This window comes from Pelophylax lessonae, assembly GCF_965119305.1.
Source record: "Pelophylax lessonae genome assembly, chromosome: 1".
In the NCBI taxonomy this organism is placed as follows: Eukaryota; Metazoa; Chordata; class Amphibia; order Anura; family Ranidae; genus Pelophylax; species Pelophylax lessonae.
Genome location: NC_138768.1, coordinates 77223016 through 77352157, shown reverse-complemented (window position 1 = coordinate 77352157; position 129142 = coordinate 77223016). Strand labels below are relative to the sequence as shown.

Genomic DNA, 129142 nt, shown 5'->3' with positions numbered 1-129142 from the left:
TTATATTCCCTAAATGCATAATGCAAAAAATTATTGCCTTACATACATCCATACACACTGCAAGCTCGGCCCCGTTTGTCTTGTCTGACACTCTTACCATCATAAGCTGGATCTGCACACAGCAGCTAATTGGTTCACCTGAGATGGAATCAGTGATCACAAAAATCTGGAATGGTCATGTCTTCAAAGGATTGCCTTGAACAAATCACCTCTAAAAGAAACACATGAGTGTATAATCACTTGTCTCAATGGATCACATTCCCAACAGACCCATCTCACACTGCCATATGATAATGAATGGGGGTGTCCATTGCAAGTTAAATACACCCCCAGATCCCATTGCTTTGTTAATTGACAGATCTAACTGGAATATGATGGCACTGCTGTGAACCACTATGCCATCAAATTCTGCTGGTGACCTTTAAAAAGGATTATGTGTGATTGTGTGGATAATTATGCCACCTTAAATTTGCATCTCCCACATACCATGTGCAACTCTTGCAGGAATTGTGAATCAAGGATAATTCAGCACAGCTTAATGAACAGACACATTGAGGAGTGTAGGAACACACCGTCAGATTACCCGATCACACTATGGGGTTTTAACTCCTCCATAATTTTGCCACTTTGGAAACCAAGTGCTTACTTTATGTATACTTTTTAGACGGAACTACAATTTCTAGTAGGGTGATATCATTGCATGAGATTTTCCCTCACTTCCTGTCTTAGTGTCACCAAGACAGGAAGTGAGGGGAATATCACTGTGGGGAAATAGCTTGCAATTGTTGCCTTATAATGTCCATAGTATATATAAAAGGAAAGAATTGCTGGCTGTATCCCCACGGGAGATTCCCTCACTTCCTGTCCTGGTGACACCAAGACAGGAAGTGAAGGGAAATCTCCTGCAATGATATAACACTGTTACATGTTCTAGTTATGTAGCAAACTTAAGAATATACAAAGCAAACATCTTTTTTTTTCCATTTTGGCAAAATCATGGATTCATTAAAAAAATATCTTTGTTTGTCCCGTGGCTTGCAGGAAAAACATTTTGCCTTGATTCCACCATCAACACAGACAGGGGAAACCCTCCTGCGGAGCCATTGTGTTCTCCTGGTGCTGCCCCTGCCAGGAAAACACAGTGATTATTGCTAGTGGCTACAAGAGATGCTAGCGATAAGTGTGTGTAAAATCTGACAGACTGGTTGTACGTTGTCCTCCAGGTGATCGACCAATCAACTTGGGTACCTTCAGCCTGGCCATACACAGTTTAAATCTGCATCTCAAATGAAGCAATCCCATTTACATATAACACTCCATAAAGGAGAATTGAGGGGCTTATCAGGTCTGCGTCAAAAATTAACAGCCACACCCAATCAGACAGCTCGTGTTAAAAGGGACCTGAAAAGCAATCTGCATGGCTTGCTTTTCCAAGCATTGGCTAGTTTAGTGAGCCTGGACTAATAACAGTCACTGTAATGCTACCCATACTGCTGTCCTTTTAACATGGTGACAAAAGTTGATACCTATGCTACATGTGTGTAAAGTTACTTGCACCCTGCTAAATGGACAGCAATAAGGTTGTAAATACAGTGACTGCCTGTCCCCCCTGATGGCGGCCCTGGGTGTGTCATGAAAGGCCAATTGAGAAAATGGCTATATCATGTAGAGGAAATCACCAGTGTGGGGCAACCTATGTCATGGAGGTAGATTTGGACATCGATGTATATGTATCACCAGAAATGGAATTCTTTGTTCTACAATATCTCAAAGACGACCTAGCATGTTATTTGAAGACTGTACTATTTTGGACATACTTGGACTCAAACATACACTGCTCTTTCCACAGCTCCTCCTCCTCTGGGGGTATGATAAAGTTTATACGCATCTTCACCAAAAGCACAAGATGATGTGTCGTCTCCGGATGAGGCTGCAGCGGAGATTTCAGTTTCTGCCTGAGATAGTGGATCTGCAGCGGGCCTGGAGTGATGCCAAAAGGCGCTCACCCAGGCTCCTGCTAAAGGCTGTGGAGCAAATCTCCGGTAAGTAAAAATATACATTACATGTGACCAGATAGGTTACAATTTTTTGGGTAGGTGGACATGTGTTTAGCTATGCAACAACACTAATACCAACACCCCCCCCCCCCCCCCTCCCTCTCGCTCCTACCTTTCCTACCTCCATCAAGTGTCTCTTCACAACCTTTAATACTACTATGTACATTCGTATTTTTTATGTTTTTTTTTTTCTTCTGCTTCTAGCCAAAGCGGACGGACGGCACCCTCTTGTGCTTTTGGTGAAGAAGGGGAGGAGGAGGACGGCCACACTCCAATATGCAGTCAGAGGCAGCGAGCCATTTGAGCAGCTGAAAATTGTGGATCGTAAGTAGAAAATAAAAATGTTAGAAATTTCTAATCTCTAATCACATTTTACAGAGCCCCCTTTACATCGGAGTCTCCAGACTTACTACACTGTAAGAGGGAAGTGTGAAGACTCTGATATAAGGAGAGTTTGGGAACCATTATTTGAGGGGGGAAGCTGGGGACTCTGGTGTAAAAGGGAACTCTGTGTTCCCCAAAGCTCCCCCATACATCTGAGCTTACAGAGACCCTCTTACACTTCCCTTCCTCAGTCCACCACAGTCAAGGGCACAACAAGTCCCACTGCAGAAGGCTACCTGCTTGGACTTGTAATCCTCTCTGTAGGGGAATGAGGAAATACTGCCTGCTATGCTAAGACTTGTAGTGCCCTCTGTTAGGGACTAAGGATTCCTCAGTCCTCAACATTCTAGGGCACTATAAGTCTCAGCATAGTGGGCTGTCATACCTCAGTCCCTCACAGCTCGGGTCAAAAACAACACAGTTAAACATCTAAAGGACAACTCCAAACAAAACTACCAATAATGGACAGAGTCCATATGCTCTATAATGTCAAAGACCCGCTACCACTCACCTTCCACCTCTGGTGCTGTCATTGTGTAGGGCAAAGGGCTCCATCTACACCATGTTTGGCTTTCATGTCAGATAGGCAGGACTTGCTCAGCTCCACTCTCTTCCTTGGCAATTGACTCTGGCGTCATTGTGGATCTTTCCTCCTCTAGAAAACCCCCAGGGGCCCTCTCCTTGTCCCCCAGCCACCCAGGGCCTTCTTCTCCTCCTCCTCCACCAACCATTTTCAGACTCTTCCAACTTCCCTGGGGCTACTCAACCACTTTGCATAGTGGACACAACAAATCTATGACCAGCCTGCAAAATATCAAGTCTGGGCCTGGTTACCTGTATGTTCCGGGTCCAGGGCGGAGCTCTCCTCCCAGAGCAACAACTGATGATAGCAGAGTGAGTTGACCGGCCAGTCACTTCCTACTGGTGCAGGTACACACCTACCGATTCCTCCACATCTTAGGATAACATGATCAGACGGCCAATCCCCAGGCAGAGAAGGAGGAGTAAGTGTCAGCGGACAACAGACACCTGGCAGACGCAGTGAAGGGACTGCAGCACACTGCTGCAACTTTTTGATCCGAGGATTGAAAGCAATCTTTTACTTGGGAGATTTCCCTGACTGCGCCCTTCGAAATGTTGGTGCTCCGCCACTGGCCGCAAGGCCCCTGTAGGTGCGAGGCCTTAGGCGCCCGCTTAATTTGCATGGTGCCCTCCTGTTTTAAAACATGGTCAATGCATCTCATTGGTGTAAGTGCACTTCTATGTTCTGAATTGTAGGGGCATTGAGTATGGTGCTAGCATGATGAGAGGTTACTGCCTATTTGTGTCCATAAATAATATATAATGTTTTTCTTTTATTTTAGAAACCAGTGATCAGGATGTTGCGGCTCAGCCTTCTCAGGCCCCCTGTAAGTAATGTGGATGTGCTGGTGTGTTGTGTATTAGGTCGAACTTGGAGGAATGATTGTTTGTTTTGTTTTCTTTTGTGGTTGATGTAACTTCAGCAAGAGAGGAGCCTCAGGCAGGGCCGAGTCGCCTGGATCCGGGCCAGGAACAAACTGTTGGCCAAGAAGAGGCCAATTGGTCCGACTCGGATGAGGACCTGGGCTCTCCTCAAAGGGGAAGTAAGTATTCTACATGTGTTTGTGTGTTCAATGTGTCCTGGTAAATATAAGGGCTGTAATATATATATTTTGACATTGGGGTTTTGTAGCAGCTGACATTGAGGATGTTTGTTGTGGAGGACTGGGGAAGAGGGGCCACTGCTTACCCAGTCCACTGTAACTACTACCTTCAATGTTTCCAGACTACTTTCTGTGTGCCTTTATCAAATAGCTTTTGTTCAAGGATTGTATTTGTGTCTTTGTGTTTCTAGGAGATACAACGCCATCCCCCCATGAAGGGACACCATCCCCCCATGTAGGGTCTCCCCCATCCTCCCCCACTCCAGGCTCCCCTGAACTAGTCTGTAAGTACCTAAAATTAGATTCTCACATGAATTGTGTGTGCTAGGATGATGTGTATCTAGGATAATCTAAGTTGGAGTCAAAGCAAGTGTAGTTTTGCTATATGTGACAGGAAGGTTGGTCATGAAACACTCTTGCTTAACCTTCATGTTTGAAAGGTGGTTTTGGGGAGCTTTACAGGACATGTTATCTTTTGTAAGTTATCTCAAGCCACCCTATTCTAAATTGGTGTTAGTTTCTCTACATTGGAAATGGTGTGCTTTGTACTTGTAAATTTTTAGGGGACATTGTAATTTAATCATGTCCTGATTTAGTCAACACTGAAAATGTGTGTTTGTCAATCTTTCATAAATACTCTTCCTCGGTAATGTACCACATTCCAGTTCACAATTTGTGTTCTTTTTGTGCAGTTTCTCCAGAGCCAGCCACGCCATCCACTTCAGGGGCCCCAAAAAAACCTGATGATGGTAAGTTGTGTGCTTTTCCAGTAATGTGTCTACTTAGTAAGTGGAGAAATGCTAACTGTGTATGTCCCCGCTCAGGCTTCAAGTTGTTCTAAAGGCAGCGGGTTCTTTATGTGAATGCATTCTATGCATTAGTATTCCAAGTGATAGGTGTGCATATTCCCCCTAAGACTTACTGGGACCATTTTTTACGGTCCAAATTTTTGCACTAATACTTGTCTGGAACAGACTCCCCCTCCTCCTTAACTGAGGTGACAGCATGCCAATATTGCCTCCTGATGCTGTCACTCCTAATCATTGAGACCATTGGAAGGGAGGGGGGCAAGGCTGGCTCACAGCCTAGTGCCTGAACAGGCACAGGGTGCTTGGCTTCATCTCATGTGCCTCCATAGCAAGCTGCCTGCTGTGGGGTCAAACAACAGGAGGGAGGTGCCTAGAGGTGTGTACAGGGGCCATGTAAAAAGGAGGATTGTTATTTCTCTTGTCCCCAAAAACCTAGAGAGTGTAAGTCTAACCTGATTAGTTTTCCGCAGCCCTCCCAAAATGATATGTTTCCAACACTTAGAACAGGCAGGGCTGAGGCACCAAAAACATCAGAAAAACACAATCAGCACAAAAGCAGGGAGTACGTATCCTTAACGCTACAAGCTTCACCCAGAAGAATGACGCTTGCACTGTACAAATCTGCATCACCACCATATCAATGTCTAAATAAAACTTTCAGGGAAATGTGGAGGGGTAATGAGTGGGTGTTAGAGCGTTTTCATGACTGCGTAACCTACAGTTAGCGTGAGTCCATTTGTTGATAAACTTTTTCTTCTCTCTTAACACAGCTGGGATGGCGGAAAGGAGATCAGGGGAGCAGACACATCTGCTCCGTCCAGAACTGGCCCTCAAAATTCCTAAGGGTGAGTCTCTACTATGTGTCAGGTTCAATCTATAGACAGTAAGAGGGAGAGAGAACGCTCCACAGATTCCAATGGTGATAGAGATAAATGTGTGCACATGTATCGTGTTGACCAATTGAACCCAAAACACCTTACATTCTTCAAAATGATTGCTTGTGTTTACATGCAGAAAAGCATTTTACTTAGCTTTGGTGGAACTGCTACTAACATTCCAAGCCATCTTATGTAACCTTTTGAACAATTTGCTGTGAAAGTTTGAGTTTAAGGTTTACAACAGCAATTTAGCATATTTGCTTCAGAGTGTTGATAAAAGCCAACCAATAGACTCCTAAGCATATTTGTTGAGGCACATTAATTACAATCCTTGTTTGGATCATTTTGCCTAAAACTAATTGTCATGTTTTTTTCTACCCAGGGCACACCCACCTCACCTACGAGGTCCTCCTGGATTATATGAGGTGGTGCGGAGACCGAATTCTATATTTGGAACACCTTTGTGGCGTGGATCCAGACCCTAAGGAGCCATTCGTTAGGAATGTCACACCTTTAAAAAGATCCTAGTATTTTTTTTTTGTGGTTTGTTTACTTATGTTGCACGTTGCAACACAAAGAAATGTCACATTTGTAATTGTTGCCCATTATAAACAAAAATCTAACAAAAAAATCAAAAACAGTTTAAAAAAAAACCCTTTTTTTGGGACCCAAAAAAAAAAAAAAAAAAAAAAAGCCTTGTTTTTGGCAACCAAAAAAAATATAAAAATTTATAAAAAACCCTTTTTTTGGGGAGCCAAAAAAAAAAAAAAAACAAAAAAAGCCTTGTTTTTGGCAACCAAAAAAAATATAAAAATTTATAAAAAACCCTTTTTTTGGGGACCCAAAAAAAAAAAAAAAAAAAAAAAAGCCTTGTTTTTGGCAACCAAAAAAAATATAAAAATTTATAAAAAACCCTTTTTTTGGGGACCCAAAAAAAAAAAAAAAAAAAAAAAGCCTTGTTTTTGGCAACCAAAAAAAATATAAAAATTTATAAAAAACCCTTTTTTTGGGGACCCAAAAAAAAAAAAAAAAAAAAAAAAGCCTTGTTTTTGGCAACCAAAAAAAATATAAAAATTTATAAAAAACCCTTTTTTTGGGGACCCAAAAAAAAAAAAAAAAAAAAAAAGCCTTGTTTTTGGCAACCAAAAAAAATATAAAAATTTATAAAAAACCCTTTTTTTGGGGACCCAAAAAAAAAAAAAAAAAAAAAAGCCTTGTTTTTGGCAACCAAAAAAAATATAAAAATTTATAAAAAACCCTTTTTTTGGGGACCCAAAAAAAAAAAAAAAAAAAAAAAGCCTTGTTTTTGGCAACCAAAAAAAAAATGTTTACAAAAAAGCCTTGTTGTTTTTATGGCAACGGACAAAACCACAAATGTTTACAAATAAGCCTTGTTGTTTTTATGGCAACGGACAAAACCAAAAATGTTTACAAAAAAGCCTTGTTGTTTTTATGGCAACCGACAAAACCACAAATGTTTACAAAAAAGCCTTGTTGTTTTTATGGCAACGGACAAAACCACAAATGTTTACAAAAAAGCCTTGTTGTTTTTATGGCAACGGACAAAACCAAAAATGTTTACAAAAAAGCCTTGTTGTTTTTATGGCAACCGACAAAACCACAAATGTTTACAAATAAGCCTTGTTGTTTTTATGGCAACGGACAAAACCAAAAATGTTTACAAAAAAGCCTTGTTGTTTTTATGGCAACGGACAAAACCAAAAATGTTTACAAAAAAGCCTTGTTGTTTTTATGGCAACCGACAAAACCACAAATGTTTACAAATAAGCCTTGTTGTTTTTATGGCAACGGACAAAACCAAAAATGTTTACAAAAAAGCCTTGTTGTTTTTATGGCAACGGACAAAACCAAAAATGTTTACAAAAAAGCCTTGTTGTTTTTGGTAACAAACTAAACCAAAAATGTTTACAAAAAAGCCTTGTTGTTTTTATGGCAACCGACAAAACCAAAAATGTTTACAAAAAAGCCTTGTTGTTTTTATGGCAACCGACAAAACCAAAAATGTTTACAAAAAAGCCTTGTTGTTTTTATGGCAACCGACAAAACCACAAATGTTTACAAATAAGCCTTGTTGTTTTTATGGCAACGGACAAAACCAAAAATGTTTACAAAAAAGCCTTGTTGTTTTTATGGCAACGGACAAAACCACAAATGTTTACAAATAAGCCTTGTTGTTTTTATGGCAACGGACAAAACCAAAAATGTTTACAAAAAAGCCTTGTTGTTTTTATGGCAACCGACAAAACCACAAATGTTTACAAAAAAGCCTTGTTGTTTTTATGGCAACGGACAAAACCAAAAATGTTTACAAAAAAGCCTTGTTGTTTTTATGGCAACCGACAAAACCACAAATGTTTACAAAAAAGCCTTGTTGTTTTTATGGCAACGGACAAAACCAAAAATGTTTACAAAAAAGCCTTGTTGTTTTTATGGCAACCGACAAAACCACAAATGTTTACAAAAAAGCCTTGTTGTTTTTATGGCAACGGACAAAACCAAAAATGTTTACAAAAAAGCCTTGTTGTTTTTATGGCAACCGACAAAACCACAAATGTTTACAAAAAAGCCTTGTTGTTTTTATGGCAACGGACAAAACCAAAAATGTTTACAAAAAAGCCTTGTTGTTTTTATGGCAACCGACAAAACCACAAATGTTTACAAATAAGCCTTGTTGTTTTTATGGCAACGGACAAAACCAAAAATGTTTACAAAAAAGCCTTGTTGTTTTTATGGCAACGGACAAAACCACAAATGTTTACAAAAAAGCCTTGTTGTTTTTATGGCAACGGACAAAACCAAAAATGTTTACAAAAAAGCCTTGTTGTTTTTATGGCAACCGACAAAACCACAAATGTTTACAAAAAAGCCTTGTTGTTTTTGGTAACAAACTAAACCACAAATGTTTACAAAAAAGCCTTGTTGTTTTTATGGCAACCGACAAAACCAAAAATGTTTACAAAAAAGCCTTGTTGTTTTTATGGCAACGGACAAAACCAAAAATGTTTACAAAAAAGCCTTGTTGTTTTTATGGCAACCGACAAAACCACAAATGTTTACAAAAAAGCCTTGTTGTTTTTATGGCAACGGACAAAACCAAAAATGTTTACAAAAATGAATTGTTTTTGTGAAAACCTTCCAAAAAATGATGTCAAAACATAAAAAATGTTTAAAATGTTTATCTAAATTAAATTTAAGTATGTTGCTCTTTGCAACACAAATGTTACATTGGCAATTTAGTTCATTCTATTATATATTGTAATATATTTTTTGTACGCTACAGTTGGTAGACACCCACATGTGTTATTAAAACATTTATTTTATTACCCAAGTTTTCTTTTTGGTGTACACATCGAATGTCTTTTGTGTTGTATTTGTTTACTTGAGTGGTGTGGTCTGTAATTGTTAGTATGTTGGCTTTGGTTTATGTTAGCCTTGAGACTTGTTTTGAAGCTACATTTGAAGGGAGACCTTTTCTTGGGTCGTTATGTGAACATTGAGTTATCTAAATTTACATGAAATCATATGTTTGGAGATCGAGAAGCACGTGTGTATAAATGCCTACATTAACCAGGGCCATTACTTGGCCACCAACACTCCTAAAAAACCAAAGAGCAAACACAAACTAATCATTTTGCATAAAATTTTATTTCATCCCCAAAAAAAGCACTATAAGAAATCATATTGTGCCACCCTCAAATTTAAAAAAAAAATGGCCCCACAAATTGGCCAATGTAACAATCATTAACAAAACCAAAAAAAAAAAAAAAAAAGAAATTAAGTTGGTGGTGGTGGTGGTGACTGAAGCAGTGTGGTGAGCAATGGAAAGGTTCCTGCCATCAAATGGTGGGCCAATAGTCCCATCTGCTCTGGGGTTAGCCTTAGAGTTCTGGTAAAGTGGCCCATTAGAATCAGATCTTGTGTCTGAGGCTGCTGCTGATGCAGGGTGTTGAACCCTGGAAATGTCCCAGACTGAAGATCTTGTGCCAATAGTCCCATCTGCTCTGTGCTCAGCCTAAGAATTTGGGTAACGTGTGCCATTACCATGAGATGGGATCGTTGCTGCTCCAAGGCTATTTGATGCTGCTGGTGGTGCAAGGGTTGTGAAGATGTGTGGGGAGTGGTGGTTGATTGGTTGTTGTGGTCCACGGTGCGGGGGCAAACGACATGTCGCATTGGTGACAAAAAAGAAGAACGGCCTGGGGAGGAGTGAAGTGATAAAGGTGTGGAGGGAATGTAGTCAGGTGGAAGGGGTACTGTGGAACCAGTGCGCATTGAGGTTGTGCAGGAGGATTGCTCATTGAGGGGTGTGGGAGTCCGAACGGAGTGTGAAGTGCTAGGAGTGGCTACAGGAGGAATTGTCCCATCCCCAGCTGCCTGACAAGTGGCCAACACTGGCATTACCCTCCCACTACCACAACCTGCAGTGGCAGGTGAGTGAGATGTTTGGGAGGGCTCTGCCAATGGGGCATCTTCAGATCCAAACAGGCATTGGCGTGTGGCCAGCACCTGAGTGTCAACACTTTGCCGATCCCGTTGATGCTGGTCTGCTAAACTTACCAAGCTGTTACGCATATCCTGTTGAACCTGTAACATATCCTGGTGAACCTGTACCATTGTTGCTACAGATTCCTGTATGAGCCCGAGCAGACGTACTGCCTCAGTAGATTGCTGAGTACGCCTCCTTAACTCATTTTGGACCTGATACTCATCAAGCAGCCTCTCGGCTACATCCAGCATAGATGGACGAAGTTGGGTAGGTGACAATCCCTCTGCATCTAAGGCTACCTGAAAGCAGAAGAAATAGACCAAATCATTATCAAACATCATGACTAAATATTTCAGATTAGTTTGACAACTTAACACCCCAAGCAGAACGTTGAAAAGTTTGATGTGCTTCTAATGAGTACTTGTTCATTGTAAGATTATCCAAGCTAGCAACACTTCTGATAATGGGTACATATTATATTGGTAGGACTAATATGACAAAGGCAAAAAAGATTCAACATGAAGGTGTTCCCAATTAACCCTGGTGTGGTAGGTTGTTTATGCTTTTGGTAAATCTGTTACTACACCAATGACTTTATACATCTACGTATGTTGTCTAAAATCTTGCCATCAATCGGCTAGAGGACAACCCAACCAAACGATACCCATGAATTTGGACCTGGAAAATCAAAGACGGGCCGGACTTTAAAGATCCTGGATGTTTTTGGAACATTAGTGGCACACCAAATTATAACATAATTCCCTGATGTTCAAGATAGAACTCTTGTTGTGCTGGTGCATCGTCAGAATGTCATAGCACTAATTTAACACACACAATGTAAGCCACATCTAGTCCAAAATCAATGCTACCATTGAAATGTTACATGTGCACCTTGTTCCCTTATATCACATACCACAGCACTGGATGCAGAATCGTCGCCAGCTCCTGATCCAACTCCAGCTGCAACGTCAAGAGGGGCCTGATGTTCTTTTAAAAAAAAAAAAAAAAAACATGTTTAGTACATAACCTTAGTCAGTAATGATTATGGCCAGATTGCCCTCCTAGCTTCATGAATGAAGCATTGAGGCCAAACATTCAAAAGTGCTTTCCTGGGCTCATAGGACACTTGCTAAACCCTCCCAAAGGTTAAGAAGGCTTGGTCTGCCTACTAATGACGGCACCCATTAATGCTGTCAACTGTGTTTTGCAGGGTAAACATCTAAAAGGCAACACTCTTTCCTAAGAAAAAACATGTGTGTTAATGGGGTTAATAAGATTCAAAAAAACATTATTTGACTAGACATACCAACACCTTCCTCCAGGCCTAGCTGCACTGGGTGTGTTCCCTGCTGCGGATCTTCTGTAAAGGACATAGCAATATGAGCTATCTTGGCCAAAAAAAAACATCTACATTGTTTGGCACAGTATGATATTGGACCTACCAGGAGGAGGGTCAGCACTGATGTCAACACCTGTGAGTCCGTCTGGTTCGCCAAGCTGCATGGGCTGTGGAGGGGCTGAGATCCGTGCTACAGATGAACAAATTGCAGGTTGGGGAAAACAAAAAAAGGACAATTGGAAGGGCAAGTATCACATTCTCTTAATGTCACACATAGGATAGTAGTTAATCTTTTCCAAACAACTCACACAATTGACATCCAAGATAATATCCTACCTCGGTGCAAAGCATCCGAATCTAAGTCCTCTCTGGGAAAGATGGTATCGGGTCCTATGATGTTCAAGAAAGGTAATTGATAATCCCAGAGAGAACTTCGTGCACGTTCATCCAGCCGACCTTGACGGTCATAAAGACCCTCCGCAGCCCATGCAATTAGCTTCTTCCGAACGGACCCACAGATGTCGTTGACCTTCTTCCGCACACTGTCACGGTGGCGAGGTGCTTCACCCAGTGCATTTACAGCATCCCGGATTTCATCCCACAATCTGTTCTTCTCTGTTACTGAGTAAGACGCGGCCCTGGTCCCATGTATCGCCTGATATCTGGCCATATAGGCGTGGACCAGGGCACAGCACTGATTGTGGGTGAAACGGGGAAGCCGGGTTAATGTGGACAAGCTGACTCTGGTGGACGGACCCGCTCCAGGACTACTGTCAGAAGAGCCAGCTTGTCCACTTGGTGTGTTAACACCTCCCCCGGCTTCCTCCTCCGGGATGGGGATGGTGGACTCCCTCATGGATACAGCTGGAGCCTCCCTCACACCAGAGCCAGACGATCTGCCCACCCTGCCCCCCCTGCCCCCCCTGGCCCCCCTGGCCCCCCTGGCCCCCCTGGCCCTTCTCATCCTTCCAGTGGGTGGGGCCATGGGAGCACGAGGTGGGCAGAGAATCTGGCTGTCCAGCAGCAGCAAAGAGCCCCAAACTCCTAAATCTGAAATGACAAAAGAGAAAACAGAAAAAACAGGATTTGCAGATTGCTCTTCATATACAGTATAATTAGTGAACAGTTACAGAACACACTTACCTAATGGCACAAACAGACTTGGTCGTGGTGGTGGTGGTAGTAGTGGGCAAAGAGCAGAAGAGGCTGCAAAGAAAAGGAAAAAAAAAAAACACATAAGAAAACGCATATGGGTACAAATCACACGAGGCCCTCCAAACACTTACCTAATGGCACAAACACGGTGGTGGTGGTGGTGGTGGCAAAAAAAGCAGAAGAGGTTGCAAAGAAATGTACAAAAAAAACACATAAGAAAACGCATAGGGGTACAAATCACACGAGGCCCTCCAAACACTTACCTAATGGCACAAACACAGTGGTGGTGGTGGTGGTGGTGGTGGCAAAGAGCAGAAGAGGCTGCAAAGAAATGTAAAAAAAAAACACATAAGAAAACGCATAGGGGTACAAATCACACGAGGCCCTCCAAACACTTACCTAATGGCACAAACACAGTGGTGGTGGTGGTGGTGGTGGTGGCAAAGAGCAGAAGAGGCTGCAAAGAAATGTAAAAAAAAAACACATAAGAAAACGCATAGGGGTACAAATCACACGAGGCCCTCCAAACACTTACCTAATGGCACAAACACAGTGGTGGTGGTGGTGGTGGTGGTGGCAAAGAGCAGAAGAGGCTGCAAAGAAATGTAAAAAAAAAAACACATAAGAAAACTCATAGGGGTACAAATCACACGAGGCCCTCCAAACACTTACCTAATGGCACAAACACAGTGGTGGTGGTGGTGGTGGTGGTGGCAAAGAGCAGAAGAGGCTGCAAAGAAATGTAAAAAAAAAACACATAAGAAAACGCATAGGGGTACAAATCACACGAGGCCCTCCAAACACTTACCTAATGGCACAAACACAGTGGTGGTGGTGGTGGTGGTGGTGGTGGTGGTGGTGGTGGTGGTGGCAAAGAGCAGAAGAGGCTGCAAAGAAATGTAAAAAAAAAACACATAAGAAAACTCATAGGGGTACAAATCACACGAGGCCCTCCAAACACTTACCTAATGGCACAAACACAGTGGTGGTGGTGGTGGTGGTGGTGGCAAAGAGCAGAAGAGGCTGCAAAGAAATGTACAAAAAAAACACATAAGAAAACGCATAGGGGTACAAATCACACGAGGCCCTCCAAACACTTACCTAATGGCACAAACACAGTGGTGGTGGTGGTGGTGGTGGTGGTGGTGGCAAAGAGCAGAAGAGGCTGCAAAGAAATGTAAAAAAAAAACACATAAGAAAACTCATAGGGGTACAAATCACACGAGGCCCTCCAAACACTTACCTAATGGCACAAACACAGTGGTGGTGGTGGTGGTGGTGGTGGCAAAGAGCAGAAGAGGCTGCAAAGAAATGTAAAAAAAAAACACATAAGAAAACGCATAGGGGTACAAATCACACGAGGCCCTCCAAACACTTACCTAATGGCACAAACACAGTGGTGGTGGTGGTGGTGGTGGTGGTGGTGGTGGTGGTGGTGGCAAAGAGCAGAAGAGGCTGCAAAGAAATGTAAAAAAAAAACACATAAGAAAACTCATAGGGGTACAAATCACACGAGGCCCTCCAAACACTTACCTAATGGCACAAACACAGTGGTGGTGGTGGTGGTGGTGGTGGCAAAGAGCAGAAGAGGCTGCAAAGAAATGTAAAAAAAAAACACATAAGAAAACGCATAGGGGTACAAATCACACGAGGCCCTCCAAACACTTACCTAATGGCACAAACACAGTGGTGGTGGTGGTGGTGGTGGTGGTGGTGGCAAAGAGCAGAAGAGGCTGCAAAGAAATGTACAAAAAATACACATAAGAAAACTCATAGGGGTACAAATCACACGAGGCCCTCCAAACACTTACCTAATGGCACAAACACAGTGGTGGTGGTGGTGGTGGTGGTGGTGTTAAAGAGCAGAAGAGGCTGCAAAGAAATGTAAAAAAAAAACACATAAGAAAACGCATAGGGGTACAAATCACACGAGGCCCTCCAAACACTTACCTAATGTCACAAACACAGTGGTGGTGGTGGTGGTGGTGGTGTAATCCTTTATAGGCAAAAGGAGGCTGCAAACATTAAACATACATGAGAAATCGCATGACCTACATACGTGCACATAATAAATTACAGTTATCAGGAAAGCAAAAATGGTGTCTTTGGAAGCTGGGAAGGTAAGGGGGCAGGTTTAGATGCCAAATCTAGACTGCACACCTTTAACAAACATGAGAAAACACATGTCCAAACCACATGCACATGGGGCCAACTGCCAATGATTAAAAGACACTTGAGGGGTTCCCAAGCTATTGTGGGTTGGAGGGGATTCACCATAGACAACTTAAGCACACCCAAGATAAGTACAAATTGTCTCCTTCCTTTTTTTTGGGAGAGAGAGATACAATTGTCTTACCTCCAGATAATGTAGGTTGTGGGTCACAGGGTCTTGCTAGCACATAAGAAACATCGATCTATAACATCCAGCAGCCATATTGGCCATGTGCTCCTTTTATAGCTGGCTCACAGGTGTGATAATTAGCGGCCGTTTCTATATATATCTGCGCATTCGCGAATTTGCGCGTTCAAAATGGAGGACGATATCCCAGACGCATTAGATGGTGCAATGCTGGCATTTATTGGTGCCTTGTTTGAGGAGGCCCTGGCACAGGAGGCAGCAGAAGGTGGGGAAGCTGCAGCAGCAGCAGCAGCAGCACCTTCAGCAGCAGCACCTCCAGTCCGTGTGCCCTTACCTCGCCAGCCACGCATTTTTGCTCCAAGGATCTATTTGGACAAGCTGCGGGATTCTGATGTCAGGAGGAAGTTCCGGCTCGAGCGAGGAACTATTCTACACCTCTACCAGCTCATAGCAGAGAAAATTGACCCGGACACACAGCGCGGCCATGCGGTGCCCGGCATGGCCAGATTGCTGGCCACTTTGTATATTTTAGGGCGTGGCAGCTTCCAAGCCACTTCGGGAAGTATCATGGGCATTAGCCAGCCCACAGTTTCAAGGGTGTTCATGTTGGTCATTAATGCCATAGTGGATATAGTGCCCAATTTTATCCACTGGCCACAGAATGAAAATGAGTGGAATGAAGTCAAGTTGGGTTTCTACCGGCGGGCACACATGCCGCAAATCCTAGGGGCAATCGATGGCACCCACATAGCCATTAGGCCCCCAAGGAGCCACGAAAGTGAATACCGGAACCGCAAGCAGTACCACTCTGTGAACGTCCAATTAGTGTGTGACGCCAAACAGCGCATCATGAGTGTCAACACTGGTCACCCAGGGTCGTGCCATGATTCCAGTATGTTAAGAACAAGTACTCTGTACGAGGTGTTTGAAAGTGGACAAATGCCCGAAGGGTGGCTTATTGGTAAAGTATTTTGTCTTAACAACATAAACTGTAAGATTACATAGACATAGGAATAAGCTACATCGGTGTACACCCTGATTTAAGCAAAGCCTACCTAAAATGGATGTGTTATTAGTTGTCAGGCTGTTCACACACAACCAGATCAGCAGCTTAGCAGCTCACAAAAGAAAGATTTGCAAAGTTGTCTTTGAGTCCAATGAAGGTGGTTAACCAATGTGTAAATGGTGTCCTCTAGCCACCCAAAGAAAACCTACAAATGATTCCAATGGTATTGCCATATCCCCAAAGTACTTTGCATAAGTGAGTCAATATTGGTTTCCTCACTCTAGTTGCAGATATATTCCAGAAGTAAGACCTAGGCTAATGTAATAGGAACAGAATAGGGGCCAAGTTGTAACTTGCAAGAGAAACCCACCACTTTGTGTGTCCTTTTTCCCATTTGTATTAGTGATTTAGGCAGTTAGACAGAGTTGAGATGTTTCATATGATTTTTTGCAAACAGACGAGCAGGTTGTTTAGTAAAATGCCTAATTGTCTCCCATTTTGAGGAGTCATCTAAAGTCACATGATATGAATAACTAATGTATATTTTTCTTATTTTTCAGGGGATGCTGGTTACCCGCAGCTGACGTGGCTGATGGCTCCAATCAGGTACCCCCAGGGCCCAGCAGAGAGGAATTACAACAGGGCCTTGCGGAGAAGCCGGAGTATCATTGAGTTGACCATAGGTCTTCTCAAGTCCCGGTTTCTCTGCTTGGCCCGGCCTGGGGGTGAACTCCTGTACTCTCCTACAAAGGCTTCCAAGATCATCCTGGCGTGCTGCGTGTTGCACAACATGTGCGTTGCCCGGGATGATTCTTGGGAGCTGACGGAGGAGAGGGAGCCAGAGGTCCGTCAGCCGGCGGCCCCCAGGCGGCGGAGCACCGCTGCCGGTATGGCCACCCGGAATACCCTGGTTGCTAGCCACTTTACATGTAAGTACTGTAACCGGTCAAGATAGGGCATGTGTATTAATTAGCTAGTTAGCAGAGGTGCCACTCACAGGGAGACAGAGGGTGATTATCATCTGCCAATGACACTTGCCATTGTAGATAAAGTGTAGTCAACATTGGTAAAATTGTGTTACTTGAGCAAAAACATGCACCTCTAACCATAAACATGTTGGTATTGTGAATAGTGTAAAGGGCTGAGAAGAGCTGGCAGGTGTTTATTTGTGTCTATGCCACCTGTGTAGTTATTGATAACATGAACGGCTGCTTGGTATCTTATGGTGTTGTAATTTTCCAGAACATCAACATCTTGGAATCATGGCACGTACCATGGGAAGCCTGTGGTGATGGGCTGTCTGGCGTCACAGGTGTGTATTCAAATGTTTACATTAATGATTTCTGGTTTGTGTAAGTTGGCATAAAATGTGTTATTTCACTCGTGATGTCGAAATTAAATGAAGTTCAGAATGAAGCAAACAGGCATTAAGATGTGATTTTCATTATGAAATGTCTTATCCTTTGTTTTATTTTTCCAGGAGTGGTACTGCTTGCGGGTGTAGGTGGTAGAAACCCACCTTGATGGACTCCACTCATTTTCTTTTGTGGTCAGTGGATATTTGGTAAGGCACATGGCCAATGACCAACATGAACACCCTGGAACTTCGAAAGTGGCTTGGAAGCTGCCCAGCAACCTTGCCATGCCTGTCCCCTATGAGCTGGTAGAGGTGCAGAATGGATTCTGAACTCTGCCGGAAGTTGTGGAAGACATCAGAATCCCGTAGCCATGGAGCAAAGATCGTGGTCTGGCGCTGTAAAGGCACACGGACTGGAGAGTGACAATATTCTTTTGCTGCATCCCTCCTTCTGCTGTCATTCTCAAATAAATAAATACATTAGAATTGAACATGTGTTTTTTTGTTTTGTGTGGGTGCCTACAGACAAAAGGGCCATCCACACTGTAAGATTTAGAGAAGACTTTATCCTTCCGATTGACATTTTCTATGTAGTGCAAGGGCCTGCCTGATTGCATCCAAATTGAAAGTGTTGAGGTTTGAGCTTCTATTATATGGTTTGGTTAAGTCTACAGGAAAAAGTCTAGACAAATTGTTAGTGTATGGCCCATTAAGCTGCCAAGGCCGGAGTTTTGCACTTTGCATGCTGCTTGTACTGGTGATGTGAGGGGTTGTAATGTAGAGTAGGGATGTGACAGTGTTGTGTTGAGGTGTGAGGCAAATGTAGTGTTGGACTATGAGGGCCTGTGTTGTTGAAATATGGAGAGAGTCCAATATCAGACACCTATGTTTATTGGTCAAGAAATTGTAAGAACCATGGTAAATATGTAAAGAATTGCATCTCGATAAAACTAGGACCACACTCATAAAATCAAAATTGTGTTGTTTCCATTGATGTGCTTGAAATTTGGGTAGGACACCCCCCTCCCCCCCCAAATTCAAGATAGTTTAAAAAAACTGTTTAAAAAAATGAGAGTGAAAAGAGATCCCAAGTGTAGTGATGTGATTTGAACCCATGACGTTGTGAACTGCAGTGAAGTTGCAAAGCACTTAGCTATTGTGCAGAATAAAGCTGTATGGTGGAAAAAATGGAGTGTGTTAAGGCTAAAAAGCACATATAGCTAAAGAACTAAACATTGTATGGAATGTGGGAAGAAGACCATGGTAAAATTGTGAGGTTTCATCTTGCCCTGAAGTAGGGTAGGGGTTTGGTCACTTGCCTTTGGTACTTTCCTTCATAAGATCGATTCGACACACAGACAAGATCAAAAAAACACTTAAAATGGTGTAAGCTTGCAAGCGCTTCTGAGTGTAACATTATTTAGCAATATATATGATGTAATCCGTTCCATTTTAGCAATATAAACAAAAAAAGAAAATAAAAAAAGTAGGTGGAGATGGTAAGCCTCGAACCTACAGCAGAGGGAGATGAATTACAGACATGTGATGTGTGCACTAATCCACTAGCCCACATCGCTATGTGAAACTGCTATAAGCAGGAAGACATAAGTTTGCGAATTGGCGAAGCCGCGATCGTAAGTGAATCCCGCTGACGGCGGAATTCATTATTGCTGTTTTACTCGCCAATTCGCCGCAGCGCCAGTTAATTGATTTGAACGCGGCGAAACTGAAACACGTCATAGATGTTTGAAGCTGCAGTTTCTTTAAATCCGGCCCATAGTATCTGGAAACCAGCTTTGTTGGTCCTGGGTCCATCAACTTGGTATTACAAAGCTGAACTACCCCTCCTCTAAACTGGGCCAACGCAGCATGCCACAGCTGTGTATACCTGAAACTCCAAGTCCTAGGACCCCGTAGGTCCTTCATAAATGCTCAAAATAACAGAAACGGCTGAATTTTGAAAATAAGGAAATGGTGGGAAGGACACTTGATGGTGCTGCTTGCATTTGCAACCATGTGTATAAATATGTGCTGCACTGATTAATATACCAAAAAAGCATTAAAATAATATACCAAATGAACATAAATCAGAAGTGTGCCAATAATAGACGTGTGTAATTATAATCCAACACCACCACATAACAGTCCTTCATTTAAATGTCTGTAACTAAAACTTTGATACAATCCACCAACGTGGCCTCACCGTGGCCTGATCAATATACTGTGCAGTTTTTTGCTACTTGCTCTATTTGCTGTATCATACTGGTGTATGAGTGGTCGGGTTGTGCGGTAAGGTTGTCATATTAACCCTTCTGTGTAGTCTGCTCTTTTCATTATTTGTGTTTGATTTTTACATATTATGCAACAATAAAGATTGCTTTACATAAGGTCACCGGGGTCTGCCTGATTCCCTTCCTCCACTATAGAACTCCTTTGTACTGGTACCACTTGTAATTCTGGTATTTCCGGATATGCTTAGCGCAGAACAAACCAAAGTGAATACTTCCTGTCTCCTGCACCCATTCTGTGGTGATATTCACACACACATGCACCTAATATATATAATTACAATGAAGTGGCCCAACATGCATGCCAAAAGCTTGTTTTGTTACTCACCAGAATTATATATTTTTTTACAACTCCAGATTTTACGCTGTAAAAAAAAATATTTCTCGACATAGTTATTCTCAGTGCTTTTTTCTAGGAACAAATTTGAAAAAGTTGATCTTTTGGGCTTATCCTTTAATGGCATAAAGTCAGAAGGGGCATGGCTAGTTTCCTGACTCCTCTCAACTTTGTCAGTCAATGATCCCTGTACACACAGTGTATAGACCACTCCATTCTCCCAAAATTTCTCACCACTATGGCTACATGAGAGCCAGTTCACACCAGAAGGCAGCGTTGGAAAGGTGCATTCCATGTGCGTGCCACCTCATCAGTGCCCATCTGTGAAGGTGAAAAATTACCTGTTTACAAAATTTTATAATAAACTATGAAAAGGATTTTTTTTTTTCAAAATGTTTGGTCTTTTTTCATTTATTTATATTTAAAAAAATCCAGGTGTGAATAAATACCACCAAACGAAAATTCTATTTGTGTGAAAAAAAATTATAATAATTTAATATGGGTACAGCGTTGCATGATCACGCAATTGTCATTTAACGTGTGACAGTTCTGAAACCTGAAAATTGGCCTGGGCAGGAAGGGGGTGAAAGTGTCCAGTAGGCAAGTGGTTAAAATGAAAAATTTTGGAAGAAATTTTATTAGTGTATGGCCAGCTTTACAGTTCCAGTAGGTGATGAGCCGAATCTCTTTTTTCTTTTAGGCTGGTGTAGCACTGGCCCGTAGGGCTTGCTGAATGATGACTTGTTGGGCTTCCTCTGATTACCAGCACACAGTCACTTAGGGTACAGTTCACACATCCCTCCTTACTCCCGATGGCTATTCACTCAATAAACAGTTCAGGGGTATTAGTTTTTAGTGTTTTTTTTTTTTAACTTGGATGGGAGAAGGGAATAGTGGGATACTCCAACTGTATCTATTCACAATGGATAAGGACAACTCTCACTTGGCCTCACCAGGTTGCTTGTGGAAGCAGCTGCACTGCCTAATCCATACTGCCACATGTATGGAAAGGGTTAAGTCTCCTGGCCCTTTTCTCTCCAGCAATAGATTTGGTGAACTACATTCTTTTCAGGACACTCACTAGCATCCCCTTTACTGACACCTGTCCACTGACTCTTCTAGCTGCAGGGATGGACCCCCTCAGGTCAGGCCTCTTGACACAGATCTGTACTCACTGTACTGCAGAATCAGATCCTCCAGTGTCTCCCCTTTCAGTCAGCTTAACAGGACCTCTGGGTTTAGTTCCTCTCTAGCTCTCTCTAGGCCCTCAGGTTGACTACCTGAGGCCACCCTCTCTCTTCGGGACTCCGCTATCCAGCCAAAAGACTCCGAGCACATGTGACACATTTGTCAGATTTCCTCCTACTGTCCCTATTGGACCAGTGTAAAACACTCTGCAGACAGACTGAGTTGCACCTGAGCACAATGAGCAGACCTCACTAACAGATCCTGCTCTGTGGTGGTAGACAGAGAACAATACAGATTTACCTGTAATCCCTCTGGTAAGCAGGCAGGATTCAAAACCATACTTTCTCTCTCTAGCACCTACCCAGCAGATCTCTGCTCTCCTGGGCAGGGCCGGACTGACCATTGGGCACAGCGGGCATTGTCCCGGTGGGCCGCGGCGCCGCGAGTCATCCACGGTAAAAGTAAGTTCCCTCACTGCGGCCGCAAAATTACAAACACCGGCCGATGTACTTGCCAGTTTTCAGCTTACCGGCTCCGCGGCCAATCAGCCTTCTGCTCAGGGGAGGTGTGAGTCACACCCCCCTGAGCAGAAGGCTGATTGGCCGCGGAGACGGAAGTCAAGAAGTTCAGCGTGTGTTACTTTACTTCCCGCCGGCCGCCGGTGTCCTGCCCGGCGCGGCCAGCCCAGCCCTGCCACTGATCGGACGGCATCTCAAGCACCTGCAGCCTGCAGATGGCAGCTCATTCGGTCCAACTCCGGGCTGCTCGCAGGGGGGGCGGCGGGGAGAGAAGAGCAGAGAAGGTAAGTGCCTGCCTGCAGACAGTGCTGTGCAGCCCCGGCCGTGTGTGACTGCTCAATAGGAGGGGGATGGATGGGGCGGCTGCAGCCTGCATATAGAGGATTTTTGATGTTTACCTATTCCTCCCTGCTGCCGCTGGATGGATGCCCGATTCTCCTCTCTGCAGGCATTCTGCGGCTGCAGGAGAAATATGGAAATATAATAAATTTCTCTATATGCAGCTGTCCCATCCCCCTCCTATACAACTTCTTTTACTGCTCCCCACTCCCCCAGTGATCTTAGCGCCTCCCCCCTGTGCTCTTCAAGTCCCCATAGTACTTTTCAATCCCCCCTATGCACTCTGGCTCCCCCAGTGCTCTCCACCCCCTGTGCTCCCTGGCTCCCCCCTAAGTGATTTCCAGTCCCCCAGTGCTCTTCAGTCCCCCCCCATTCTCTCCATCCCCCTGTTTTCCCTGCCTGCCCCCCCCCCCCAGTGCTATCCACGCCCTGCGCCTTCCAACCCCCCTGCAATGCTTTCCAACCCCCCCCCTTAATTCTCTCCAGTCCCCCCCCCAGTGCTATCCATGCCCTGCGCCTTCCAACCCCCCTGCAATGCTTTCCAACCCCCCCCCTTAATTCTCTCCAGTCCCCCCCCCCCCAGTGCTATCCATGCCCTGCGCCTTCCAACCCCCCTGCAATTCTTTCCAACCCCCCCCCCTTAATTCTCTCCAGTCCCCCCCCCCCTTGCCCTTCAGCTCCTCCAGTGCTATCTGCTTTCCCTGTGCTCTCCGGCCCCCCTAGTGTTCTTCTATCTTCTATCATGTCTGCAGTCTCCGACTTTCTCCTGTACTATGTCTGCAGTCTCTGCCAATATCCTGTACTATGTCTGCAGACTCTGACCATCTCCTGTATCACGTCCTCAGTCTCTGACCATCTCCTGTATCACGTCCTCAGTCTCTGACCATCTCCTGTATCACGTCCTCAGTCTCTGACCATCTCCTGTATCACGTCCTCAGTCTCTGACCATCTCTTGTATCACGTCCTCAGTCTCTGACCATCTCTTGTATCACGTCCTCAGTCTCTGACCATCTCTTGTATCACGTCCTCAGTCTCTGACCATCTCTTGTATCACGTCCTCAGTCTCTGACCATCTCTTGTATCACGTCCTCAGTCTCTGACCATCTCTTGTATCACGTCCTCAGTCTCTGACCATCTCTTGTATCACGTCCTCAGTCTCTGACCATCTCTTGTATCACGTCCTCAGTCTCTGACCATCTCTTGTATCACGTCCTCAGTCTCTGACCATCTCTTGTATCAGGTCCTCAGTCTCTGACCATCTCTTGTATCAGGTCCTCAGTCTCTGACCATCTCTTGTATCAGGTCCGTAGTCTCTGACCATCTCTTGTATCAGGTCCGTAGTCTCTGACCATCTCTTGTATCAGGTCCGTAGTCTCTGACCATCTCTTGTATCATGTTTGCAGTCTCTGACCATCTCTTGTATCATGTTTGCAGTCTCTGACCATCTCCTGTACTATGTCCAGCGGGAACACTCTGCAGCCGCACCGCACAGCACACCCAAGGTAAGTGGAGGTCTGGAGAGAGGAGTGACTTCTACTTAGGGATTTATTTTGCAGATAGGCTGGGCTGGCACTGGCAGCAACAATTTTATTCAAAGAAATCAGGATTTCTTCTGCAAATAGGCTGGCACTGGCAGCAACAATTTAATTCAAATCAGGATTTATTTTGCAAATAGGCTGGCCTGGCACTGGCAGCCAGGCATAGTACTAGTCTAGTACTATGCCTGCCAGTGCCAGGTCAACCTATTTGCAGAAGAAATCCTGATTTCAATTGGTCATGTCATGTGTCTGATGAGATTGTTTTTTGTTAATTGTCTGATCTGATGCCACTGCCAGCCTATTTGCAGAAGAAAACCTTATTTTTCCTAATGTTTTGATCATGTGTCATGATGACATAGATTTTGGTAATTATCTGACTCTGATGCCAGCCTATTTGCAGAAGAAATCCTGATTTGAATAAAATATTTGCTGCCAGTGCCAGCCTGCCAGGTGATCTGAGGTGTGAAGGTGCAGGAATTGGGACTGATCTGAGGTGTGAAGGTGCAGGAATTGGGGCTGATTTGATGTGTTAAGGTGCAGGAATTGGGGTTATCTGAGGTGTGATAGTGCAGGAATTGGGGTGATCTGAGGTGAGAAGGTACAGGAATTGGGGTGATCTGAGGTGTGAAGGTGCAGGAATTGGGGTGATCTGAGGTGTGAAGGTGCAGGAATTGGGGTGATCTGAGGTGTGAAGGTGCAGGAATTGGGGTGATCTGAGGTGTGAAGGTGCAGGAATTGGGGGTATCTGAGGTGTGAAGGTGCAGGAATTGGGGTGATCTGAGGTCTGAAGGTGCAGGAATTGGGGTGATCTGAGGTGTGAAGGTGCAGGAATTGGGGTGATCTGATTTGTGAAGGTGCAAAGCTCACTTGATTTCTTACTATTCAAGCGGTTTACAGCAGTTACTTTATATGAAGTTGACAGTTTTTTTTTTTTTTTTTATGTATCTGGCACTCCCAATTTCTTTTAAAACATTTTTCGGCACACTGTGCCCAAAAAGGTGGTCTACCCCTTGATTAGAGTAACCCTCATCTTGTGCTGCTTCATACTAATTTTAGGACTCAACCATCAAAACAGGATTTAAAGTAAAACAAAAAAAAACGCATCATATGGCAGCTCTGATCTAAATCGGACCCAATCTATCAGATTAGACTAAAAAAGGTACCGTAATCCAATCCACACATCCTGGAACATTAAATCCTCTCATCAAGCATCCCGACGAACGTCCCTCCCCGCCACGCCCCCCCCCCGCGGGCTGCTCAGTCCAAAATGCCCGGGCCTATTTTTTGTCCCAGTCCGGGCCTGCTCCTGGGTCTCCTCTTTCCTCCTCCCTCCTCCCCTCCCTGCCTGTCAGCTCCTTGTCACGGCTCACCCCTCAACTCCTGCTGCTCAAATAACTGTTGATATGTTTTACAATCCTGTTTGTCTCCTAAGCCTGTGTACCTCTGACTCTGTGCTTTATAAAAAAAAAAAAATGCTGTATATACCTGATTGCAGTGTGCTGCTCAGCAATCATGTGACCGGGCGTCTCTCTCTCTCCTCCTCTTCTCGCGAACGACGTTAGCAGGGAAATCTCGGCCCGCCCCATGCAGCTGTCAGATGGGGAGAGGAGAGAGCCAGTCAGTCATGTGATCGCCGAGCAGCACACTACAATCAGGTATATACTGTACAGCATTATTTTTTATAAAACACAGAGACAGAGGTACACAGTTCTAGGAGACAGGATTATACAAAGTCCTGCAAGTGGCTTAACAACCACTTTAAGCCCTTTTTACCTGCTTGAAGTAATTCTTTAGTGATTAATCAGTATATGGTTTGAATATATTTTGGCTCATACATTGTATATTTGGTATTCATTAATTATGAGAATTTACATTTACTTATTTGCCTTTCTTGATGTGTAACGTGTTGTCTTATATCAATAAATTGATTTTTTAATACAGACTTACCTGTACAATCCATTTTTTTTTAAGTACATCACGGGACACAGAGCCATGAATCATAATGTATGGGTTATATAGCCAACTACAGGTGAAGGACACTGGCAACCAATCAGAATTGATGCCCCCCTATATAACCCCTCCCACACAGGAAGTACCCCCCGTTTTGTAGCAAGCAATAAAGACCTCATAGAAGACGGGAGGGACCTCTGTGTCCCGTAATGTACTTCAAGAAATGGATTTTAAAGGTAAGTCTGTATTAAAAATTCCATTTTTCTTTTCGTACATCATGGGACACAGAGCCATAAATCCTAACGTATGGGATGTCCAAAGCAATGCATCTGAGGGGAGGGGGACACCAACAAATACCACTATCTGACCCCAAAAAAAAGATTACACCGCTGTCTCTAGAACACTGAGGCCAAATGCAGATTCCTCCTGGGTCCCAACATCCACTCGATAGAAACGAGTGAACGTATGCACCGACGACCAGGTCGCGGCCTTGCCAATCTGAGCCATAGAGGCTTGGTAGAATGTGCCTTTACAGGAAAAAGTGGAACTTTGCCTACTAAATCATAAACCTGGGTAATAACCTGGCGAATCCAAAAATAAATCATAGATTTAGATGCTGCCAACCCCTTTCTGGGGCCTTCTGGCAGCACAAACAAGCTCTCTGTCTCACAAATCCAAGCTGTTTCCTGTAAGTAAAACTTAAGTGAACGCATTACATCAATAGAATGCAATAACTTTTCCTCCTCTGAGTAAAGATCTGGAAAAAAGGAAGGTAGTATAATGTCCTGATTTAAATGAAAGGTGGACACCATCTTGGGCAAAAAACCTGGGTGTGGACGTAAAATCACCCTATCTTGATGAAATATAAAGAATGGCTCTTTACAAGAAAGAGCTGCTAGTTCTGATATCCTTCTAGCTGAAGTTATTGCAATCAAAAAGACCAGTTTTCTGGTCAAAAAAAACAGGGGAACTTGCCCCAGAGGCTCCAAAGGCTGTTTTTGCAAAACTGCCAAAATCAAATTTAAGTCCCAAGGACATAATGGGGGCTTCACAGGCAGAAGCAAACGTAACATTCCCCGGACGAAGGTCTGAATCAACGAATGGGAAGCGATGGGTTCCTGGAAAAAAAACGATAGGGCTAAAATCTGCCCTTTGATAGTGCTCAAGGCTAACTTCATATCTACGTCTGCTTGAAGGAAAGCTAGAATTCTCCCGATGATATAATTGTGGGGATGCCATTTCCTGACCTCACACCAGGCAATGTAGGATTTCCAGACTCTGTAATAAATGTTTCTAGAGACTGGCTTTCTAGCATTTATCAGTGTATGAACTGCAGGGCCAGATACACCCCGCTCCTTTAACCACTTTACCACCAGAGGATTTTCCTGCTTTACGTCCAGGCCACTTTTTGCGATTCGGCACTGTGCGACTTTAACTGACAATTGCGCGGTCATGCAATGCCGTACCCAAACGAAATTTACGTCCTTTTTTTCCCACAAACAGAGCTTTCTTTTGGTGGTATTTGATCACCTCTACGCTTTTCATTTTTATGCGATATTAATAAAAAATGCGACAATTTTGGAAAAAATAACAATATTTTTCTACTTTGACAGTTAAAAAATATCCAATATATTCAATTTTTGTCATATATTTAGGCCAAAATGTATTTAGCTACATGTCTTTGACAACAAAATTCGCAATGATCGTATTTTTAACCGCTTTAAGACAAGAAGATTTGACCCCGTTCCTGACCTGGCCATATTTTGCGATTCGGCACTGCATTATTTTAACGGACAATTGTGCGGTCATGCAATGCTGTACCCAAATTAAATTGATGCCCCCTTTTTCCCCACAAATAGAGCTCTCTTTTGGTGGTATTTGATCACCTGTGCGATTTTTACTTTTTGCGCTATAAACAAAAAAAGAGCGACAATTTTGAAAAAATACCAATATTTTTCACATTTTTTTATATGAAATTCCCCAAAAAAATGTAAAAATCTAAATTTTTTAAATTTTAGGCCAATTTGTTTTCTGCTACATATTTTTTTAGCCGCCAAGCCGTCAAATTTAGAGACTGTACAGCAGGGTGGAATATCGGACCTTGAAAGATTTGTGCAAATCAAACCCTCCTCGGCTATGTCGGAGCTACCAGACTCACTGGTTTCCCCACTGGTATCACTGGATTCTGCGCAATAGACATGGTATCAGCTTCACCGGAGGAAAGGCACATATTAAGAAATACTCCTCCCAAGGAGTCATCAAAGCATCCACTCCAACTGCGAGTGGATCCCTGGTACAGGACACAAATCTACATCTGGGACTCCCCAGCGTAGGCAGATGGATTGAAAAATCTCGGGGTGTAAGGACCATTCCCCTGGAAACATCTGTTGACGACTCAAAAAGTCTGCCTGCCAGTTCTCTATTCCCAGAATAAAAACTGCTGTCAGGCATGCTAGGAACTTCTCTGTCCAAAACAGGATGAAGTCCATCTCTTTCTGGGCTGACCGACTTCTTGTGCCTCCTTGATGGTTGATATAAGCCACAGCAGTGGCATTGTTGGATTGTACCCTGACAGGGTGAGCCCCGAAGTCTGGATGTCCAGAATTCAAATCCCGACTGACTGCTCCGATGTCCAAAATGTTGATAGGGAGACTTTTTTCTACCCAAGACCATATCCCTTGGACAGTGGCTTCCTCCAGAACCGCTCCCCAGGTGGAGAGACTGGCAGAGACTGGCATCTGTAGTGACTAATTTCCAGGTCACTGGAAGAAAGGACTTCCCTTTCTCTAGATTTATGGTCAACAACCACCAATTTAGACCCTGACGTACTCTTGGTACCAGAGACATAGAACGGTCCAGAGACTGAACCTTTCTGGGCCAGGCAGACAGAATGTTGTTCTGTAAGGGTCTGGCATGGAATTGAGCATAGGGAATTGCCTCAAATGCGGACACCATCTTCCCTAGTAACATCATGCAAAGGCGTATAGAAGGAAATCTCAGCCTTACTACTGACCGAACCTGATCCTTCAGGTCTGCGACCTTTCTTACTGGCAAGAATATCTTTGCCTGTGCTGTGTCCACAAGAAGACCCAGATATTCCAGATGCTGGACCGGCTGTAATGCTGACTTTACCAAGTTCAGTATCCAACCCAGACATGCTAAGAACTGTACTGTCTGATGGACATTTTGGCTTAGAGCTGAAGCCGATCGATATATTAGTAATAGATCATCCAGATATCCTATTATAGATATCCCTTGGGACCTTAGAACAGCCAATACTGGAGCTAGGATCTTTGTGAAAACTCTTGGAACTGTGGCATACCCAAAGGGCAGGGCCACAAACTGAAAATGACGGTTCTCTATTGCAAAGCGTAGGAACCTTTGATAAGCCTGGAATATAGGCACGTGAAAATATGCATCCTTGATGTCTATAGATGCTAGAAATTCCTCTCCCTGCAGGGAGGCTACGACTGAACAAATCAACTTCATATGGAAAGTACGAACGTTCAGAAACTGGTTTATAGCTTTGAGATGCAGAATAGGTCTCACGTCCCCGTTTGTTTTGGGGACTACGAACAGGTTTGAGTAAAACCCCTTGAACTTTTTGTCCTCCAGAACCTCTATTATCACTTTTTGAGCCTTCAGCTGGTCCAATGCTAGAAAGAGAGACCTTCTTTTTAGGTGATCTGTCGGTAAACTTGACCTTATAAACCGGGGATATGGGAACACCCGAAATTCCAGCTTGTACCCCTGTGAAATGGGGGAGATAACCCAGTTGTCTTGGATCGATTCCACCCAAACCTTTGAGATCTGCCGCAGCCCTCCCCCCACCCACGTCAGTGGGGCGGCTCTTCACAGAGAGGGCTTAGTAGAAGACTTGGCTGATTTCTGGACCCAGGGCTTTTTCTGACCCTGCCCTGAAGGCTTGGTTCCGGATCCAGATGGTTGAGGCCATTGCCACTGTCTGAAAGAAGAAGCACTGGTATTATGAGTGCTGGGGATTTTTAAAGAAGGACGCTTGCTCTTACTTTTTACGTGTAGCAACGTACTCTTCCCCCCGAGATTTTTTGGATATACTTGTCCAGATCATCACCTAAAAGGCGTTCTCCCTGAAAAAGGAAGCCAGCCAGTCATTTTTTACATGGTATTTCCGCAGACCAATTTTTTTAACCAAAGGATTCTGTGCATATGCACTGATATCAGAGCAAATCGTGACATTTGCCTTATGGAGTCCGTAAGAGCATCCACTGCAAAACATAAAGTGCGAGGTAGATCTGATAGATCTTTCATATACTCTCCTTGAGAAGGAACTGTCTCCTTGGCCACTCGCTTCATACAGTCTTTCAAAGACTGACAAAGTCCAATGGATGCTACTGCTGGTTGTATCTCAGAACCTGTAACCACAAAGGAGGCTTTCAATAAGGATTCCAACTTCTTATCTGCTAGATCTTTAAAAACCTCGGCATTATCCACAGGACAGATTAAATGCTTGTTAACCGCAGAAATAGAAGCATCCACAGAGGGTATATTCCATTTCTTAGTAAACTTTTCCTCCATAGGATACAATAATGAAAACCTTTTGGGAGGAACAAAAATCCTATCAGGATGGCCCCAATCTTTATACATTTCTTACTCCAAGAGCAGATGTATGGGAAACGTCTGCGGACTATGAGTAGGGCGCAATGAGCCTAGAGAGGAAAAAGAGACTTCAGCTGTCTCTAGGGGTGGAAATTTGCATCCAGACTGGACCATTTCAGTAAGAGACTGAATAAACAATCCCTGGATCTGAGAGGTAGATAGAGACTCCTCTGACCCTGACTCCCCAGAAGTGGAAACCTCAGCTTGACCTTCCATAGGGTCACCATCAGCTACTTCTTCCACATCCTCTGCCCAATTCTGAACTGACTCAGGGGGTGGCTCAGGTGAGGGAGATCTATCACCTTTCTTCCCTTGAGATGCTGCAATGATACCAGCAATCCTACCCTCGAGGCTGGCCAATGCCCCAGCCAAATCGTCCTTAGTGACGTAGGTTGCGGCAGAAGTACTAGGAGCAGCTACTATGCCTGACAACCGTAATGGCTCAGATTGGCAAGATGCCTCTGGCTCTTCAGGCGGAGTAGACACAGTGGAAACATGGCTAGGACCTTCAAGGCTTGACGGTGGCATCATAGTGCCTTTTCCAACTGTGCCCCCCCCCCCGGCCCTTTTTCGGGCAGACATTGCTTTAAAGCAAGACAAACTTGAAGGACTATCTTGAAGTGTACTCAAGGCTAGTGCCAAGCTTTACAGCCTAATGCACACAGCACTGATTATCCCCAGATACAGAACCTGTTTGTGCCAGTAACATGAGCCCACAGTGACTCACGCAACCCAGCTGCTGCTGCTCTGTGTCCCTTTCAGCCTATGACAGAGGCTAGTGTGTTGAAGACAGTTCCTTACAGAACGCACCCATTTATGCATGTGCGGTGTGGTATGTGGCGTCCACGTGCACGCCAATTGCATTAGAACACGCCCTCCATGCGGCATACGCCTGTACTTAAAGGCGAAGATTCCCCCGCACGCGCGAATAGGCCTACGCCATAGACACGCGATCAAGGCAGAGACAAACATGCGGTTGCTTATGCGCCAGGGCCAACACAACAAACATATGGGGTGAGAGCAGCTTAGGCTGAATCTTGTTTGTCACAGCTGATACTATTGAAGTGATCAGCTCAGGGTAAAACACAATGTGAAACAATAAGCAAAGAAACAATGATTTAAATCAAGCTTTGCAACAATCCAATAACAGCCTCAACAAGATGTAACCTGTAACCATAACATCCACCTAATGGAGGGAAACATATGGCACATGCTCTCTATTATCTTTTAAAAGGAACAGTGCATAAAATATTTATATTTTGAAATTATGTCAGCAATTTTTACCTTTAAGGTTTGCTGAATAAGTAAATATTTTAAAATGGACTCACCAGTCCTGCTGCAGGATTCTGTTTTGAAACAGTAATCCAATCTTCACCCATCACGGCGAGCTTTGTCTTCGTGACCTTCAAGGACTGGGTCCCCTATATAACAGGGGTCATGGCCTTGGACCTGTAGAGCACCCTGCAAGGAGCACCTTTGGGGTTTGGTATTCCAAGGGTCCAGATCCCAGGGTCCAGAGCCTAAAAAGGACAGGATTACAGGCAAAACCTTGTATCTGCTTCCCGAGGCTCAGGTACCATCTTTCTAGTCCATTGACTGTTTAGTGGGGATCTGATAGCTTAACCCCTTAGATTCAATGATCTGTAATTGCGGTAAATAGCATAATCTTCTGTCTTCTTTTGAAGAGTTAATAAGAAAAATGTGGAGAGACTCTCCACAGTGACCATCACCTTTAGACACTGGCAAAAAAACTGAGGTACTTTCTGTGTGGGAGGGGTTATATAGGGGGGCATCAATTCTGATTGGTTGCCAGTGTCCTTCACCCAAAGGTGGCTATATAACCCATATGTTATGATTTATGGCTCTTATACTTTAAGATGAGGTTTTTGGGGTTTTTTTTGGCCCAGGGTCACATGTATTTTTCCGCGGGAGTTGCAAACCCCCCCTTTACCATAAGACTATTTGGCTGGGATATCAGGAATCAATTCTCTGTTCCCATTTTCACCCTGGGATTCTCAGGGTGACCCCCTATTTGGTTTCACGTCCCCCTCCGCATGGCTCCTGGTGACAGGTGGGCTTAGTATCACATTTCATTTCCTCTCATTGGAGACAGATCGAGTGTGACAGATGTGTCCTGGCCTGTTTCCTGCAGACCCGCTGGTTGCCATGGCATGTGTGACGAGGTATTCGTTTATCCTGACTTGTGGCATCCATTGACTACGGTTATTCCTGGACTTTCCTTCCGTTTGTATTCAGGCCGGTACTGCTAATTGGAGCACCTTTCCTGCCAAGTTCCCGTGCTCAGATTCACAACCCAAGTGGCTTCCTTACCTGGTCAACTTGGACTGTGGATATCTGCAAGGGTGAGCGTACATCTCTGCACTACAGACTCCAACCAAGGTAAGCCTTGACAGTGACAGGGAAGAGGCAAGCTGTGGACTGTATGTGCCGGAGCCCGCTCATCCAGCTTCTCTCTCTGTCAGCACCAGAGCGGTTTTTACAGGAAGTGAGGCAGAGCGGCTCAGTGTTTCTCTGCTTACCCCCACCCCTTCTCCGGCCAGCAGTGCTAAGATGAAAGACCCAGAGCGGGCTGTATAGATTGTTCTCCTTCACCTTTCTCATGTTAGCAGCAGAGTGGGGAATGGTCTTTACATCACTCATATGACTTTCATTATGAGGTTCATGGTTATGAGTCTTCTTAATTTTCCTGGCTTAATTTTATTTATTCACACCTTTTTTAATCACCTTTTTAAAAAATTTTTGTCACATACCCTTTTGCCCCTATTGAGTTTGGGTTCTTCACTTGCATTTTTTACCATGCTTCTGGTCTTTACTCATCTGCCAATCACGGCTCTGACAGGACATTGTGCTGTGATTGGCCAAAAGCATACAGGTAAGGTGCATGCTTTGGCCAATCAGCAATCAATGCACTGCAAGCAGTGGCGGATCCAGGGGGGGGGCATCGGGTCAATTGCCCCCCCCGAGAAAAAAATATCACCCACGGCACAGCACACTCACTGTAACTCTCCACTGTCCACAGGAGCCAGCAGGCCAGCAGCGCGGCGGAGCTGAAAGCTTCTCTTGTAGTGTAGTCCCGCCGCCGCGCCGCTGGCCTATACAGCAGCCGCGGTCCGCCCGCAGTGAGTGCACTGACTGGTTGCTATGCCAATCGCCGCCGCCGATTGGCGTCTAGCAGCTAAGCAACCAGTGACGTCATCACCTCACCGGCGGTCCTTATGAGTGGAGGAGAGCGAGCGATGCCCCAGCATCCACAGCGGAGCCTTCCTCGAATCCTCGCGCGCTTAGTGCTGGCTCCACCCACCTCCTCCCTCCAGGCTCCAGCAGCTCACTACAAGTAGCCAGGCAGCCAGCACCTAAGGAGAAGAATCTGAGGAGCAGTGAGCGGTCAGTGACAGTGTGTGACAGTGACTGTGGGCATTTGCTCTTAACATATCTTAATGTGCCAGTGTGACTCACATTGAAGACCTATATTCATGTAATCTTTAAATTTAATCGCCTTAGTCTGCACAAATCTTGTGGTGAGAGGCAGTAAATTACAGTAGAAAATAAGCAGAGATGTTGACTAAAAACTAATCAGGTGATGATCTAAAAATTTAGCACACTTGTGGTCATTCTCGGAAGATGTAGAATATAAATTGATATTAATTAGATTATTCTGAAGATGCCTTGATGATTTATGTGCATTTATTGTTAGTGGTATCATGAGTGATGATTTACAGATATACATTCATTTTTTACAGACTATAAATTAAAAAGAAAAAAGCTGGATAGGAATCTAGTTACCACTGTTTTTAACTACTTTAGCTCTCTGGATGTACATAGGGCGTGTGATTGTGATCTGTGACAGAGAGTGACAGTGACTAGTAGTAGTACAAAAGTAAGTACAATTTAATAGATGTATTAAAGAAAAAAAAAAAAAAGTGCCCTGCCCAGCCCCAGGCTGCCCTTTGCCATTAATGTTAAAGCGGAGTTCCACCCATATGAGATGAACTGACTGACTGACTGACTGACTGGATCCCATTTAAAAATGTTTTTACCAATGCAAACTATTTTTTTTTTGTAAGGAAATACTGTTTTTCTTCTTTATTCATCCGCACTTCCGGCCAGGTCCTGCTGCCTATAGGTGATTACGTCACTCGGCGAATCGCAAGGGCTCCTGGGATAGCGGCTTCATGTATCCCAGCAGCCCTTGCGAATCGCCTAGTGACGAAATCTCGTGTTATTTCCAGACCGGCACCAGCTGTACTCAGGGATGTATTGCATTCAGTTCGCGCTCTGCCCCGCCTCCTCTCAGTGAGCTCTACGGGATGTAATGCTTTTAGTCTGCGCTCACTGAGAGGAGGCGGGGCAGAGCGCGGACTGAATGCAATACATCCCTGAGTACAGCTGGTGCCGGTCTGGAAATAACATGAGATTTCGTCACTAGGCGATTCGCAAGGGCTGCTGGGATACATGAAGCCGCTATCCCAGGAGCCCTTGCGAATCGCCGAGTGACGTAATCACCTATAGGCAGCAGGACCTGGCCGGAAGTGCGGATGAATAAAGAAGAAAAACAGTATTTCCTTACAAAAAAAAAATAGTTTGCATTGGTAAAAACATTTTTAAAGGGGATTCAGTCAGTCAGTCAGTTCATCTCATATGGGTGGAACTCCGCTTTAACATTAAAAAGGTTATAAACCCATGAACGTTTTTTTTTTTTTTTCTGTAACCTGAAAGAGAAACACATAATGAGCTAGTATGCATCGCATACTAGCTCATTATGAAATACTTACCTAAGAACGAAGCCCCCACCGTGCCGCCCGCTCACCTGTATGACGGGCGACATGTCCAGTCGCCCGTCTTCCGGGATCGTGGCATCCGGCCATCTGATTGGCCGGAGCTGCGGTGACGTCACTCGGCAGCCAACGGTCACGGCACGGAGCTCTGACGTCCTGGGGTCTTTTGGTAACTGTGTCCAATCAAACTATAACACACTCCTTCCAGGACAATACTGTATTATTTTTTGCCAAAAATTTGAAGAGCGAGGCGCGAGCTGAGGAGAGAATTAAGAACCTTGGTTTCACATTTTCAACAAAAAAGAATAGAGTATTGTCCTGGAAGGAGTGTGTTAAAGTTTGATTGGACACAGTTACCAAAAGACCCCAGGAGTACGACAGCTTGAAGTTCATTACATAAACGCTTTATTGACTACTTTTGAGTAGTCCAACATTTGGGGTAAGGGTCAGTGTGTGTCCTCTCTACCAGTGGCGACTTTTCACTAGCACCTGTCGTGTGGAACCACAGTTACTGGATCCCTATCTATCAACTTTTCATCTCCTAATGTTATGGACTTTACTCACGTTTAAAGCGCTAAATGTATTTATTATTATTGATATTGTTTTTACCAGGAAACTGTGCTGGCTGCTCCTATTTGGTTATTGATATCACCTTTTTATTACAAGCACAGGTGTTTTTGAGTTTAGATTTTCCCTCACTTCCTGTTCTGAAGACACAACAGGAAGTAAAAGGGCTCTTTCACACGGGTGGTCCGATCAGATCCGCCTGTCAGTTTTTTAGGCGGATCTGATCGGATCCTCCATGCAGCTCTATGGGGCAGCGGATGTCAGCGGAGACACCTCCGCTGACACCCGCTGACACCCACTGCCATCCGCATCCGATCCTATCCGTGAAAACTGGACGGATGGAAACCCTATTTTTCCATCCGTTCAGGGATCGGATCGGATCTGATGAGAGCGGACAGGCGGTCTGCTCTCATCCGATCCCCCATAGAGAGCAGCAGGAGCTGTGACACCTCCCTCTCCGCACTGCAAGCGGAGACGGAGCTGTCATCCGCCGGCTCAGCGGGGATCGTGGATCGATCTCCGCTGAGCAGCACGGATCCGCCTACAGAGGAGGACCATGTGAAAGAGGCCAAAGAGTCTCTGATATAATTCAACCATGGTTTAGGAAGTAGGCAATAGATGCAGGAAAATGAAGGCAGGGTCTTAAAGCAGAACATAATTTATTACTGCAATATTTTCTTATTTTCTCCCTCTCTCCTATATAAATGGTAAAAATATGTATTTTTTTGTTTATCATCTGGCTAATTTTTGTGCTGCAAGTGTACGTAGTTTTGGATAGAGATAGAAGGTTTGGAACCCCTGACAAGTATTTTTTTTTTTTTACTACTGTTGGGCACTGGTGAAGCTGCATTTGATGACCACTGGTGAGGCTGCATTGATACATTGATCTCTTGTATCATGTCTGCAGTCTCTGACCATCTCTTGTATAATGTCTACAGTCTCTGACCATCTCCTGTATCATGTCTGCAGTCTCTGACCATCTCCTGTAGTATGTCTGCAGTCTCTGACCATCTCCTGTATCATGTCTGCAGTCTCTGACCATCTCCTGTATCATGTGTGCAGTCTCTGACCATCTCCTGTATCATGACTGCAGTCTCTGACCATCTCCTGTATCATGTCTGCAGTCTCTGACCATATCCTGTATCATGTGTGCAGTCTCTGACCATCTCCTGAATCATGACTGCAGTCTCTGACCATCTCCTGTATCATGACTGCAGTCTCTGACCATCTCCTGTATCATGTCTGCAGTCTCTGACCATCTCCTGTATCATGTCTGCAGTCTCTGACCATCTCCTGTATCAGGTGTGCAGTCTCTGACCACCTCCTGTATCATGTCTGCTGTCTCTGACCATCTCCTGTATCATGTCTGTAGTCTCTGACCATCTCCTGCATCATGTCTGCAGTCAATGACCATCTCCTGTATCATGTCTGCCGTCTCTGACCATCTCTTGTATAATGTCTGCAGTCTCTGACCATCTCCTGTATCAGGTGTGCAGTCTCTGACCACCTCCTGTATCATGTCTGCTGTCTCTGACCATCTCCTGTATCATGTCTGTAGTCTCTGACCATCTCCTGCATCATGTCTGCAGTCTCTGACCATCTCCTGTATCATGTCTGCCGTCTCTGACCATCTCTTGTATAATGTCTGCAGTCTCTGACCATCTCCTGTATCATGTCTGCAGTCTCTGACCATCTCCTGTAGTGTATCATGTCTTCAAAGAGGCCCAGACAGCCAGTTATGGTACATGTACATGTCAACAATGTGTGTGCAGTGCTGTTCTATAAAGAAATTACTTATGTGGTGTGCACTTTTGTGCTTTAATTATAGAAACAGCAGAATGAGTCAGAAAAGAGTAAACTGCAGGACTATAGATTCCTTCTTCAGTACTAGTGCAAAAAAGTCTTTAGGAGAAAAGTCAGTACTAGAAAGCGCTTCAAGTATGGAAATTGACACTACGCTCCCATCCTGTTCTGGTACAATTGTAGAGCCAATATCTTGTCAAACAGATTTTAATGTGTCGCCACCGTCTGTTGATACCCCACCTCAAACTAGCAGTAGCCTAATGAATGATATTGGCACACATCTTGGAAAAACAATCAATGACTACACCAAATGCTTGCTATTGGAAAATCCATGGCAACCTCCTCCTGAATATGAACTATCATTCTCTGTTCAGAACATCACCTCCAAGAATGGAGAAACGCGGAAAATAAAACGATACTTGTCAAAGCAACATATTGACAGTTTTCCTTGGCTAGTGTATTCACCTGCCAAAAATGGTTTGTTTTGCAAGTACTGTGCATTGTTTGCCCAACATCGGAAAGGTGGTCATAACAAAGGCATGACCCTTGGAAAATTGGTAATGGAGCCCCTTACTAATTTTAAAAAGCTTAAGGGCAAGGATGGAGATTTGGAAGTCCATGCAAGGCTTGTTTATCACCAGGAGAGTGTAATTGAAGGAAATGCATTTTTAAAAACCTACCATTCACCGGATAATGAAATCGTCAACCAAATAAACTCGCATCGTCTTCAGAAAGTGAAAGAGAACCGAGAGCGAATTCGTCCTATTGTTGAGTCTATTATATTTTTGGGTAGACAAAATATACCTCTGCGTGGCCACCGTGATGATGGTGCTTTAATGGATGACTCCACTCCGGAGGTGAATGAAGGCAACTTTCGTGAATTGCTGAGGTACCGAGTTGCATCTGGAGACAAAATATTAGAGAAGCATCTCCTTACTGCATCTTCTCGTGCTACTTACATTTCCAAATCCACACAAAATGATTTAATCAAGTGTTGTGGTGATGAAATCAGCAATGTCATTGTGGCAAGAATTAAAGAGGCTTGCTATTTTAGTGTAATCTTTGATGAAACTACAGACATTTCCCATACAGAACAACTTACACTTAACTTTAGATATGTCTACAATGGATCTATTCGTGAAGATTTTATACAATTTGTAGATGCTTATGAATTTTCAACCCAGAAGGAATCAGGAATTCATAGTTCAGGTTCAGAACCAAGGCTTACAGGGAAGGTTTTTGGCCAGATGGTTATCCAACTAATTAAAGACCTCTCCCTAGACATCACTCATTGTGTTGGGATTGGAACAGACAGTTGCAGTGTTATGTCTTCAGAGGTGGCTGGTGCTGTATCAGAGATTCTTCATGTAGCACCCAACAGTTGCAGATGTCCTTGCTACAACCATTCGCTGAACAATTCAATTTCAAAGTCCTCACAAGTGTCAGCAGTTCGCAACGCAGTAGCAGTGGTCAAATCAACCATTTCATTCTTTAACCAATCAGGAAAGCGCCATTTCATTTTAAAGCAGGAGTTAGGCTCCCAACTTACCAGTCTTTGTGAAACTAGATGGGTAGAGCGCCATGATTCTCTGATAAGATTTCGAGATGGACTTGTAAAAGTGGTGAGTGTTTTATCAGCAATATCTCAATGGAAATGCTCAAGCACTAGCTCAACAGCATCTACTCTCATCCATTCTCTGTGCAGTGCAGAATTCATATATTCCTTGGTTTCACTCATCAGTGTTCTGAAAGTAACCCTTCCTCTGAGTCGCTTTCTTCAATCCCCAACAATTGATTTAACAAGCGCATCTGACTGTTTGACTGATACCATGGCGACCCTGGAGAATATGCGATGCAACGCTGATGCCACTTTTTCCATTTTGCATTTGGAGGCTACAGAATTGGCATCAGAGCTTGGAGTTGAACTAAAATTGCCACGTCTTGTAGGCAGACAAGTGCACAGATTCAACTGCAATGTAGGATCAACAGAAGAATACTACAGGAAATCATTGTATATTCCCATGCTGGACAACATTATTAATGATTTAAAAGCTCCTCCTCTCCTGAAAATTCAATGCAGTGTTTCCAAATTCAAATATTGATGCCAGCAATACTTATTGGAAAAAAAATGGAAACTATGGTTCCTGTTGCTGTGCAAGCTTTATCAAAGCGCTTCCACCCTCTTCTAGCTGATGGTAAGCAGAAGATAATGGAGACATTACTAGAAGTCTCTGGCTTACGAAGTGGAAACGTGAGTTAGCAAAAGAGAAGGACATTCCACAAACTGTTCTGGAAGTGTTGGACTTGTGTGAGCATGACCTCTTCCCAACCATCAGAGGTTTACTTCTTATCCTTGCAACTCTGCCTGTAAGTGTGGCCTCAGCAGAGAGATCTTTCTCAACCCTCCGACGTGTGAAAACATGGCTTCGGTCACGAATGGCGGAGGACCGGTTAAATGGCTTATGTCTTCTTTACATTCATAGAGATATACCCGTGAATAGTGACCGAGTTATTGAACTGTTTGCCAAACAAGGAAAACGAAGACTTGAGCTAATTCTGTGATTTTTTTTTCCGTAAAATGTGAATTTTTTTCTGTGAAATGTTATTTAACTTTAACAAAATGTTTCTGTTGTTGTGCGTGTTTTGAGACAATGGAGAGTGATAATGTTTGGGTTCTGCTACATGGTTTTTTTTTTCACCTAACTTTGTGAATATTTTGTCGGTGAATATTCTGTTGTAAGTATACAAACTGCTTATGACTCTTGTAATAATAAAGTTATATGTGGTTAAACGTATCCTGTATGTTTGTCTGTTTGTAATGTAATATTCTAATCTGGAATTATAAATGCGTCACTGTTTTAAACAAGGTTAGGTTAGGACCGTATAATACGTTATAAACAGTTCTGTAAGCAACACCTTTTTTTCTGGCAGTGCCCCTCCCGAGACTAGACTCTGGATCCGCCCCTGACTGCAAGAGTGCAGTGCATTATGGGGAGGGGCGCTCATTGGTGGGCAAACTTTCCACTGAGCGCCCCATTTGTTTTTGTGTTCAGCAAACACACAAACAGCTGATGTTCGAGTCAAACTTACGTTTGACTCGAACACAGAGCCAATCATTATTAGAACCTTATTTCATACTATATTGTAGTGTCCCAGGATTAGGGGGTTTTGGAATCAAACCTTCCAATTGATCCGCAAAATGACTGGTGTCCCCAGGGCCTCTGATAGGGCAGTACAACCAGCCCTGTTGTACCGGGCCCGAGCTCCATCAGCTCTACAAGGGGCCTGGGCAGCATCACAGTTAATTTCTGCATGTTAAAAAAAAAATAGGTTTTTCTAAACTTTTTCCTAATTTTTACTTTCTTGGGGGTGTAATAGGTGAGTGCAGTGGCGGGACTTTTTTTTCATTTTTGGGGGCGCATGTATACATGGGATGTAGTCCCATGTTGATTTGCTACCATACAGTCCTGGCTGCTGCTACCCAGTGCCATCTTAAGAGCCTTATAAGCCCATGGGCAATGCAGTGCACTGGGGCCCCCTGCCTACACAATCACCCACGAGAATATACTACAAGAGAGTACAACTACCTGGAGTATATACCTTACTATATACATATTACAGGGACCAATATATACTACAAGAGTCTCTTGTAGTATATAGTGTTCCCTGTAATATGTATATAGTAAGGTATATCCTCCAGGTAGTTGTACTCTCTTGTAGTATATATTGGTCCCTGTAATATGTATATAGTAAGGTATATCCTGCAGCCTAGTTGTACTCTCTTGTAGTATATATTGGTCCCTGTAATATGTATATAGTAAGGTATATACTCCAGCCTAGTTGTACTCTCTTGTAGTATATATTGGTCCCTGTAATATGTATATAGTAAGGTATATCCCACAGGTAGTTAGTTGTACTCTCTTGTAGTATATATTGGTCCCTGTAATATGTATATAGACTATATACACATTACAGGGAACACTATATACTACAAGAGAGTACAACTACTACGTGGAGGATATATACCTCACTATATACATATTACAGGGACTAATATATAGTAAGGTATATCCTCCAGGTAGTTGTCTCTTGTGTCAATGGAGAGTGAAAAAAGAAAGAAAATCAAGCAGCCTGTCAGCCGGGCTGGCTGCCTTACCTTTCACAACGGCTGCACATGAAGGGAGGAGGTGGGTGGAGCCAGTCTTCTAGGCGCGGAGAGGAGAGGAGGACGAGCCGAGATCCTCCGCTGTGCATCATGGGTCTGCTCTCAGAACGTCACTGGTTGCTAGATGCCAATCAGCTGGCCTTAGCAACCAGTGGGCAGTGCAGACTCGAGTCGAGCCACCGGCGGACAACAACGGGGGGGGGGGGCGGCGGACAAGGGGGGGGGCCCTAGACCACTAGGTAAACTAAGTAATCTGGATTCTGGCCTGGTGGGGGACAGTAATTGCCACCATGTGTGTGGGGCCCTTTGGCAAGTGGGGCCCCCGGGCAATCGCCGGGCATGCCCATTGGAAAAGACGGCCCTGCTGCTACCCACTGCCTTGCCTGGCGGAGGGATACAATGATTCTCTGCTCAGCTCCCGCCTCCTCTACTCAGGTGCAGAGAGTGATCATGTAAGGAGGCAGATGGCTCAGCAGCTGACAGGGAGCAGTAGGAGGACAGCATGGCTGCATTGGAACACAATGAGTGAAGAACAGAGGATAGAGTCCTCACTGTGTCCTATGATCATCAGCATGAAAATCACACAGGCTGCAGGTGCCCTGTCACAGTGTCACATGGCTGCTGGGGATGCTGACTGACTTTATTAAGCTATGGCTGTACTGAGTGTTACTGCATAACAAAGTCAGCACCCCCAGAAGCCATGTGACATTGTGACAGGGTGTCACGGCATTGCCGCGTACTCACCTGTGTCTGGGCGCCTGCGGCATTCTCACAACAGAGTCTCAGTGCTTGCAGTCCTCGGAGACACCTCCTCCGGGTCTGCTGTGGTTCCTTCTCCTCCCCTCGCCTCTGGGGACCGCAGCAGGCACACTGTCGTGGCAAGATGGCGGCCGCCATGCGGTTTTAGTGTCTTACATAGAGGGAGAGAGGAGAGTTGCAGATCTAGTAAGGTCAGGGTCTTTGAAGCAAATCAAGATGGCGCTGGGTCTCTAATCTCCCTTTTAAGCTCCTGTCTGCCCCACCTACTGGTGGGAGGTGGCAGGTCATGTGATCCCGGCTCCCTATATAAACCCCAAGCACACCTTCCAGTCAGTGCTTGGTTATTTTCCTTGCTAGTCTGCTGTTGATTTGCCTGTGTTCCGGGCTCCTGATCCTTTCTTCCTCAGGTTTATACTCCTTGATTACCTGCCAGACCTGACTCCAGATTGGGCGACTGATTCCCCCTCTTTATTAAAGGCCTCCATGCCACCACAGACCCCCCCCCCCGGGGGCCCTGTTCCCACTTCCAGGGATTCTGGAGAGTCGTGATTGTAAGGGAGTGCTGTTCCACTGCAACTGGGTTCCCTCTTCACTGCAAGATCCCAGGTGGATGTGACACAGGGCACCTGCAGCCTGTGTGATTTTCATGCTGAGGATCATAGGACACAGTGAGATGCTACTTTAAACTTGTGTTTGGGGGACAGTAAACATGTGCAGTCAAACCACTCCCCTCTAACCACCTCCCGCCCATCGATGTATCGGTGTTCTGTCAGAATAGCGCTACCTATCAGATTCTGCTAGCAGAAGTGACGTATGGACTAGAACAACTTACTGTGCATGCATCATGTGTTCCAACCAGTGGCGGCTGGTGAAGTTTTAAGATGGGGGGGCGCAAGACCCCGCCCTTCTATTTTCACCCCTCCCATTTCTCAGAAGCCCAACCCCTTATAGACTCCACCCATTTTGTCCCCTGTATTTTGCTTGCGTGAACAAATTCTCCCAATATATCACATATTAAGGGGTCTCTCAGCACTAGTATATCCTATAATAGGGAGCAGGGGCCCTATTATGGGATATACTGTGAGAGACACCCTATTATGGGATACACTGACTGAGAGTGGCACAAACCCCACAGTACAGACCCCCTAGCACAAACCCCACAGTACAGGCCTCCTAGCACAAACCCCACAGTACAGGCCCCCTAGCACTAATCCAACAGTGCAGGCCCCCTAGTACTAATCCCAAAGTACAGGCCCCCTAGCACAAACCCCACAGTACAGACCCCCTTTCAATGCAGTGACCAGCATACATGCCCCCTTTCAATGCAGTGGCCAGCGTACATGCCCCCTTTCAATGTAGTGACCAGTATACATGCCCCTTTCAATGTAGTGACCAGTATACATGCCCCTTTCAATGTAGTGACCAGCATACATGCCCCCTTTCAATGTAGTGACCAGTATACATGCCCCTTTCAATGCCTTTCAATGTAGTGACCAGCATTACAAGCCCCCAATGCAGTGACCAGCGTACATGCCCCCAATGCAGTGACCAGCGTACATGCCCCCAATGCAGTGACCAGCATACATGCCCCCAATGCAGTGACCAGTGTACATGCCCCCAATGCAGTGACCAGCATACCATGCTCCCAATGCAGTGACTAGCGTAGAAACATAGAAACATAGAATGTGTCGGCAGATAAGAACCATTTGGCCCATCTAGTCTTCCCAATATATCTGAATCCTATGAATAGACCCTGGCCCTATCTTATATGAAGGATAGCCTTATGCCTATCCCATGCATGCTTAAACTCCTTCACTGTATTTGCAGCTACCACTTCTGCAGGAAGGTTATTCCATGCATCCACTACTCTCTCAGTAAAGTAATACTTCCTCATATTACTTTTAAACCTTTGCCCCTCTAATTTAAAACTGTGTCCTCTTGTGGATAGTTTTTCTTCTTTTAAATATGCTCTCCTCCTTTACCGAGTTGATTCCCTTTATGTATCTAAAAGTTTCTATCATATCCCCTCTGTCTCTTCTTTCTTCCAAGCTATACATGTTAAGGTCCTTTAACCTTTCCTGGTAAGTTTTTTCTTGCAATCCATGTACTAGTTTAGTAGCTCTTCTCTGAACTCTCTCTAGAGTATCTATATCCTTCTGGAGATATGGCCTCCAGTACTGCGCACAATACTCCAAGTGAGGTCTCACCAGTGTTCTGTACAGCGGCATAAGCACTTCTCTCTTTCTACTGCTTATACCTCTCCCTATACATCCAAGCATTCTGCTGGCATTTCGTGCTGCTCTATTACATTGTCTTCCCACCTTTAAGTCTTCTGAAATAATTACTCCTAAATCCCTTTCCTCAGATACTGAGGTCAGGACTGTGTCAAATATTCTATATTCTGCCCTTGGGTTTTTACGCCCCAGGTGCATTATCTTGCCCTTATCCACATTAAATTTCAGTTGCCAGAGTTCTGACCATTCTTCTAGTTTTCCTAAATCCTTTTCCATTTGGCGTTTCCCTCCAGGAACATCAACCCTGTTACATATCTTTGTGTCATCAGACAAAAAGACAAACCTTACCATCTAGGCCTTTTGCAATATTGTAAGAATATTTAATAACAAATATCTCGCGCTCGTACTTATGTCAGAATATTTATACTGCTCTGAATATAGCAGTGTATTTATTTATGGTTAATAAGCAAAGATCTGTGCGAAAGGAGAATCTCCACTTATGCCATAAATCAATGTCGTGAATTCTTTTTAATTGATTAATTTCTTTTTAAAAGCATATACCAATCTTAGTGAGTACAGTCTACAGTATGGAATATATATAAAAATATTTTATTCTCAAGACATGTAAAAGTGACACAAAAAGATAACTCTACAGAAAAATACTAACTTCAAATAATCAATGCAATGTGATGTTTAGCTCAATAATGAAAGTGAAAGTAAAACAAAGTGAAAGTGAAAGCAAAATGAAAGCAAGATTACCATTTCTTCCCAGGTATAGCATAAGCCATAAATAAACGTTCTATATAAACAGACTACAATGGTCTGCGTAATGCATAGCCGAAAGTCACTCACTGCAGATGAGTGAGAATAAGCCATGCAAAATGGAAGACTTAAAATTGCAAATAATGCACTAAATCTAATATTAATAAAAATGTATAAAAACAAAAATCAGCTTTTTAGAAAAAAATCTACCATGGTTTATACGGCTGGGATTGTAATCTTATTACCCTTAAATATGCAATATAAAACATATAAGGAAAGAATAAACAATTGTTGAATAAAATCAAATAACATAGCAAGGCATATTTACCACACTTAAGATGGCCGCTAGCTTCAAATGGTTACCAGAGTCTTAAGATGGATGCCAGTGAGGGAGGAGTTTCCTTTGGCGTCCCTCAAAGTTTCAGATGAATGATGGACAAAATGGAGTATGTCTGGATGAGTCTATTGAGTAATGTAATGGTGTGTGTGATGTAAGTGTATTGTCTGATGGGCAGTGTAATGTGTGTCTCCCTCTCATCTGGGTTGGTCTTTAATACAGTAAGAACAAAGAGCTATAAAAATTACCATAAGTAAAACCCAGAGGGATGAAACATTATCCCAATTGGTCGGGATATTCTATACCTAAACTGGTGAGGTCAGAGACACTCCTCTTTTGATAATTAACCCAATACTTGGTATACTAAAGTTAAATGATGATTTCTCTATATGTAAGAGTAAACATAAAACACATATAAAACTTTGTCCAAACTCCCAGTACATACATAAATATCCATCTGTATCTCCATCATTCACCTTGGCAAGTAATGCCATTTCAATAATTATATTATTTAACACAATATAATATTTTTATATGGGAATATCTAAAATTATCTCAAGACTGCACCTGGTATTTTGTCTCCAGAGGGCAGTATCGTACCATTCATTAGATTTTGTATTTAACATAATTAAAACATTTTGTTATCTGATGACCTATTAACCTCTAGCTAGTGAATAGCCATTACTTATTTGACCATGCCAAAGTTGTCAGGCATTTCGTCTAAGTTGGTAATATTTACGACATCTTTGAACACTTAGACATAAACTTCTCTGAAATGAGGTAATTAGTGACGAGATACATCTGTCCTACACTTAAAAATAATGTATTCTAAGTAAGATTACTACTATGAGAATATAAACCCAAAATATAATATAATATTCCTAAATATATATGTATATGCCTTACATAATATAATAACATAATTATGGCTAATATCTTCACACACATATAATAATGTATCTATAAAAACATATATAGTTCTCATTTTAAAATGTCTGATGAAAAACACTGAGCCATTGTCTATTGTTAAATACTTATAGACAGACTGGCACTACCATCCCCTTAACATCTGTTATCTGATAGAGATGTCAATGTATCAGCTTATTTATGACAAAAGAAAATAGAAATGTCTGCTGAAATTATAAGACCCTATTGTTGAAATTCTATGCTCTCTTGTAAGCTTGTGAGAGACATTTTGCAAGAATACATATATGAACTCTATTTCACCTTAAAAACAAGATGGACGCCATGCTGTACCATTCAGTATCTCTTATGCATAATATGAAATATACATGACTTTTTAAAATCCATTTTTTTTCTATTATTTAATTACCTATTATTATTTGAACCAATCACCCCCAATAATCCAGACAATATCACTTATGAAGATATTAAACAAAATTGGTCCCAGTACAGATCCCTGAGGTACCCCACTGGTAACATGACCTTGTTCTGAATGTTCTCCATTGACTACAACCCTCTGTTGTCTGTCACTCAGCCACTGCCTAATCCACTCAACAATATGGGAGTCCATGCTCAATGACTGCGGTTTATTGATAAGTCTTCTATGTGGGACAGTGTCAAAAGCCTTACTAAAATCTAGATATGCAATGTCTACTGCACCTCCACCGTCTATTATTTTAGTCACCCAGTCAAAAAAAATCTATAAGATTTGTTTGACATGATCTCCCTGAAGTAAACCCATGTTGTTTTTCATCTTGCAATCCATGGGATTTAAGATGTTCCACAATCCTATCCTTTAATAGTGTTTCCATTAATTTGCCTACTATTGATGTCAGACTCACTGGTCTATAGTTGCTCGATTCCTCCCTACTACCTTTCTTGTGAATGGGCACGACATTTGCCAATTTCCAATCTTCCGGGACGACTCCTGTTACTAATGATTGGTTAAATAAATCTGTTAATGGTTTTGCCAGCTCACCACTAAGCTCTTTTAATAATTTTGGGTGTATCTCATCAGGACCCTGTGACTTATTTGTCTTCACTTTAGACAGCAATCTTAGAACGTCTTCCTCTGTAAAGACACATGCATCAAACAATTCATTAGTCATCCTTTCAAGTGGAGGTCCTTCTCCTTTTTCTTCTGTAAAAACTGAACAGAAGTATTCATTAAGGCAATCGGCTAGCCCTTTATTCTCTTCTACATACCTTCCGTCCTTTGTTTTTAATTTAGTTATTCCTTGTTTTAATTTCCTTTTTTCATTTATATATCTGAAGAATGTCTTATCCCCCTTTTTCATAGACTGAGCTAGTTTTTCTTCTGCCTGCGCTTTAGAAGTTCTTATAACTTGCTTGGCCTTTTTCTGCCTAATCTTGTAGATTTCCTTATCTTCATTGCTCTGGGTTTTTTATAATTACAAAATGCTAGCTTTTTATTTTTAATGATTTGGGCCACTTCTGCTGAGTACCACAGTGGTCTCTTCCTTTTTTTGCTTTTACTGACAAGTCTAATGCAATTTTCTGTTGCCTTCAATAATGCACCTTTTAAGTAGTCCCATTTCTCCTGGACTCCATGTAATCCGTTCCAGTCTGATAAGGGCTCATTTATGACTAATTTCATTTTTGAAAAGTCTGTTTTTCTAAAATCTAAAACTTTTGTTTTTGTGTGGTGTGACTCTTTCACAGTTCTTATATTAAACCACACTGACTGGTGATCACTAGATCCCAAGGTTTCGCCTACAATGACATCATATACCGAATCCCCATTTGTGAATACCAAATCCAAAATGGCCTCCCTCCGGTTTGGCTCCTCAACCACTTGTTGCAGAGACAACCCCAGTAGGGAATTTAGAATATCTGTACTCCTGGTAGAACTTGCTATTTTGGTTTTCCAGTTTATATCTGGAAGATTGAAATCTCCCATAATGATAACTTCTCCTTTCATTGTCATTTTAGCTATTTCTTCAACTAGTAGATCATCTAGTTCTTTAACTTGACCAGGTGGTCTATATATCACACCTACACAAGTTACTGCATGATTAGCAAACTGCAACGTAACCCAAACTGACTCTATGTTGGCCTCACCAACTTGTATTAGGTTAGATTTAATGCTATCTTTCACATACAGGGTCACTCCTCCTCCTTTCTTGCCTTCTCTGTCTCTTCTGTATAAAGAGTACCCTGGTATGGTTATGTCCCAGTCATTTCTTTCATTAAACCATGTCTCCGTAACAGCCACTAAATCTACATTCTCAGATGCCATTATTGACCCAAGTTCATTGATTTTTTTACCTAAACTGCGAGCATTTGTAGACAGGACTCTGAGCTTATCATTTCTTAACCTCTGTGCTTCTGACCTGTTCTGGCATTGTTTCGGGGGGCAATTGGACTCTTGTATGTTCACTCTTTTGCCCCCCCTTCCTAGTTTAAATACTCTTTCGCAAATTCTTGGAGTTGTTCACTAAGCACATTTGTTCCTTTGAGAGAAAGATGCAAACCATCTTTTTTGTACAGTTCCTTTCTATTCCAAGTAGAGCTATCATGAGAAACAAAGCCAAATCCTTGCTCTTGACACCATTTACTAAGCCATATGTTGAACTCCTTTATGCGCCTCTGCCTATCATTCAGAACATTATGCAAAGGCAGAACTTCAGAAAATGAAATGGTGGATGCAAACTCCTGTACGTCATTACCAAGTGTGATAAAAGATTTTTTCACCTCTGACACTTCATTGCAAGCCAGGTCATTTGTCCCTAGATGGACAAGAACATCCACGTCCCCTTCCTGCTTTGCTTGCTTAACAATATTAATAATACATCTTCTATCTCGTCTAGCAGTAGCACCAGGGAGACATCTCACAAAACCATTTTCTTTAAGCTCCACACTTCTTATGATTGAATCACCCAGCAACAGCTGCTTCCTTTGAGATTTCACTTTATCTTTTTTGTCCTTGGCTGCAGTCTTGCATACATTAGACATAGGAGTCGATGGTTTCTCACCCTCTGTGCTTGAGTCCATATCCATGTTGTCCTTACATTCTGAGAGTGCTGCAAATGAATTATGGAGAACCACCGACTGTGGGACATGTCTTCTATCCACCACTCTAAGTCTTCCAGAACCTACAGTAACCCATCTGCCATTTCTGGGGGTCCTCTGTGGCAGTGGCATTGCAGCAGTCCCAGCTGGAGTTTGTTTAACAGATAATTTAAATATCTCTGATTTCAAAAATGCAATTTCCTGCTGCAGTAAGGAGAATTGTCTACAGATCTGACAGCATCCGAATCTCCAAAGAGTGGAACATGAAATAAATGCACAACAATTCCTGCACTGAACCAAGTCTGCCATTTTAAGGAGGAGAAAAAAAAAATAATAAAAAAAATTTGTAAATTTAAGTCAAACAAATCTTACCTTTTTGTTTCTATTTTTTTTTTCCACCTTCCAGCCTACCTCCTGACTATCTCCTGCAATATCTCTTCACTGTACTTAAAATGTTGTACTTGAATGGAGTACTTGTAGCTAATGAATTAGGCCAGCTAATGAGTCTGTCTCTATATATACACACACTCCTTCACAAGCTCCTCCCCAGCAACAAATGTAACACCTTAATGAGCTAGTCTCATTAGCAAACGCACAATAGCAAACACCTGACCAAATTCCTTTCCTCTTCTCAAGCAATGGTAAGCAAAAAAGACAGATGAGTCAGTTGCAAACTCCAAGCCAATCTCTTGCAGTATCTCTTCAATATCCCTAATGCAGTGACCAGCGTACATGCCCCCAATGCAGTGACCAGCGTACATGTCCCCAATGCAGTGACCAGCGTGCGTGCCCCCTTCAAAGCATTGAACAGTGTACATGTCCCCAATGCAGAGTTTAGCGTGCATGCCCCCATCAATGCATTGAACAGTGTACAATCATCATGTCCCCAATGCAGAGTTTAGCGTGCGTGCCCCCTTCAATGCGCATTGATCAGTGTACATGTCCCCAATGCAGAGTTTAGCGTGCGTGCCCCCTTCAATGCATTGATCAGTGTACATGTCCCCAATGCAGAGTTTAGCGTGCGTGCCCCCTTCAATGCATTGATCAGTGTACATGTCCCCAATGCAGAGTTTAGCGTGCGTGCCCCCTTCAATGCATTGATCAGTGTACATGTCCCCAATGCAGAGTTTAGCGTGCGTGCCCCCATCAATGCTTTGATCAGTGTACATGTCCCCAATGCAGAGTTTAGCGTGCGTGCCCCCTTCAATGCATTGATCAGTGTACATGTCCCTAATGCAGAGTTTAGCGTGCATGCTCCCATCAATGCATTGATCAGTGTACATGTCCCCAATGCAGAGTTTAGCGTGCGTGCCCCCATCAATGCATTGATCAGTGTACATGTCCCAAATGCAGAGTTTAGCGTGCGTGCCCCCTTCAATGCATTGAACAGTGTACACATGTCCCCAATGCAGAGTTTAGCGTGCGTGCCCGACTGAGAGCAGTGCACTTACCTGGAGGCTGGAGCCCTGTGAGTCACGGCGGTTTCTCCCTCTCCTCTTCTTCGTTCGGCGGCGGGCGGCGGGAAGGTGAGCGGCGCTTCTCCCTCTTGGCCTCTTCTGCGGCGGGAAGGGGATCGGCTTCTCCCTCTCCTCTTCTTCGTTCGGCGGAGGGCGGCGGGAAGGTGAGCGGCGCTTCTCCCTCTCGGCCTCTTCTGCGGCGGGCGGCGGGAAGGTGAGCGGCGCGGGCTTCTTCTCTGGACTGGAGACTCCTCTTCGGCGGCGGGAAGGTGACCGGGCGGTGACGGTGAGTGACTGATACACACACCGGCACCGCCCCCAACGAGGTCAGCATGGATGTCCTGAATCATGATTGGTCCAGGCTGGAGTCTGGACCAATCATGATCCAAAACATCACAAAAGGGGTGTGTTGTAGCGCAGTGCTCTGTGCCACAGTTACGCCCCAGAAGGCCGCCAATCGGCGCCTCTGCCGGGTGTAAAACCCCACCCCCCATAGCCAACAATGAGGCGGGCGCCCCTAGTGGGCAAAAAAATGTATTTATTTATTTTTTTTTAATCTTTTTTTTTTTTAATCGTTTTTTTTTTCTTTTTCTTTTTGGGGGGCGGCGCCCCTGCGCCCCCTATCGGCCGGCCGCCACTGGTTCCAACATGGCCACTATGCGTTCCAATAGCTTTCCTAATGTGACAGAACATGAAGCAGTGGCAGACATCTTCTTACACCCACGTAGGTTTTGAATTTTACATTTATTTTATAAGTAAACTCACCTTATATACTGAAATTGAGCATTGGAGATATTTATGATCACATCACCATGTTGGAGCACTTTGGTGATAATGGACAATTTTTCTTCTAATCCTTTATACAGTATATACACATGTTATCATTATTATATAATAGAACACTATTATTCATTACCAGTGGTTGAGAGCGCGGTCTAATAGAGTTGAGCGGACACCTGGATGTCCGTGTTCGACGGGTTCGGCCGAACTTTAAAAAAAAGTCCGGGTCCGTGTCCCGGACTTTTGCCGAACTTTTCCCGGACACCCAACCCCATTGAAGTCAATGGGGACCTGAACTTTCAGGCACTAAAATGGCTCTAAAACACCAATGGAAAGGGCTAGACTGCTGCAAATGGCAGCAAAACGTAGTTAAGAGTATGGCAAGTGCTCTGCAAACAAATGTGGATAGGGAAATAACTTAAAACAACAAAAAAAAAAAAACTGAAAAATAAAACAAAATGTCATAGGCGTGTGCACAGGGTGTGCCAGGTGTACCTGGGCACACCCTAATCACCTAGGGCACATAGCATTATCGCTCTGTTTGCCAGTGAGGAGATGGGAAAGATCTCCCTCGGACCTGCTCTGCTCTATTTCTCTTTGCCAGCAGGGAGAGTAATGTATCGGGGCCATGTACATGTAGGCAAACACATGCATGTGTATTTAATATAATATAATGCAATAGGCTGCGCACACCTATGGGCGGTTTAGGTGGAAGCGGCGGTGGAGGAGGACCAGGGCCGGATTAAGAGCATCATGGGCTTGGTGCTGAGGATTTTGAAGGGCCTTAAGGGCCGTGCCTTGACATGCACCCAGAGGAGGAAGGGTGCAGCCATGCATGCCTAATTCCACATGGGATGCTGTCTCTAAAGCCCATAAACACATCCATGCATCGGCAACTGTCCCTCCTTGTCCGGTCTTCGAGCTGTGTGGGGAGGTTCTGAGGGAGCTGCCTGGGGAAGCGAGCATAGAAGCCAGACTTCTGTGTTTACAAGTGACAGAAGAGCGGTAACAGTGAATATGGCCAACCCGGGGCCTATATAAAGGTAGGGGCCTGGAGCTGCAGCTCCAATAGCCCCTACATTAATCTGGCCCTGAGGAGGACGAGGTAGCCAACACTGCTTCTTTTCACAAATTTTAAATGAGGGAACAACCCAAAAGAGTGAGAAAGAGCAAAAATGGAACAATGGCTGGGTAAGGTCGGTATCCATCGCTATTCTGCACAAGGTACGGAAAAGTCCAGTGGGATCCATGCCTGGTTCATTTTAATGAACGTGAGCTTGTCCACATTGTCTCTGGACAGGCGGCTGCGCTTTTCTGTGATAACGCCCCCAGCCGTGCTAAATACCCGTTCAGATAATACACTGGCTGCAGGGCACGCCAGCACCTCCAAGGCGTAAAGGGCAAGCTCAGGCCATGTGCCCAACTTGGAGACCCAGAAGTTGAAGGGGGCAGACCCCTCATTCAGTACGTCTAGGCGTGTGCACACATACTGCTCCACCATGTTGGTGAAATGCTGCCTCCTGCTAAGACGTTCCATATGAGCTGCTGGTGCTGCTGTTTGTTGTGGCGTGCTGACAAAGCTTTTCCACATTTCGGCCATGCTAACCCTGCCTTCTGAGGTGCTGGCGGTGCCCTGGTTGCGTTGGGACCTCTTCCTCCTCCTCCTCCTCTGCCTTGTGCTTCCACTGTGGCCCCGCTGTCAGGTGGGAATGCCAGCAGCATCGCGTCTACCAGCGTGCGCTTGTACTCGCGCATCCTGCGATCGCGCTCCAGTGAGTGAATTAAGGACGGTACGTTGTCCTTGTAACGGGGATCCAGCAGCGTGGCCACCCAGTAATCAGCACAAGTTAGAATGTGGGCAACTCGGCGGTCGTTGTGAAGACACTGCAGCATGTAATCGCTCATGTGTGCCAGGCTGCCCAGAGGCAACGAAAGGCTGTCCTCTGTGGGAGGTGTATCGTCCGTGTCCTCTGTATCCCCCCAGCCACGCACCAGTGATGGCCATGAGCTGGCCTGGGTGCCACCCTGCTGTGAACATGGTTCCATCTCCTCCTCCAGCTCCTCCTCCTCATCCTCCAGAACTGTGCCCCTGCTGGACAATTGTGTCCCTGGCGTTTGCGTGTGCAGGAACCCACCCTCGGAGCCCCTTGCGAGTGACTGCCCTGAAAGCCTTGGGAATGTTACCTCTTCATCCTCCTCCTCCTCCTCCTCCTCCTCATCCTGTGCCACATCCTCTTCCATCATCGCCCGAGTTGTTTTTTCAAGGAGGCATAGAAGTGGGATAGTTAAGCTGAGAACGGCGTCATCGGCACTGGCCATGTTGGTGGAGTACTCAAAACAGCGCAACAAGGCACATAGGTCTCGCATGGAGGCCCAGTTATTGGTGGTGAAATGGTGCTGTTCCTTAGAGCGACTCACGCGTGCGTGCTGCAGCTGAAACTCCACTATGGCCTGCTGCTGCTCGCACAGTCTTTGCAGCATGTGCAAGGTGGAGTTCCACCTTGTGGGCACGTCACATATGAGGCGGTGAGTGGGAAGGCCGAAGTTACGCTGCAGCGCTGACAGGCGAGCAGCAGCAGGGTGAGAACGCCGAAAGTGCGCACAGACGACCCGCACTTTCTGCAGCAGCTCTGACATATCGGGGTAGTTTTTAAGGAACCTCTGCACCACCAAATTCAGCACATGCGCCAGGCAAGGGATGTGTGTCAAACCGGCTAGGCCCAGAGCTGCTATGAGATTTCGCCCGTTATCGCACACCACCAGGCTGGGCTTGAGGCTCACTGGCAGCAACCACTCATTTGTCTGCTGTTCCATGCTCCTCCACAACTCCTGCGCGGTGTGTGGTTTGTCCCCCAAACAGGCAAGTTTTAAAACTGCCTGCTGTCGTTTACCCCTGGCCGTGCTGAAGTTGGTGGTGAAGGTGTTACGCTGTCCGGATGAGGAGGCGGTAGAGGATGAGGAAGCGGAGTAGGAGGAGTTAGGAACAGGAGGCAAACTGAAGCGCCCTGCAATCCTCGGTGGTGGAAGGACATGCGCCAAATTGCTATCCGCCTCAGGCCCATCCGCCACTGCATTTACCCAGTGTGCCGTTAGGGAGATATAACGCCCCTGACCGTGCTTACTGGTCCACGTATCGGTAGTTAGGTGGACCTTGCCACAGATGGCGTTGCGCAGTGCACACCTGATTTTTCCCCCCACTTGGTTGTGCAGGGAAGGGATGGCTTGCCTGGAAAAGTAGTGGCGGCTGGGTACTTCCTCTTCCTCTCAAGTGTTTGGGAGATGGAAAGCTGAACGCTTCCACGGGACATTGTGGAGACGGTTGGTGACCCAGGTGGTGGTGTTGCTGACAGATCCTCTGTTTGCGGGGTGGCAGGTGCCGGTATCACTACAGATGTGGCTGGAGCGGCTGAGACTGCAGCAGAAGAGGAAGCAGGATGAGCCAGAGACGTTTCTTGGTTTTGAAGGTGTCTACTCCACTGCAGCTCGTGCTTTGCACTTAGATGCCTGATCATGCAGGTTGTGCTCAGGTTGAGAAGGTTTATGCCTCGCTTCAGGCTCTGATTGCACAGGGTGCAAACCACTCGTGTCCTGTCATCAGCACATTTTCTAAAGAACTTCCACGCTAGAGAACTCCTTTGAGCTGACTTTGGTGCGCTCGTTCCCTTGCTGCGTTGGGCAGTAGCGGGCGTAGTGTCTAGGGCACGGCCGCTCCGCTTCTGCACCCTGCTCCCTCTTCTGCTTTGCTGGTGGCTCTGTGCGACCACTGCCTCTTCCTCCAAACTACTCAGGTCACCTGCATGACGTTCATTCCATGTGGGGTCGAGGACCTCATCGTCCTCCACATCATCTTCCACCCGGTCTTCACCCCTGCCCTCCTTGTCGGTCTCCACAATTCTGAACGCCGCAGCAGTTGGCACCTGCGTTTCGTCATCATCGGAGACGTGCTGCGATGGTCCTTGCATGTACTGATCTTGAGAAATAAGTGGTTGGGCATCGCTGCACTCAATCTCTTCCACTTCTGGGGCAGGGCTAGGTGGATGGCCCTGGGAAACCCTGCTGACAGAGTCCTCAAAAAGAACAAGAGACTGCTGTATGGATTGGGGCTCAGACTGCTTGCCTGATTTCCAAGGGGGTGAGGTGAAAGACGGTTGGACATTGGCTGCAGGTGCCAACTCTGACCTTTCTGCAGTAGACTGGGTCGGAGACAATGTGAAGGAACTGGAGGCACTGTCAGCAACCCAATCTACTATCGCCTGTACTTCTTCAGGCCTCATCACGTCTAGAGGCGCATTATGCCCTACCAAATACTGCTGCAGGTTCTGTCGCCATCTCACACTTGTGGAAGGTGTTTCACTTGTGCGTGTAGCTGGCACAGATCGACCACGTCCTCTCCTTGCAACAGGAGCTCTACCAGCAGCACCACGACCCAGGCCACGGCCCCTATTTGGCGGTCTCCTCATATTTCTGTAATTTATGATCTTGCCCTAGAAAGGTGTTTATTGAATAGCGGAACAAAACAACAACAGTATCGCACGGGTGTATCTGACAGTCAAATATGCAAACTATGCCGCAATTTAATGTTTTTTACCCCAAAAGGGTGTATATTGAATAGCGGAATAGGAAAAAGTACAAACACGTACAAACACAGACTAGGCCCCGACTAAAATTTTTTGTACCCTAAAGGGAGGATGAGGAAGAGGAGTAGGAGGAGTTGGGAACAGGAGGCAAACTGAAGCGCCCTGCAAACCTTGGCGGTGGAAGGAGATGCGCCAAACAAATTTAAAAGGTGTATCTCACACGTACCGATACAGACTATGCCGTAATTTAATTTTCTTACACTCCAAAAGGGTGTATGTTGAATAGCGGAATAGGAAAAATGTTATAGTACGGTGTATCTCACACGTACAAACACAGACTAGGCCCCGATTACAATTTTTTGTACCCTAAAGGCAGGATGAGGAAGAGGAGTAGGAGGAGTTGGGAACAGGAGCAAAAACTGAAGCGCCCTGCAATCCTCGGCGGTAGAAGGAGATGCGCCAAACAAATTTAAAAAGGTGTATCTCACATGTACCGGTACAGACTATCCCGCAATTTAATTTTTTACCCTCAAACAGGGTGTATATTGAATAGCGGAATAGGAGAAATTTTACAAAACGGTGTATCTCACACGTACAAACACAATCTAGGCCCCGATTACAATTTTTTGTACCCTAAAGGCAGGATGAGGAGTAGGAGGAGTTCGGAACAGGCAGGAGGCAGACTGAAGCACCCTCAAATCCTCGGCAGTATGAGATGCGCCCCAAAAATTGGAAAGGTGTATCTCACACGTACCAACACAGACTATCCCGCAATTTAATTGATCCCCAAAGGTTTTTATTGAATAGCGGAATAGGAAATATGATCCAAAAAAGTGTATGTATCTCACATTTACAGAAGCACACTAGGCCCCAATTACTATTGTTTGTACCCCTAAAATGCTGGTTGAGGAGTAGGAGGAGTATGGAACAGGCAGCACCCTCAAATCTTCAAAAGTATGAGATGAACCCCAAAAACTTGGAAAGGTGGATCTCACACGTACCAACACAGACTATCCCGCAATTTAATTGATCCCCAAAGGTTTTTATTGAATAGCGGAATAGGAAATATGATCCAAAAAAGTGTATGTATCTCACACGTACAGAAGCACACTAGGCCCCAATTACTATTGTTTGTACCCCTAAAAGGCTGGATGAGGAGTAGGAGGAGTATGGAACAGGCAGCACCCTCAAATCTTCAGAAGTATGAGATGAACCCCAAAAACTTGGAAAGGTGGATCTCACACGTACCAACACAGACTATCCCGCAATTTAATTGATCCCCAAAGGTTTTTATTGAATAGCGGAATAGGAAATATGATCAAAAAAGTGTATGTATCTCACACGTACAGAAGCACACTAGGCCCCAATTATTATTGTTTGTACCCCTAAAAGGCTGGATGAAGAGTAGGAGGAGTATGGAACAGGCAGCACCCTCAAATCTTCAGAAGTATGAGATGAACCCCAAAAACTTGGAAAGGTGGATCTCACACGTACCAACACAGACTATCCCGCAATTTAATTGATCCCCAAAGGTTTTTATTGAATAGCGGAATAGGAAATATGATCCAAAAAAGTGTATGTATCTCACACGTACAGAAGCACACTAGGCCCCAATTACTATTGTTTGTACCCCTAAAAGGCTGGATGAGGAGTAGGAGGAGTATGGAACAGGCAGCACCCTCAAATCTTCAGAAGTATGAGATGAACTCCAAAAACTTGGAAAGGTGGATCTCACACGTACCAACACAGACTATCCCGCAATTTAATTGATCCCCAAAGGTTTTTATTGAATAGCGGAATAGGAAATATGATCCAAAAAAGTGTATGTATCTCACACGTACAGAAGCACACTAGGCCCCAATTACTATTGTTTGTACCCCTAAAAGGCTGGATGAGGAGTAGGAGGAGTATGGAACAGGCAACACCCTCAAATCTTCAGAAGTATGAGATGAACCCCAAAAACTTGGAAAGGTGGATCTCACACGTACCAACACAGACTATCCCGCAATTTAATTGATCCCCAAAGGTTTTTATTGAATAGCGGAATAGGAAATATGATCCAAAAAAGTGTATGTATCTCACACGTACAGAAGCACACTAGGCCCCAATTACTATTGTTTGTACCCCTAAAGGCAGGATGAGGAGTAGGAGGAGTTTGGAACAGGCAGCACCCTCAAATCTTCAGAAGTATGAGATGAACCCCAAAAACTTGGAAAGGTGGATCTCACACGTACCAACGCAGACTATCCCGCAATTTAATTGATCCCCAAAGGTTTTTATTGAATAGCGGAATAGAAAATATGATCAAAAAAGTGTATGTATCTCACACGTACAGAAGCACACTAGGCCCCAATTACTATTGTTTGTACCCCTAAAAGGCTGGATGAGGAGTAGGAGGAGTATGGAACAGGCAGCACCCTCAAATCTTCAGAAGTATGAGATGAACCCCAAAAACTTGGAAAGGTGGATCTCACACGTACCAACACAGACTATCCCGCAATTTAACTGATCCCCAAAGGTTTTTATTGAATAGCGGAATAGAAAATATGATCAAAAAAAGTGTATGTATCTCACACGTACAGAAGCACACTAGGCCCCAATTACTATTGTTTGTACCCCTAAAAGGCTGGATGAGGAGTAGGAGGAGTTTGGAACAGGCAGCACCCTCAAATCTTCAGAAGTATGAGATGAACCCCAAAAACCCCAAATATCATTCAGCTCTGCTGCAGGCCACAATTTATTTTTTTTTTTTTAACCCAAGGCTGTATATTGAATAGTGGAATAGAAAAAAAGTGTATGATTTTTGAAACCACTCAATAATAGCACATGTGAACTGAACACAGCAGTGTATGATCAGTCAGCACAGCACAGCTGAAGGAAAAACGCTGCACACAGTGCCTGATAGAAAAATACTTTTCTCCCTCCTCCTCAGTGGGCAAAAAAGATTGTGTTCACTGCACCCCAAAAATATTGTGTTCACTGCACCCCAAAAAGATTGTGTTCACTGCACCCCAAAAAGATTGTGTTCACTGCACCCCAAAAAGATTGTGTTCACTGCACCCCACACACAGCAAAATGGATGTGGACCACTGACACCTGCCTATCTCCTATCCCACCCCACACAGCAATATCGATTGTAGTTTGTAGAACACACTGACCCTAAAAATCAGCAGACTCTCTCCCTAAAAGGATTGATAAGATCGTAGATCGGTCACTTCAAACCCCACCCCACACAGCAATATAGATTTTAGTCTGTAGAACACACTGACCCTAAAAATCAGCAGACTCTCTCCCTAAAAGGATTGATAAGATCGTAGATCGGTCACTGCAAACCCCACCCCACACAGCAATATCGATTGTAGTTTGTAGAACACACTGACCCTAAAAATCAGCAGACTCTCTCCCTAAAAGGATTGATAAGATCGTAGATCGGGTGACTGCAAACCCCACCCCACACAGCAATATCGATTGTAGTTTGTAGAACACACTGACCCTAAAAATCAGCAGACTCTCTCCCTAAAAGGAATGATAAGATCGTAGATCGGTCACTGCAAACCCCACCCCACACAGCAATATCGATTGTAGTTTGTGGAACACACTGACCCTAAAAATCAGCAGACTCTCTCCCTAAAAGGATTGATAAGATCGTAGATCGGTCACTGCAAACCCCACCCCACACAGCAATATCGATTGTAGTTTGTAGAACACACTGACCCTAAAAATCAGCAGACTCTCTCCCTAAAAGGATTGATAAGATCGTAGATTGGTCACTGCAAACCCCACCCCACACAGCAATATCGATTGTAGTTTGTAGAACACACTGACCCTAAAAATCAGCAGACTCTCTCCCTAAAAGGATTGATAAGATCGTAGATCGGTCACTGCAAACCCCACCCCACACAGCAATATCGATTGTAGTTTGTAGAACACACTGACCCTAAAAAATCAGCAGACTCTCTCCCTAAAAGTATTGATAAGATCGTAGATCGGTCACTGCAAACCCCACCCCACACAGCAATATCGATTGTAGTTTGTAGAACACACTGACCCTAAAAATCAGCAGACTCTCTCCCTAAAAGGATTGATAAGATCGTAGATCGGTCACTGCAAACCCCACCCCACATAGCAATATCGATTGTAGTTTGTAGAACACACTTACCCTAAAAATCAGCAGACTCTCTCCCTAAAAGGATTGATAAGATCGTAGATCGGCCACTGCAAACCCCTCCCACACAGCAAAATCGATCGTAGAAAACTGACCCTAAAAATCAGCAGACTCTCTCCCTAAAATGCCTACAACTCGCCCTGCCTAACACATTCCGACCTGTCCCTCAATTCTATGCGGACACAAATGAGTTTTGCCTGCCTGTCTGTCCCTAATCAGCAGCCAGCACGTATGTGTGCTCTGTCCCTGAACTAGTACACAGCAGAATGACGCCACAGCGGCGCTGCCTCGAACTTATAAAGACTTGGTCACATGCTTCAGACGGCCAATCACAGCTACTAATACATTTGTAGGCATGGCTGGGATGGCTTAGGCACACCAGTTAAACGCTTGTTGATTGGCTGTTGAAAGCCCGCCATGAAAAGCGCGCCAATGCATGCAAAACCAGGAAATAAAATGATCGAACACAGTTTTTTACCCGAACATACAGTAAAGTTTTCGGGTCCGTGTTCGGGTAACAAAAATCCAATGATTCGGTACGAACACGAATAATACAGTCCGTGTTCGCTCAACCCTACGGTCTACCAAATAGCAATATTCATATTTCACTTTGTTTGGCCTAATATGGCTCAAGACCAGCTGCTTCACTCATGTTTAAATTTTGTTTAAATTTTGGTTCACTGTGTATCATTAGGTTTTCACAGTGTTATTATCAGTTACATCAAAGCATAAAAACAAAACACATAATTCTAGAGTTATGAAAACAGGTCCATTACTTTTGTAATGATTTATTCTGAAGAGTACCACCAAATATTTAAAATAAGTAAAAAGAATCGGCCTATCTGCTCTACACTGTCAAAAGTTTATAGGAGATACTTCAAGCAGGTTGCCATTTTTCCAGCAGACGAGCACCAACATTAGGAAATTTCCTATTACCTGGTCTTTTCTCCTCAACCAGCAAATGCCAACTCACCTGGCTGTCATAGCCCTGCAACATCAAAACTTGTAGGTACTGCCATTTAGGTGTGTCGGATAAGACTTATGTTTCCACAGCTATAGGAGAGGAATTTACTATGAAACAATATATTAACTATCATACAAGTTTTGTAGTTTACCTTAGTACTTGCAGTTTGTGCAGCCTACAGTATGTGGGTTGCATCACAGGCACCTTAAGAACCCGAATAGGGGAACACTATTGTGACACCAATAATCCCACTATCAGGCACATTTCTAGTGCAATACGTCACTTTAGGGATTGCCATCAAGGCAATCTTTCCTCATTCAGGTTTAAGGGAATAGAAAGGCTGTCTTGTTCACCCAGGGGAATTGATAGAGAGAGAAGGCTTTTTGGGAGAGAGACCCATATAGAAAACGGTTCCTGCACTACTTGGGGGTGACTTTGGAGCGGCTTGCATTGACTTATATTAGAGAAGTCGTTTGCAAGCCACGCTGAAGTCACGCTGCATGGGGCAGCTTCAGAGTCGGGCAAATTTGAAGCCGCCCCCAGTGTGAACCGAGCATAATTTATTTATTTATTTATTTATTTTTATTATTGTACATGTTTGTACATTATGAGTGAGAAGCTCTTCTGAGGTTTATTCATCAGAGGTTGCTGCAAGGACTGTGACGGCTCCGGTGAGTCTCTGGTTATCTTGCTGTCCCCTCTACATACAGCATTGCTTTGAGACTGCTACTGAAGGGCCAAATACTGCTGAAACAGGACTTTGAGAATCTGTCCTCCAAGACCTGCCTGTGATTTTTTAGTATTCTGCCAACGTTTAAGATGTGCAATAAATTATTATTATTATTAATATACAGGATATAAAGGATTATACAGGATATACATATACATATATAGCGCCAACAGTTTACGCATTGCTTTACAACTTGGGGGGTAGACAGTACAAATACAATACACTTTAATACAGTAGAAATCAGAGGGCCCTGCTCGTTAGAGCTTACACTCTAAGATCTTCTAAAGACACCCCTAGACTGAGCTTGACTTTTGCTGAGGTTCTTCTGAAGCTGGTACCAAGGCCAGAAGCTTCTGAACAGCTAAGGGAGGCCAATTTATTTCCAGTGGCCCCTATGGGGGTGACCGCAACATTTAGAAGCTAGCAAGGACAATTGTCACTTGCGGATCGAATGTCGGTGTTGGGCATCTTGGTCCTTGATTTTTTGTTTAATTCCCCCTATATAATTAAGTTTACATAAATACCCTAATGCATAAATCACAAAAGATGTGTAGTGTCTAATGGAGTAACTAACCCCAGTTGTTAGATGTATAAAGTTCATGTCTATTAATCAGTAAAGAGCATTGTTGGCATTCCAAACATGGGTAGGAAGCTGTATGTTTAGGACTCAGAAAGGAATGTTTACCATCTATTGTTGAGGTTCTAAACTTTGACCTGACTAGAAAATCTCTCAAGCGGTCATTCTTGTAATCGTGGGATTTCTGGATATTCCTGTCCACAAGGTTTAGGAGTGTCTGTGGGAATGTTTGACCATTATCCCAGAAACGCATTTATGAGGTACTGATGTTGGACGAGAAGGCTTGGCTCCCACTCTCCGCTCTAATTTATCTTAAAGGTGTTCTATCGGATTGAGGTCAGGACTCTGTGCAGGCCAGCCAAGTTCCTCCACCTCAAACCACTCATCCATGTCTTTATGGACCTTGCTTTGTGCACTCGTCCAAATCATTTGGTGGAGAGTGGATTATGATGTGGGGTTGCCTTTTAGGAGTTGGGCTTTGCACCTTAGTTCCAGTGATGGAAATCTGAAGGCGTCAGAATACCAAGACATTCTGGTAAATTTCAAGCTCCCAAACATGTGGGAACAGTTTGGGGATGGCCCCTTCCTGTTCCATCATGACTACGCACGAGAACATGAAGCAATAAATAATCAACCATGTGCATAAAGACATTGATGAGCGAGTTTGGGGTGGAGGAACTTGACTGGCCTGCACAGAGTCCTAACCTTAAACCGATAGAACACATTTGGGATGAATTAGTGTCGGTTCACACTATGGCGACACGACTTCGGGGCGACTTAATGAAGTCGCCGTGCACCGCAACTTTGGCGCGGCTTGCACCGACTTCACATAATGGAAGTCAATGCAAGTCGCTCCGTAGTGCAGGTACCTTTTTCTAAGTCAGAGCGACTTGAGTCGCTCCTATTAGAATGGTACCAATTGCACAGAATGGAGCACGACTTGTCAGGCGACCAAGTCGCCTGACAAGTCAGAACAGTGTGAACCGGCACTTAGAGAGAAGACTGCGAGCCAGGTCTTCTTGTCCACATCAGTGCCTGACCTCACAAATGAGTTTTTGGTAGAATGGTCAAACATTCTTATAGACACTCCTAAACCTTGTGGACAGCCTTCCCAGAAGAGTTTAACCTCCCTGGCGGTAATCTCAATTGTGGCTCGGGGGTTAATTTTCAATACCAAAAGAGGTAACCCAGAGCCACACTCGGGATTACCCTGTAGTGAAATTTTCCTTGTCCCTGCGATCCCCTAATGTCCTCTTGCTGTGTCCTCCAGGCGATGCCAGCATCCATCCTCAGAGTTGCCTTCCCTGCGAGCGCCGTGACGCAGGGGGGGCGGAACCCAGAGGAAAATTCAAAAAATAAACAAAACCTGACGAATACACAATGTAATATATTGTAATCTGTTAAGATTACAATACTGTGTGAAACCATTTCACCTCGGTTTTGTCCATAGTGATTTGTCCAGTGCCCTGCCTGCACTTTTACTGTTCTTTCTGCCTGGAAACGTGAGAACGTCCACGGCGTCCAGAAACCATTCCTTTAGGTCAAAAGCAGTTTTAGACTAGCTAGGAAACAGTGATAGTGATTTGGAATTACATGAAATATTGAGTGAAAGTGATTTGTGGGGAAATTCGTCACCAGACACTGAAAGTGACGACAGTGACGATTCTGCGACTGAGCTCACTGATGTGCGAACTTGGTGCTGTATTCACTGTGGTACTGATCAGGCAGTGCCCCCAAGATTTCCATTTACTGAAGCACTTGGTATGAAAGTAGACACGGTACAAGGAGCAACAATTACGGTAGCTACTCTGCATCGGAAGTTTTCAAGAAGCAGAAAGTGGGAACCACTGACCAAAGAGGACATTTGGACATTTCTGGGCCTAATAATTCTTTAGGGAGTGGTAGGGAAACCCCTGCAGAAGTACATTACTTGCTACTTCATTCTTTGGTACGGTCATGTCAGAGTACAGATTTTCCCTGATCATTAAATATTTACACTTCGAAAACAACAAAGAATTTGATTAACTAAAGAAAATTTGGGAAGTATCTCAAATGATTCTAAAGAATTTCCAACGGAGTGCCAGAAAGAGATATCAGCATAGATGAAAGTCTAATGGCCTACAAGGGAAGGCTCAGCTGGGTACAATACATTGCATCGAGGAGGGCACGGTTTTGACGTAAAATCCTACATGCTATGCGAATCGCCAACTGGCTACATTTGGAATTCAGTCATATACACTGAAAAAGGAACAAAATTCAATCCAAAATACAGCAACTACGGAATGGCAACATCTTCTGTTCTTTCACTCATTGAGCCATTGCTAAATCAGGGCTATTGCGTAACAACCATCAACTTTTATATGTCTCCTGAACTTTATGAGTTTCTTCTACAAAACAGATGCCTATGGAACCGTTAGGGCTAATGGGTATGACATGCCACCAACGTTTGGCAATAAGAAACTGAATACTGGAGAAATGATTGCCTCTGCTAAAAAAAAAAAAAAAAAGTGACAAGCCTGTGATTCATTGTGACTTCATTTAGAAAGTTGCAATACGTATCTTTGTGAACCACCAAACACCATCAATGGCTGGGAATAGATCTGGACGTCGTGCTGTTGGCGTTGTCAACCCCGGAACGCCTGACTGGTTGTCACTTTGTGGGCTTCATCCCACCAACTGAGAAAAAGTCAGCACCTACAAGGATGTGAGTTGTTTGTTGCTCGAAGCGAGATGACAGTGGAAGGAAAACCAGAAAGGAAACCAGGTTCCATTGTCCCGATTGTGAAGTCGGACTTTGTGCAGTCCCATGTTTCAAAATTTTTCATACCCAGGATGTTTACTAAACCAATATGCACTGTCTAATATTACAGTGATAAGTAATATTGCACCCTTGTTTGGACAAATTTCAGTGTTTTTGGTTTGATTACATTATTGAATAAAATGTATTTATTATATTATAATTTATGATTTCGTGTTTCAAACTTTATCATACCCAGGATGTCAACTAGACTCTTGTTTGGACAGATTTAAGTGAGTTATTCCTAATAATTACAGGCCTAAAATATAAAACAACAGATTTCAATGCAAAACAATGTACTGCTTTGACATATAAAAGTACTGACATAATCAGACCGCCAGGGAGGTTAACCACTTGCCGACCGCCGCACGACTATTTACGTCGGCGGTCAGCCCCTCACAGGCAGAGCGACATAGGGCTACGTCGCTAGCCTGTAAGGGTTTTGGGAGCGAGCGCGCGTCGCTGGAGGCGCGCTCCCGCGTGGTCACGGACCCCCCCTGCGCGTGTGACCGGCGGACCCGATCGTCGGGTGGAGAGGGAGAAAGGCAGGCGGCTAATGTAAACAAGCCGCCTGTCATTCTCCCCTGTGTAGGAATGGTGATCATACAGTTCTACTATGTAGGACCGTTGATCACTGTTCCTACACCTCAAGCCACAGCCAATCACAGTTAGAATCACGCCCCTAGGGACACACATAACCCCTCCCTCTCAAAAAAAGTTAACCCCTTCACTGCCAGTGTAATTTTACAGTAACAGTGCATATGTATAGCACTGATTACTGTAGTAATGTCACTGGTAACCCCAAAAGTGTCAAAAATGTCAGTCAAGGGTCCGATCTGTCCGCCGCAAGGTCGCAGTCCCGCAAAAAAAATCGCAGATCGCCGCCATTACGCGTTAAAAAAAACAACAAAAATGACAAAAATCTTTCCCTTTGTTAGTAAACGCAATAACTTTTGCGCAAACCAATCAAAATACGCTTTTTGTGATTTTTTTTTTACCAAACATATGGTAAAAAAAAAAAAATTGGACCAAAATGTTAAAAAATTTTGATTTTTACTTTTTTTTTGGGGGGGAATTTCATATAAAAAAATGTGAAAAATATTGTTATTTTTGCAAAATTGACGCTGTTTTTTTGTTTATAGTGCAAAAAGTAAAAATCGCACAGGTGATCAAATACCACCAAAAGAAAGCTCTGTTTGTGGGAAAAAAAGGACGTCAAATTCGTTTAGGTACAGCCTCGCACGACCGCGCAATTGTCCGTTTAAGTCACGCAGTGCCGAATCGCAAAATAGGCCCTGGTCAGGAAGGGGGTAAAATCTTCCGGGGCTTAAGTGGTTAAGCTGTTATAGATGCAAAGGGTGGGCCAACTAAATATTGAACCCTATGGGCTAAGACTGGGATGCCATTTAAGTTCATGTGCGTGTAAAGGCAGGCGTCCCAATACCTTTGGTGATATAGTGTATATGTTTAGGATGTAGTGGTTCACCACGCATGTCACAGGCTTGTTTAGTTAGCCAACAGAAAAATATATTTGTTTGCAGCCTCAGAATTTACAATGTGAAAAATGGCATTTCTCTACGTAGCTATTCTCTTTGTTTTCTTCTTAAAACACATCTCATTTGGTACAGTTGAACTGTGGGACTTATCCTTTAATGGCATGAAGCCAGAAGGGGTGTGTCTAGTATTCTGATCCCTCCCTGTCTAAGTTCGGTCAGTGACCCCTGTACACACAAATGATTCTGCTCCCTCTGATATCTCTCTACAATGGCTGCATGTAAGAAGCAGACTGTGTTCCTTCTGGTATTTGCACTGCAGTTCTTCTCTATTCATGGAGCTAAAATCCTGACAATCTGCTTCAATGGTGAGTTCTTTCCCTTATTCTCTTTTTAAAGTGGTTCTATAGGTAGAAGATTTTTTTTTTTTTTATCTTAATGCGTTCTATTTATTAAGATTAAAAAAAACCTTCTGTGTGTAGCAGCCCCCCTCAGCCCCCCCCAATACTTACCTGAGCCCCATCTCGATCCAGCGATGCTGCACAAGAGGCTTGTGTGTCCGGGACTCTCCCTCTTTATTGGCTGAAGCATTTGCTCTTGCGAATTTCACTTAGTTGACTCAGTTCCAAAAAAACTTGGGAATTGAATTTAGGGCTCTGATTATTTAGGACATCAATGCAGCTGCATAACATAGGTCACTTCCAATTTGATACACCATAGAGATGCTCGGGGAATGGAAATTCCTCCATCATCTCTATGTTGTGCTGCCCCAACCACTGATTTCAGTCTCAGGGTCCCCAGTAATAGGGGAGAGCCCAGGAAGGAAGGCTGCGGAAGGGGGGGGGGTTGTTGGGGAGAACCACCTTCTGCCACCTGAAAAGTAATCCTGCGGCCGTATAGCCGCTCTGGGCACATTTACATTATAGAGCATCACTAGCTCTGGTCATGGCTACCCCTGGTTACGTCTATTTGCGGGAAATAGTTAACTATGGTAATTTAATGGTCATAAAGAAGCCAGAGAACCATCTAAAGAATCCGTCACACACTGAAAAGTACACAGGCTACACAGTCAATCACTCTGTCCCATGCCAACAGCACAAGCTCTTCCAGACCATTTCCTTTTGGACCACAAGAAACCACTCTTTTGATATCAATCTGCCAATGATGGACAGTCCTGAGTCCCAGCAGCCTGCAGTACTATAGATTAGATTTCAGGAGCTGTGGGATTACTCTGCAAACCACAGATAGGTCACTGACACTCCTCTGTCATTAGTTAAATACAGACTCTCACTATTATGAATGTGTTTTGCTAGGATTGTCAAAGATCCATGGTTCGCAGGGGTAAACTAAAAAAGGAGCTTAACATGCCATGGCGAGTGATGGGCATGCAGAGATAGCACCTACCAGTGGGAGTGGCTTAAGAGGAATAGGTTAAATAGAATCTGAGCCTACTTGCTATATACCCTGTACGCGTCCCTGTCCTGGTACCCACAAATATGCCTTAATTACTGTGCTAGTCTAACAGACACACATCAATTTTGGCACAAATTATAATTTTGAAAGAAAATCTTGAAAGAAAATCTTCCATTGTATATGCTTTTCTACTAAGAGTGTTGAGAGCTAACACTTTGTTTGATCCTATCTGAGATCCTATCTAAGATTTTTCATTTGTTGGGAACTACTTTGCAACCAGCAACTGTTTAATAAACCCCTTGCTAAGAAGTATGTATTTAGCAACAAAGCATTTAAATACACGACTGTATATTGTACAACACAGTGTATATAATGCAGTGGTCAGGGTCAGGGGCAGACTGGCAACTTTCGGCCCAGGGGGCAAGTAAAATCCAGAGGTCCATGGTGCAGCGACTCGGTTCCCCTCCCACTCTCCCTCTTCCCGGCCTCCTTCCGACCCCCATTCCAGGCTAAAGCTCCGCTCCAGGTACTCTTTACCCACCGGCCGAATCCGGGTTCCTGACCTGGCCAGCAGGGGGCCGTTGGGGGGAGCTCGGACAGCTCTGGAGGGACTGGCCGGGGGAGAGTCTCCAGTGGGGCATGGAACCAGCCTCTGCTCAGACACAGTTTACACCATTAATGCTGGGGGGGGGGGGAGGGGGGGGCTGCGCTCTGTCCTTGTCTTCATCCTGCACTCAGTAGGTCAGCAGCAGGGATTTTCTACTTCTCTTCACCAGAAATCATTTAGGCATGTCTGTGGCTGAAGGGGTGCAGCCTTTTTAGAGGGCATCAGAGTGGCCCAGGGGGAAATTGCCCCCCTGGCCCAGTCCTCCCCTGGTCAGGGCTATGTAACATACACAGCACAGCAGTGACCAATTGTGTTGGTGGTCAGTGCTCAGTGTGACCACTTACTTTTGTGGTCAGGGCTCAGTGTGACCACTTACCTGTACATTGGTGGTATGTGCTCAGTGTGACCACTTACCTGTATGTTGGTGGTCTGGACTCAGTGTTACCACTTACGTTTGTGGTCTGTGCTCAGTGTGACCACTTAGGTTGGTGGTCTAGGCTCAGTGTGACCACTTACGTTAGAGTATAGGCTCAGTGTGCCCACTTGCGTTGGTGGTCTGGGGTTAGTGTGCCCACTTACGTTGGTGGTCTGGGCTAAGTGTGATCACTTACGTTGGTGGTCTGGGCTCAGTGTGATCACTTACATTGGTGGTCTGGGCTCAGTGCGACCACTTACGTTTGTGGTCAGTGCTCCCTTACATTGGTGGTCAGTGTGCCATTTTGAAGCTCATTTACACATGTGGCCGTGGGGCAGTAAAACAAGTGGTTGAATTATGGTTTTACTGTCCCCTGGCTGCCCACCTTAACAAGGAGATGAAGCCGCTCAGGGATGTACACGTGTCATAAATGTGAACCAAAGCATAGCAGTCAAAATTGCAACCAAAATTAAATGACATGCTTCATTCAGCGAGTGGTACTGCTGCTTAATGCAGTGGGGCCATATGGTAATTAAAATCCAGGAATGAGCATTCATGTTTTTGGGTCAGCGTTTTCAGGGTTAAAACAGGAACTTAGAAGATGACATAATGCCTCCTCACTACCTGTCAAAAATCCTATGAAAAAGTGATCCACTGCTGATTGCTTTTCAAAGAGGCAGCAATGGTAGCCACACATCTGAATGAATCCTTACATTGGTTGTCAGTGCACAGTGTACCCCTTTACAATGGTAGTCATTGTGTTCCTACCCCCTTTATATTTGTGGCTGGCATATACATCTCTATTGATGGGCAGTTTGTCCCACCAAAAATATTACAGTGTGAACCACCACAATTCACAGCATACTTTTAATGTAATTAGGCAGTGGTGGCAGTGAGCAGGTGGGTAGGCTGGCGTGAAGGATGGCTGGAGGAATTGCTTCTTTACTGTTTGAGCTGGCACGTGCACACATACAATAGGTGTGGGCTTAGGGGCAGGAGTCCTACCTCACCTGGAAGCCATATCTGCTCGCAGTCATCATAACAGGCATGAGACCCAGGATGGAAACTGTGAACATTTTTACCAAGCTATCCAGGGTAAATGCTGATGGGGGTTCTTTGAAATTTTTGGGAGGTTCTAAAGCTCACCCAAATGCCCCCTTGGCACTCCCCCTGCCCTCTTGACAAGTCCACTGTACCCAATCTACCAACCCTGGGCAGTGGAAATATCGCTTGACATGGGCCTCTGTATGGTACACACCAAGGTGTCCAGTGGTAGAATGCACAATCCGATAAACCTCTAGAGCAGCTGACTGAGGGTCCTTGGATTGGTAAATATCTCACTGCTTGGTAGGGATGTAAACCCACAAGTGTAAGTGCACTACAGCTGAAGGCCAAAGGAGTTACTGATAAGAGGGCTTCTTGTTCCTGGGAGGAACCAAAAGTAGTTCCTTCTTACAAAGTGTAGATTTCAGTTACCTGGGTGGTGGCTACTCAGGTAGCACCACAGATATCTTCCTATTTTCCACCTTTTGTACTTGAGAGGGAGAGACTTTAAGCTTCTCTGCACACTGGTCTGTGTGGCTGTAGCATAAGGTAGCGAGACAATGTGTCCGCATAGCTATGCAACTCTCCTGGCTTATAATGGATCTTGTAGTTGAAACGAGCAAATGGAGCACTGCTCCAAGGCTCCAAGCTTGGCCAACTCTAAGTATGCCAGGGGGTTTCTGTCAAGATAGATTTCTACCTGCCCCCCTTCCAGGTATTAAGCGAATGTCTCAGTTAAGGCTCAGACCAGCACCAACAGTTCAATAATATGCTGAACCCCATCTGGCTCCTGAGCAAGCACAGCACCCAATCCTTGGAAACGGCCATCAGTGTAGACACGAAAAGGCTTTGTACATTCAGCATATGCAGGGGATGAGCTGTGTTCAACCACTCTTTAAAAATTTTGAACATCTCCCCCTGACCTTTTTGCTAATTGCACTGAATAGCGAGGGAGACAACTTGCCTTTCTGCTGAACAGACTGTCTGTACAGCAACTGTGTAAGGGGAGCCATGGTTTGGGCAAATTTAGGGATTTGGCATCAGCGTTAGCTTACCAACCCCGGGAAAGGCTTCCGTTTTGCCATTGTTTTGGGAGCCGGCCAATCTCATACTGTCTGTATTTTAGATGGGTCGGGAGATACCCCTCCAGCCTCCACCACATGGCCTAGATACTGTATGCTGCTTCTCATCAGATTACATATACCTGGCTGCAGCTTCAACTCATATTGGGTCAACTGGGTGAACACTTGATCAAGATGATGAACATGAACTTCCTGATTTAAGCCATGTCTCTGCATTACTCTTTACCATATTTTGCTGTCTCAAGCCGATATCTTGTTCTTTGCATGCCTGCTGCTTCCTATCTTCGCTATCACTCATTATCGATCCTTGACCTATTCATCTACTACAGTTATGTCTGATCCCACCCAACTACTACTTGTTACTGACCTTTGACATCTTTACTGACTATGCTTCTGCTTGATCCCTATATGCTACATCTGCTACTGGACCCCAGCTTGCTCATCTCATCTCCTGGTAGGACGATTCTGAGGACTGCAACATGGTACTAGCATGCAGTAAAACCCATCTCCACCATTAGGAGCTCTGGTTAATACCGGCTATTGCTTAGACCCCTTCCTTTGGTGAGCCTGGGTCATCCGCATGGGGGATCTACTTGTATAATTCTAGCTGACTACTCATGATCCTCTCTATTGGTATGGCCACTGGCCTCCAAGCCTGATCCCAGACTGTGACAGAATAATCTGGCCGTAAACATGGAGAGTGTTGAAACAGCTGCAGTGTTAACTACCAGGAATCATTTTCTGAATTATAAATTGAGGTGAAAGGCCTACAAGAGGACATCCTTGATTTGCATAGGCAATTGCAGGACGTACGTTCCTGAGATACTGCTGTAGATACGAATGTATGAATTTACCACTCAAGTTCAGTGGAGACTGTTGCCATTACAAAGGTTTCCCTAATCAATGTGATATATACTTTCAGATGCAACTTGTTGCATTTACATCCGAGAGGAAAAGGTGTTTTTTATTATCAACCTCCAGACTGAGGAAGCCTTAGCCTGGGCCTTCCCTTATATGGAGCAATACATTGCTATCTTGGATAATTTAAATTCTTTTGTGACTGCTGTGGATCATATTTTTGGTGATCCAAACTGCTGCACTACAGTTAAGGCAAAGTTGCACCACTTATAGCAGTGTAGGCGCTCTGTTACAGCATGGTGGCTGCTCCGTTGCAGAGTACACAACTGAATTTTGACATTAGATTTCAGATACCACTTGGAATCCAGCAGCGCAAAAAAGTTTGTTCCGTCAAAGGCTTTCTAAACAAATAAAAGACAAGCTCACCAGAGTAGAGGGTTCCCAGGGATCTTGAGGCCTTTATTAAAGCGGAGCTCCGGCCGCAAAATCGTTACATTAGATTTGGCGCCATCCGCTTCCTTATTGTCTCCTGAAAAAGAATTGGATATTCCCCAATTTTTTTTTTTTTTTTTTACTTACCTTGTTTCAGAAGAAAATAGACTCACCTTTCCTCCCTCTGTGGCCGCGCCCCGTGCTGTCATTTCCTGTCCTGCAATGCGTCCTGGGAGGTCTTACTCATCACTCCCAGGAGGCAATGGGCAGTGATGTAGGCAGCCGGGCTCCTCTCACAGCTTGCACAATGAGCTAGAACCCAGAAGCATACTGCGGCTTCGGGTGACCAGGACAAAGATGGCGGCGCTCAGCAAACTTTTTATAAAGTAAGATTTTATGATTGCCAATCAATTATTAAACTGTCTAAAACCGGATTAGCGGATGTATGAAGGGCGGTGGATTACTGTTTGGGAAGTATTTATAAAAAAAAAATGATTCTGTGGCCGGAACTCCGCTTTAAATTATGTATTTAAATTTATCAGAGACTTACAGAAAAGAGGAAGGAGAGACTGGGAAACAAGGAAATAATGGAGGCATGCTTTTTTTTCTATTAGTGAATTCGCTTAGAAGAGTCCAAAAGTTCTTCAGGTTTCTGACACTCCTGAACTGATACAGGTGGATGCTAATAAAAGATCTATTTCTACTCAGGAGAAAGAAAGATGACCTGCAGAGAACCTACTGTATGTCTCTGTTGTGGAGACTCTGGATATTATGCAGTTAACTGTCCCAAAAAAATAAAAAAAAACAATTGCGGCAGCTGACATTATAGTGTCTGAACAAATAAACTCCATTTCTCAGTCTGTCTCTACCTTGAAGTAAATAAATTTTCTGTGTTTGCAGAAAAGAAATTCGCACCAAGTATGGCCTGCCTGGGCTGTGTAACTGGGTGGAGGAGCACAGAGTAGTTTACTGCAAAGATAACTATCACTGATAAGCTTTTGAAGAGTATCTTTGTGGAGGAAATTAAAAGTACAATTGCCAAGCGGTTGGAGCACTGGACACTGTGTGACTTTTTGGAAATGCATTTGGACTTTTGCACAGATATTTAAAAATGATTATGTTTGAAGTAACTATTAAAATTTAGCACAATTGATTTGCACTATTAATTGTATTGATTTGAGCACAGTGGATATAGCACTTTCTTTGTATGTTCATTTTTTGATTATTTTAATTATCTTTTATGAATAGTAATGTATTTGATAACACTATACAGCAACTCTGAATAAACAATCCTGCCTCAAAAAACTTTTGAGGGGCCACAAATTTTAAGACATTTTTTTAATCTTCTCAAGGAGGGGTAGGTATGAGAATAACTCACTTCTCAATCATCCTCCTAAGGACATTAACCTCAGAATTGCTTTTTGACTCACATATCATCACTATGGACCTGAATTGGTTCAGGTAGAAGCCCTCAGGGTTGGTTCATGCCTCTAAACCTGCTGGGCATTTTAGGGTTTTTAAAACAGGCCATACATTATACAATTTTATAATTTAATTTCCTTTAGAATTACCTTCAATTATGTAAGGCAAGGGCCTGCCTGATTGCATTCAAACTGAAAGTGTTTAGTTTTGGCCTCATATTATATGTTTTTAAAGTAAAGGAAAATACAACAAGAAAATTGTATAATGTATAGTCAGCTTTAGACAGACGAGTTTTTACCACATTCCTTTTGGTGGCCTGATAACAAGAAAGGTATCAAAAGCTATGTGGCCTTGTGTTTTCCCTGTGCACACAGTAGGATGCCCTGATCTTCTTCTTTTGGGTTGCTCCAGCCACTCCCTGTTCCATCAAGACCATTGGAGTACATTTCTATGGACTTTGTGGTTGATCTACCTCCCTCTGAAGAAATGACCACTATCTTGGTAGTCATCGACAATCTCACTAAGATGGCTCATTTTATACCAGATAAGGGGGTACCCACTGCTCAACAAGCTGCAGAACTGATGGTTTCAGAAGTCTTTAAACTCTATGGAATTCCTGATGATGTAGTATCTGACGGAGGAGTGCGGTTTACTTTAAAATTCTGGAAAAGCCTACAGTTATTCTGTTAATCTGTCCTCTGCTATAATTAATCTGTCCTCTGCTTTTTATTCTCAGTCTAATGGTCAGGCTGAGAGGAACAATCAAACTAGGCAGAAATCGCCTATAACAACTCTAAACACATTTCCACTTTTAAAAGTCCTTTTTTCATAAACACTGGGTACCATCCAATTTTTATTCCTGCTCTCCCTATCTCAACTCCAATTCCTGCAGTTACCAACAGATTACCTACTTTACAGGGAATTCTGAGAAATTGGTTTATCATTTCAAGGAGGCTCAGGAATATAATAAAAAGGCTGCTGAAAGACATTGCAGGTCACACCCTACTTTTCACGTGGGTAACAAAGTTTAGTTATCTACCGAGAATTTTCATGTTCATGTTCCATCCGCTAAATTGGGTCAATCGTTTGTGGGACCTTTCCAGATTTCTGCTCAAATCAACCCAATCACCCTTTGCTTACAGCTTCCTTAGTATAGAGATCTCCCTGTTTTTATACAAATAATTCTTCCACCTCCTTCATCTGTTAAAGTACAGGGTCAAGAACAATGTCGGTTGAAGGAATTATTGATTCCAGGATCTTTGGGAACAAATTACATAATCTGGTTTAAAGGGAAGGATATTGTCTGGGACATTCTGGTAATAGGCAGATACGCATGCGCGTGTGCACAAAGATTTGCCAGGAGCGCGTGTTAGCAGTTTTAGCACTGGCACCTAAATGACATACAGTATAGAAGGGCAGCAGCTGAACTAGTAAAGTGCTGTCTGATCTGCAGTTTTACCTGAGTTCTGTTTTTCTGCCTGTATTGATCACTGTATTGATCTGGCTTGTCTGACCACGTTTGCCCATCTCCAGCCCTGACTGCAGCTTTCCTAGACTTTGTTATACCTGCTTCCCTGCCTGATATCTTGCTGCCAACCTCTGTCTGTACACCAAATATTCTCTGCCTGCTGCATATGCCATATCTGATTATCTGTGACTGATCCGGCTTGTATGACCTTGCTCCAGTCATTTGCCTATCCTGCTCTGTCCAGTGCCTGGTGACACTGTTCTGCATCCACACCACTGTTCCTGCTACTACCTGCTGCTCAACAATCCAATCCTGTCCAGTGACTCATCGGCCACACATCTCGGCTGCCAATGGAAGACAGGTGCAGGCACTCTTTCCACTGTTGCAACTCAAGTGGTGCCTGAGCCAGGGCTGTACGAGAGGTCTCCCTCTGCACGTCAGGTCTCTGCTACAAGGTACGGGACAGATATGGACAAGAAGGAAATTCTTGGAAACCTGAGGAGAATGTCTATGCTCCCAGTTTGACAAAGGAGTTTTATCAGAGGTTTCCTCATGTAACGCTCCTGCGTTTTATGTATAATGTGGATTTACAGCTGCAGAAATATTCCACTTCAGTAGTCATGTAGAGAAACGCTGAGACACCAATCCCAACTCCCAAGACTCATCATGTGTGGATAGTCTCAATTCAGCAAGTAGATACACACACTCAATAAGATATTCCTAGAGTGACTTATATGTATAGTAATATAGTGATGATAGGCTGAAGAGACAGGTTGGGTAGAGATGCTAGATGACAGACACTTGAAAGGAATGTTCTTGAAAGTAAGATAGTAGCAGATGGGATGCAGATAGGTTAAGCAATCATGTATGGTAGCAGATGATAGAGTAGCAGGTGAACATACAGGATAGACCAACCCAGTGCAAGAGCAGATGGTATTAGGCTCAAGAGCTAGCAATCTTAGTTAATGCAGATGTAGTAATAGTCCTTAGTATGCAGAGCTAGATAGTGTAAGCTTTAGTATGAAGGTTATAGAGGTTTCCCCTGTGGGGTACTTATCACTAGTAGCAATGTAGTAGAGGAGAGGTTCGGCAAGAGCGGATGATCCGGTAGCGGGATATAGGGATCAGCAGCGTGGTTCCGATAGCGAGGTATGCTTGCAAGCATGAGAGCTTCAAGGCAGATTATGCGGCGTTGAACGAACATGTGAGTGAGACCGCCGGAGGTTGAAATAGCCGCTTCAGCGGCGCTCAGTGATGACAGCATCGGTCTTAAAGGTGTATGCGCACCTTACCAAAAGAGAATGGTGGGGCGCATACACTTAGGAAAAGTGGAATTAGGGTACCAAAGGTACCAGAACATTACACCTCACAAAGCTGGCCCTAAGGTATCCAGGGGCCATCTTGGAAAGAGTGGAATACTGTCAGAGTCTGAATCTGAACCCAGTCTGAATCTGAACCTGAGACTTCTGCAGTGTCTGGATGTAGCTCTTCTCGCTGTGCTACCTGAGATGCTAGACAGCTCTCTGCCTGATCCTTTGGACAACCTTGCCTTGTATCTTGTTTCTGGTGAACCTTGAACTCTTTGCCCCTCCCATTAACTTACTGATTTAAGCCTTGTCTCTGCAATTCCTGTTTGCCAGATTATTGTGCTCTTTCCAGCCAATATTTTGTTCCTTGCATACCTCCTACTGTCCTTATATTTGCTACCACTTATTATTGACCTTTGGTTTGTTTATTGACTATGCTTACATCTGATCCCATTCATCTCCCACTTGTTACCAAACTACAACTTGTTTATGGGCTATGCTGCTGATTGAATCCTACTTGCTAAATCTGTTACTGGACCCCAGCTTGGACCCGTCTCCACCATCAGGAGCTCTGGTGAATACTGGCTAGTGCTTAGACCCGGCAGCTTGAGTGGGGGGGGGGGGGGGGGGTTTGCTTGTATATTTCCAGCTGACTACTTGTGAACCTTTCTACTGCTACAGCCACTGGCCTCCAAGGCTGATCTTAGACCATGACAGTAATGATCTGCATGGTACAGGGTGCTGGCTGTACCTAGCAGTATTAACTAGTCACATTCAACTGGACTTATTCTATAATTTTAAAGATGTTTCACTACTAATCCTCAACTTCCTCAGTTCTTGTCAGTGTTAAGAACCTGCCCCAGCATTTGTATTCAGACAGGTAATTCAGTCCTTGTACTCCAATTACCATGGAATGTGTCAAGGCCGATGCTGATTGTCCAAAAACATTTAGATGCAAATGTTTGCAAAATCACTTTGTTCCAAATACATACTGGGTGTAATGGTCTCCAGTGTAAGGTGTTCCAGGCTGAAAATATAACTTAAGGCAAAACTTGTTTTTTGTTTTGGATAGAGTGGAAAAAGGGTTTTATTGCTGTCTGTGTCCTTGTTGGGGGGTTTCACCCTTTCTCATTGTCCTTTCCAAAAGTGAAAGAAAATCCCACATTTTGAAGGGTCACCAGAACAGGAATAGAGGGAAAATCCTTCCTTATTTTAAAGGGATTTCCTTTCACTTCCTTTTGACGGCAACAATATCTTCAGGGACAACTTCCTATATACAGACTCCTCTGTAGTTTTCCTCATGCACACCCTTTGTTATTTTATTTCTCTGCACAGCTCCTGCTGGTTCACTTCTGCTCAGCAGCAGCCCATCACAGGCAGGTACTCAAAGTCCCTTTTTAGTAGTAGCACAACTGGAGTGAAACAGCTTTCCTTGTGGCTACTGATCCCAGCACCACTTCTCCAGGCAATGTCATCCCACCAGGCTGCATCTTCCCCTTTTCACCAGCCCTGTCTAGCTGACTTTTCACCAGTCCACCCGGCTGACTCTCTGGAGATCCCTCACGGGAAAGGCAGAAGACTTAAGCCCACCGGTGTCTTTAAGGGAGACTGACTACATGTGGCAGTCTCCCCCTTTTTGTTAGTCCCCAACAGTGTTGAAGTTCTCACTCTGTCCTCTCCTTGCTCCCATGCCTTAAGGAAAGATTCCTTTCTTGTATTTTTGGCAGTATTTCTCCAGCACCTGAGCCCCGGCTCAAGGCAGGTCCCCCCCCCCCTAGACCAAGGTACCCAGACCTAGGCAGGTACCCTTCAGGGCCACTGACAGCCTCCTCAACATGGTATCTCCATCTTCCACCGCCGGCCCTGCTGGCCTGTCCCATGTCTATTTATGGGGTTGTCTCAGCCTCCTGCCGACCCACATCCGGGGATTGGCTGAGGCCCCAAAAATATTTATGGCAGCCCCCCTCCCTAACCCTTACCCTCTAGTTCTAGAAGGTTCTTCAACCTTCTAGACCTGGGGAAGGTACCAGGGAGAGCTGCCAAGTTTTGTAATAACAAGCTATGAACTTAGTGACGATCCAAATAAATGTGTTTCACATGTTTATTTTGAAGACAGAGTGACACAAGTCAAAGAATGACAAAGTCTCAAAGCCCTGCCTCAAGGTGACACAGAGAGCCTGCAAGTCTCTCGAAACATCCATATTCTTCATCAGCACGTCTTTGTGATAGGTCTGTGATACACATTTATCTGGAGTTCCGGTGACTTTGTATGTTTCCGTTTGGTTCTGGCATGAAGCAATCTGCTGCATTCACTTTGAGCACCCACAAATCATTTAGCGGTTAGTCCAGCACTGAAAGGAACACAGCTTCCAATTGACAATACTCTATTTTTCTCTGTAGAAGAATTTCTTTCAGGTTGGCATTGTTGTCCTCATTTCTGAGATTTCTCCAGTGGTAGTCCAGTGATGTTGGCCTCACATTCTGTGTTTTCTTTGCTTGTGTTTCCAGGTGGGAGTCATTACCTCCTGATGGATGAGATTTCCCGAATCCTCCAAAACAATGGGCATGAAGTGAGACTGTTCCTGCAGAACGGGGAAAGAATGCCTCCAGGTGAGTATACAGTAGAATTATCAGAATCTCTTTTTTACTACTATTTTACACCTAATAAAAAAGTTTGTAAAAAAAAAAAAAAATATCAGAATCTCTGATTATTACAGTTGGAGTCAAATAAATGGTTAGCATTATGATAACAACTTATTAAAAAAAGCCCAACTTTAGTCAGAACATTTTTATTTAGTTATTTGTAGACTATAGAAGGGAGCCGGCTCCTTCCACAATATATGTGCTTGATACCGGTGTTGGTTATTTACCTCTTATGTGAGCAGCCAGTATATTTATGTTTTTGATAATAAAGAAAGTATGTTGCACCATGAAATCCTCTCCCTCTCTTCCCTCTGGATGGTTTGTGAGATGTGTTTGATTCTATACACATAGGATGTTGTAGCCATGCGCTGCACCGCTTTTTGAAATCATAGGACCCCGTACAGCCTACCTAACTGGACCCCCCCCCTTACATACAGCCTACCTGACCAGCCCCCCACCTCTGCCCCAGCTGTGGAGGAGCTGAAGGCTTAGCAACCCTAGAGGTCAGAAAATAGGGGATGAAGGGAATGGGGGGGGGGGGTGTTCTGTGGTAGCCAACCCTCAAATTTTTTTCTGTAAAGGTGAACTTTTAAATCAGCCTTAAAATTAGTTGCACCATCCACTATAGTAATTCATGGGAAATATTTATGGGCTTGTTTGCACTAGTGTAGCACTCTGAAAAGCAATCCATATCCAGATTACTATTTGGAAAGAATTTGACAGGAAGTGAGGAAGCATTGTTTTGCCTCCTCACCACCTGTTTTAACCACTTCGACCTCTTTCACTATTTAATTGCATCCACTGGATTCCAGCTGCAAGAATTGATGGATTCATGCTGCTGGGATGATAGGTGCATGCGAATAGTGGCAGCCATTCAGCCTGTAAAACCACGCTGTTACCTGTGGTTAGGGGCAGGTGTCTAAGTCTGGATGCAATCAGATGTGACCAGGCTCAGACCCACGTCACTAACTGCAAATATCGGATTGGTGTGAACAGCAATGGCTGCTGTCAGCCTGTCAAGACTTTACACAGGCTGAGTGGCCACCACTATTTGCATGCGCCTGTCATTCTAGCTGCAAAAATCCAGTGAATGCAGCTAAACAGCATTGTGAAGGAGGCCCTAAAAAACCTGCACTATCAGTTGATTGGGTCAACTGCCTGGTGAACGCATCTGTGGGGATAACTTTTGCTGTGCAGAAAGCATTGCGGTCACGGCATATGTAATCATTCTCTACTGCCTTTGCAGCATAATGGGGAGCAGTCGTGGTCAGTAAAAATACACATAGAGTCATATTCTAGATTGTAAGCTCTAATGAACAGGGCCCTCTACTTCCTCCTGTATTGAAATGCATTGTAACTGTATTGTCTTCCCTCATATTGTAAAGCGCTCGCAAACTGTTGACGCTATATAAATCCTGTATAATAATAATAAATAATATGTGTTTACCACCCACCAAAAACAAGTGTAAATGTGGCCTAAAAGAAATGATCTCACTGTGCTGGAACTCCAAGCACTCAGCCCGGGCCCTGGTGGGCCGAACACCCCCCTGTTCGGTTTGCACCAGAACATCTCGAACAGTGGAAAAGTTCTAACAAACATTTAAACTCTATTAAAGTCTATGGGACACGAACATAAAAAATCAAAAGTCCTAATTTTAAAGGCTTATAAGCAAGTTATTGCCATAAAAAGTGTATGGGGTCATGGGTATTGCCCTGGGGGACATGCATCAATGCAAACATTTTTTTAAAAACAATAGTTTTTGCAGGAGCAGTGATTTTAATGATGCTTAAAGTGAAACAATAAAAATAAAAAATTCCTTTAAATATCGTGCCTGGGGGGTCCCCTTAGTCTGCCTGTAAAGTGGCGCATTTGTACGATGTATAGATCTTGCTGCAGAAATACTGACATTTCTAAAGGAAAAAATGTAATTTAAACTTGCTCACGGCTGTAATTTATTGTCGGCTCCCGGCAATACAGATAAAAAAAATGAAAAAAAAAAAATTCGTAGGGTCCCCCCCCAAGAGCATACCAGGCCCTTCAGGTCTGGTATGTATTTTAAGGGGAACCCTACGCCAAAATGTAAAAATAAAAAAGGTCCCCCAAGCTGTTTTTACCCCAATTTGTTTTTATTTACATTTTCTTTTTACAATTATTTTTTTTTAAATTCAGCTCTCAGCAGGGAATCCTTAACAACCTATTGACTGTGGGCTCGGCAGGCAAACATCCCGCTAAGTACTGAGAAAGTTCAGGTGTTCAGGTGTTTACCCATCCCTAGTGGTGCCAGAACACTGTAACGCCTCAGTTACCCTTGCTGGGCAAAGGGAACTGGCCCTGCTGTTAAAAATTTGAAAAAATTTAATGACATACATTTGTCATACAGGTGCAGAAAAATTGGGCCTTGGGTGTTGGTGGTGCCTGAAAACTGTAAACCCTCACAGTTACTCTTGCTGAGTGCAGGAAGGGGCCCTGCTGACCTGGGATACAGGTGCAGAAAAGTTGGGCCTTGGGTATTGGTGGTGTAGTAAACCAAGAACATTGTTGGAAACTAGCATTATCAAGATTCAGGAATATGATAGGCAGCATAGGCAGTCTTCAAGTGATCCCAGATCCCTAGCAAATTCAATCAGTTAAATCAGCATCAGTGGCTTGATAGTTGCTGTTAATCCAGGACTGATACATTTTGATAAATGTCAGCCGGTCAACGGAGTCTGTAGACAGACGCACTCTTTTATCTGTCACAAAACCCCCAGCAGCACTGAATGTCTATTCAGAAAGCACGCTGGAAGCAGGACAGGCCAGTAGCTTGATTGCATATTGAGCAAGTTCTGGCCAGTGGTCCATACTCAGGACCCAGTAACCCAGCGGATGCTTAGTTGGAAAGGTCTCCATGTCTGCTCTTGCCCCTAGAAAATCCTGCACCATATGCTGCAGACACTGCCGATGGTTGCCCAAACCTAACAGCCCTGGGCACTGAGGACTAAAGAACTGGTTAAAGGCATCGGTCGCTAGCTGCCTTCTTCACGGCTCCTCCTTTGACTAAACAAAGCCTCAGAAACACGTTGTCAAGGAAATGGTAACCTCCAAGTTTCTGGAAAAGTGTTACACAAATTTTTCCTCAAGGTGTCCACAAGATGTTTCATCCTCTGCTCCCTCTGCGAAGACAGGATGAGATCTGCAACTTTACCCTTGTAACGTGGATCAAGACGAGTTACCAACCAGTAATGATCCCTCTCCTTGATACCTCGGGTCCTTTGGCAGGCTTTGCAGCATCAGGAAGCCCATGCAGCGTAAGTTTGAGGCGGCATGAGCTTCTGAGTCCTCTGGGTCACTAAGGATGACATTGTCAGGAGCAACCTCTCCCCAGCCACGTACAGCTCCTGGGGTTTCTTGGGAATGAAAACCATCCCTTGAAGACTGCTGTTTGTTATCCATACTGCCACAATCCTCCTCCTCCTCCTGTGTGTTTTTTGGCCCCGCAGGAATGGTATCTGTGTAAATAGGGTCTTATGAGGAAAGGAAGTCCTCCTTTTCCTTCTGCCTCAAATGCCCTATCCATGATTCCACGAAGCATGTGCTCCAGCAGGAAGACTAGAGAGACAGTGTCACTGATGCATGCATCGTCGCAGCTCACCATCCTTGTGGCCTCCTTAATTGGTGACAGGACAGTGCATGCATCCTTTATCTGCAGCCACTGGCATGGCAAAAATAAGCCAAGCTCTCCTGAGTCTGTCCTTGCCCCCAAAGCAGAAATAAAAAAAAAAGGTGTTCCTTTAATTGCAGTGGGGCGCCGGCCAATGCTGCTGCTATGGAGGGGTTGGGGTTTTTGTCCTCATGTGCTTTGTTTCCTGAAGCTTATTGGCGGTCTTTAGAATGTGCACGGGCGCAGAACAAAACAAACACTCCCACCTCTTGCACGCCGTCCTGTGATTGGTCCGGTGGCAGTGGGCGGTTCTTGGGCGTCACCGTCTCCTTCTTCTTCCCGCCTGAGCTGGCTCAGACGACGAGAGAGGATCCAGAGCCAAAGCGTTCCCATCCCGACTCCCGACCCCAGCTGTCTGCTTTTAGCCTCAGCCTGACTGTCTTCAGTACTGTAAGTGACTACTTCATTCGTGTTTCAGCCAGAGGCCAGGGGCACGCTGTATTAACTCTGCATTGAATGGGGGCACGCTGTATTAACTCTGCATTGAATGGGGGCACGCTGGATTAACTCTGCATTGAATGGGGGCACGCTGTATTAACTCTGCATTGAATGGGGGCACACTGTATTAACTCTGCATTGAATTGGGGCACACTGTATTAACTCTGCATTGGACGGGGGCACGCTGTATTAACTCTGCATTAAATGGGGGCACGCTGTATTAACTCTGCATTCAATGGGGGCATGCTGTATTAACTCTGCATTGAATGGGGGCACGCTGTATTAACTTTGCATTGAATGTGGGCATGCTGTGGTAACTCCGCATTGAATGGGGGCACGCTGTGGTAACTCTGCATTGAATGGGGGCACACTATGGTAACTCTGCATTGAATGGGGGCATGCTGTAGTAACTCTGCATTGAATGGGGGCACGCTGTAGTAACTCTGCATTGAAGGGGGCACGCTGTAGTAACTCTGCATTGAAGGGGGCATGCTGTAGTAACTCTGCATTGAATGGGGGCACGCTGTGGTAACTCTGCATTGAATGGGGGCATGCTGTGGTAACTCCGCATTGAATGGGGGCACACTGTAGTAACTCTGCATTGAATGGGGGCACGCTGTAGTAACACTGCATTAAATGGGGGCACGCTGAAGTAACTTTGCATTGAAGGGGGCATGCTGTAGTAACTCTGCATTGAAGGGGGCACACTAAACTTTGATTACTGAAGGCTCCTTTCACACTTTTGTGACCTCAAAGTCATGCAATTTTTTGCCGCGTTGCCTATTATTGCCTGTATGCCCCCCCCCCCAAAAAAAAAAAATTTTGAGCACCAGCCGCCACTGGTACTCATTGATGCTTCTCTGCTGCGAGTGCAGCCACTGCAGCATTGCCACTTTTGAGTTCCACCTGGTGGGCATGTCACAAATGAGACGTTTGGTGGTCAAGTTGAATTCCCATTGAATGTCAGCCAGCCGAGCACTGACATTGTAGAACCGCTGGAAATGGCCACAGACTTTTCTGGCCTGCCTTTAGAAGATTTTGTAAGCCCAGGTACCAGTTTAAGAGATGCTGCACCACCAAATTCAGGACATGTGCCAAGCATGGAACATGTGTCAAGTGTCCCGGTCAGGGGGCAGAGAGAAGATTGGTGCCATTGTCGTATACAACCATTCCTGGCTCAACCTGCCATGGCATCGACCACCTCTGAGCCGGCCCCTGCAATGCTGACATAATCTCTGCCCCAGTGTGGCTCCTTTCCCCTAGACAGACCAACTGAAGCACTGCATGACATCTTTTAGCCTGACTACTTGCGTAACCCCTTGAACGCTTAGAGAGGACTGCTGGTTAACAGGACAGTTCAGCAGTAGAGGCCATAGAGGAAGAAGAAGAGGAGAGGGTGGTGCAGACAGATGTGGCAGAATCACCACCAATGTTTTGGAGGCATGGTGGCAGAACAAGCTCCATCACTGGACCCTGTCCTGCATCCTTCCTAGCTGCCAGCAGTGTTACCCAGTGCACTCTGAAGGAAATGTAACGTCCCTGATCATGCCTGCTGGATCATGAGTCAGCAGTAATGTAAACTCTCCTGCTGACCGCTCTGTTCAAAGAAGCCACAACATTGCCTTCCACATGATGGTACAGAGCTGGAATGGCCTTATGTCAAAATAAATTTATTTTTGGAAACTTCAACTGGGGTACAGCATATTCCGCAAATTCACAAATGAATGTTCACATCATTCACAGATGAAGTTGTAGTGCTAGAAATTTGGCCAAGCTAGCATTTAGACAGTAATTTTTTTTTTACGGTTCAGCAACTGGGGTAGCGAAATTTGCCTGGTCAAATCAACAGGTGGTGTACTGCTAGCAGATTGGGTGCAAGTACCTGTGGCCAATGTTCCCTTTAAGGTGCGCGCGTGCGCGGATGCGCAGTGTAAATGACGGTCCCGCGCAAGCACCTAGTTAGACCGCGCAGACGTGGCGGCCAGGGACTCGGGAGCAGAGCGTGCGCCCCGAGAGCACGCCCATTGTGTGACAATAGCGAATGAAAATTCGCTATTGTCACACGGATCCTCCTCCTGGCCAATCAGGGAGCCGGTCCTCCCGCTTCCTGATTGGCCGAAAGGCCAACTTCATGCCATTGGCCAAAGAGGAGGCGCCGGGACTCGGGAGGACGGAGACGCGGGAAGCCGGAGACAAGAGTGATCGTGACCGTCCGACCGTGAGGTAAGTGCGCGGGGGGAACGCTGGCAATTGGCATCTCTGCATTGATTTGGGGGGGAATGATGTCAGGACTCAGGAGGCCTAAATAAAGTAATAAGCAAGTCACTCACGATCAATGTGCCAGAAGTTACAGCAGTATCCTTCCCACAAACAACATTTGTCAGATAGGAGCTTCACAAAGCCTTGGGGTTTTATTTATTGGTATTGCTTATTTGTGTGGTCAGTTCTCAGTTGTGGCTTTTTTGCTTTGTACTAGAGATTAATCCAGTATTCTGCAGCCCCCTCTCAAATTTAGCTATGCAAAGGCAAACCTGGATCTGCCTGTTTGTGCTGACTGGTGAGCAAACAGTGGAAGGTAAAAGTTAGGCCTTTCGTATGTTTTGGGGGCTGTCATAATTGAACTTTAAAAATTCTAGTTTGCTGGCTGTCATGCTGTCCCTCTGTCTCCAATACTTTGAGCTGTAACAATATGCAGATCGGTTAGGTTAGAGGAAAAAAAGTCCTTATGTGCATACATGTTCCAGGTAAGTGATTGAGTACTGAAATAAGAGGATCATTAGAGCAGCCAGAGAGCTAGTATTTTAAAAAAAGGAAAAGATAAAGCCTAAATCTGGGCAGCTAAAAAATCCTAAATGCTGTATTCTCCCCAGCTGATGCAGAAGATATTATTTGATTTGTCACAGGGATGATATGTGATTGAAAAAGCTTACTGTACCCTCTTGCACAGCAGTTCCTGGTGGAAGCAGAGGATAGAAGGAGAAAGGTAAAAGGGAGAGGTTTTAGATCCTCCCCTAGACAAAACGAGTGCTATATGCTGCATCATTGGCATGCGGGGGATAATGTTTAGGATTTTCTTGCCATAATTCAGCTTACTAGTGCTGCAACTTTAGATGCGGTTGAGATGCAAATTTTTAGAGCCATCGTAGACTGAGCAATTTCATCAAAAATCGTATATTGTCACAAAAAGTGCATGCTGCCATTAACTAATGGGCTATATAGTTTGATAGAATATTAGTAAATCGTATTAACTGTTCAACCAATTTTACAGTATAGTATACTATACTGTAAAATTGGTTGAACAGTTAATACGATTTACTAATATTCTATCAAACTATATAGCCCATTAGTTAATGGCAACATGCACTTTTTGTGACAATATACGATTTTTGATGAAATTGCTCAGTCTAAAGGTTTGCGCTCAGAAATTTTTTTATTTGCTCAGCACAGTAAAAAATTAGAGGGAACATTGCCTGTGGCCCCCATTGCTATACCATCATCCCTCTCAGTGCGGGTTTTTGAGAGGACTTGAGTATAGTAGGGGTAGAGATCCCAGGTGAGCAAGGAGAAGTCGGCATCTTATTATGATTTGGGTCTTTCAGGTGCTGTTGCCAACGGACTGCATGGCAGGTCATCATATGTCTTGTCAAGCATGTGGTGCCCAAGCAGCTGGTGTTCTGGCCACGCTTGATCTGCTTCAGACAAGAATTGCAAACAGCAACGCTGCGGTCTGCTGCACGTGTGTTGAAAAAAGCCCACACCAATGAACTTTGGGAAGTCAGCGGGAACTTGATCGACCTGATGCTGCAAAAGAAAAAAAAATTGGAAAGTAAAAAAAAAAAACAACCAATTAAAAAAAAAAAAATGGGATCAGTGGGGTGACACAGACGTGTAATATACACCAACACTTCACTATTCACTATTTTTTTTACATTTTAACATTGGGTTCCCCCTCAAGATCCTCAGAGCACAAGCTGCATGCCACAAGTCGGATCAGTTAAGATGATGATTCCAACTTCCATTTAAATCAATGGGGTGAAATCGTGCCCATGCCGGAACCAAAGTAGTGCAGGAAGCATTTTCAAAAGTCAGACCGACACATATCGAAACTGTTAAGATGGCTCTCATAGGAAAGCATTCATTTTCACATGTCATGCGACTTGTTCTCTGGAAGTCAGTGCACATTTTGGACCCCTGTGAACCGTACATTGTGTGTACCTGGCTAAGGGAACCCTTACCAGTAAAAGTGCTTGTGTGCGATCTCTACAAGTCAGCACTGCCTGCTGCTGCCGCCGTTCCGGTGACGATCCCTAGCTGTGCAAAATGTGCCTGGCTGCCATAATCCCTTTCACACCAATGGCTACAGCCCCACCCTCTGCCCTTATGAGTTACTGAGGGAACGAGGCAGGCAGGCATCTCCCGCATATCCCCCTGCCAGCCGGAATTCAAATTTAAACTTCAAAGATGTGGCGCAGACTGCCTACGAGCCAAAATTTAACGAATAGTTCCTACTTTCTGGGCCCCTCTGATGATATAATGGGGCCCAGGGAAATGTTAGTTTTTGCTGGATATTCTAGGAGCCGGTCATGCATTGCCTGCACATTATAATGTACCATAAAGCTATCCGGGCCCCCTTGTTAAATTGATGAGCCCTGGGCCCATTACAAGAGGACCAGTGGTACCCCCTTTTCAGCTGACCAGGCAGTGCGGCTTTTGTGACAGCTCCCCGTGGATCCATTGGAAGTCTGCTTCTGTTATGCAAGTTTTGCTGGTTTCTTAGCAGACACCAGCAACTAGACTTGGTGAGTGTTCAGCGAGCAATATTGGTGGTAGTTGGAAGCAGAGGATAATGGTTCACGTTTGGAGTATTTGGAGCACCATAAACAAGGAGTAATTTCTGCACAGCAAATCTTCTTTTTGATTTATTGCATCTCTTGGATTTTTTCAGAGAAAGGCTTATATGGATATTTTGTTTTGATAAGGACACCACACACACACTTTTTTGAATATAGGTTTATTGATATTTAAATAGCACCTTTCACTTTATGAAAAATTATACACTGAATGTTATTTGTTTATGGATGCTATGTATTATATTTTTTAAATTCCTCTTCAGCTGAAAAAAATGAAATGTAACAATTGGAATGTTGCTGAATGCTTTTTTTTTTTTTTTTTTTCTTGCTTGCATCACATAAAAGGAGAAATGTTTTTTCAGGACTGCAATCATTCAAGCTAATCTGAGGAGTGGTATATCAGTGGTATTGGCTGCAGAAACCACTATGAAAATGGTTGCTAAGATACAAAATACTAAAAAACTGTGTTCTGTTTTTTTATTTATTTTCAGGTTACAAGCGGCCGCCAAGTCCATATCCAGTGACCACTTATTCCTTTGATGAGAAATATCTTGAAGAATTTAGAGATACGCTTACAGGAATCCAGAAGGGGTTTCTACAGGGCAGGTATGGTGAATTCAGTAGAGAAGGACCCCTGCTCTTTGTGCCATGTTACACGTGTGTGTGTGTGTGTGTGTGTCCCATCCACAGGACAGAGTCCCCACCTTGCATTGCTCCTCACCGGGAACTTGCCAAAAATAATGGGGCTTGTTGTTCAGTCCTTACTCAGGGCATAGCTCTGAATGCTCGTCTTTGCATCTGCATGTATGGTGTGCCTCACACAAGGTGTGATATGTTATTCACCATTATCACACTCTCACAATACTTCTGGTCATCATGCCACTCTGACAGGGGATACTCACTGCATTGGGCCTGATGACTGAAGCATGGTTACAGAACAGGCTTCCAATTCCCCTAGCCACCATCATCCCTTAGTCCAACCAGGTTTGCATTCAATTGGGTCAGGGCCGACCCAAGACGTTGTGCTGCCTGGGTCCAAGAATGAAATGATGCCCTCCCCTCTCCCAAAAAAAAAACATTACGCCCAACAAAAGTCCCCCACATCCATTATTTTATATAAATATAGCCTTTGGTAAGTATTATGTATATTTCTTCTATAACTCACCACCGGACCAGTCCACCAAACACCCACTGTCTGTCATTCCTCCTGTCCCTCCCTGTGTCTGCAGTGCCCTCCACCCTAGAAGATACAGCCTGCCCTGCGTGAGATGGAGTGCGCTGATGTCTGAGGTCATTGCGCACACCACCATCACGTGAGGGAAGTTCCCCGGTGGAGACACTCTGCCTTCTCATACTCATCAGTTTGCACTATGGGCAGCAGTATGAGATGTGAAAATGCCGCCCGTAACACCCCGCAAACTGATGACACACAAAACTGCTGTAAAAAAAATCTTGGGAGTCAATTTGCTGCCCCTCTCCATGTGCTGCCTGGGTCCAATGGACCCAGTGGGACCCATGGTAGGGCCGGCCCTGAATTGGGTACACCCGGTTCACTCGTCACCAAGTGCATACTTCATGACATGCCATGTCTAGCATGGCTTAACTGTGAGCTACTTCACTTCACCAGAGGAAGATTACTTTTCAGGTGTTTCACATCAGACACAAGGAACAGCCATGGGCTCAGTCCAACTCTATAGTATTGGCACAGTTCTCAATATAAAGGGTGGTACAAAGGGGCTGAATATTCGCTGGTATTAGCTGGATCAGCAGAAACCGGCCAAAATTCAGTAAATTTTTACAGCAGCCTGTCCGACAGAACCCTGCCTAATGCCCGGCTTCTGTCGAGTCGGCATGCTGGAAAACCAGCAGCAGACTTGCATCTGATTAGCTCTCACAGCCATTGGCCAGTGAAGTCTGGTGGGAGGACAGTCCCCCTGTCAGAACCCAATAGCTCACCAGGGAGATCACTGTACTAACATCACATAGTTAGCACAGTGAACGCCTCAGTTTTTTTTATTTCATCCTGCTGGGTTAAATGAAGAAAAAGCACCTGTGTGTACCAGAGTTACGTCCATTAACCACATCTCCTCCATTGTAATCATCAGTTATTAGTAACTCAGTCAATTACTAGTTCCATCTCAGATAGTTGTGTACCCCAGTGTGCCTGTTAGCAGGGGTGCACATCTCTGGGGTTGTAAAGAAAGGAAAATCTCTTAAGGCATCTCTCTTCTGTGGCTCTTTTCTTCCCACTAGCCAGGATGGACTCCCTAGAACTAAGCTCCACCCAGGGTATATACGGTATATACTGTATACAGTATGATCCTGTCAGAAGTAAATGAACTGAAACTCATTCTTGGAAAGATTTTATAGAAGCAACACCTTTTAAAGGGGCAACAAAGTAACCCCTGCCTGCACATGCATTGTGAATTGCTGTTTGTTGTTTTATTTTGCCTCTTAGTATTTTGGCCCTACTTCCCTGGATAGTCTAGTTTTTCTCTCCACCCTTCCTGCATTATGTCCCAGTCACCATTCCATCCATATGTGTATTGCAGGAGTGGTTCATAATAGGATCTTTTGACTTATCAGGATGTTCACTGTTTTCAAAATCTGCACGGATTTGTGTTAATGATCTTTAATGTGTCATCCTTTTTCTAAGATTTTAAGTTAATACTCACTTGCTACAACTGCTGCAGTTAAAAAGATCACACTTTCAATACTTAAAACTGGGGTGGCAGAACACTGTGTGTAAGCAGTGGTCTCTTTGCAGAGTTCTGACATATTTCCTTCTAAGTCAGAGTTAAAGCTATCTAATCAGTGGGGAGCAGGAGATTCGTTGACTGGGGAGATTAGTTATTTTTCTGTACTTGCAATGTGTTAAACATGGGAAAATGTGCATGCATTTGGAAGTACAAAACATGCTTTTTAAAAAATGTTCTCTTTAGGGGTGTGAATATGGTTTAGGAGGGTGCTATTTCCAATATAAAACCAAGATCCAAAGCAACAGAAAAGAGAGGTTATTTTATCAAAAGAGTAGATGAAGCTTGGAACGGATTTCCACCAGAGGTAATGAGTCAGCCAACAGTAAGAGGATTTTAACATGCTTGGAATGTTTTCAGCTTTAGGAAGTCCTTTAGGAAGGCAGAGGTCCTGGAAAAAGTAACTATTTATAGCAGGTGTTGGCAACCCCCAGCGTGCGTGTCCAGTAGGGTATGTGATGTGCATGCTGGCACCTATTGCTATTGGCTGTAATTGACGACTTACTAGGCTGCCAATTACAAAGCCCGACCCAAAGAAAAAAGCATCCAAAAAGCACTGGGACTTTAATCTTAGTTTATACACAGTAAGTTAGTGAGAAGAAAAAATTAACATTCGCAGAGCTCACTGACTTAGGTTAGGCTGCTTGCAACAGAGAAGTCTACTCTCAAGTGGCTGCCTAGCAGGTTTCTAGAAAAAAAAACAAGTACCAATAGTAGGAGCTCTAGAACAAAGAATAAAAGAGTCCAAAATGATTTATTGGTTTGCATAAAGCTAACAGCTAATGTAATCCGGTGACCAGAAAGCACCCACCCCCATCAGAAACTTAGTTGGACTCAAAATAGGGCTTTCCTGTGTAAATCTATGTAAGGAAGTTACTTGGTGGATCAGAAAAAGTTACTAGCCAGCAGTATCTGTGTGAATGGCAGTAATGATCGGGAGTGTTTTATGGCCCCTGAAAAGCATTGGTTGTTTCTTGAGTACAAGACAATAAATCAATTTGGACTCTTTTACTACCTGGTCTGGTGCTCCTTTTATTCATACTTGTTTTTTTTCCACTCACCTCCCTGACACCTCTGAACGCCCACCAGTGGCTGAGGACATATATACATATATATATATATATATACACATACAGTACACACACAGTATATCACAAAAGTGCGTACACCCCTTACATTTTTGTAAATATTTTATTATATCTTTTCATGTGACAACACATGAAAGAAATGACACTTTGCTACAATGTAAAGTAGTGAGTGTACAGCTTGTATATCAGTGTAAATTTGCTGTCCCCTCAAAATAAGTAAGTACACTCCTAAGTTAAAATGCCCAAATTGGGCCCAAAGTGTCAATATTTTGTGGGGCCACCATTATTTTTGAGCACTGCCTAAACCTTCTTGGACATGGAGTGGACCAGAGCTTCACAGGTTGCCACCAGGAGTCCTCTTTTACTCCTCCATGACGACATCATGGAGCTGGTGGATGTTAGAGACCTTGCGCTCCTCCACCTTTCATCTGAGGATGCCCCACAGATGCTCAATAGGGTTTAGGTCTGGAGACATGCTTGGCCAGTCCATCACCTTTACCCTCAGCTTCTTTAGCAAGGCAGCGGTCCTCTTGGAGGTGTGTTTGGGGTCATTATCATGTTGGAATACTGCCCTGCAGCCCAGCCTCTAAAGGGAGGGGATCATTCTCTGCTTCAGTATGTCACAGTACATCTTGGCATTCATGGTTCCCTCAATGAACTGTAGCTCCCCAGTGTCGGCAGCACTCATGCAGCCCCAGACCATGACACTTCCACCACCATGCTTGACTGTAGGCAAAACACACTTGTATTTGTACTCCTTACCTGGGTGCCACCACACACGCTTGACACCATCTGAACCAAATAGGTTTATCTTGGTCTCATCAGACCACAGGACATGGTTTCAGTAATCCATATCCTTAGTCTGCTTGTCTTCAGCAAACGGTTTGCGGGCTTTCTTGTGCATCATCTTTAGAAGAGGCTTCCTTCTGGGACCACAGCCATGCAGACCAATTTGATGCAGTGTGCAGAGTATGGTCTGAGCACTGACAGGCTGATCCCCCACCCCTTCAACCTCTGCAGCAATGCTGGCAGCACTTATACGTCTATTTTCCTATTTTTTGTAATTTCTTCAGTGTTTCACATGAAAAGATATAATAAAATATTCTCAAAAATGTGAGGGGTGTACTCACTTTTGTGTGAGATTTTATATATATATATATATATATATACAGTATATATATATATATATATATATATATATATATATATATATATATATATATATATATTGGATACTCGAACAGAGAGGACTCATTGCCGAAATTTACAACTGTCCACCTATGTGTTTTAACTTTTCCTCTCTACTCTTGCCTGTTCTAGCAGCTCCTTCTGCAACCTCCGTTAACCACTTGCCATCGCTGCACTGCCTATCTACGTCGGCAGTGTGGCTCTCCCAGGCAAAATCACGTTAATAGGTGTCATCTGCCTGGGAGGCCACCAGGGGGCCAGTGCACGCCAAGGGCGGTGCGCTCCCGCCCCCGATCGTCAGCGGGGAAGCCAGTGCGGGTGTCAGGTGGCTCTGATTGCAGCCTGACACCGGCGATCTCTCCCCGCTGACAGAGAAGGGCGGGCGGCTGATGTAAACACAGCCGTCCGTCCTTCTCCCTGCAATGATCATAGAGATCATGCAATCCTGCTATATAGGATCGCATGTCTCTATGATCATTTCAAAAGCCCAACCCCCCACAGTTAGAATCACTCCCCTAGGCTTACATTTAACCCCTTGATCACCAATAGGATTAACCCCTTCCCTGCCAATGACATTATTACAGTAACAGTGCATATTTTTATCACTGATCACTGATTACTGTAGTAATGTCACTGGTACCCCCAAAAGTGTCAAAAATGTCAGTTAGGTGTCCGATTCGTCCACCGCAATGTTGCAGTCCCGCAAATTTATAAAGAATTGTAGCGCTTAAAAGTAAATATGTGAATCCAGTTATATGGTAAAGGTTATTTCTAAAACGGAAAAGATAAATATGATAAATTCCACAAAAGTGGAAAAAACAAAGTGAAAAAAAAAAAATTAGTTGCACACAGTCCATATATGTAATACTGTATCCATATGGAAACAGTTCTATGTAAGAAAATCCAACAGTGAATAGTAGATCTTCCAAACCAGCTTTTTTACCAGCAAGCGAAATGGAAAAACACCATCCGTTATAGGTGGTCAAACATTCCAGTAAGGTGCATGAATTAGAGCATACTTGTGTGGTGGAGGTGTTTTCCCACTTCGCTTGCTGGCAGACAAGCTGGTTTGGAAGATCAGCTTCATAATCATATTCACTGTTGGATTTTCTTAAATAGAACTGTTTCCATATGGATATATTACATATATGGACTGTGTGCAACTAATTTTTTTTTCACTGTGTTTTTTCCACTTTTGTGGAATTCCAGCCTCAAAACGAAAAATGACATCCGCTTGCTCTAAGTAACCTGAAAAAGAATTGGATAATCACTATTTTTTTTTTTTTGCTTTACTTACCTTGTTTTTGAAGAAAATATACTTACCTTCCTTCCATTTCCTCCCTCTGTGACCTTGGCCCACGCCGTGACTTCCTGTTTGCATTGACTCTTAGGAGCCGAACGTCATCGCTCCCAGGAGTCAATGCGCCTGCACCAGCCCTGCTCATCACTTCTGGTGCAGGTGCATCATTCCCTGCTAAACAGCTTCTGGCAATGCCCAGAAGCTGTGCAGGGATGACGCGCCTGCAACGGAAGTGACGAGCAGGCCGGTGCAGGGCATTCTGGGACTCCGACGTCACTGAACAGGACACCGAAGAGGACGCTCTGGCTTCAGCTGCCCACACCTGAGATGACAGCGCTGGACAAGACATTTTCAAGGTAAGCATTTCTTCTAAAAGGTAAGTGAACCCGGGGACAGTTCAGAGGCCATCATTGCTGAAATGCACTAGCCCTGACCTTCCCGGGGGTATTTTTATCGCTTTAAGTTTTTTTTCACTGTTTTTTTTTCACTTTTGTGGAATTTATTTTCTGTTATAGAAAATAAATTGCCTTTACTATATAACTAGATTCAAATCTTTACCTTCAAGGCTCTATGATTGCAAGTCTAAATGGGGGGCAGGTAGCTATAAATTGTGTGTCACGGACTGTGGGTCCTGCTCTTAATGGTCAAATAACTCAACTTAGGGCCACCAGCGCAGCATATCTTATAAATACTATTCCGGGAGGCTATTGGTTTGCTGCCCCAAAACACAGTCCTCCTCTAACTCAAGCAAAAAAATCTCTTCATGGGGGTACCCAAGAAATGTAAGATACCCCAATAGGTGATTGCACTATTTATTTACATCCGTGTTGTGTGGACTGATCTATTAATCAGTACGTATACCAAATACAGTTGCAAAATGAAAAGCTATATTGAGTTGCACCTGTTATGAGAAAAATATGGGGATTATCCATTTGTTATGTTGACTGAAAACAGCATTTTCAGAAGTAAAACTCAACCATAGCAAGCTCTTATTTTCCATTACATAAACTGATGATTGTCCCATTTTCCTTTCAGAACTAACATGGGGACGGTCCTGAAACTTATGAGGGAGCTGTCCCTTCAGTGCAACATGACATTACACCAGTCAGAAATCATGAACTTCTTAAAGGAGGAACATTATGATATTGCGGTAGTGGACGCCTTTAACCCCTGTGCTTTGCTGGTTTCAGAGAAGCTGGGACTCCCATTCATTGCTTTCTTTCCTACAATAATGGCCAATGCCCATCGTGTAGGAATGCCGAGTCCTCTGTCCTATAGTCCGCTGTTTCAGACACAGCTCACCGACCAGATGGATTTCTTTGGCCGTTTGAAGAACACATTGGCTTTTTTTGTTTCATTAGTAGTCCTGAAAAAAATGGACTCCCTGTTTGATGGTGTAATCAAAGAACATTTTCCTGCTGAATCTAGACCAAATATACCTGATCTTCACTTGAAGGCTGAGCTCTGGCTGTACAATGTAGATTTCACCCTTGAATTTCCTCGTCCACTCCTGCCTCACGTTCAGTACATTGGGGGATTATTGGCCAAACCTGTAAAACCATTATCACAAGTGAGTATGGCTGAATGACCTCTAAAACAAGCTAAAAAATATTAACGTCCAACTGAAGTCAAAGCTTTTATTGTTAATAGTTTGGAGAGAGTGATGGAGGGTCTGTAAGGTTTTTTTTTTTTTTGCTGCTCTCTGTGACCCACACTGGGAATATTTATCATTTGGGACTAGAAATAAAGGAAACAGGGGTCAATAGAATAGAAAGATACAGACAGCAATAAACTGTATACTTTACTAGAGAAAAAGTGTTTTTTTCTTCAAATCCTACAGTCAGGGCTGCTGTTAGAAATCGCGGGGCCCCGTACAGACTACCTGGCAGGGCCCCCCCAAGAAAATATTAAAGATATATTTAGCTTAAATTACAACAAAATCACTATTAGCAGACACAAATATAACATAACTCGCATAATTCCTGCTAAATCTACAAAAAAAAACTATGTTAAATAAAAAAGAAGATGAGATGAGAAAAATATACAGGCTGGGCAGTTGGAGCTCAGTGATCAGAGAGACAGAGAGAGAGAAACAAAGTTACAATTTACAAATAAACTCCTGAGCAGAGATAAGTGCTGGGAGGGGGGCCCACACAAGGGAGGGGGATTAGTGAGGGACGACTGTCTCTTTCTCAACAGATAAAAGCTGATAGCAGGGAGAGGGACAGATCAGATTCAGGTGCTGGAGGAAGATTTCTGTATTTGTTGTCCATCACTAATCCCCCTCTCTGTGTGGGCCCCCCTGTGTGCTCGGGCCCCCTACAAGAGGGCTGGTGGTCCCCCCCTATCAGCGGCCCTGCCTACAGTCAATCTCCAAGCATCATGTGCGGACAACACTTTTTTTTTTTTTTTTTTTTAGTTTTGGATAGAGTGGGGAAGTATTAGACTCGTTATGTTTTTGTTGCTATCTGTATTCCCCACTGGGCAGATTTACCCTTTGCATTTGTCCTCTTGATCATTGACTTTAAGGCTCCATGTACACGGGTCGCTGGAAATGGCCGTTTAGGAGCAGTTGGGCGTTTTTTTTAGAAGCCCCTGAACCCATCTACATTTTATCTTATCTGTCCATGTACACCAGGTCGTTTGCGGTCTTTTGCGGGCAGTTGCGTTCAGGGACTGTTTTTAGAACGCAATTATTTGCATTCGAACGTGTGTTTCCCGGCATTTCAAACTCAAAAACGCGTCCGAACGCGACCGAACGCGATGACCCGCGTTTGGCGTTCGCGTTTTTCCATTTTAAAGGGGAATAATTTTTTTGACCTCTAGGAACGGTTCTAAACGCAAACGCCCGCTAAACGCCCGCTAAACGCGGGTACAAACGCGACCGAACGGACGTTTCAAACGTCCTAAAAATTCCAGCATTCAAAGGGACTTTTAACAACGTCCCGTGTACATGGACCCTAAGACGGAAAGGGAAAGCTAAAATTTGGGAAATCCAAAATGTCACCAGAATAAGAAGTAAGGGTAAATCATGTAATGGGATTAAATGTTTTGCTGATAAATGCCTACAACAAGAAGTCCCCTCACTTTTGCGAGATATCCTAACATTTGCTGTTGCATCTCCAGGACATAAAAAAAGGAATACTCGTCAGGTCACAGACACCAAAAACCTGACTGGGGCTTTAAGGCTTCCCTACATATACTTTAATGCACAGCTTGGGTTACATTTTTGAGCAAGTCAAAAGTCAGCTTACATGAACCGTACACAGCCCCAGGCAGGCAATGTGTCAGAGGATCATGGATAAAAATCCAGACAGACAATTCAATTCTGGCAAATAAAATGTATTTTCATTATATACAGGAACTGGAAGACTTTATATCTGAGTCTGGGGATGCTGGTTTCATTGTAGTGACTCTGGGATCGATGTTGTCCTCACTCCCTCTAGTGGAATTTATTAAGGAGATGAACGGTGGATTTGCTAAGATTGAGCAGAAGGTGATCTGGGGTTATCAGAGGTCAAAATGGCCGCAAGAGGTGGAAATTGCTCCCAACGTTAAAATTATGGACTGGGTGTCACAGAATGATTTATTGGGTAAAAAATCTACTATTATTTATGCAGGAATTGATCATTAATTTTATTGGTATTTACTGTACCATCTTGATTTTTGTGTAAATGACTGCTAAATTGATCTGTGTTTCATTTACCTCCTTCACTTTACCATATTTGGGGGTTCGTTTTGACAAGCGAATATAGGCCCTTTAAAATCACACTCTATAAACGGAAAAGTGTTTATTTATTAGTGTTGTTCCAAGTTTATAGTCATTTATATTCTATACATTGTTATAATCGCCCAGAGATTTGAAAACAATGGTATCAGCACATCTTAGTGTTGGTGGAAATGATCACCTCCACATGAAAACCCAACAGTCGGCTTTACTAAAGTACACTCCTGGCTGCTATAGTGTGTGTGTAAAAAAAAAAAAAAACACGACTGCAGCAATGTAAAAATCCAAATCCCCAGCAAGTGGCTGGGGATTCAAATTTTGCAGCCCTCCCCTCCCTTATCCTGGCACTTAACCGGTTGCCGACCGCCGCACGACTATTTACTGCAGCGGTCAGCCCCGGCCAGGCAAAGTGACGTAGATCTACGTCGCTTGCCTGTCACTTCCATGTGAGCCACTAGCGGGCGAGCACGCGCTCGCGGAGGCGCGCCCCCGCCGCGGCTCGTTCATAGGGAAGTCAGTGCGTGTGACCGGCGGACCCGATGTCCGCCGGTCACTCGCCGATCGTCGGTGCAGAGGGAGAAAGTCAGGCGGCTGATGTAAACAAGCCACCTGTCATTCTCCCCTGTGTAGAAACAGTGATCATACGGTTCTACTATGTAGGACCGTTGATCACTGTTCCTACACTAGTAGCCACAGCCAATCACAGTAAAAAGCATGCCCCTAGCGACACACTTAACCCTCCCTCCCCAATAAAGTTAACCCCTTCCCTGCCAGTGTCATTTTGCAGTAACAGTGCATATGTATAGCACTGATTACTGTAGTAATGTCACTGCTAACCCCAAAAGTGTCAAAAATGTCAGTCAAGGGTCCGATCTGTCCGCTGCAATGTCGGAGTACCGCAAAAAAAAAATTGCAGATCGCCGCCATTACGCGTTAAAAAAAAAACACCAAAAATGACCGAAATCTTTCCCTTAGTTAGTAAACGCAATAACTTTTGCGCAAACCAATCAAAATACACTTTTTGCAATTTTTTGTACCAAACATATGTAGCAGAAAACAAATTGGCCAAAAATGTTAAAAAATTTTGATTTTTACATTTTTTAGGGGGGGGAATTTCATATAAAAAAATGTGAAAAATATTGTTATTTTTGCAAAATTTACGCTCTTTTTTTGTTTATAGCGCAAAAAGTAAAAATCGCACAGGTGATCAAATACCACCAAAAGAAAGCTCTGTTTGTGGGAAAAAAAGGACGTCCAATTTGTTTAGGTACAGTGTCGCACGACCGCGCAATTGTCCGTTAAAGTCACGCAGTAAAAAATCGCAAAAAACCCCCTGGTCAGGAAGGGGGTAAAATCTTCCGGGGCTTAAGTGGTTAAGCCGCCTATGGTCACACCGGCCCTGACTGGTATCAAAGGATGTACATGTATCAAATATGGTGTGACAGGGCAAGACCCTGCCACTGCGAAAATGGTTTTAGAAAGGACACAGAGGTTCTTCATTCACTAGAAAAAACTAAAAGTCAACAGCTACAAATACTGTAAATACTGACTTTTAATAAAAGGACACTTACCTTTCCAGGGATCCAGTACTGTCCTCACCTTGGCTGGTTCTTCACTGATCTTCGGGTCCCAGATGCTGGCATGTTTACTGTGGGAAGTTGTGCCGCTCCACAGCCAGATTCTCACTATGCATGCACAAGTTACTCTGTGCCTTGTGATCTACCTGTTTGGGTGGAAAATGCCCAGGCGATTCCAGCTGAAGTTGGAGTGGGTACCTCCCAAAACTTGGTACCTGCACCTGCCCCCCCCCCCCTCCCAAAAAAAAAAGTGCCAATAATGTTATGTTGAAGATCTGCTTTAATGACTGGCACTGATCATTGTACTGCATCCTTAACATCAGTGATCAGTAATTAAATATTCCCTCACATTTATGGGGAGTAAGAAAAGAGACCCTGTACATCAGTGGTTAGTCGTGGAAGCCCCCCAAAAAGGCAGACATGCCTTTGAGAGATGAAAAGAAAGGTTGTGCTGGTCCCAAGCTACTGGCTTTGCCTAGTGACCTTAGTGCCAGAACTATGCAGGCACCATCAGACAAGAGATCAGACCACCACTCCTCAGTGCTAAATGATCCATGAGCAAACCGTTGAGGAACCCTAGGGTTTCACAGAACTTTGGTTTTAAAAGAGCTCATCTACTGTATAGCATTATTGCTTACTGAACAACATAACAATGAATTTTCAACAGGCATTGATGTGATTTGGGCCTGATCATTTAGGTATATTATCAGTGGCTCTCTGTGGTCATGGATATTAAAACCAGTTATACAGTACGTAGTTTATACACCATCCTAGCTTCTGCTTCCCCTCTTCTCCCTATCACCTTCACCTCTCCTTTTTTTCTCTTTTCTCCCTTCCCTTATTCTCTCCTCCCTCTCACCTTTCACTCCCCTCTCCTTCCCATTCCTTCACTCTCTACTCTTCTCTCTTAAGCTGGGTACACACTAAGTTTTTTTTTCTTCCGCTGAACCCAGCTATGCAAAGTTAGTACAGCGATCTCCCCTGATGAGCTATTGTGTTCTGACTGGGGGACGTTCCCCGGTTCTAACCCCCCCCCCCCCCCCCCGGCGCCAGAACTCTCCGATCAGCGCTCTCTGCCATTGGCTCATCCGACAGAAGCTGGCTGAATGTCCGACGGTGGCATACATACACGGGCTGAATGTCGGACGTTTTTTTTGTAACGGGCGATGACATTCAGCCCATGTGTATGGGGCATTACCTTACCCCCGCCTACCTCTACATTCTACAGCCCTGTTTACGATAAGTTGGCCATGAACGGATCGAAATTCAGACAGTTCAGCAGGGACCACCTGAATTTCAATCAGTGTGCGCATGTGCAGCTGTCGCTGTTCGAAGAAGTCAATCCTTTGATTGACTTCTGTAGAAGGAGAATGTTGCAAAATCTATAACAAATAGGCTACATATGCTTACAAGTGTACGGAACAATCTGTTATTTCGTTTTTTTTTTTTTCCGTTAAGTCTGCTGGCTAAAACATATAAAATGACTCACCATCTATGGCCTGCATAACCCTTGCTTCTCTTCTCCTCCCTCACTATAACCCCCCTACTCCTCCCTACTTCCCTTACCTCTCATCTTCTCCCTCTCCCCTCTCTTCTCCTCCTCTCTTCCCTACCCCAGGTCTCCCCTCCCAGCCACTTACCCTTGCCTCGTCTGTCTTCGACTGATTTATTTTATTGCCTTTGCCAATTTTAGGACACCCCAAACTGCGTCTTTTTGTGACACATGGTGGAATGAACAGTTTGATGGAAGCTGTCTATCATGGAGTTCCTGTTCTTGGCATTCCACTTCTTGGGGACCAGAAAGAAAATATGGTCAGAGTAAAAGCCAAACAAATGGGAACTTATATTCTACCTGGCCAACTAAAGGCAGACAACTTTGCAAGCACTATTCAATACATCATAGAAAATAAAAGGTAATTGTTGGCAAAGTAACATCTGTGAGGTTTGAATCGGATAACATGCATCGAATATCTGTGAGGTTTGATAACTCTAACTGACACAGATTGTGCTGTGTACATCTCTTACTAAAACACAACAAAATGCAACAGTTTTAACCCAAACAGGTAGAACACAATACGCATCCAAGTGCCCCCCACCCCCCACCCCCAATTCATTTATCTCTACTTAGGGGAGCTCCCTATGCGACAATGATGAGTTCTTCATAACATTACACCTCCTACTTCCCATTACTGTCAACTGATAATCTTCTACACTGTTCTAAAGCATTTTGTAGTCAGCAAACAAAAAGCAAAGACAAGCTTCAGAGAAATGGCTCAATATACTGATAAAATACATGGATGAAAGCTGTTTTACATGCCAGAGGATTTTCTGTTTCCATCCATCAGGTCCTGAGATTTACACAGCTTTACCCCAGTTCTGCCCCACAGTCCTATGTAGCAATGGAGACCTAATCTTTCTCTATTGCACTTTCACTTTCATTTACAGGTCTCCTTCCCACCCACAACTTGTGACTGGACAGTAAAAGGAGAAGCACCCTACCCCACTCTGAGTTCTACTGTACAGACATGTTCTGAATGGGCTAGATTTTAACTGAGTATACTATGAGAGGGACAGATAGGTCATGCACATATAAAGAGGCACTATACAGAGTCTTAAACCTAAGTTTATTTAATTTTTTAATAAATCAGCACAATGGATGGTACTTACACAGGTGGGGGGAGAGTAACAGAGACCGTGTAAAATGCCCATCCATGCAGTCACTCCTCTGCTGCCAGCGCGGTGGAATGTACTACACTTACATCGGTTCAAGCAAACATTGCCAAGTTCTGATGTAAAATCACTTTAGACAACAAGTTGTTAAATCTTTGTCCTTGACCCTGATTGTATTTTATTATGTGTTCACAGCTACAAAACATCCGCAATGAAGCTGCAAGAAATTAGGAGGTCACAGCCCTTTCCTCCAGACCAGCAATTACTGAGATGGGTGGAGCACATCATCCAATCGGGTGGAGGCGGTCATCTTCATCCCTATTCTTATAAACTGCCCTGGTATCAATATTGGCTGCTGGATGTCATTCTATTCCTCTTTGTTGTTCTCACTGTGGCCATCTACCTCATTGTAACAGTATTCAGAACTCTCATAAGAAAATTCTGTTCTCCACGAAAACTAAAGAGGAACTAAAGGAACTCAGCATTGTATCAGAATCTAATTTTATTTTATGGTGCTCATAATATAGATATTTCAAGTATCTGTGAAATTTTGCAACTGCTGATCGCTAACCTCAGGGACATTGCTGTAATCTAAAGACATATGGTGGCCATACAAGGTGCAATACAAGTGAATGATTGATATCTGAATTGGCAAAATTATCTATTTGGACATCGTTTGAGCGAGACAAAAATGGCATAGCCAAGCAGTGATGATTTTGATCAACCCAATGACCCTGTATAATCAAATTTTTTCCACAACTGATTGACTTCTGTCAATCAAAATCATTATTATCTGTTGCTCATTGCTAGTACATACCATTTTTGATTAGTACAATCGATACAGAATTTGATGGTTGGGTCAAATTGTACATCAATCATTCAAGGGTCTTGAACTGTGTATGGTCACTATTAGATTTTAGGACAGCATTATTCATACTATCCTTGTTCTTTATCCTCCTTTAGGTTATACCATGATTTGTCTCTAGGTATACCTGTAAGTTATACCATGGTGGTTTTAACAACAACAAGAGAGGGATGCACCGACCTCATGCATTACCACTTAAAAGGTCTATTAAAATCCGAAAACAATATACATTGTACTCACAAACGAATGATGATTGCACACATGTAAACACAATGGAACCGACCGTCTCCAAGATAGCCAGGGTACTCCTGCGCTTGATGAAGTGCTGGTGTCTGCAAATGTCTGGCTATGCTGATGCGCTTCGAGGGAGAACCCTCTTCCTCAGAGCCAAAAAATGCTACTGAACCACCATTGCATTAGCAAGGTGTTAAGTAGTTGGTTTGCACCTCCCCCCACATATCGCCCCGCCTCCCAGGAAGCAAAGATCAGCAATGCGAGTAGTGTAGTGTAGCGCTACCCCCTCAGGAGCCGCTTGAGTTATGTTGATACCTCACTCTATGTCCCAACCCCAAAGAACACCACTGTCACACCTGGTAATATGTGGGTGTATACCTTTAAATGACACACTGACACAATGCAAATAGATTTTTAACTTCTTAGTTCAACTTTACTCAAGGAATAGACTTGGAAAGAGTATTATTCAACTAGGCCCTGGATAAACAGCCAGGCTCAGTTGAAATACCACTAAAGAACAGTGAATAAGCATTTAGAATAGCAAATAAATACATCAAATATACACAGTGTCTTGCAGTAGGTGAATTAATCTCTCAGGAAGCTACAAATTGCTATAAGAAACACTTTTAGTAAAGGGGAACCCCGGGCCGGCCTATAATACTTGTATACTAATCAGAAATTAGGTAATCTAAATACCAGTAACGTGTAAGGTTCTACATGCAAGGCCTTGCTAAGATCTTCACCGACAGCTGGAGCTCATGAACATAGGTTTCCCAATGTGGCACAATGTGTGACAAACCAGTCAGAACAGCTGATTCTTATTTGCAAAACATCCTGTAACTGATCCAACTGAGAAGTGTCTCTGTTCAGTGTATCAAAGAACTGTAGTGACTGGTGTCTAAACTCTGGGCAGGTGCCCTCTCACCAATTCCTGATGTTCAGCAACGAGAGTCCTGCAAGAACAGGCAATGGCAATCCCACACTATGTAGCCCCGAGATGGCTGTGCTCTGCTGTCTCAGCGAGTCCCGCCGACTCCACCCGATCAGCGATGCTGCAGCAATGTCTGCGATGCAGCGATGAACATCCATCCTGCCAGGGCTGAGTCTGTATACAGATGGGCGGTGTGCAGTAGACCACAGTCTGCTATCTCTATCTCTCTGTTCAACAGACTGATGTGCACATGATGGATCCCAGGAAGCAGGAGAATGTGTGCCTGTTCAGCAGATCCCTTTATGGTCCTCCTCAGGAGCCCAAGGCTTGCTGGGAAGTACAGTTTCTAAACAATTCAACAGTGCAGTATTATCATTGTAAGAGACTACAGTTCCCACAATGCATTTCTTCCAGCCTCAGGAGTATTATGCATGAAAAATGAGACCAACACTAGAAATATACAGAGACAGTCTGAAGGAGCAGAAAGTCTGCATTATCAAAGAATGGCAATCCGCTACAGTAGGAAGGATGAATACATCAATAGGATATCTGAGATGCCCATACCATTAGAGGACAGCGCAGTATACACTGGTATGGACAAACTGACAACAGCCCACACCAATTGCAAATTGTGATGGTAGTATTGGCAGAAAAAATTTATGAAAACAATGTCATGGACTGAGAATAAAAACCAATGGTCTACAATTAAAAATGTGTATACAGTATATATTATTTAAAAGACATTATCAAAAAATAAAATTAATAATAACAGTCCAAATATGGACCAGAATTGTGTATAGTCTGGAACAGCAATTCCAAAGTTGCACATTCACCGTGGATGCAAAATAACATTATGTACATACATATAAATATAAAATAGATATGCAGCATCCATATAGTCTGACCTTAATGGTATTTCCAGGGCGTTCTGAGATTAATATAAAATTGCAGATTAGTTTGTACTAGATCAGTGATGATGAACCTTGGCACCCCAGATGTTTTGAAACTACATTTCCCATGATGCTCAGCTACACTGCAGAGTGCATGAGCATCATGGGAAATGTAGTTCCAAAACATCTGGGGGTGCCAAGGTTCGCCATCACTGTACTAGATGGTAAGCTTGTGGGCCGCACAGTCCCAGCTTGAACCGCACACCTACCAATATACTGGGAAGTGCGGGAGGATCTGCGTTCCACCGCTCAATACATCACTTCCTGGGTGCACCACGGCTTCACTTCCGGTCTCCTCTGAGACTCCCACATACAGGGTAAATGGCAGCCTCAATGTCCAACGGGCATTCCCGGGCATGACAGAAGGCAGCTCGGACTCGCCCACATTTGGCCAGTGGAAGAGAGAGACACAGGACCATGGCTCCCTATAGTTAAAAATAGAGAATGACTCAGTGGGTCACACAATGCACTTGAACAATTTGGAGTTAAAATGAACCCGCAAATAAAGGGAGGCTGGGAGGGAGAGGAGGAGAAGGAAGGGGAAAGTAGACCCATAATGTACTAGAAGTTAAGCTTGTGGCCCGGGGGCCTATGTAGTCATCTGTACCTCCAACTGCACAGTCCCAGCTTGAACTGCACGCCTACCAATATACCCGGAAGTGCGGAAGTGATCTCGGCTACTAAATGTAAAAGCGGCAGGTGTATGAAAATATAATTGACGGAGATCTAGGCTCTGTGATTTATATTTTCATAGACCCGCCACCGCTTTTACATTTAGTAGCCGAGATCAGGGAAGTGACAGGGGTAGGAGCGGAGATGATTTATTTTTGCAGCGAGAGGATTTAATGTACCCGTGGCAACAGCTGATGGGGTGTAACATTAGAAAACCCTACCCCGTAAGAATTCCCTACCCTCCGGAGCTGTGAGCATGCGCAGTGGTAAGTTGCTCAGCTGTTCCATGAAGCGGAAGTGACGAGGGTAGGGAATTTTCACGGGTAGAGTTTTTTCACAGAACACCGGGGACCGATCTGTACCTCCAACCGCACAGTCCCAGCTTGAACCGCAAATATGTGGCCTCTCAGTGGGTGGGCCTTGGCACAGAGCGGCTGCATATTTGCGTAAATTGTTGTAAATACAGCCGTGCCATGAGGGCGTGCTCTGCGCGCTTCCGGCACTGTCATCGGAAAATGTCAACGGAAAATTCCTGATCACTACTTGCGATTGGGAGCTTTCCGATCATGTGACCGCCTTGACAGCCAATCACGACAGTCACATGAATATAAACCCGCCCTGCTTCCCAGGACCCTAAACCTCTTAAAGGGCTGGGAGGCGCCAGCACCAAGAGATTAAACAGTACAAAAGCAGCACTTTCAAATGTCATTTTTTTCTTAGCTAAACAAAGCTGTAACAAAAATAAATATATACTATATATATATATATATATATATATATATATATATATATATATATATCACAACAGATATTTCTATTACAAATATCCCAGCTGGTAGTGTCTCATGTGATGTGGCAGATATACAAGTACTAGCATTATTAAAGCAGACATTGCATAAAAATGTAAGGTCTTTCGATGAAATCCCCACTTTACAACGCTTCTCCTCTCTTATCTTTTTCCTCCCACATCCTAATCCTTACCTAGTCCCTCTTGCCCGTTTTCTTCTTCGTAGTTTTTTCCCCTATTTTTCAACACTCTTCAGTTCCTATTGTCTTCCACACTACACGTATTCCGGTGGCATCTATACACTTATCTAAACCTCTTTAGTTAGTGTGATAGAAGATGATCTTCTTGCTATGAAACATGAGATCAAACATACCAGGATGGTGCTATGCAGTTGCTGTGGTTCAAAGGATCTTTAGGTGTGGGCTGGTACTATATACGAGAAGATACCTGTGCATTGGACGTGGCGGACCCCAGGCGATGAGAGTTGCTATGTTGATAATACTTGAATCAGGAAGGCTGGCAACTTGGATGCTCTTGAATAAAAGTACTTTGTTACATGGGTACACAGGCACAAGCTATATGCTGCCGCTTTCGGCTATGTAGCCTTCATCAAAGCATACATATTTAATGTGAAAACTGATATTTATAGCAAAACAAGCCCTCAAAAGAGAGGCGGGTACATTCTAATTAGAAACAATCAAGTCAATTAAAAACACATGGAGAAAAAAAGGGAAGAGACACAGCAGACATACTATATATGTTCATCCTAACATTCAAGCCATATGTTTTTCTAGTATTGACCAAACATCACGTTTGAGCAAAATACGATGGTTATAGCCTTCTCTTGGGTTTTTTTTTTAAACTGTTCAGCACCAAGAAAAGAAAAAGTGTCAAGATTCAAGTGTCAAAGTGTCAAGTGTCAAGTGTCAAGGGGGGCACTGTAGTGGTCTTGGATACCACCAGTTACAAACAGGAAGCACTAAGGCAGTTTGATGATTACACTACATACTGCCCTTCTAGTTCTGATCCCACACCATCCATTCAATAAAAATCACTAGATCTTTAGGATGTAGGCAAGGAGATGGGGGTTTTGGATCAGATATCTGTGGAATATCTTATGGTGACACATCCCATTACTCCAGTTTTTCACCATCTTCCTAAAATACATAAGCAAGACACTCCAGTGGAAGGCCACCCCATAGTTGCTGGCATAGGATTACTACTGGAGAGACTGGGAGAATGGGCAGACCAATAAATTCCTCCAACCGCTTGTTGCTCCTTTACCTGGTTATATAAAATACACTGGTCATTTGTTAGCCCACATACAGGACATTTTATGGTCCACAGAGTGTCCTTCGATTACCATAGAAGTTAAATCTATGTATTTTTGCATCCCCCACTAGAGATCGACCGATTATCGGCAACACCGATATATCGGGGGGCGATATGCACTTTCCCCGATATATCGGAATCGGTCCCTGAGGTTACCGATATTGCCGATATTTAGGGAAAGTGCATGTACCGGGGTGATGCCTGCAGCTAGAGGCATCACCCCGGTACTGGTGTCCATAGCCGACGGTCGGCTGACTTCTAATGACAAACGATGCGGCTTAGAAGCCACTCGGCTGTCATTACAAGGAGCGGGAGGGGATGTCTTCCGCCTCCTTCCACGGCTGACCCGGGAATCCCGTCCCACCGGAAGACCTGGGCATCCTTCCTCCACTGCCGCCGCCGAAGAGAAGACCCGGTGTAGCATGAAGACGTGTCCCCGTGAAAGCTGTGCCAAGTGCGCATGTGCCAGTCTCCATGTAAAAAACCCGGAAGTGATGTCATGACATCACTTCCGGGTACTCAGCGCCGAATTAAAAAAACTGACAGCATTCAAAACAGCCAAACTTAGCATTTTGAATGCTTTTCAGTGCCGAGGAGGGGTTTGTGGTCACTCCACAAGGAGTACCTGAAGAAAAAAAAAATTTTTTTTACATGTCCGAAAATATTAGCCGATACTGATATCCGATGACCAAAATATCGGTATCGGTATCAGCATTAAAAAAACGATATCGGTCGATCACTATACCCCACTCTCTATCTCTGCTAGCCATTAAACATCATCTCTCGTGTTACAGTATTTACAGTCCTAATATACAGGAGTTCATTTGTGTAGCAGTAGAATTCCTTTTGACACACAATTTTTTTAATGTTTGATGAAAGTAAATACAGAGTCAAGGTGCGTCCTTGGGGGCAAGATTTTCCCCTCCCTGGCGAACCTTTATATGGATTGGTGGGAAGAATTATTTTTATTTACCTATAATAATCCATTCAAAACCAATATCGCCTGGTATGGTCGCTACATTGATGACCTGATTGTAGAATGGCTTGGATTGGGTGACGGCGAATTCATGAAATATCTCAACAACAATTCTTTAAATTTAGAGTTCACCTGTGTGCCACATTCAACCCAAATAGACTATTTGGATTTGATTCCAGACAGTAGCACAGTGACTTCTAGAACTTTTAGAAAGCCCTGTGAAGGGAATTCCCTCTTACAAGCTAATAGCTCTCACCCCAGTCACACCATCAAATCTTTGCCCACTGGTGAATTTATCAGGGACTGTTCAACAGAGAAGGATTTTCTGCAAGAGTGTAAAGTAATCCAAAACCGACTCAAAGAAAAGGGCTATAATGTAAAAACAAATGCTAGCAAAAACATGGCTCTTCATAGAGATTGGGCGGAAATGCATTGTAGCAATTGTAACAGAAATAAAGTTAACTTTGTTACTACATTTTCTTTAGAATACAACAAAATTGTTGCAATTCTTAAAGAACATCTTCCCATTCTGTATGCCAATAAAGATCTGTATAGTGTTATCAAAGGTAGATGCAATTTTCCATGTAGAAGGGCCCCTAGCTTATTTACTAGGCAGCATGTTGTCACCTAGCTTGTTTTGCTTGCGGAAGCCAAACAAGCCACAGACTTGGCTTTCCACCACAGAATCCTATATGTGTGGCCTAAATATTTGCAAGAAGTGCCATAAACACAAAAAAGCACCTAACTAATACAACATATACCAGGGGTAATGAATTAAAATTCAAGGAGGTCCGGTCGCTAAAATTTTCTTTGGGCCGAGGTCCGAATCTCAAGTCTGTGCCCATCACAGTACTCCTTTACATCAGGTGTCCCCATGACAGTGCCACCTCACATCAGGCATTCCCATCAGAGTGCCCCCTACATCAGGTGTCCCCATGACAGTACTCCTTTACATCAGGTGTCCCAATGACAGTGCTCCTTTTCATCGGGTGTCCCCATCACAGTGCCACCTTACATCAGGCATTCCCGTCAGAGTGCCCCCTTACATCAGATGTCCCCATCACAGTGCTCCTTTACATCAGTTGTCCCCATCACAGTGCTCCTTTACATCAGTTGTCCCCATCACAGTGCCACCTTACGTCAGGCATTCCCGTCAGGGTGCCCCCTTACATCAGGTGTCCCCATCACAGTGCTTCTTTACATCAGGTGTCCCCATCACAGGGCCACCTTACATCAGGCATTCCCATCAGAGTGCCCCCTTATATCCGTTGTCCCCATCAGTGTGCCCCCTTAACATAAATTGGCGCACTCTGGGCGCCATCAGAGTTCCCCTTAACATAAAATATGCACATCAGTGTGCCCGATAGCATAAATGTGCCCATCAGAGTGCCCCTTAACATAAAGTATGCCCGTCAGCGTGCCCCTTAGCATAACATTTGCCCATCAGCGTGACCCTTATTTTATGTTAAGGGTCACGCTAATGGGCATATTTTATGTTAAGGGTCTGTCACGGAACCATGAACCAGACGTACAACAACAGATAAGTGAAAATAAGACAGCTTTATTGAAAAACAAGCTATAAAGCAAAAGTCCAAACGGATGGCGAAACCGATTCAGAGTCTTTGCGAAGCCAGGGGTCAGGAACCAGCAGGGTAGTCAGACGAAGCCAGGATCAGGAACCAACAGGGTAGTCAGACGAGGCCAGGATCAGGAACCAACAGGGTAGTCAGACGAAGCCAGGAACAGGAACCAGAAGTAGCAGCAGTCTTAGTAGCATGTGAACACAGGAGGACCAAGCAGGGAACTGAAGCCACAGACCTCCTATATATATGAGCTAGGCATCCAGCTCCTCCCAGTGAGAAGGAGGAGCCGCAGGGTGGGAGGCTACAAGAAACCCAGAAACCAAGATGGCCGCCAGCACATGTCAAACGAAGGAGAACAGCAAGAAGGTAAGACCATGACAGGGTCACGCTGATGGGCATATTTTATGTTTTTTTTTTTGTTTAATATATTTTTATTGAGGTTTAAAGAAACAAAACAGAACACATACAGTACAATCCGACATAGTATAAAATGAAAAACAGAGGAATCCAAACAATGAGAGGGCAAGCTCCCGTAGCAGGCCATGCAGTGCTTCAAGTATAAAGGAGACTACCGGTGCTGTAATCAACATGGCATACAAGCACGAAAAAGAGCATATCCATAAAACATTATCCCTCAAAGTAGGATTAGTGTCGGGGAGGACAAGGAGGAACAGGGGGTGAAGAAGAGATTAAGGAGGGAAGGAACATGGAGGAGAGGAGGGTAAAGGAGGGTGAACAGGCCACAGGCGATATGTTGTCAAAAAGGAGAAAGGAGGAGGGGGGGGGGTGGGTTGGGAAATCCATACATCCCAAATATATGACAAGGTGGTTAAATCAATATACATCAAATAGTCAAATACACACTATTAATGTGGATGAGAAGTGTAAGAACCATCAACGAGTAAAGAGACATAATCCGGGGTAGATTTAAAAGATGACCAGGGGTACCACGTGAAAAGGAAACGGTCTAGTTTGTCACGTGATATAAAGGAAAGTTCTTCCAATTGGTACGTTGTATCCACTTTCTGCAGCCATTGTTGTATCTAAGGAATGGTGGGCTTGCCCCAATAGGTGGGTATCAGAGCTTTAGCAGCGTTGAGCATAAGAGCATAAGAGGTATAATAAAGCGTTTATATTTAGACAGTAGTGTAGTAGTACCATGTAGGAGGACAACCCATTGGTCAAACGGGATGGTTTCTCCTGTGATCACCTTAAACAGTCGGAGAATTTCTAGCCAAAATGGCTTTATCCCAGGGCAGTTCCACCAGATGTGTGCATGCAAGGCTGTATCTCCGCAACTCCTCCAACATAACGGGAGATATTTTGTGCAATTTTTGTGGGGTATAGTACCATCTGGATAGTAACTTGTAATTGGATTCAGCCACCTTGGTAGATATAGATGAAACATGCGCCAACACTAGAACTTTGTCTTTTCGAGCATCCGAGATCTGGGAGCCTAGATCCAATTCCCATTTATGGATAAAGTCTGGGTAAGGTTGACCTTGTAGAGAAATAAGAGCTTTATAGAACTGTGATGTAGAGGGAAGAGGGGGGTCACAAGGGTAGAATATGACTTCAATTGGAGTTAGATCTTTGGAATCCCGTAAGGGATGTGGCAGAGAGTGAAGAAATGTGCTCAATTGACCGTGTCTCCAACGGTCCATGACTGTGGCTTGTTGTGACCCCGAGATGAGTTGTAAAGGTTTCAAAGCATTGGAGTGGACCACATGGTGCAACAAAAGGGGAGTCTTAGGGGACTAACGTTTAAAACCAGCATCCATTGATCCGGGGATGAAGTAATTATGGTGGAGTAGAGGCATGAGGGGAGAATTGAAGTCCCAAGAAATTTTTTTGTGGAGCTTGTCCCATACTGAAAAGGTGGAGGAAGTCAGAGGGGAGGTGGCTGGGGAGAGAGCCCTGACAGAGCTAGGTATCCAAGGAACCACAGATAGGTCAGCACTAGGGTTGAGCGAACACGGACTGTATTATTCGTGTTCGTACCGAATAATTGGATTTTTTTTACCCGAACACGGACACGAACACTTTACTGTATATTCGGGTAAAATCCGTGTTCGGTCATTTTATTTCCGGGTTTTGCATGCTTTGGCGCGCTTTTCATGGCGGGCTTTCAACAGCCAATCAACAAGCGTTTAACTGGTGTGCCTAAGCCATCCCAGCCATGCCTGCAAATGTATCAGTAGCTGTGATTGGCCGTCTGAAGCATGTGACCAAGTCTTTATAAGTTCGAGGCAGCGCCGCAGCGGCGTCATTCTGCTGCTTAGATCAGGGAGAGAGCACACATCAACGTGCTGGCTGCTGATTAGGGACAGACAGGCAGGAAAAAAACATTTGTGTCCGGATAGAATTGAGGGACAGGTCGGCGTGTTTTAGGCAGGGCGAGTTGTAGGCATTTTAGGGATAGAGTCTGCTGATTTTTAGGGAAAGTGTGTTCTACAAACTACAATCGACATTGCTGTGTGGGGTGGGGGCTGCACTTAGTCCCGATCTACGATCTCTTATTAATCCTGTTAGGGATAGAGTCTGCTGATTTTTAGGGAAAGTGTGTTCTACAAACTACAATCGATATTGCTGTGTGGGGTGGGGTCTGCACTTAGTCCCGATCTACGATCTCTTATCAATCCTGTTAGGGATAGAGTCTGCTGATTTTTAGGGAAAGTGTGTTCTACAAACTACAATCAATATTGCTGTGTGGGGTGGGGTCTGCACTCAGTCCCGATCTACGATCTCTTATCAATCCTGTTAGGGATAGAGTCTGCTGATTTTTAGGGAAAGTGTGTTCTACAAACTACAATCGATATTGCTGTGTGGTGTGGGATAGGAGATAGGCAGGTGTCAGTGATCCACATCCATTTTGCTGTGTGTGGGCTGCAGTGAACACAATCTTTTTGGGGTGCAGTGAACACAATCTTTTTGGGGTGCAGTGAACACAATCTTTTGGGGTACAGTGAACACAATCTTGGTGCAGTGAACACAATCTTTTTGGGGTGCAGTGAACGAAATCCTTTTGGGGTGCAGTGAACACAATCTTTGTGGGGTGCAGTGAACACAATCTTTTTGGGGTGCAGTGAACGAAATCCTTTTGGGGTGCAGTGAACACAATCTTTGTGGGGTGCAGTGAACACAATCTTTTTGGGGTGCAGTGAACAAATTCCTTTTGGGGTGCAGTGAACACAATCTTTGTGGGGTGCAGTGAACACAATCTTTTTGGGGTGCAGTGAACAAAATCCTTTTGGGGTGCAGTGAACACAATCTTTGTGGGGTGCAGTGAACACAATCTTTGTGGGGTGCAGTGAACAAAATCCTTTTGGGGTGCAGTGAACACAATCTTTGTGGGGTGCAGTGAACACAATCTTTGTGGGGTACAGTGAACACAATCCTTTTGGGGTGCAGTGAACACAATCTTTGTGGGGTGCAGTGAACACAATCTTTTTGGGGTACAGTGAACACAATCTTTGTGGGGTGCAGTGAACACAATCTTTTTGGGGTGCAGTGAACAAAATCCTTTTGGGGTGCAGTGAACACAATCTTTTTGGGGTGCAGTGAACAAAATCCTTTTGGGGTGCAGTGAACACAATCTTTGTGGGGTGCAGTGAACAAAATCCTTTTGGGGTGCAGTGAACACAATCTTTGTGGGGTGCAGTGAACACAATCCTTTTGGGGTGCAGTGAACACAATCTTTGTGGGGTACAGTGAACACAATCTCATACTTCTGAAAATTTGAGGGTGCTGCCTGTTCCATACTCCTACTCCTCATCCATCCTTTTAGGGGTACAAACAATAGTAATTGGGGCCTAGTGTGGTTGTGTATGTGTGAGATACATACACTTTTTTTGATCATATTTCCTATTCCGCTATTCAATAAAAACCTTTGTGGATCAATTAAATTGCGGGATAGTCTGTGTCGGTACGTGTGAGATCAACCTTTCCAAGTTTTTGGGGTTCATCTCATACTTCTGAAGATTTGAGGGTGCTGCCTGTTCCATACTCCTACTCCTCATCCATCCTTTTAGGGGTACAAACAATAGTAATTGGGGCCTAGTGTGGTTGTGTACGTGTGAGATACATACACTTTTTTTGATCATATTTCTTATTCCGCTATTCAATAAAAACCTTTTGGGATCAATTAAATTGCGGGATAGTCTGTGTTGGTACGTGTGAGATCCACCTTTCTAAGTTTTTGAGGTTCATCTCATACTTCTGAAGATTTGAGGGTGCTGCCTGTTCCATACTCCTCCTACTCCTCATCCATCCTTTTAGGGGTACAAACAATAGTAATTGGGGCCTAGTGTGGTTGTGTACGTGTGAGATACATACACTTTTTTTTTATCATATTTCCTATTCCGCTATTCAATAAAAACCTTTGGGGATCAATTAAATTGCGGGATAGTCTGTGTCGGTACGTGTGAGATCAACCTTTCCAAGTTTTTGAGGTTCATCTCATACTTCTGAAGATTTGAGGGTGCTGCCTGTTCCATACTCCTCCTACTCCTCATCCATCCTTTTAGGGGTACAAACAATAGTAATTGGGGCCTAGTGTGGTTGTGTACGTGTGAGATACATACACTTTTTTTGATCATATTTCCTATTCCGCTATTCAATAAAAACCTTTTGGGATCAATTAAATTGCGGGATAGTCTGTGTTGGTACGTGTGAGATCCACCTATCCAAGTTTTTGAGGCTCATCTCATACTTCTGAAGATTTGAGGGTGCTGCCTGTTCCATACTCCTACTCCTCATCCATCCTTTTAGGGATACAAACAATAGTAATTGGGGCCTAGTGTGGTTGTGTACGTGTGAGATACATACACTTTTTTTGATCATATTTCCTATTCCGCTATTCAATAAAAACCTTTGGGGATCAATTAAATTGCGGGATAGTCTGTGTCGGTACGTGTGAGATCAACCTTTCCAAGTTTTTGGGGTTCATCTCATACTTCTGAAGATTTGAGGGTGCTGCCTGTTCCATACTCCTCCTACTCCTCATCCATCCTTTTAGGGGTACAAACAATAGTAATTGGGGCCTAGTGTGGTTGTGTATGTGTGAGATACATACACTTTTTTTGATCATATTTCCTATTCCGCTATTCAATAAAAACCTTTGGGGATCAATTAAATTGCGGGATAGTCTGTGTTGGTACGTGTGAGATCCACCTTTCCAAGTTTTTGAGGTTCATCTCATACTTCTGAAGATTTGAGGGTGCTGCCTGTTCCATACTCCTCCTACTCCTCATCCTGCCTTTAGGGGTACAAACAGTAGTAATTGGGGCCTAGTGTGCTTCTGTATGTGTGAGATACATACACTTTTTTTGATCATATTTCCTATTCCGCTATTCAATAAAACCTTTGGGGATCAATTAAATTGCGGGATAGTCTGTGTTGGTACGTGTGAGATCCACCTTTCCAAGTTTTTGAGGTTCATCTCATACTTCTGAAGATTTGAGGGTGCTGCCTGTTCATTACTCCTCCTACTCCTCATCCTGCCTTTAAGGGTACAAACAGTAGTAATTGGGGCCTAGTGTGCTTCTGTACGTGTGATATACATACACTTTTTTTTTGATCATATTTTCTATTCCGCTATTTAATCAAAACCTTTGGGTATAAACAATTAAATTGCGTGATAGTCTGCGTCGGTACGTGTGAGATACATCTTTCCAATTTTTGGGGCGCATCTCATACTGCCGAGGTTTTGAGGGTGCTTCAGTCTGCCTCCTGCCTGCTCCTCCTACTCCTCTTCCTCATCCTGCCTTTAGGGTACAAAAAATTGTAATCGGCGGGGTCTAGTCTGTGTTTGTACGTGTGAGATACACCGTATTATAAAATTTTTCGCTATTCAATAGACACCCTTTTGGAGTGTAAAAAATTAAATTACGGCATAGTCTGTATCGGTACGTGTGAGATACACCTTTTAAATTTGTTTGGTGCATCTCCTTCCCCCGCCAAGGATTGCAGGGCGCTTCAGTTTGCCTCCTGTTCCCAACTCCTCCTACTCCTCTTCCTCATCCTGCCTTTAGGGTACAAAAAATTGTAATCGGGGCCTAGTCTGTGTTTGTACGTGTGAGATACACCGTATTAGTTTTTGGGGTTCATCTCATACTTCTGAAGATTTGAGGGTGCTGCCTGTTCCAAACTTCCCCCTACTCCTCATCCAGCCTTTTAGGGGTACAAACAATAGTAATTGGGGCCTAGTGTGGTTGTGTACCTGTGATATACATACACTTTTTTTGATCATATTTTCTATTCCGCTATTTAATCAAAAACCTTTGGGGATCAGTTAAATTGCGGGATAGTCTGTGTTGGTACGTGTGAGAGAGATCCACCTTTCCAAGTTTTTGGGGTTCATCTCATACTTCTGAAGATTTGAGGGTGCTGCCTGTTCCATACTCCTCCTACTCCTCATCCTGCCTTTAGGGGTACAAACAATAGTAATTGGGGCCTAGTGTGGTTGTGTACGTGTGAGATACATACACTTTTTTGATCATACTCCTACTCCTCATCCTGCCTTTAGGGGTACAAACAATAGTAATTGGGGCCTAGTGTGGTTGTGTACGTGTGAGATACATACACTTATTTGATCATATTTTCTATTCCGCTATTTAATCAAAACCTTTGGGTATAAACAATTAAATTGCGTGATAGTCTGTGTCGGTACGTGTGAGATACACCTTTCCAATTTTTGGGGCGCATCTCATACTGCCGAGGTTTTGAGGGTGCTTCAGTCTGCCTCCTGCCTGCTCCTCCTACTCCTCTTCCTCATCCTGCCTTTAGGGTACAAAAAATTGTAATCGGCGGGGCCTAGTCTGTGTTTGTACGTGTGAGATACACCGTATTATAACATTTTTCGCTATTCAATAGACACCCTTTTGGAGTGTAAAAAATTAAATTATGGCATAGTCTGTATCGGTACGTGTGAGATACACCTTTTAAATTTGTTTGGCGCATCTCCTTCCCCCGCCAAGGATTGCAGGGCGCTTCAGTTTGCCTCCTGTTCCCAACTCCTCCTACTCCTCTTCCTCATCCTGCCTTTAGGGTACAAAAAATTGTAATCGGGGCCTAGTCTGTGTTTGTACGTGTGAGATATACCGTATTATAAAATTTTTCCTATTCCGCTATTCAATATACACCCTTTTGGAGTGTAAAAAATTAAATTACGGCATAGTCTGTATCGGTACGTGTGAGATACACCTTTTAAATTAGTTTGGCGCATCTCCTTCCCCCGCCAAGGATTGCAGGGCGCTTCAGTTTGCCTCCTGTTCCCAACTCCTCCTACTCCTCTTCCTCATCCTCCCTTTAGGGTAGAAAAAAATTTAATCGGGCCTAGTCTGTGTTTGTACGTGTGAGATACACAGTTTTTTATCCTATTCCGCTATTCAATATACACCCTTTTGGTGTAAAAAACATTAAATTGCGGCATAGTTTGCATATTTGACTGTGAGATACACCCGTGCGATACTGTTGTTGTTTTGTTCCGCTATTCAATAAACACCTTTCTAGGGCAAGATCTTAAATTACAGAAATATGAGGAGACCGTCAAATAAGGGCCGTGGCCTGGGTCGTGGTGCTGCTGGTAGAGCTCCTGTTGCAAGGAGAGGACGTGGTCGATCTGTGCCAGCTACACGCACAAGTGAAACACCTTCCTCAAGTGTGGGTAGGCGACAGAACCTGCATCAGTATTTGGTAGGGCATCATACGCCTCTAGAAGTGATGAGGCCAGAACACAGAGAGGCGATAGTAGATTGGTTTGCTGCTGACAGTGCCTCCAGTTCCTTCACATTGTCTCCCACCCAGTCTACTGCAGAAAGGTCAGAGTTGGCACCTGCAGCCGATGTCCAACCGTCTTTCACCTCACCCCCTTGCAAATCAGGCAAGCAGTCTGAGCCCCAAGCCATACAGCAGTCTCTTCTTCTTTTTGATGACTCTGTCAGCAGGGTTTCCCAGGGCCATCCATCTAGCCCTGCCCCAGAAGTGGAAGAGATTGAGTGCAGCGATGCCCAACCACTTATTTCTCAAGATGAGTACATGCAAGGACCATCGCAGCACGTCTGCGATGATGACGAAACGCAGGTGCCAACTGCTGCGGCGTTCAGCATTGTGGAGACCGACAAGGAGGGCAGGGGTGAAGACTGGGTGGAAGATGATGTGGAGGACGATGAGGTCCTCGACCCCACATGGAATGAACGTCATGCAGGTGACCTGAGTAGTTTGGAGGAAGAGGCGGTGGTCGCACAGAGCCACCAGCACAGCAGAAGAGGGAGCAGGGTGCAGAAGCGGAGCGGCCGTGCCCTAGACACTACGCCTGCTACTGCCCAACGCAGCAAGGGAATGAGCGCACCAAAGTCAGCTCAAAGGAGTTCTCTAGCGTGGAAGTTCTTTAGAAAATGTGCTGATGACAGGACACGAGTGGTTTGCACCCTGTGCAATCAGAGCCTGAAGCGAGGCATAAACCTTCTCAACCTGAGCACAACCTGCATGATCAGGCATCTAAGTGCAAAGCACGAGCTGCAGTGGAGTACACACCTTCAAAACCAAGAAACGTCTCTGGCTCATCCTGCTTCCTCTTCTGCTGCAGTCTCGGCCGCTCCAGCCACATCTGTAGTGATACCGGCACCTGCCACCCCGCAAACAGACGATCTGTCAGCAACACCACCACCTGGGTCACCAACAACCATCTCCACAATGTCCCGTGGAAGCGTTCAGCTTTCCATCTCCCAAACACTTGAGAGGAAGAGGAAGTACCCCCCTACCCACCCGCGATCCCTGGCCCTGAATGCCAGCATTTCAAAATTATTGGCCTTTGAAATGCTGTCATTCCGTCTGGTGGAGACGCACAGTTTTAAAAACCTTATGTCGGTGGCTGTCCCACAGTACGTTGTGCCCAGCCGCCACTACTTTTCCAGGCAAGCCATCCCTTCCCTGCACAACCAAGTGGGGGAAAAAATCAGGTGTGCACTGCGCAACGCCATCTCTGGCAAGGTCCACCTAACTACCGATATGTGGACCAGTAAGCACGGTCAGGGGCGTTATATCTCCCTAACGGCACACTGGGTAAATGCAGTGGCGGATGGGCCTGAGGCGGATAGCAATTTGGCGCATGTCCTTCCACCACCGAGGATTGCAGGGCGCTTCAGTTTGCCTCCTGTTCCTAACTCCTCCTACTCCGCTTCCTCATCCTCTACCGCCTCCTCATCCGCACAGCGTAACACCTTCACCACCAACTTCAGCACGGCCAGGGGTAAACGACAGCAGGCAGTTTTACAACTTGCCTGTTTGGGGGACAAACCACACACCGCGCAGGAGTTGTGGAGGAGCATGGAACAGCAGACAAATGAGTGGTTGCTGCTCAAGCCCGGCCTGGTGGTGTGCGATAACGGGCGAAATCTCATAGCAGCTCTGGGCCTAGCCGGTTTGACGCACATCCCTTGCCTGGCGCATGTGCTGAATTTGGTGGTGCAGAGGTTCCTTAAAAACTACCCCGATATGTCAGAGCTGCTGCAGAAAGTGCGGGCCGTCTGTGCGCACTTTCGGCGTTCTCACCCTGCTGCTGCTCGCCTGTCAGCGCTGCAGCGTAACTTTGGCCTTCCCGCTCACCGCCTCATATGTGACGTGCCCACAAGGTGGAACTCCACCTTGCACATGCTGCAAAGACTGTGCGAGCAGCAGCAGGCCATAGTGGAGTTTCAGCTGCAGCACGCACGCGTGAGTCGCTCTGCGGAACAGCACCACTTCACCACCAATAACTGGGCCTCCATGCGAGACCTGTGTGCCTTGTTGCGCTGTTTTGAGTACTCCACCAACATGGCCAGTGGCGATGACGCCGTTCTCAGCTTAACTATCCCACTTCTATGCCTCCTTGAAAAAACAATTCGGGCGATGATGGAAGAGGATGTGGCACAGGATGAGGAGGAGGAGGAGGAGGAGGATGAAGAGGTAACATTTCCAAGGCTTTCAGGGCAGTCATTCGCAAGGGGCTCCGAGGGTGGGTTCCTGCACACACAAACGCCAGGGACACAAATGTCCAGCAGGGGCACAGTTCTGGAGGATGAGGAGGATGAGGAGGAGGAGGAGCTGGAGGAGGAGATGGAACCATGTTCACAGCAGGGTGGCACCCAGGCCAGCTCATGGCCATCACTGGTGCGTGGCTGGGGGGATACAGAGGACACGGGCGATATACCTCCCACAGAGGACAGCCTTTCGTTGCCTCTGGGCAGCCTGGCACACATGAGCGATTACATGCTGCAGTGTCTCCACAACGACCGCCGAGTTGCCCACATTCTAACTTGTGCTGATTACTGGGTGGCCACACTGCTGGATCCCCGTTACAAGGACAAAGTACCGTCCTTAATTCACTCACTGGAGCGCGATCGCAAGATGCGCGAGTACAAGCGCACGCTGGTAGACGCGATGCTGCTGGCATTCCCATCTGACAGCGGGGCCACAGTGGAAGCACAAGGCAGAGGAGGAGGAGGTCACCAACGCAACCAGAGCACCGCCAGCACTCAGAAGGCAGGGTTAGCATGGCCGAAATGTGGAAAAGCTTTGTCAGCACGCCACAACAAACAGCAGCACCAGCAGCTCAGATGAAACGTCTTAGCAGGAGGCAGCATTTTACCAACATGGTGGAGCAGTATGTGTGCACACGCCTACATGTAGTGAATGAGGGGTCTGCCCCCTTCAACTTCTGGGTCTCCAAATTGGGCACATGGCCTGAGCTTGCCCTTTACGCCTTGGAGGTGCTGGTGTGCCCTGCAGCCAGTGTATTATCTGAACGGGTATTTAGCACGGCTGGGGGCGTTATCACAGACAAGCGCATCCGCCTGTCCAGAGACAATGTGGACAAGCTCACGTTCATTAAAATGAACCAGGCATGGATCCCACGGGACTTTTCCGTACCTTGTGCAGAATAGCAATGGATACCGACCTTACCCACCCATTGTTCAATTTTTGCTCTTTCTCACTCTTTTGGGGTGTACCCTCATTTAAAATTTGTGAAAAGAAGCAGTGTTGGCTACCTCATCCTCCTCAGGGCCAGATTAACGTAGGGGCTATTGGAGCTGCAGCTCCAGGCCCCTACCTTTTATATAGGCCCCGGGTTGGCCATATTCACTGTTACCGCTCTTCTGTCACTTGTAAACACAGAAGTTTGGCTTCTATGCTCGCTTCCCCAGGCAGCACCCTCAGAACCTCCCCACACAGCACGAAGGCCGGACAAGGAGGGACAGTTGCCAATGCATGGATGTGTTTATGGGCTTCAGAGACAGCATCCCATGTTGAATTAGGCATGCATGGCTGCACCCTTCCTCCTCTGGGTGCATGCCAAGGCACGGCCCTTAAGGCCCTTCAAAATCCTCAGCACCAAGCCCATGATGCTCTTAATCCGGCCCTGGTCCTCCTCCACCGCCGCTTCCACCTACACCGCCCATAGGTGTGCGCAGCCTATTGCATTAGGGTGTGCACCCCAAAGTTTAAATACACATGCATGTGTTTGCCTAGATGTACATGGCCCCGATACATTACTCTCCCTGCTGGCAAAGAGAAATAGAGCAGAGCAGGTCCGAGGGAGATCTTTCCCATCTCCTCACTGGCAAACAGAGTGATAATGCTATGTGCCCTAGGTGATTAGGGTGTGCCCAGGCACACCCGGCACACCCTGTGCGCACGCCTATGACACCGCCACATCCACCACCACCTCAACCTCCCTCCTACTCCATATGGGCCTCGTCCTTCAGAGATGAAGAACATTGTTTTATTTTTCTGTTTTTTTTTGTTGTTTTAAGTTATTTCCCTATCCACATTTGTTTGCACAGCACTTGCCATGCTCTTAATTACGTTTTGCTGCCATTTGCAGCACTCTAGCCCTTTCCTTTGGTGTTTTAGAGCCATTTTAGTGCCTGAAAGTTCGGGTCCCCATTGACTTCAATGGGGTTCGATGTCCGGGAAAAGTTCGGCAAAAGTCCGGGACACGGACCCGGACTTTTTTTTAAAGTTCGGCCGAACCCGTCGAACACGGACATCCAGGTGTCCGCTCAACTCTAGTCAGCACCACACAACTCACGCTCTAGCTGCACCCACAGTTTGGAGTTGGAAGAATATTTCCAGTCGGCCACATGAGTGAGTGAGATCGCGTGGAAATAGTCTCTGATACTCGGGAGTGCAAGCCCCCCAGAACGCTTCAGATGGAAAAGCATCATCCTAGCTATCCTGGGACGCCTGCCCTACCAGACGTAATTCGAAATCAAAGATTGTAGCAAAGTAAAGAGACCAATAGGGATACCGAGCGGCAACATTTGGAAGACAAAGGCATATTTTATGTTAAGGGACACTCTAATGGGCATTATTTATGTAAAGAGCAACGCTGATGGACACGTTTTGTTTTGCCCATCAGTGTGCCCCTAACATAAAATGTGCCCATCAGAGTGCCCCCTAACATAAAATGTGCCCATCAGGGTGCCCCTTATTTTATGTTAAGAATCACACTGATGGGCACATTTTATGCTAAGGGGCATGCTGATAGGCACATTTTATGTTAGGGGCATGCTGATGGGCACATTATATGTTTGGGGTTCTCTGATGGGCAGAACAAAATATGCCCATCAGCGTTGCTCTTAACATAAAATATGCCCATTAGAGTGCTCCTTAACACAAAATATGCCCATCAGCGTTGCTCTTAACATAAAATATGCCCATCAGCGTGCCCCTTAGCATAAAATTTGCCCATCAGCGTGATCCTTAACATAAAATAAGGGACACGCTGATGGGCACATTAAATGTTAGGGGGCACTCTGATGGGCTCATTTTATGTTAAGGGGTATGCTGATAGGCACAACAAAATGTGCCCATCAGTGTTGCTCTAAACATAAAATGTGCCCATCAGAGTGCCCCCTAACATAAAATAAGTAGCATGCTGATGGGCACTTTTTATGTTAAGGGGCACTGTGATGGGCACATTTTATTTTATGGGGCACTCTGATGGGAACAACAAAATGTGCCCATCAGTGTGCCCCTGAACAAAATATGCCCAACAGTGTGCGCTTTAACAATTATTATCATTAGCAATCCTTTTTAAAATGTGCCCCACGTACTCCTAAAGTTGGGAGGTATGTTTACATGCTCTAAGTTATGTGTAAGACATATGTAGGTCTTGTGAACCTTAATTTGCAACTGTAATGATGAAGAACGGGGAGTTTACTTGTTCCTGCACAAAGTTTGCTTTGTTTTGTATTATAAACGTTTAATAAAAATTATAGAAGCTTTTGTTACAGCCTCACTTCTTCCAAATAAGAAAAAAATCACCCTTGCAGTTGGGGACCAGTCAAAACAGGTGGTTGAGCCACATTTTTACTGCCTTCCTTTAAGTAGCAAAGGCAGCCAGACTACGATGTACACATGTCGCAGCAATGATGCTTTGCTTCGCGGCCACAGCAATTATTATCCTCCCTGTCGCATTTTGCAGGCAGAACCATTGCTGATTGTGAGTTATTGAAGCGAATAATGATATTCTACAACTGCAGGCAATGGTGTGGCATTGGAAACATTTTTTTTTTTAAACAGAAGTGCATTGGAAACACTGGAAGAAAAATAAAATAATACTTTACACCTGACTTGTAGTGTGCTTGCCTCTTTGACTTTTGGTGGGATTCTGGGGCAGCTGAGCATTCCAAATCCCCTGAGAATTCTCTCCTGCACAGTGCTCAAGAATTTTCACTTGAGACATCACTGACACCTACAGGAAGCAGCCATGAGCTGAAGGGCGTTTTGGATATGTTACAGAAAGTGAGGGGACAGTGGAGGGTCCTTACACATACCGTATTTTTTGCCGTATAAGACGCATCGGCATATAAGACGCACCCAATTTTAAAGGAGGAAAATCTATAAAAAAATTCTGAACCATGGCACAGGTGATGTTTTAGGCATGGCACAGGTGGTGGTTTAGGCATGGCACAGGTGATGTTTTAGGCATGGCACAGGTGATGTTTTAGGCATGGCACATGTGGTGGTTTAGGCATGGCACAGGTGGTGGTTTAGGCATGGCACAGGTGATGGTACAGGCTTGGCACAGGTCGGCTTCAATCACTTACCTGCTCTCCTGGGCTGCCTGCAAGACGTCCATGGCGCTGCTCCTCTCGTCCTCTTCTTCTGACGGCGGCGGGATTCCGGGAACCGTCCACGGCGCTGCTCCTCTCGTCCTCTTCTGTCTTCTTTAACGGCGGCTCTCTCGGTCTTCGGATCGGTCCGGCGGGAAGGAGATCGGGCGGTGACGGTGCGTGACTGACGCACGCACCGGCACCGCCCCCATTGCGACGTCAGCAGGCAAAATGTGTATTTGCCGTATAAGACGCACCAACTTTCCCCCCCCCAGTTTTGGGGAAGAAAAAGTGCGTCTTATACGGCGAAAAGTACGGTATCTTAAATGATAGAAAAATGTTTGGCTTTAGGAGTGTGGTTTTCCCTGCATGAGCCCAACCCCTCCGCTGTTACACATTTTATCAGCAAACAAATCAGAAAAAGACTGTTTATTGAAGCCTAGGTGAATGGACTGTTGCTTGGGTAGATGGTGGCCTCTGTACTGTTTGGGGGGAGAACCTGTTGAAATCAGCAGCCCCTGCAGGGGTATTTATATTTCAAGAAGTCAACACCGCAAACATTGTACTTGAGTGGTTTGGTGTCCCTCTTGCCCAACTTACATGCTTGTCGGAAGAATTGGCAATAGTGTTGAAATCCAAAAAAGGTGACTTTAAGACCTCTTTAGTGATTGCTGGAAAAATAGAATTTTGCTAGCAGAATTTTGCCTACAGGCAGAATGTTTTGCAGGCTGCTGGCCTTTTTGACCTCAGGAGTCAACAGGCCTCACCATTTTATATGTATAATAATAAATACAAGTCGCGCTATAAATGATCAAACATTTAAATCAAAAAATGTAATATGTGAAGTAAAAATTGATGAATTGTTCATAAAGTCCGTGAAAAACCAAATTTAGTGAACGTGACTGTGGATATCCGTGTAGATGAAAGGCTTACCAGATATCAGTAGATAACGTGCCAAATGATAGCATAGACTCCAAAGGAAATCCGGCAAAGGCTGTACACAATAAATCCCGGAATCTCGAACGACCACCACAATGAAGTTTTTATGCGTGGAAAAAAATTTAAAACGCCATAGCGTAAAACCAAAATAACAAATAGGGAACAAAACTGATGCACTCAATGTGTGGAAATATCACCAAACACATTCAGTGATAATAAAGTGCTCGTGAAAAAAGGATTATATGAGTGAACTTATAAATTCTCATGAAATCCAGGTGTTGTGGTAAGAAGTATTTGAAGCATCCACCACCAAGACAGACCAGTTAAAGCGGTTGTACACTCGTTCAAAAAAAATTTTTTTTTCTTACAACCTGCAAGAGAAAGATATAATGAGCTAGTATGCATCGCATACTAGCTCATTATGAAATACTTACCTTAGAACGAGCCCCCGCCGTTCAGTTGCTGATGCTCTGTCCCGCCATGTTCAGTCGCCCGTCTTCCGGGATCGCGGCATCCGGCCATCTGATTGGCCGGAGCCGCGGTGACGTCACTCCTGCGCACGTGCGCGGGAGCCGACGGTCACGGCACGGGGCTCTGAAGGAACGGCACGATCAGCCGTTCCTTCAGAGCGCATGCGCCAGTGACGTCACTGGCTGCATTAAAGGTAAATATCTCCTAAACCGTACATGTTTAGGAGATATTTACAGTACCTATAGGTAAGCCTTATCATAGGCTTACCTATAGGTACAACTTCCTGAGGAGGGTTTACTTCCTCTTTAAATACTCCTTACCAAATATAAGAAGTGACAGGCTAAAAAGTAAATCCAGACACCTCCACCGATAGGAATGCAGCTTACCAGAAAGGAGTAGTATAGAAGCTCATAGTAAAAATCCACAAAAGATCCCAAACATACTGGAGCCGTATCCTCAACACCTACACTAAATATCCTTACCAGATGATAGTATATAGGCAGATATTGATAGTGGATGTGTACAGAGAACTGAAGACCGGATCTCAGATGCCAACCAAAAGGGGCTCAAGGATTGAGAGCGATGCAGGCAGGTATTCAACCATAGAATAAAAGAAGGGGCGCCATAGCATAAAATCCCACAAATTTATTATAATAAAAAGAATCACACTTACAATGATAGATGAACAATTGGCAAGGGAGAGATGAGAAAAGCAGCCGCCGGCCTGATGGCTCCGCTCGCTCGTACTTCCTGAAAGCTGGTGAGGGTAACGTCAGCACGCCGTGACCCGACGCGTTTCGTCAGAGATGACGTTATATTACATTTTTTGATTTAAATGTTTGATCATTTATAGCACTACTTGTATTTACTATTGTTCTTTGGGGTGTTGGTCACACTTGAAGTCGCTGCTTCACACACACAGTTTTGTTAGATTAGCGCAGTTGTTCTTTCTATTCTATTTTATTTTATTTTATATGTATCACTAGGGAAGTTAGGCTACTGTTCCTTGCTATGTACCATGGTAGCCCCATGCGGAAGTCTTCAGCCCAGTAGACTCTGATCTGTAACTTTTCATCTGGGAAGCTTGTGTTTTGGGGCATATTTTCAAGACGATGCCAAGGCTGCTGGGCTGTGGAGTGGGAAGCAAGGACAGCAACATGACTGTAACTTCAGCTGTGAATAGGCTCACAGCACACTCTCCCCCAGCAGTGAAATTAGATTTTTTTTGTGTTACATTGTGACAATACAATACAATACGATTGATGCAATTGTTTTCTTGGTGACTATGGTCCCAGCTGCCTTGAGATGATTTACAAGATTCTCCTGTTTAGCTCTGGGCTTATTTCTCACCATTCTCATGATCAGCATTAGGTGAGACCTTGCATGGAGCCCCAGACCAAGGGAGATTGACAGTTATTTTGTGTTTCTTCCATTTGCAAATAATCGCACCAACTGTTGTCACCCTCTCACCAAGCTGCTTGGCAATGGTCTTGTAGCCCATTCCAGCCATGTGTAGGTCTACAATCTTGTCCATGACATCCTTGCACAGCTCTTTGGTCTTGGCCATGGTGGAGAGATTGGAAACTGATAGATTGCTTTTATACAGGTAACAAGCTGAGATTTATTTACCTGTATAGACGAGACCTGGGAGCCAGAAGTCTTGCTGATTGAAAGGGAGTCAAATACTTGTTTCACTCATTAAAATGCAAATCGAGTTATAACTTTTTTGAAATGTGTTTTTCTGGATATTTTTGTTGTTATTCTGTCTCTCACTGTTAAAATAAACCTACCATAAAAATGATATACTAATAATTTCTTCATAAGTGGGCAAACGTACAAAATCAGCAGGGGATCAAATACTTTTTTCCCTCACTGTAATCATGCAAATCCTTAAACGAATCGCATGTGTCTTGCAGAATGATTAGTCAAAAGCTTCCACTTGATAGCTAGAAGCTTGCCTTTCCCATAGCTTGAAGGTGTTATCACTGTGTGCCATGGCTTTGTTTATAAGTACATATACTTTCTG

General features: G+C 44.4%; 1 protein-coding gene and 1 pseudogene across 2 annotated transcripts; one reads left to right on the top strand and one right to left on the bottom strand.

The window, feature by feature from the left end:
- Positions 1-39958: 39958 nt before the first annotated feature.
- Positions 39959-63599, bottom strand: LOC309543832 (annotated as a pseudogene). The gene is made up of 3 exons: positions 63525-63599; positions 49434-49930; positions 39959-40015 (listed from the first exon to the last, which is right to left on the bottom strand). The product of its transcript is annotated as an uncharacterized misc_RNA (transcript).
- Positions 63600-67562: 3963 nt separating this feature from the next.
- Positions 67563-103749, top strand: LOC309558312 (UDP-glucuronosyltransferase 3A1-like; the record flags this gene model as incomplete). Its single annotated transcript, XM_082261367.1, has 7 exons — positions 67563-67659; positions 79848-79949; positions 89463-89577; positions 96339-96873; positions 98665-98896; positions 102301-102520; positions 103473-103749. 7 exons carry the CDS (start codon positions 67563-67565, stop codon positions 103747-103749), a joined length of 1578 nt encoding a protein of 525 aa, XP_082117493.1.
- Positions 103750-129142: the final 25393 nt, after the last annotated feature.